This window comes from Primulina tabacum, chromosome 1 (assembly GCF_025594145.1).
Source record: "Primulina tabacum isolate GXHZ01 chromosome 1, ASM2559414v2, whole genome shotgun sequence".
In the NCBI taxonomy this organism is placed as follows: Eukaryota; Viridiplantae; Streptophyta; class Magnoliopsida; order Lamiales; family Gesneriaceae; genus Primulina; species Primulina tabacum.
Genome location: NC_134550.1, coordinates 1,267,822 through 1,387,785, shown reverse-complemented (window position 1 = coordinate 1,387,785; position 119,964 = coordinate 1,267,822). Strand labels below are relative to the sequence as shown.

The 119,964-nt window shown below is 35.5% G+C and overlaps 18 protein-coding genes, 1 long non-coding RNA gene and 2 pseudogenes across 33 annotated transcripts; 8 read left to right on the top strand and 13 right to left on the bottom strand.

The window, feature by feature from the left end:
• The first annotated feature begins 6,015 nt into the window (after positions 1 to 6,015).
• LOC142543185 (uncharacterized) lies at positions 6,016 to 7,323 on the top strand. The gene is made up of 3 exons (XM_075650681.1): positions 6,016 to 6,116; positions 6,269 to 6,627; positions 6,803 to 7,323. Exons 1-3 carry the CDS (start codon positions 6,016 to 6,018, stop codon positions 7,321 to 7,323), a joined length of 981 nt encoding a protein of 326 aa, XP_075506796.1.
• An 11,656-nt stretch (positions 7,324 to 18,979) lies between these two features.
• LOC142548326 (uncharacterized) lies at positions 18,980 to 30,858 on the bottom strand. Of its 3 annotated transcripts, none has more exons than XM_075656653.1 (18): positions 30,748 to 30,858; positions 29,181 to 29,208; positions 28,884 to 28,960; positions 28,467 to 28,532; positions 28,247 to 28,318; positions 27,494 to 27,566; positions 26,927 to 26,964; positions 26,726 to 26,833; positions 23,774 to 23,890; positions 23,609 to 23,689; positions 23,458 to 23,526; positions 21,629 to 21,706; positions 21,350 to 21,493; positions 20,748 to 20,858; positions 20,161 to 20,229; positions 20,000 to 20,062; positions 19,751 to 19,902; positions 18,980 to 19,638 (listed from the first exon to the last, which is right to left on the bottom strand). In XM_075656653.1, exons 2-18 carry the CDS (start codon positions 29,206 to 29,208, stop codon positions 19,146 to 19,148), a joined length of 1,839 nt encoding a protein of 612 aa, XP_075512768.1. In that variant the 5' UTR covers positions 30,748 to 30,858; the 3' UTR covers positions 18,980 to 19,145. The 3 variants fall into 3 exon arrangements, with proteins under 3 accessions (XP_075512768.1, XP_075512878.1, XP_075512801.1); XM_075656763.1 differs by having other exon boundaries at positions 20,748 to 20,855; XM_075656686.1 differs by having other exon boundaries at positions 28,884 to 28,957.
• Positions 30,859 to 31,486: 628 nt separating this feature from the next.
• LOC142542479 (4-coumarate--CoA ligase-like 1) lies at positions 31,487 to 33,751 on the bottom strand (annotated as a pseudogene).
• A 947-nt stretch (positions 33,752 to 34,698) lies between these two features.
• Positions 34,699 to 35,697, bottom strand: LOC142541790 (putative mitochondrial-processing peptidase subunit beta, mitochondrial). Its single transcript, XM_075648444.1, has 4 exons — positions 35,592 to 35,697; positions 35,365 to 35,485; positions 34,963 to 35,061; positions 34,699 to 34,773 (listed from the first exon to the last, which is right to left on the bottom strand). The coding sequence occupies exons 1-4, from the start codon at positions 35,651 to 35,653 to the stop codon at positions 34,699 to 34,701; spliced, it is 357 nt and encodes a 118-aa protein (XP_075504559.1). The 5' UTR covers positions 35,654 to 35,697.
• Positions 35,698 to 40,278: 4,581 nt separating this feature from the next.
• LOC142548232 (small ribosomal subunit protein eS19z-like) lies at positions 40,279 to 41,917 on the top strand. The gene is made up of 4 exons (XM_075656582.1): positions 40,279 to 40,459; positions 40,752 to 40,842; positions 41,120 to 41,303; positions 41,671 to 41,917. Exons 1-4 carry the CDS (start codon positions 40,376 to 40,378, stop codon positions 41,744 to 41,746), a joined length of 435 nt encoding a protein of 144 aa, XP_075512697.1. The 5' UTR covers positions 40,279 to 40,375; the 3' UTR covers positions 41,747 to 41,917.
• Positions 41,918 to 42,202: 285 nt separating this feature from the next.
• Positions 42,203 to 46,346, bottom strand: LOC142515491 (microtubule-destabilizing protein 60-like). Of its 2 annotated transcripts, none has more exons than XR_012811349.1 (8): positions 45,247 to 46,346; positions 45,093 to 45,144; positions 44,915 to 45,007; positions 43,652 to 43,771; positions 43,242 to 43,344; positions 42,947 to 43,006; positions 42,776 to 42,870; positions 42,203 to 42,535 (listed from the first exon to the last, which is right to left on the bottom strand). XR_012811349.1 is itself a non-coding variant. In XM_075619802.1 (8 exons), exons 1-8 carry the CDS (start codon positions 46,155 to 46,157, stop codon positions 42,424 to 42,426), a joined length of 1,542 nt encoding a protein of 513 aa, XP_075475917.1. In that variant the 5' UTR covers positions 46,158 to 46,342; the 3' UTR covers positions 42,203 to 42,423. The 2 variants fall into 2 exon arrangements, 1 of the variants encoding a protein (XP_075475917.1); XM_075619802.1 differs by having other exon boundaries at positions 43,246 to 43,344; positions 45,247 to 46,342.
• A 3,361-nt stretch (positions 46,347 to 49,707) lies between these two features.
• LOC142547872 (putative galacturonosyltransferase 14) lies at positions 49,708 to 55,020 on the top strand. Its single transcript, XM_075656320.1, has 6 exons — positions 49,708 to 50,477; positions 52,034 to 52,089; positions 52,210 to 52,365; positions 52,899 to 53,489; positions 53,951 to 54,253; positions 54,676 to 55,020. Exons 1-6 carry the CDS (start codon positions 50,246 to 50,248, stop codon positions 54,955 to 54,957), a joined length of 1,620 nt encoding a protein of 539 aa, XP_075512435.1. The 5' UTR covers positions 49,708 to 50,245; the 3' UTR covers positions 54,958 to 55,020.
• LOC142548164 (uncharacterized) lies at positions 54,002 to 54,687 on the bottom strand. Its single transcript, XR_012820937.1, has 2 exons — positions 54,547 to 54,687; positions 54,002 to 54,315 (listed from the first exon to the last, which is right to left on the bottom strand). It is a non-coding gene; the product is annotated as an uncharacterized LOC142548164 (long non-coding RNA).
• A 636-nt stretch (positions 55,021 to 55,656) lies between the features above and the next one.
• On the bottom strand, positions 55,657 to 58,244 carry LOC142547999 (EID1-like F-box protein 2). Of its 2 annotated transcripts, none has more exons than XM_075656451.1 (3): positions 57,714 to 58,244; positions 55,992 to 56,761; positions 55,657 to 55,902 (listed from the first exon to the last, which is right to left on the bottom strand). In XM_075656451.1, the coding sequence occupies exon 2, from the start codon at positions 56,750 to 56,752 to the stop codon at positions 56,009 to 56,011; it is 744 nt and encodes a 247-aa protein (XP_075512566.1). In that variant the 5' UTR covers positions 56,753 to 56,761; positions 57,714 to 58,244; the 3' UTR covers positions 55,657 to 55,902; positions 55,992 to 56,008. The 2 variants fall into 2 exon arrangements, with proteins under 2 accessions (XP_075512566.1, XP_075512518.1); XM_075656403.1 differs by having other exon boundaries at positions 57,954 to 58,243.
• A 1,822-nt stretch (positions 58,245 to 60,066) lies between these two features.
• On the bottom strand, positions 60,067 to 62,938 carry LOC142547785 (uncharacterized). Its single transcript, XM_075656278.1, has 3 exons — positions 62,792 to 62,938; positions 62,650 to 62,738; positions 60,067 to 61,995 (listed from the first exon to the last, which is right to left on the bottom strand). The coding sequence occupies exon 3, from the start codon at positions 61,954 to 61,956 to the stop codon at positions 60,448 to 60,450; it is 1,509 nt and encodes a 502-aa protein (XP_075512393.1). The 5' UTR covers positions 61,957 to 61,995; positions 62,650 to 62,738; positions 62,792 to 62,938; the 3' UTR covers positions 60,067 to 60,447.
• A 1,740-nt stretch (positions 62,939 to 64,678) lies between these two features.
• Positions 64,679 to 67,486, bottom strand: LOC142547717 (uncharacterized). Its single transcript, XM_075656169.1, has 6 exons — positions 67,132 to 67,486; positions 66,151 to 66,300; positions 65,707 to 65,965; positions 65,385 to 65,603; positions 65,154 to 65,296; positions 64,679 to 65,076 (listed from the first exon to the last, which is right to left on the bottom strand). The coding sequence occupies exons 1-6, from the start codon at positions 67,405 to 67,407 to the stop codon at positions 64,741 to 64,743; spliced, it is 1,383 nt and encodes a 460-aa protein (XP_075512284.1). The 5' UTR covers positions 67,408 to 67,486; the 3' UTR covers positions 64,679 to 64,740.
• Positions 67,487 to 68,068: 582 nt separating this feature from the next.
• Positions 68,069 to 70,412, bottom strand: LOC142547430 (uncharacterized). 5 transcript variants are annotated; one of them, XM_075656054.1, is made up of 2 exons: positions 70,230 to 70,412; positions 68,069 to 69,203 (listed from the first exon to the last, which is right to left on the bottom strand). In XM_075656054.1, exon 2 carries the CDS (start codon positions 69,187 to 69,189, stop codon positions 68,389 to 68,391), a length of 801 nt encoding a protein of 266 aa, XP_075512169.1. In that variant the 5' UTR covers positions 69,190 to 69,203; positions 70,230 to 70,412; the 3' UTR covers positions 68,069 to 68,388. The 5 variants fall into 5 exon arrangements, with proteins under 5 accessions (XP_075512169.1, XP_075511878.1, XP_075512027.1 ...); XM_075655763.1 differs by having other exon boundaries at positions 68,069 to 69,951; positions 70,230 to 70,411; XM_075655912.1 differs by having other exon boundaries at positions 68,069 to 69,420; positions 70,230 to 70,411.
• A 2,627-nt stretch (positions 70,413 to 73,039) lies between these two features.
• On the top strand, positions 73,040 to 76,245 carry LOC142547354 (cyclic nucleotide-gated ion channel 2-like). Its single transcript, XM_075655647.1, has 7 exons — positions 73,040 to 73,703; positions 74,125 to 74,340; positions 74,419 to 74,735; positions 74,811 to 74,922; positions 75,001 to 75,237; positions 75,334 to 75,420; positions 75,531 to 76,245. The coding sequence occupies exons 1-7, from the start codon at positions 73,479 to 73,481 to the stop codon at positions 76,011 to 76,013; spliced, it is 1,677 nt and encodes a 558-aa protein (XP_075511762.1). The 5' UTR covers positions 73,040 to 73,478; the 3' UTR covers positions 76,014 to 76,245.
• Positions 76,246 to 77,828: 1,583 nt separating this feature from the next.
• On the top strand, positions 77,829 to 80,706 carry LOC142547075 (phosphatidylinositol 3,4,5-trisphosphate 3-phosphatase and protein-tyrosine-phosphatase PTEN1-like). 2 transcript variants are annotated; one of them, XM_075655188.1, is made up of 8 exons: positions 77,829 to 78,064; positions 78,223 to 78,536; positions 78,617 to 78,793; positions 79,028 to 79,141; positions 79,336 to 79,524; positions 79,625 to 79,852; positions 79,939 to 80,040; positions 80,119 to 80,706. In XM_075655188.1, the coding sequence occupies exons 2-8, from the start codon at positions 78,252 to 78,254 to the stop codon at positions 80,245 to 80,247; spliced, it is 1,224 nt and encodes a 407-aa protein (XP_075511303.1). In that variant the 5' UTR covers positions 77,829 to 78,064; positions 78,223 to 78,251; the 3' UTR covers positions 80,248 to 80,706. The 2 variants fall into 2 exon arrangements, with proteins under 2 accessions (XP_075511303.1, XP_075511384.1); XM_075655269.1 differs by having other exon boundaries at positions 77,829 to 78,119.
• On the bottom strand, positions 79,203 to 82,620 carry LOC142547189 (uncharacterized). 5 transcript variants are annotated; one of them, XR_012820631.1, is made up of 8 exons: positions 82,487 to 82,620; positions 81,943 to 82,402; positions 81,552 to 81,690; positions 81,360 to 81,421; positions 81,040 to 81,178; positions 80,695 to 80,904; positions 79,612 to 79,668; positions 79,203 to 79,528 (listed from the first exon to the last, which is right to left on the bottom strand). XR_012820631.1 is itself a non-coding variant. In XM_075655459.1 (6 exons), the coding sequence occupies exons 2-6, from the start codon at positions 82,242 to 82,244 to the stop codon at positions 80,767 to 80,769; spliced, it is 780 nt and encodes a 259-aa protein (XP_075511574.1). In that variant the 5' UTR covers positions 82,245 to 82,402; positions 82,487 to 82,620; the 3' UTR covers positions 80,691 to 80,766. The 5 variants fall into 5 exon arrangements, 1 of the variants encoding a protein (XP_075511574.1); XR_012820624.1 differs by having other exon boundaries at positions 79,203 to 79,668; XR_012820648.1 differs by lacking the exons at positions 79,203 to 79,528; positions 79,612 to 79,668 and adding an exon at positions 79,943 to 80,455.
• A 1,833-nt stretch (positions 82,621 to 84,453) lies between these two features.
• Positions 84,454 to 87,199, top strand: LOC142547005 (chorismate mutase 1, chloroplastic-like). Its single transcript, XM_075655073.1, has 6 exons — positions 84,454 to 84,764; positions 85,586 to 85,805; positions 85,876 to 85,962; positions 86,080 to 86,223; positions 86,669 to 86,761; positions 86,855 to 87,199. Exons 1-6 carry the CDS (start codon positions 84,601 to 84,603, stop codon positions 87,089 to 87,091), a joined length of 945 nt encoding a protein of 314 aa, XP_075511188.1. The 5' UTR covers positions 84,454 to 84,600; the 3' UTR covers positions 87,092 to 87,199.
• Positions 87,200 to 89,298: 2,099 nt separating this feature from the next.
• Positions 89,299 to 95,246, top strand: LOC142546876 (ARF guanine-nucleotide exchange factor GNOM-like). 2 transcript variants are annotated; one of them, XM_075654954.1, is made up of 3 exons: positions 89,299 to 89,508; positions 89,946 to 90,814; positions 91,407 to 95,246. In XM_075654954.1, exons 2-3 carry the CDS (start codon positions 90,089 to 90,091, stop codon positions 95,049 to 95,051), a joined length of 4,371 nt encoding a protein of 1,456 aa, XP_075511069.1. In that variant the 5' UTR covers positions 89,299 to 89,508; positions 89,946 to 90,088; the 3' UTR covers positions 95,052 to 95,246. The 2 variants fall into 2 exon arrangements, with proteins under 2 accessions (XP_075511069.1, XP_075510988.1); XM_075654873.1 differs by having other exon boundaries at positions 89,301 to 89,508; positions 90,002 to 90,814.
• A 542-nt stretch (positions 95,247 to 95,788) lies between these two features.
• LOC142515475 (phosphate transporter PHO1 homolog 9-like) lies at positions 95,789 to 101,977 on the top strand (annotated as a pseudogene).
• Positions 101,978 to 102,345: 368 nt separating this feature from the next.
• Positions 102,346 to 104,938, bottom strand: LOC142546806 (SPX domain-containing protein 4). The gene is made up of 3 exons (XM_075654762.1): positions 104,570 to 104,938; positions 103,146 to 103,311; positions 102,346 to 103,041 (listed from the first exon to the last, which is right to left on the bottom strand). The coding sequence occupies exons 1-3, from the start codon at positions 104,840 to 104,842 to the stop codon at positions 102,566 to 102,568; spliced, it is 915 nt and encodes a 304-aa protein (XP_075510877.1). The 5' UTR covers positions 104,843 to 104,938; the 3' UTR covers positions 102,346 to 102,565.
• A 1,714-nt stretch (positions 104,939 to 106,652) lies between these two features.
• On the bottom strand, positions 106,653 to 111,336 carry LOC142546734 (cystathionine gamma-synthase 1, chloroplastic). The gene is made up of 11 exons (XM_075654640.1): positions 110,788 to 111,336; positions 110,350 to 110,453; positions 109,628 to 109,701; positions 109,356 to 109,524; positions 108,967 to 109,026; positions 108,667 to 108,870; positions 108,484 to 108,570; positions 108,186 to 108,293; positions 107,612 to 107,707; positions 107,130 to 107,248; positions 106,653 to 106,945 (listed from the first exon to the last, which is right to left on the bottom strand). Exons 1-11 carry the CDS (start codon positions 111,233 to 111,235, stop codon positions 106,822 to 106,824), a joined length of 1,593 nt encoding a protein of 530 aa, XP_075510755.1. The 5' UTR covers positions 111,236 to 111,336; the 3' UTR covers positions 106,653 to 106,821.
• Positions 111,337 to 115,075: 3,739 nt separating this feature from the next.
• LOC142546661 (transcription factor MYB16-like) lies at positions 115,076 to 117,268 on the bottom strand. Its single transcript, XM_075654533.1, has 4 exons — positions 116,975 to 117,268; positions 116,765 to 116,894; positions 116,145 to 116,415; positions 115,076 to 115,752 (listed from the first exon to the last, which is right to left on the bottom strand). Exons 1-4 carry the CDS (start codon positions 117,105 to 117,107, stop codon positions 115,171 to 115,173), a joined length of 1,116 nt encoding a protein of 371 aa, XP_075510648.1. The 5' UTR covers positions 117,108 to 117,268; the 3' UTR covers positions 115,076 to 115,170.
• Between the last annotated feature and the right edge of the window lie 2,696 nt (positions 117,269 to 119,964).

Below are 119,964 nucleotides of genomic sequence, written 5' to 3'. Positions count from 1 at the left end.
TATATGCACCAATATCCGGGTTTAAGTTTGCTTACATCTGGGTCACTTACTGATTATGAGGCATTTTATTCATTATAAGGATCAAGATCCCGGGTACTCATTTGAAGTTATCGGTTAAATCACAACACTTAGAAAATTTCCTAATTATTTTGTACACAAGAAATTATATTACTCGGGTCTTTGAAGATTTATCAGGATATGACTGCAAAAATGATAAAGGAAAAATGAAGATTTCATTAAAAAAAAGAAGGCCCGAAGGAAGAGGAATTACAAGAAAGAGCAGGAAAAAGAAGAGAAACGCAAGTACAAATCCTATTCTATGTCCGGGTGCGCGGACCCTGGCTGATCTTCTTCGTCCTCAGAGTCTTCTTTCTCCTCCTCCCCGGCCTTTGGAAGTGATGCAATGGCTAGCCTAAAGTCTGGGAAGTTAGACTTATCCTTAGGCAAGAGCCCGGCCTCTTCATATTGTTTGCGACATTTGTTGAAACCAGTCTTGAAAAGAGGATAAGCCCGATCCTCAACTTCTGCCTTGAATTCTGGGGAGGTGAGGAAGGAGGTCTGAAGTTGCTCCCTCTTTCGCTCAGCCTCAGCCAGAGCCTCCTCCGCGGCATCCGCCCGGGACGTCTGCTCAGTCATACTCTCTGCCAGGGATTTATTCTTGCCTTCAAGAAACGAGACGTGTTCTTGAAGGGATTTCTCCCGGACAAGACTTTCTTGTAAATCATCCCGGGCTACATCCAGGGAGGCGTGAAGGGCAGCCTTTTCTTCTTCATGGAGCCCTTTCAGCCGGGCAATCTCTCCCTGGAGGCGATCGTGGATCTCTCTGGAAGCCCGGACTTGGGGAGCCTGCCGAGTAGCTATGGCAGCTACCTCCTCGAAGGCTGATATCAGCATTTGCATGCCCTGTTTTGTAAGAAAGAGGTTAGAAACAAACAAAAAAAAAAGAGGAAAGAAGGGTAAGGAAACTTACTGATAGAAGCCTGTTTGAGCCCTCGAGGAACCGAGGACCCGGGGTGGAGCTCTTCAGAAAAGCCTCCTCGGCAGGGATCAACATCTGCCTAATAAGATTTACCCCGAGTGCCGTAGCCCCTGCTGTGAAGATGCTGGCCCGGGTAGGCTGCTCGGATAGGAAGGGCTCTTGGAGTGGCTCCTGAAGGGCCTGTTGGAGGGAAGGGGTGTTGGATTGGCTTGCCCGGGAAGAACCTTGGTCTCCTGCCTGATCATCTTCAACCAGAATCAACTTTGGGCTTGTGGTAGCCTTTCGTTTCCTCTGCCGAAGGGGGATATGATCTTCTTCATCCTCCGGGGAGCAAGGCACCTCCCGTTCTGGCTCAGTATTTGCCCGGGCTAATTCCTTCTCCCGGGCCGCCGCCTCCTCTGGTGCTTGTTTCCTCTTTTCAGCAGCAGCCTTCCGTGCTGCCAGTTTCTTCTCCTTGGCTAGCCGCTCAGCCTCTCACTTTTTTGCGAAAGCTTCTTGCATCTTGTCTGCATTTATGAAAAAACAAAGGGTATCACCTAAGAAACATAAATAAAGAATAGGAAAGACAAGACAAGGAAAAGAGAGTTACCGGGCTGAGAGCCCGAGCCAGCCGCCTCATCAATCGCCCGATCTATGGGGTCTTCAGCCCGGGCACTCAACCCATAGGCAACCAGATTCTCCTGGGAAATAAGGATAGAGGAGGAGTATCTTTTGCCCTCTACCAAGTCTTGGCTCCGGGTATAAAAATCCTCAAATTTGTAGGCCCGGGGAAGGGTGGGTTGTTGAGGAAGGGAAGTAAGAAACTCTGTTAAACAGGAGAGAGGACCCGGGAGTCGAATATAAAAGAATCTTCCTTTCCACCCCTTCTGGGAAGAAGGAATGTCATCAAGGAACCGGGCATTTAGCCGGGCAGTGAGGGAGAAGGCATTATCTCCCAATCTACAAACGAAAAAATAGTGGAGAATAAGGGGAGTGATAAGGAGATTATTCATTTTGAAAAGAATATAGGCCGAGGCCATAATGCGGAAGGAATTCGGATGGAATTGGTTAATGGGCACGCCAAAGAATTCAGCAACCTCGATATAAAACGGAGGGAGGGGAAAACGAAGACCACTTCTGACTTGGTCCCGAAAGAAAGTGGTGTACCCGGGAGGAGGGTTATTGGCTCTATCGGAAGGACCGGGAATCAGAATGGAAAAAGCAGAAGGGATAGACCCCAGAACCCGGAGCTCCTCGTCCGCCCCTGAGCGCAAAGTGCTGCTCATTGAGGAGAACCAAGGAACTCCCGGGGCCTCAATAGAAGGATGGTCAGAAGCACGGGCTTTGCCCTTACCCTTGTCCTTCTTCAGGACCCGTGAAGTGCCCGAAGAAGAAGGTTTAGTTTGGTGGGCTGCAGGCTTTTTAGAAGTTTGAGCAAAACGATGGCGAGGAGGAGAAGGGGGGGAATCGAAGCGCATCGCGATGGACTCATACCCAGATGAGCCTCGCGCATTGGCTCCTGAGGTGGAAGAAGTAGAATTAGACATATAGAAAAGTAACTTACGAGTTTTTGAAGGGACTAGTTGCAGTGGTACCAGGTCGCCGGAGATAGAGGAGTTTACACGCCGGAAAGCTGAGAGGAAAATTTGCAAGAGCTTCGCCGCAAATTTGAATTTGAAATTAATTTTTGAAAATGAGGAGGGCTAATATATATGGGCGAGGGGAGATCTCTGTCGCTAATCTAGATACACGTGGACGATCAAGATGTCCCTCGTAAATTGTACCGGGCATATGAAAGGACGTGCACGAATGTCAATATGTCAGACTTATCGGATCCTCGGAATATGAAACGATTTTCGGCGGCAAAAATGCTAAAGCATGGGTAATAATGACAATCTTTGAACTACCCGATAATACTAAAGACACTATATTCAAAGCCCGGGAGATATGAGGCCCCGACACCATTTATTAAGCCCATGAAAAATAAGGTCCCGGCGCCTCATTCAAAACCCGGGTTGTATCAGACCCCGGTACCCCATTTCATCTATGGGACATTTGAAGCCTCCGATGCTCTTACACACTCTAAATTATGTTTCAACAAAAGTACAAAGTATAACTGATCGGGACAGCGAGTCAAGCTCTAGCCCGACTATTTTAGGGATGGGTGGTGATACCCCTATAAGGATCCGGGTCGTCTTTAACCCGGTTTATTAAATGGGAAGCCCAGATCATAGCCAGCTTCCCGGGCATTCCATTTCTTCCCGGGCCATCATCATAGCCCGGGCTCTCATGCAAGCTCCCGGGAACTTTCTACTCGGGCTACCTCGAGAAGCGCACCATACTCGAGTGTATCGGTATGGGCATTCTTATCTGTCAGAACTACAGGGGTTTGGCGTGTCAGAGAAGCTATCAGAGGTAGGGTGGCTTGACAGAAAGTCAACATCAAAGGCTATGAGTGGTAGGTGTACACGAAAGTCGAAGTAATCATGATATTTCCTCCTATAAATAGCAGATATGTTTCTCATTTAAAAGGGGGGAAAAATCCTGAGCATTGGCACTCACATATATTCGCACATATATCGCCATTTTCTCTCATCTTCAACCTGCTGACTTAAGCATCGGAGTGGCCACGCCGGACACCCCTCCGGCGTCCATTCACGAGTTCCTTTTATTGTGTGCAGGTCACGATCGAAGTCATCTGCTTTGCTCATTTTCCTAAACAACACTATAAATTATTGATTTGGTCCGTTGGAGCCCCGTACCCGGCTCACCCATTTTAACGGGATCACATCAGTGAGAAAGCGATGGTTTTGTCATGAAAAATGGGACTGAATTTTCGAGAAATTCATGAGCTGAGTTGACTCATCTTGTTTTAAAACAAGAAAGTTGAATCTACAAATTTTAATTATGATAAATTAGCCGTGAAAAATGGCACTCTCTTTTATGCTCCGATATGGTTCACTGGGCCGTAAGATATATTTCAGAAATGAAACAAGAAAACTGATGGCAGTCGAAAGTTAACACGGAGTTCTGGCATTGTACAGATTATTTCCCAAAAAGAGAACGCGAAAATAAAGATAAAGAAAGTTCATTTATTAAATTCTGAAGTGAATAGTAACTAAATCTATTCCAAAGAAAAGAAGGGAGAAACAGCAAATTCTTACAAAGAAACCCGATTCCAACTGAAAAACAACAATGGTTTCTAAGATTCTAAGAAAAGGCTCCGGGATCCAGAATGCCAAATACCAACCAAGAAACTATAATGTTTTATGGGAATAGTCGCATTCTCGAATGAAGCACACAAGGATTGACAGAATGAAGATACCCAATCCAAAGAAAAATAAGAATCGACCATCAAAATTCGTGCTTTTAATGATTAGAGGGGGAAAAGATGCTAAATTTATCGTTTTCAATGTATGATCAGCACGAATGTAAACTTATCACATAATTAATTACGTGGTACTAGCCAAGAAAAGTGAAAATAAAATCAAAATTACGACTTTTCCTTCTTCTTTTTCTCTTTTCTTTTGGATATCGATGGTGATGGAAAAATGGCACTAACTATAAAGCATTTCGATTTTCTTCGGACTCAGCCGACCCGTAGCACTCGATCAAATTCTGAAGAACAAAAATCCGAGCTTTGAGGAGTACAATGTAGTCGGATGTTTCTTGAAAAAGCTGGTCGGGCTTAATATCTGAGCTTCGGCAAGCGATGAGGTTTTTAAGGGCCTCCAGTTTGTCGGAAACCGAAGCGCCGTCGCGAATATGGGCGGTCCTGCGGTGGCAGGCTTGAGGCTTGCTTGGCTTTCTGTTCGAGTTTGATGATCTTCTCATCTCTCTCAAGGCGGCAGGCGACGAAATCCTTGCCCTCGAACCCATTTAAAAGTTGCAAGCGGCGGCGAAGGATTGTTGGGAGAGGTATTACGAAGATATCACGGCCTCACGGGATAAGAAGCGATGGCGTTATGGAGGGCATAATGTAAAGACCGTAAGCAGTAATGCCACTAGTTTGAGCAGGAATTACGACAATACCATCCTAGACTGAAAATAAATATTTTATTTCCACAACACCCGAGACAACTTTTTTTAATAAATTTATATGATATGAATTTCAATTACATCAATAAAATTTTATTAAAAAATAATGAATTAAAATTAATGAATAATAGAAATATCTTTAAAAGAAAAGTATTTATTTCGTAGATACTATTATTTAAGAACATTTTAAAAGAAACTCATATGTCCAAATCATGGCACATTGATCATTTGACTATCTTATAAATTATTTATTTTAAAATATTTCAATTCAATTTTTTTCATTATTGCTAGAAATTTAATGTGTTACACGATCATTTAACCCAATAACGTGTTGTGGAAAATAATCAATAAATTACTAGGAAACAAAAAAGAAATTCTTTATTTATTTTGAAATAATCACGTGTCCACATCATTTAATTTTTTATTTGCTCATTTTTCAAATAATAATAATATATATCTTCAATTTGTACACGAGTCATTGTCACTTTTTCATGCATGGAGGGGTGCTTTCGTAATTTCAAATTATCTCAGCTGAAAATAAACACTTAAGGCACCCACAATGGGGTGTTAAATGAGTGTTATACCCTCTCCATTGTGAGTGAGCGTTATATGGGGCGTTCAATTCTTTTTATTTTTTTAAAAAAATTGGAGCGACGGCTTTTTAGAAACCGTCGCTGATTTGCTGACACGCGGGCCCCGCGTGTTTTGAATTATTTTAATTATATTTTATGAACGCCCCTCTGTCCGGTTATTTTTTTTAATAAAATTGGACATTTAGCGACGGTTTTTTCGCTATTTGCGACGGAATTCCACAAATCGTCGCTAAACGTTGTTTCCTTATTTAATGTTATTTAATGTGTTGGTTTAAAGTAGCCGTTGGAATATAGCCGTTGCAAAGTAGCCGTTGGAATATAGCCGTTGCAAATTTCAATATACATAGACACCTTGTACTATACAATTCTTCATTCTACAAACATACCATTTGACAAACACATACACTTGAATTTGTTTACTCCAAAATGTCTCAATATTCCAGTAGTTCAACCTCTAGCTCGACAAGTGAAAACGAAGTCCAAGTTGAAGTTGATGACGAAGATTATGATCCGGGGAAAGAGCTAATGTCATTGATACTTTAACGAAGTCGACAAATAGTTGAAGCATATCAAAGTAATAACGTGATGCGGCGAAGAAGAAGGTTCATCCAAAGAAATCGTGAAGCCGGGCATGCGAGGCTCTTCATTGATTATTTCTCCACAAACCCGGTGTATCCAGATCAAATATTTCGAAGACGATTTCGCATGCGAAGAGAGTTATTCTTTCGAATAGTGAATGCACTTGTGGATCGTTCACCGTATTTCATCAAAGGGACGATGCTGCGAGAAGAAAATGCTTGTCACCACTACAAAAATGCACAGCTGCAATTCGTCAATTGGCGTATGGAGTCCCGGCCGACAATCTTGACGAGTACCTACGCATTGGTGAATCAACTGCCATCAAGTGTCTTTTCAAGTTCTGCGGATATATGGTTGAACTATTTAGTGATCGATATTTGAGAAGGCCAAATGCTGATGATGTTCAACGTCTTCTTCAAATGCATGATGAAAGGCACGGGTTCCCTGGAATGTTGGGCAGTCTTGATTGCATGCACTGGGAATGAAAAAATTGCCAGTTGCTTGAAAATGCCAGTTTACAAGAGGCCATGGGTCACCGAAAATCGTTCTTGAAGCGGTCGCGTCTCAAGACTTGTGGATATGGCATGCATTCTTTGGTGTCGCCGGTTCACGTAATGATCTTAACGTGTTGTAGAATCTCCCATATTCAATAACGTCTTGCAAGGAAATGCACCAGAGATTAATTTTATGGTCAACGAGACTCAATATACGAAGGGGTATTATTTAACAGATGAAATATATCCGGAATGGGCCACTTTCGTTAAGGCTTTTCCTTTCCCGGAGGATTCAAAGAGGAGGCTTTTTAAGGAAAGACAAGAGTCTGCAAGAAAAGATGTTGAACGAGCATTTGGGGTGCTCCAAGCTCGATGGGCAATTGTCAGAGGTCCAGCTCGTTATTGGTACAGAAAAAAGTTAAAATATATTATGTTAGCATGCATTATTTTACATGACATGATTGTCGAAGATGGGGGGATTCACGTGACAAATTGGTACAACGATGAAGGTGACGAACCCGCACAACCCATCCAGGGCTCAAACCGAGGATTTCATGAATATCTCCGAACAAATTCCGAAATACGTGACACTCATGTGCATCACCAACTTCGTGCCGACTTAGTTGAACATATTTGGTCACAATACAACAACAATCCTTGAATTAGTATTTTGCATCTTCTCTTAAGTTTAATTAATTTTTTTTATTTTTATGCAAGTGTTATTTATTATTATATGTTGTACCGTTTTATTTTAGTTTTATAATAAATTTTTAATTTTAAATAAGTGACACTCATAAAATTAAATTATTTTACGTACTAAATATATAAAAACATATTATTATTAATATAAAATAATAATAATTTAAATTTCTTAAAAAATTTGAAATTGAATTTATTTAATTTAAAGTAAGAATAAGATGAATGAGTGGACAGCAGGACCTACAAATAATGAGTGTGAATGTTAAAATGAATGTGGGAGAATAGATGTGTTAATGTAATATGTATGTGGCATGTGGACCCTACGATTTTTGATGAGGTGGTGGGTGTTATAACACCCACCATTGCGGGTGCTCTTATGGCCGAAAAACGGTACAGCTTGCGAACAATACGAAATCTACGCATAGAAAGCCTGCCCCATCTGCAATGGCACATGTGAAACCGAGGTAACCCTTTGGTTTTTTACTTAAATATCCCATTTTATATATCTAATCGAACTTCATTCTCGTTGTCTAAATAATTATCCTTTTTTTCTTTCAAATCTATGACGTCGTACAATAAGGGTATTTTAGTCATTTCACAAGAGACGGGATCGTTTTGATGATGTGTGAGGTTTGTGTTATTTACATATATACTTGATATACATATACATATATATAGTATAATATATATGTATGCTCAATATATATATACTTGATATACATATACATATATATAGTATAATGTATATGTATGTATGTATATATTGATATATATAGTATAATGTATATGTATGTATGTATATATTGATATACATATATATATATATATATGTCACATATATATATGTATATCAAGGATGGATGGCACGTGAATGTTGGTTATGGGGAAGAGTAATGTGTAACGTGAGAGTGCACATGGCGGTGGATTAATTGCATGTGAAGAAAGAAAGAAAGGCGAGACCGACAGTGAATCAGAATCAATTGTAGTAACTAAGGCAACAAAGGCAACAAATATTTTCTAAAGTAACTAAGGAAAAAAATCATGTTTCCCTAAAATGCCCTCAGCTCCATCACAATATACATGTCGGAGTATCTTCGTCTTTGGACGAGCTAGCATCTCACCCTTTTCCTTTTTTGCACATATACATATTGGTGGTTGTTCGATTCCATTTTATTATGAAGAAATGATTCGATCTGATGGGAGTTGGGAGATTTTCAGAAAGTGATGTTTTGGAGAACAAAAATCATCCAAGAATTTTAATTCTATAACCCGAAACTATCCGTTCTACATGATAAAACATCCAGATGATCGAAATATCGTAATAACAATTTTGTGTGTGTGTGTAAAGAATGTGGTTACATATAATCAAAGTCGACAAAGGCATGCCTAAACAACCCAACAAAAGCAACTTCACAACCATGTTTGAAAGAAAAAATAATTTAGTTTCTAAACAAAAAAGTTATATTAATTGAGTCAAAAACATGGGTGGAGTCTAAGAATAGGGTAAATAAAGAATGAGGTTGGCATCAAGAATTAGTAGAGCATGATTTAGTAATAACTATGTAATTATTTATATAAGGTGACTATGTAATTATTTATATAAGGTGGTCACCAAAATTAAATTATGTCACGTGCGTGTTGGCATGTGGTTTTTGGAGCCTAATTAACTCAAATCCTCATGTGTGCCACGTGACTATTGATGTGATTAAGAAAATTAATTAATAAAAAACGTAATTTATAAACTCATACCGACCACAACTTAGGGATTCGCCCTTATTTCCACTTTCAATAGTTCTTATATATATATATATATATATATATATATATATATATATATATATATGCGCGCGCGCATTAAACTCAAAATTTCAGACATATGGTAAAACTTTAATGTTTGATTCATGTATTGTTTATACGAATGAATCAAGTAGAAATTAATTTAAATTAAAATTAAACATGTTTGTTGTCAAATCATGACTATAGGCTATAACAAAAAATTTGGTTATAAATTAAACTTATTCATAATTAAGTAATTGGAAAAAGTACAATTTTAGTATTGTAAGATGATATATTTTGTGTTTCATAATGTAATTTGTTAAAATTTGCTTTTCACAAAACAAGTTGAATTTTTTTTTGTTTAAGTCTTATTTTGCCCGAAACCACTAAATCCAACGGATATTGTTTATTTAACAATAATAATATCTTACATGGCTCATGTGATAAGAATAAATCTTAATTTATGCCAATGATTAAAATATATTGTTTGGCTCGAAAATTTGCGGGCGTGCCAGCCACGTGTTCGTGCCAAATTTGTGAAATAATCCGACTTCTAATCAAACGCTGCGAATCTTGATTCGATCGTTCGTTCTAATTCCCTCAAAATGGCTCCAAAAATAAGAACTTGAAAAGACGAATATAATGAAATTAAAGGGAGAACTCATAAACAACATCAACATATGTTATGCCGTTATAAATTCGAACAAAGTTTTTACAAGAAACTGGAATAAACATCTGAAATATATGGAAGACGATTGCTGATATGAAAGTAAAGTTGCAGAGAAGTTGCTGTAGATTTTTTGTGTGAATTTGTTGGGAGCCCTTTTCTGATTTCCTTCCCTCACTTTTGTCATATTCTGCACAGCAGTTTTCCCTTCCCCCATCACTCCACGTTCTTCCACATCGGGCAATGGCAGCAACTGATACTACGTTTCTTCATTGGGCCAACTGCAATTTCACTTGGGCTTCTTATATTGGGCTGTGGTTTGGGCTTCATGGATTTTTCTTAATTAAATTGCTCCCAGCCAAGTTGGGTCCTTGTTTAGTTGATTTGGGCCAAACAATTGCCCCCCGTAGCCAATTTGGCCCATGGGCCAATTTGGCTATATACGTAATAATTCTAATGTATTAGCCCATTTATAAGTTGGGCCCAAATGCTAACACGACATATATGATGAGGAGGCAGAGGAGGAGAAAAAAGAAAAGATAGCAGTGTGGTTTTCCTCCTAAACTTCTTCCTTGCCTTCCTCCCCCAAGATCCTCCAATTCTTCACTGCTTTTCAGAACATATCCTCTTTCGCCTTGAGACAACTAATAACTGCTCACGAAGATCACATATCCCATACCACCGCCGATTATATCGTTATTGTGATGACATCCAAGTTTCTGAAAATTGCAATCGTCAACCTCCTTCGCATCAAGCCACACCTTCTCAAGGTAGGTATATTTTGTCATTTTTCTCAATCCTCCATCATAAAAACATTGTAGAATGTGTCACATTTTCATGTTGCACTCGAGGTGTTTGTGAATATGTCTGAATGAGTTTTTAATGAGCAACACTCACTGCATGATATCTTAAATAATCTACCTTCAATGTTTTCAGCTTCTCAGGATTCAAGCCTCATTTGTTCGGAGACGTTGATTCAAGTAAGAGATTTCAAAGCAGAGAAAAGGTTATCCTAACAACTCTCCAATAGAAGAATACAAACTTTGACTCCAAGGAAGAGCTGGTAAAGAAATTGGAGGCCGAACTCGCTCAACATAAAACCAACATGATGGCCCTTCTGCATGACAATGAAGCCTTGAAAGTTTTCTCCGATAAGCTCAAGGCCAATATCCAGCACTTGGGTGATGATCTGGTGCAACAAAGCATGCTTACCAGCAGTGGGAAGACCCCTTGAAAGCAGCATAACATACTCGTGCAGAGTGTCTGTCCAAGTGGGAGGAATTGCGCCATCTTGACCTTTCTTGAATGCTCACGCACCACCATTAACATTTCATTTTAGTATTTTGTTTGATGTTCGGACCAGACCACTCTGTGGTAGATCTTTTGATTGGTTGTATTTCTTTGCCATGATTTGGCGTAATGTTGGATTTTGGATGTTGGATAATACCTGGAAATCGAACTTTGTTGATGGAATTATGTTATATCTATTGCTTGGGTTTGTCCACAGGTGTTTGCACATATTTGTATTTCTGGGATGTCACGTTTACAAGGGAAGCTCTGCCCGAATTTCTGTAAAATAAATTAAAAACAACGGCTAAATAGCCTGTTTTCTTCAATATTATCACAATATGCGATCACCATTGCTCACTATCACCCATACTTTCCAAACAACATCAAAGTATCGGAATACGTAATAAACGTGCTCTACACGTCATCAATTCGACTATCAAGACAACACATAATTCCTCTCAAAAACCATATCAGCTGCAAAGGATTCCATGAGCAATGATTTTATTTATTCACAATGCTCCATCCATATTTACAAACAAATTCAGCAAAGAATGGCTTAAAAGCCTATTCCTCGCATATTTACAGAAACTTTCTACGAGTCAATATCTCAAAATTAGCCAAAGTGGCTATCCAGCCTACTTTGTACAATACTTCTCATCTATTCCATCTTTATAAAACCTATGTCTCCGGCTGTCGATCTTTCATCTGAGCCGGAGCTAAAATTAAATCCTCCATTTGTAACTTTTCTTCCTTGCTACATCCATATTCCTCCTCAAATATAGCTCCAGCCCCATCGATATCCCACAACTCTTGAGGCTGCACTTTGTTCACAAGCTGCTGCAAAGTGGCTTTCCTCTCGGAAGTTGCAGCCACTTCCATCTCTTCCTTAGTGAATTTAATCATCGACCTCCTCGATAATAGATCGAACCATGGGTCTAGGAGAGACCATGGCAGTAGGTTTGAGAACCTTCTCAACTATTTCTTTAACCTTTTGAGTATCCATGTACACTGCTCCTGGTTGTCCATGCATCTTGTAGTTACAAAACTTGATTGGACAAAATGCTCCATCATAATATCTAGCTTCCATGGCATTGGAATTCGATTGATACGGCTGTGAATCAGCCTGTACCACTTCCACCTCATCTCCTTTCCACATCAACAGCAACTGGTGCATAGATGATGGTACACAATGATTGGAGTGAATCCAATCCCTTCCTAACAAAGCGTGGAAACTTGCACTGGAATTTACCACGAAAAAGGGTGACAACGAAGATCGGGACCCTACAGTGATGTTTGCTGGCAATACTCCCAAAGTTTTTGTAGACTCCCCAGTAAAAGCCGCCACGGAAACTTCGGTGGGAATCAAATCCTCCACCTTCTTCCCCAATTTCTGAAGAATTCTGTACGACAAAATATTCACATCAGACCCATTATCTATTAACACTCTAAACAACGACTTTCCATTCACATGCGCTACAATATAGAGTGGCTTGATATGCTGAGTCATTTCATTTGTGGGTCGCTTCATCAATACTCTTTTCTCTTCATCGACAAAAAAACCGACGCTTTCATTCAAAATATCAGTCTGAACAGGTTGTGTACCATTTTGATTTCCAGCGAACACCTCGGATTCACACATCCTTTTGTGTTTGAATTCCTCTGGCAACATTAACGAGCCAGTGGCACACTCAAATGAAATCAAAATATGCCCCACTTTGAAAGTAGCCCTCTTGACTGGTTCACTGTCTTCCTCCGATAATAGATCATCATCTTCTTCCTCATTATCTTCAGTAGCCTTCCTCCCAAATTTTTTCTTCTCTTTGAACGACTCCTCCATCCCAGACCTAAGGTCAGCAGCTTTTTCTCTCAACAAACGTCGTTTTTGGGTTCTAGAAAGAGGCTTTGGGAATTTTGGATGTTCTACTCGCCTCCATACACCATCAGGGATTGCTCTGGGAGGAACAACAAAGCGGGAATTCCTCTCATATTTTTTATCGGTGCTCAGAAGAGATGGCCTCTGTGTTATCTTATGACATGACTGCTGGCCACTTCTTCTCTCGTTATTCCTCGACCAAGAATATGGGCTCCTTCTGAGGTACTGGTTCTCCGGCCTTTTGGCCATGGATTCCCTGTCATACCTCATATTCCTTCCAGTATAATGCAGATCCTCCCCACTGTAATAGCGATCTTTCCCATGAAAAGTTTCTGTTTTCTTCTCCCTAAACTCAAACATCATTTTTCGAGGCACCCAACACTTCTTTATAGTAATTCCTGGCCTAATGGACATGTCCCTGTTTCCACTCCTTCTCCTCTCATTGATCAAGAAGCGCAAATCAGTACTGCTCATGTTCACATTGGCTATCGGGGGAAAAGGATCTTCATCCACTATCATTGCTTCCTTTTTCTCGGGGAATTTCAGGATACCCTTGTTGATTCTTTCCTGCAAGACATTCTTGAAAGCCCAACAAGTATTAGTATTATGGTTGAAGGAGTTGTAGTACTTACAGTAATCCCTTCCTTTCAATTCCTCCCTAGTGGGCAGCTTGTGGTCTGAGGGGAATGTTATAAACTTTTCCTTCACCAAGTGATCGAAAATTTCCTCCGTCTTTGATGCATCAAAAGTATAGGGTGTTTGCACTGGAGGAATGTTTTTCTTGGAAAGTTCTTCACTTTTGTGTTTCAAGAAAGGGTCCGTGATCCGGAGTTTGCTACTTCTGCCAATGCAACTTCCTTCACTTCCTGGAAATAAGAGCCCACTGTAGACTTTCTTTTATGACTCTCCTCTCGTAACAATTCCTCATACTCTGATACATTGGCAGCAAGTTCATAAAAATCACGGAATTCCATCCCTTGGAACTTCTTTCTAAGTTCAAAATCGAGTCCTCGCTGTGCCATCTTCACGTATTCTGATTCGGGGAGGAAAACTCGGCATCTGCTCCTCACCTTCTTGAACTTACAAATGAAATCATCGGCAGATTCCCCCGGGTTTTGGACCACCCTTGACAGTTCCGCTATACTAATCTCAGGTACTGTCCGGAAGAATTGTGTATGGAATTGACGTTCCATATCGTGCCAAGTCATAATAGAATTTCGAGGTAATGTTGCATACCATGTGAAAGCAGTACTGGTCAGGGAATTGGGGAACAAACGTAACTTGTAATTAGAAAAGTTTTCCGAATTTGCCAATTCCCCACACTGAATTGTAAACCTGGCCACATGTTCCACGCTGGATTGACCGTCTTCCCCGGAGTATAACGTGAAGTCTGGAATGCGGTATCCTCTTGGGTAAGGGTTTTCATGATCCACAATATCAGGATACGGTTTATGGAATTCTGGTCGGTTGATTGGCCTCACTCTTGGGCCATACAACTCTTGAATCGCATCACGTACCATCTCAAAATCCAACGCTGGAGTTTGTCTCAAATGGTGAGGAGGATAGATTGCCCCCCGAGTGTTATTTCCCAAACCTGGCGCTGAATATCCACGCACTCCCCCATCAACATACATCCCTGGATGTAAGTTAGGAGACGTCACAGAGAACACGTTACCAGCCATTTGTTTACTGTTTCTACAGTTTTGGAATTTCAACCCCAACTCCTCATCCCTTTTGTGCGGAGGAGTGTATCTCCCTTCCTTGGCAGATTCAGGAACTCGTGCTTCCCCCAAGCGGCGATTTTCACCTGCTTGAGAAATCCCTGATCCTTGGCCTTGATCTTTCAGCAATTTAACGTCAGTTTCTTGAAGTTTAACATTTTCTGGTGTAACAGCCTCTCCCTTTGCAGACTTCCTCCATTCCTTCACTTCTGCCACAAATTCCATCATGATAGTAGAGAAAGTTTGGGTCATTTCTCTGAGATCACTGCGGATATTTTTCTCCATGGCCAACATAAAGTTCAGCAAAGGCCCACCACCACCAGAAACATCAATTCCTTCCTTCATATTCTCTTCCTCGAACTTGTGTACTAACCTTTCCACCGTTCTTCCATCTGCATCAGTTTCCTGAAACTCTTCTTGTGAGCGATGACATTTCCCCATTGATGGAGGAATTCCTTCACTCTTCTCAGTACGCTTTGGAGGCATTGGGTCCCACTGGGCGTGCCAACTTGTTTGGCTCGAAAATTTGCGGGCGACACGTGCCAAATTTGTGAAATAATCCGACTTCTAATCAAACGTTGTGAATCTTGATTCGATCGTTCGTTCTAATTCCCTCAAAATGGCTCCAAAAATAAGAACTTGAAAAGACGAATATAATGAAATTAAAGGGAGAACTCATAAACAACATCAACATATGTTATGCCGTTATAAATTCGAACAAAGTTTTTACAAGAAACTGGAATAAACATCTGAAATCTATGGAAGACGATTGCTGATATGAAAGTAAAGTTGCAGAGAAGTTGCTGTAGATTTTTTGTGTGAATTTGTTGGGAGCCCTTTTCTGATTTCCTTCCCTCACTTTTGTCACATTCTGCACAGCAGTTTTCCCTTCCCCCATCACTCCACGTTCTTCCACATCGGGCAATGGCAGCAACTGATACTACGTTTCTTCATTGGGCCAACTGCAATTTCACTTGGGCTTCTTATATTGGGCTGTGGTTTGGGCTTCATGGATTTTGCTTAATTAAATTGCTCCCAGCCAAGTTGGGTCCTTGTTTAGTTGATTTGGGCCAAACATATATATAAACAAAAATAAAAGAAAACGATAAAATTCTTTCCTATTGTTTTGAAGTATCGAGGGTTGTTTTGCTTCTTTTTTTTATCAGACTAATTTTAATGTGAGTGATATGCGTTTTTATTATCGCCATATATGTCACGTAGGAGAGAAATGTTGCCAAATAAATTATTTTCGATGAATTTAGTGGTTTTGGGCAAGAAAATGACAATTTGTTTTAAAAAAAACAAGTTACTGTATGAAAATCAAATTTTAAAATGTTACAAGATTAAAACTCAAAAAATGCCAATGTACAGAACTACAGTTGAAATTTTCCTAATTATTTTAACTTTTATCGTTAATTTAGGAAAAGTTTTTAAGCTTGGTTTAATCTCTATTGTAGCAAGATAAACTTTCAGAATCTATAGGGCTTAATAAATGATGATAAGATGAAAACATAATGTAAGGACCGTGTATCGTATTATCGTAAATCACATCTTGATTATCGATAATTATGAAATTGTCATGTGATTATGTATATGATGTATATCATGACAATGAAATTGAGAAAATGAATATTGAATATGAATTGACGTTGTAAGAGTTCGAGTGGAGAGGCCGAACGCCAATATAGTACAAAAATTAATATGTGTACAGAAGATGTGGCGCCCGGGCGGTAGAAAACGACCGCCCGAGCGCCAAGGTATGTAAACTTAGTGTTCGGGCAGAACTTGCGACGCCCGAGCGGTAATGTTTTACCGCCCAAGCGCGGCATAAATCACACTCGGGGATAGAATGTCTCGCGCTCGGGCGCGAGAATTCTACCGCCCGAGCGCGTGATCGGTGGGGATAAGAATAACTTCTTTCCTTCTTTTCCTTCATCATTTTTTTTCAGAAAACTTCGAGGGGAAGTTTGGAATTCGATTTCCTTCGTCCAAATCGACTTCGAAACGCTGTCTAAACGCGAAACAAATTATATATTTGTGATTGTCGCGTCGAGGGCTTCTGACTGAGGTAATTTTCTTCTAGTTCCAGCAGCTCTAAATAGCAAAGTGCTGGAATAGCCTGTATTTGAAGTTGAAATTCATGTATGTAGTAGAATAACCGACAAGAAACTCATATTCGAAGTCGGAATTGAATTATGATATGATTTGAATTTGATATGAATTTTTGAAGTTTCAAATGATATTTGAAACTCATATTAATGATTTGGAGTATGTTATTGATTGGAATGAGTATGTTATTGATGTAGATAAAGTATAATATCAATATCTTCAGGCTACATCAGTTGGAAACGAAGAATTGAGGTATGTTGCGATCGGGTAACATACGACAGATATATGTATTATATGATATATGTCGGATTGATTTGATTGATTGGAATGAGAATACATATATATATGCCTTATTTGTTGATTGATGTGGCATACATGACATTGAGATTGAGATATCGATGTATAAAATAAATGTTTTGTTAACACACATTGTTCGATGCATACATCGATACATGACATGCACGTTGAGCTATGATCCTTGGATACCCTGATATGATTTGATTGGATTCTGGGGTTTGTGAACATAATTGCTATGTTGGTATTATATGACCCGTAAAGCATAGACAATTGTGGCCCCGATGATTGGATATGAGATTTGGGATTTGATGGCGCTTTGTCGACGCTATCATACGAGTATCCCTTATTGAGGCCGGTGTGCCAGCTCGAGCATTGATTTGATAGCGATTCGATTGATTCTGACATGTGCTCAGTGGATGGGCATTTGACCTGATACCTCCACGACATACATGCATTGCATACCATATATCATTGTTTAGATATCTGTGGTATATATGATTGGTTATTCCATACGGAGCTTTGCTCACTCCCAAGGGGGGCTGTTGTTGTCTTTGTGTGTGGACAATGGCAGGTACTCCAAGATATCAGGAGACCGGAGAGGGTACTTCTGGAGGGAGCCACAGCTTGGGCTGAGGTTTTATGTTTATGTCTTGTTCCCAGTATATATGTATATGTATCTATATACCGGGACATGTCCCGAGGATATGAGATGTTTGTATGTGATTGATTTTGATTACGTGTGGGCATGTTTATGATGTGAGACTAAATACTATTTTTAGTATTCAAATAAAATGATTTGGGCTCATTGTAAAGAAAAGTTAAACTCGTTTTCCGCTGTAATTAGTTAACCCTAATCAGATTGCATTGTAATAACGATTATGAGCTAAGGACCCCACACATAATCATATTTTCAAAATGGCTGATAGGTATCATTTACTTTTCAGTTTGGGATTAGGATTGTTTGTGGAAATATATGTCTTGAGTCACAAAACCAACTTTAAAGGGTGTTATTTGTTAATAGGTAGATCCGAGTTACATACACGGAGTAAGGGTTCATCTTCGGAACAATCGACCAAGTCAAAGTGGTTCGAGCTCAAGTGTTGAGTTGAGTTAAATGACTAACAAACTTGAGGGTCTCCTCAAAGCTAACACGGTTGTAAATATGTTTATACATGTATAGCTTTGTTTATTGGCAAAAGTCAAGTACAATGTAGACATGCTAGAATGTGTCATTTTGTATAATAATATGTGTACGAAATTGTTTCTTATATATATTTATTATCTAAACAAATGTATATAATATCAAAATACCATGTTAAAATTTTATATAAAAATTAAATTAATTTTTTATTTTTTTAGAATAAAAATTGAACTGATAGGCTACGTGCATGCTTCGAAAATAACGATAAGGAATAACAATCTATTTTTGGGGGTCACATAAGCATCAAACCATGTGCTTTGTATTTTGCTTTGTTCCTTTTGTTTTTCCACAGGTCCCCGCAACCTTGCTGTATTTTCATTTTGCCCCTCTCAGAAATTGCCCAATAGCCTTTATATATTCAGATTTATTATAATCGAGTTTTAAGTCTATGATACCATCTCTAAATCCCCAAACTTTAAAGCTATGGCACAAAATATTATTCACTGGAGCAGCGAGTGTAAATTGGTTTAATATATACATACACACACGCGAGTGTAAGATACACAAATTTTTTATTTGAAAACCATGTCGCTTAATTACCTAACTTCAAAATAAAAAAAAATATATACATATTTAAAAAAAAAACAATTGTTACGCTCCTCATAATAATTAAATTCCATACAACATTCAGGAAAAAAAAAATTCCACACAAAATTTTAAAATAAAAAGAATAATTAAATGTGCTTTAGTCATGAACACTCGTTAGGAGAGTGACCTGATCATTTTGGGGTACCACAGAAACCAAACAAAGGGAAAAACAAGAGCATAGCCTAATTGTTGTTTCGGCATAAAATTGACAAATAACAAGGATCCAGTACTTGCGGAGGCAATCATTTTAGGAACATTAGAATCAACTCCCAGGAAAAATTGGTTCCCCGGTGAAAGGATCGAATTTGTAAGGCTCACCAGTAAATGGGTCAAATCTTACTCGAGGGCGAGATCCTTGCCGGTCGGCACTGGGTGTAATGTCTGAACTCAAATTTAACCCAAGTCTTGCTTGAGCTGTAGATGAACTGGGTGCTGCCTGAAATGAAGGGAGAATTTCGTCTATTCTTGATCCAATTTTTCCGTATGCCATAGACATGCTCGGGGGAACCTCATAGTGAGGACGAATTTTGTTTTCCGAAGTTACTATTTTTGGAATCTGGAAGCTTTGGGATCCAGATGGGATGGATCGGCTTGATAAACGAAAATCCGAGCCTTTCTCCTCCAATCGTCCTGCTACAGCTCCGGTTGGTAAGGGAAAATCTGGCCTTTTCTCCTCCAATCGTCCTGTTACTGCTCGGCTTGATAAGGGATAATCATACAATGATGATAAGTAACGTGGAGCACAGCTATCAGACCTATGAGAAATTAACCACAACATTAGACCTCTTGCACAAATTGTTCATCTGCTCTCTAGAAAGACCTCAATGAAAGTATGCCAACTCGCCAAATTTAAGTTAAGAGACTAACCTGCCCACGGTTGAGTGAGAAGGAAAAGAGGCAGCAGCTGGCGGAGACAGTCGGTGGGAGAAGCTTAAGAGGCTCGATTCTTTCGCAGAAGTTGCGCCAACTTTTGGCCAACTTGCCAAGCTTGGACTCAATCCCACTATGTCAACTAGGTGCTAAATTGGGGAAAGAAATGCTCAGTACAGAGTAATAAAGAATGAATGTTCCAAAGTATAATGAGCCATATCTATTCAACATATGTCAGTTACATACTCTAGAAATCAGTGCGGCAAGATATGCACTCTTATGTTGGGTACCTGGTCCTGTTAACATGAACTATGAAGGAGCAATAACGAATAATTAAAATACTGAGAGTCATAACCAAGGTGTGCATGTCACGTAAATGTAAATAAAAGAGATTTTCAAGCCATTACCTGGTCAAGGATGGAAATAGCAGTAGACTCGGGTAATTTCTTCAGATTGTATAAAGTTTTGACATCAATCTGTCACGAACAACAACGATTACACGAACATAGAAAATTGCTTCGCGTGATAAACAGGGGTGAACTAAAAGCATTGCACCGAAAATGATTATTTTCCTTCTAGAAAGAGACGAGTTAGAATTCAATTGACTTGAATCCTTGACTAAGCACAAAAACAAGCTATTGTAAATTAACTTTAGGAACCAAGAACGTGCAAGGAAGATCAAGATAGATATAAGTAAATTTCAAACTAGTTTTAATGTTTACGAGGTCAACCTCTCCTAGGTTGCCATAAAATGAGGGTATTTAAAAGGGAGGAGACACTAGGCCCATTACATGCATAGAATGCACCTATAAATCCAAATAATTGCTTCTCTCAAATGAACTGGAAGAAGGGTTTATGCAAGGCTTGATAGGGAAGACATACTTTCTATCCAAGCGTAAGACGACCAAATTCTTTCAACGTAGGTCAGCCAAGAAAGTATTGCATCAAATTTCATTATCAAACAACATGTTTTGTTAGCAACTTCAAAACTCACATCAAATCGAGTCGCAAGCCCAAGTCGAAGGATTCGAAGTAGGCGCTCTTTAACAGCTAATGGCAAAGCTATAACAGCATCCTCATAAGGATCAGGAGATAACAACTCCTGCTGAAAAAGGAAAATGTAATCAGGTAGTGAGAGTAATATAAAAATAAGGACGCCTAAAATAACAACTGCTTGAACTTAATTCTTATTTCCTAAAAATAAGGACGCCTAAAATAACAAGTGCTTGAAACTTAATTCCTATTTCCTTTTCAGTTATCATTTTTCTTAACCTAATTAGCATGCACAGAGCACCAAGTAAAACATTTTGAAGAAAAAAGAAAAGATGGGAAGTGATTGTGCAACCTATAGATTCATTCTTTTATGTTTAAATCATAGCCATAAAACATGTGCAATTCCAGATTTTACAGGCCAGGACCTATGTTTCACTTCCAGCTGTCTCTATGATGATATTTCTGGACAGCCAAGTCTCAGTCTGCTCGTTAGTGATCATTGAAATTTCGGTACAGACATTCAATGTTGGTCCAAAAAAAGTATCGAGCTAAAAACGAGGAAAATCGATAAACAGAGAAGGTAAAATCTATGAATGACCTTACATTCTGGACATGGCATTTAGGATTAATCGATGGAGCAACAATTGCTTCCTCCTTAAAAACTTTGGGATGACCCTGGACAGGATTACTTTCAGAATCCTCACGTGCTCGTTTCTTGTTCTTGTCCATAGGTCTTGCAACTTCAACCTAGTTGCAGACAATAAATATCAGATACAATAGTGAAGACTCCTTGATCTCATGACGACGCAAGCTCTCCAATTATGCTCAATACCGGTTGTCAATAATCAGGATTATTAATGCTTCGGTGGCAATTCCGAATACCTGAAGTTTATACATTGGGCCTCCCCCAGCTCCTTGAATTGCTTTCTCGTTCATTTCTTTTACAGCTCTGTCAAGATCCTGCACCACAAAAGAGTGCTGAGGGATTGGGAGCAACTACTAAAAGTCAGTGACGTCGACGAGCCAAAACAAATTTCATCACAATAAATCTAAACCGTGTTTATGACCTAGATTACAATACAGCCGTAAAGCAAGAAAAAGAATTATACAAGGTGAAGCCAAAATTAAACATGTAGAATCAGAAAATAATAAAATCCTTTAGTCTCCCCATTTCACTTACCCAGGTACAAAGGATTACAAGATATCCAGGTTTTTTTATCTTAGCATTTGTCAGTTATCACCACAGGATATGAAAATTCAGTGTGCATAAGAACGAAAATATTTATCGAATCAAAGAAACAGTTTCTAGATTGGACATTTAATACTTAATTCCTGCATTTACTGGAATTCGGATATTAGCTCCATTTGTCACCATACTTTATGATATAAAATGATTGCATAATTGCCTATGGATAAACAATACTTAATTGCCTATGGATAAACAACACAGTATTTGTTACCTGATCGAAGAAACAGTCTGGCCTATACATTTCATTTATAAAAAAAACCCATGTACCGACCGAAATTTGGATATTTGACCATCTTTTAAAATGCCGTGCAATCATGATCTCTCTTTAAAAGGTGTTTGACCGAGCTTGTAAATTAGCTCTTTGAAACAATTTATAAGCTGTTTAAGATCTCGACAGCTCTAAAAAAATAAAAAATTAAAAGGTTGGAGACTCGGCCAAAACTCCTCGAAAAAGCCATAACAACAGAGGTTAGAATCATAAAGGGAAGAAAACAGAAAAGGCCACATCCAACTACAGAAATACGGAGAAGGGAAAACCAAACTCATCCATTTCGCCAAGTCCACGAAGGTTATTGTTAAGATCACACATAGTGCCACATTGCAGAATCAACAGAAGTTCATTTCCACTCCTTATCTTTCTTCTCTGAGTTACATGCTCGTATGTAAGTACTGTAATGTTACACGACTTTAAACGGTTATTTTGAAATAGTTACTTGGAATGAAATTTGAGATTCAATGACTATTTCTCTGATAGTTAGCAAGTGCCGCACTTTAAAAAAATTATGGTGCAAACAGAATTGCATGACTTCAGAAATTGACTAGCTCTTCAAGGGAAGCTAATAATACTTAATAATTTCTTCTATCCATTAAATCACCCATTTATTTACTTTTTCAAACGCAAGAGGGGATAGCAAGAACGAAAGCAAAAGATTAGCCTAAAGATAGCTAGGGTAGTTGAATATCTATTAAATGGCTAACATCATTAAAATCAAAAGGAGTTAAAGCCCTATGTTTGATAGTAGCTGAAATCCCCTGGCAGACAAATTTTTTATCGTATACTTGCTTTTAATGAGCCTAAGCATGAAATTATCCAGAAATTAGAGTCCTCTTAACCGAAAATATTGTTTGGATATATGATAAAAATAATTATATTTCTTTTCTGTTTCGTCTTATATCATCCTCCAGAGTTTTAAGTCTTTCTATAAAGAGATTGTGCCAAAAAAAAGGAAAAAAATAAATAAAGGATATTTTGATCATATTCAATGATATTTTTAATTTAAAGTAATTTAATTTCAGGACAGTTTCAATTTTCCAGTCAATAAAAGAAGCAATTTACACAATCTAGCCAAAGTCTGAAAAAAGAAAACAATTAATTTCACAAATATAGCACATGATGGAAATGAATCAGCAGGGCTACCTTGGAATTACGATAACAAATACAAAACTGTACAAACTAACTCACCGATCTCTCAATAAAATGAACAAACCCAACTGGAATGCCACCTTTTTTTGATACCACAACTTTCTCAACCTGAGAATGCATCATCGCAATGAAAAATTAAAATGGAAATATAATCAAGGAACAGCTACATGAGACACGGGATATGTAAGACCTTGCCAAAAGGCTCAAATGTTTGCTTCAAGAAATTCTCATCAGCATTGATGGGAAGGTTTCTGACAAAAGCTATTTTTATCTGAAAATAAAAAGAAAGAACAAAAGATAAAGTGAGATACTTCAAAGATTAAATATCAAAATATGGAAGACACTAATCATGAACCTTGGCAAGCTCTTTTGGATCAATTTCAGGATCTTCCTCAGCCCACTGAACAGCTGGGTGCAAATTACCCAGACGAAAATCTGGTTGGGAACCTACTCGTTGAGCACGCGCTGCAGCCTGTGATTGATAATTTTCGAGGCGAGTTTAATTTGGATCTTATCAGCCTTCAACGACTTTTTTTGGAAGTAATTATTAAAGAACTGGTGAAGGATTACATATTGAAGGGATAACAGCGGATTGGCACAAATGAAGTCAATGTGTGATACTTCTGAATTTATTTTAACTTTGTTCAGTTGAGATTAAGAGAGTTCTATATAAGAATAGATTTCTTGAAGTTTAGAAGCCAAATTTCAGACATGGTAGACCGATATGGTTAGGACTTAGGACCAGACATGAATCAATATGTTGAATTCAGATGGACTTAGTTACTCTGGAACCAAGCTTCCTTTGGTATTATACAGACATGGAAATGGAAATTATGCTTTTAAACTTACAGTTCTCTCTTTTTTCTTGTGGTCTGACAATGTTAAAGATTGAGGTACTTGACAGTGCAAATTTAAACTCGTTATTGTCTACAAGTAAATAAATATCATATCGCACTTGTGAAGGAAAAAAAACCCTGATTTTTTTATTTTCATTGCCATGGTTCTGATTAGTCCTTGAAGTAGACAAAGGCTTGTGACAAATCTCGAGGACAAGATCATTATTCAGGTATCAGCAGTCACTGGAGCAGGAAAAGGTTCAACAGAGGAAATAAAGAGAAAATGATTCATGTCATCAAAGAGACTTGCAAGATCAACAAATTAATTTGGAATCCTAAGAAGAAAACAACAATGCTGACAATAAAAATAACTCTATGAGACCAATAAACAGTGGATAAAAAAAATATGTGAAGCAAAATGCCAAAATTTCAAGTAAGCACATTATAAAAATATATGCTGTGCTTATCTCAAATTTAGCGAGATAATGAGAAGAAAACAAAAGATAATCCAGTTATTAGAAAAAAATCAAAAAATTAAAGGAAACCCATTGAGGCTGTCAAAAACTCCAAAGACAGATAGCTAGCTCAGCTGATCTCAAGAGGAAAAGCAGACAAAAACAAATGAGAACAACAAAAGTTCTCTCAACCTAGTTAATTATACTGTTGATTGGAGTAGCATTAAAACTTCTTTATCCACCCCAACTAATTAGGAAAAATGTTTCTCTTAACAAACATCAATTGTAAATAATAATGGTAAACTTTGAAAATTTGAAAAATCTGGACGTTTCCCTGAGTTTGAAGGATGACATCTATAAATTAGAACCCATTAATATGATATAATTATCCCATTTAGGGTCAAAAGCCCAACACTCAAAAATGCTAATCATGTGATGTATTGCTCAATTGATTGGTTGATAACCCTATGATTGAATAATTCTCCAAATAAGAAGCCCAAGTTTTAAGCTCAGAGAGCACTGTTCTGGGAGAGCTCTTTATCCCACGTGTAGAGTTGCTTGATCAATAGAATAATTAATTATATTGAAAGGAACCAGGCTTTCAGTTATAGATCATAGAAAGTCCTTGGGATGTGAGTGGAAGTTGGGAAGGAAGTGGATCGCGCACGATGCTGTAAATACTGGAGCACCGTCCTTAGGAACCACATAAAAACGATAGGAAAATGTGTGGGCAGAGAACAGAATCAACCATAAAGGTTCAGTATATGAACAAGCAATTTTCATAGCAATTTAAAAGCAACTTTAGTGTAATAATTAACTTCTCCAATTTTCTAACTCCTCTTCCTAGCTTTGATCCAGTAAATTTCTTGTTTGGTTATTCCTAACAATTTCTTGTTCCAGAATATGTTATAGTTGTCTAATTTCATATATTCAAGTTCCATTTCTTTTCGGCATCAAAGAAAACCTGGGAGATTATAACTCACAATAAAACTAGAGATCCAAGACAACTGATCCCTCAAGCTTCCATAATCGTTAAATTTAAAAGGTAGGGCAAATTTCAAATGATTTGTGTACCACCAACACGCGGTATGCCAACAAATCCAATTTAAGTACTGTATTGACACACTAACAATACAAGAAAATTCTTGCCAAACATGACAAGAAATGTAGAAGATCGTTGAATTTAAATTATTGGCAAAGGAAATGAGGAGAAACCACAGAGACAAATCAAAATTATAATTATAGTTTAGTTGTAAAACCAATAAAACAGAGATGCAACAAACTAGAGATAAAATTTCACATATGCATGATTTTTTGTTCCAATTAACTCACACTATTTTGTCCACTTGTAAAGAATTCAAACTTGGAATATATGAATCCAGTTCCTTAATGAACTAGAACTGTTCACATTTTAAATTTAGGTATCAAATTGCTTGGGTTTCATTCTTCTCGTCCCTTGGGGCAAGTATTTGTTGGATGGATTTCTAATGACATGATCAATAGTTGAATCTGGAACCGAGAATCAAAACCAAGCTTTTATCCAACATTACTTCAGATGCAACAAGTCAGTCAAAATCATGGCAGTTGTTTAACAATTTCTCCCTGATATATTTTAGAGAATCCAGATTCGCAATCAAAGTCCCAGTTTCATAAGCAATATGGGTATTTCATTTTAATTTAAGGTATCACTATTTTTGGGAATTCGTTTTCCAACTAAGTATTAGGATTTTTTATGGTGGAAGAAAATAAATTTTATTTAATTAAGGTATCAAATTTTGAGGAACATATTTTGCACCTATTGTAACAGTATTTCTTTATTTTTTATTTCTTTGGATTTCCAGTAACATAAGGATCACTAGTTGATGCTGGAACTGAGAATCAAAACCACCAACCTGAGCTTTTATCCTGTATGATTTCAATACAACAGGAGAGTCAACTAAAATTCACACAATCTTTGGATAGTATGATCCAAAAATTTATTAACTAGAAGAACATATTTGAGAGTGAAAAACTTACAGCATGAGATGAGAATCTCACGAAGGCAAAACCACGATTTCGTGGCTTTTGACCTGGTTGCATGTCTTTAACCATAGGAAGGTCAACGGATACCACATCAGGGAAAACCTCCATAATGAAAAATAATTACACTTGGAGAAAGAGGCAGCAAAGGGGTTGCAGTCATAGTCAGACCAAGTATTGAACCAAACAAGAAAATACCTGGAGCACAAGTTTTTCGAACTCATCAGCACTCCATGCTGGGAGAGGGAAAGAAATCTGAGTCAGGATTGGGAACCAACAACTATCATGCATGTTACAAAGGATGCAAACAAGTGAAATCTGAAGTAGATCAATAGCTACAAGAAAGAGTAATCATGGGAAAACAAAACAAAAAAGAAGTGTTTATAATCATAAGATCTAAAAGTCAATTGCAAAAATTCACAAATAGAAAGGAAAAACGATAGCAATCAAATGGTCAAGTGATCATTTCTAGGAGACCCAATACTGTAGGCACTATGCTAGGATCCAAAACATTAAACTTTCATATATAAAAGGTAACGCTCATTTCATTAGTGTTGAGCTCTGAAACAAATTTTCATAAATCTCAAACTATCGTCACAAGATAGAATAATAAACAGTTATTAGTTATTACACAGATTCTCAATTTAGTTTGTGCGTTTAAACAGCCAAAAAACACTTGATAAAGGGCCAGGCTAACGTTAAAAAAATGGTCACTGCGCATCAACAATTATTATCTAAAATTGGGAGTGCCACAAGAAAATAAACCTTTATTAAGGTTTCCAAAGTATAAAGCATTGTGCTCAATTGATGGGAGGACACCAATAGTCTTTCCGTCAAGCTGAAAAATAAAAAATAAATAACTGAAGAGAACAACCAAGACAAACAGCATGTTGTATATCAATACATGTAAAGAAAGTACTTAAATTTTTTTATGTAAGATTCTTCAGTCCACGTTGTAACTAGCAAATTAATAAGGTAAAGTTACAAAACAGGTCCAATAAACCCAAATGATTTAATTATAACAGTAAACCAAATGCGTACAGATTTCAGACTAAGATATACATCAGATAATATTTCAAAATGAAGCTCAATAGGCCCGAATCAGTTGAAGTTTGATAGGAGTCCAAGTGAACACATTTTAAGTATTTAGGAAATGTTAACAGTGTATCACAAACAATCTTGTATCAGCTTCTCCACATTCAAATGGCACATGAATGAGTTAACAGTAAAAATAGAGGCACTCTAGCTTATTTAACATCAATAGATTAGGGATCATTTCCCAGCCCTCGCCTTCCCAATAACTACCCTAATTAAACATCGCAGAAACTAAGTGCAAGAAGATACAGATTAAAGACTCTGGGCTAGAGAAAAATATTGGGAGCTGAAGAGCTAGGCCACAAGTCATCCTTATTCATTTTCAAGCAATAATCAGTGTATCAACAAAGCAATAATTAATGATCTTGATGAGAAAACAAAATTAAGTTTCAAGGTATAAAAGTTCACACTCATAATTCTCACCAAAGTTCCAGATTTTTCTCTCACAGCTCTACCTGCAGCTTCTTTTGTTGAAAAACGCACAAAGCAAAATCCCTGAAAAATCAGAAGATAGCGACATACAGTGAAGAAACTTCTTGGTCTTCTTTCAGTACCTTTTCTTTGTTGGGTTACAGAAAATGGCATGCAGCACTAAAAATAATCATCTTCAAGGAAGCACATAAATTGTATAACTGAGAGTGACCTTCAAATTGCCATTCTGATCCTTTATCAAGCGAATTTCCACAATTTCACCACACACAGAAAATTCCTGCGAAAATGGAAGTTGATCCAGTGACAGTTCAGGTAATGTAACTCAAACCTCATAAAGTTGTTTCTATCAGTTACAGAACATACAAGGAAGACGATAACTTGATGGTTCTAAAACCAACAACTATCATGCATGTTACAAAGGATGGAAACAGATGAAATCTGAAGTAGATCAGAAGCTACAAGAAAGAGTAATCACAGGAAAACAAAACACAGAAAAAGAAGTGTTTATAATCATAATCACTCTGTCTAACATCCATATTTTGTGTTTTTATATATATTTTAGGTTGCATAGGAATACAAACTAGCAATCTACTGTCTGTAGCTGTTCAAAATGAAATAGAAATCAGACCTGACGGATTTTGTCTTCAGAAATGGTTCGGGGCAAACCACCAACAAAAACTTCGGTTCCTTTTATTGCATGCTCTTCTCACATGGAAAATGTGTATGTTATCAGGCGAAAACAAAATTTGTGAAATATATCTAACAAGCCAATTCTATAAAATTAATAAATAATGGTGGAAGCTAGAGAGAAGAATCATGCAACCAATTTTTAAGACATGTCATACAACTACTATATCCTTAATAGCTTCAAACTATAATGTTGTATGTTACCATACTAAAAGATTTTAATGGGGAGTAAACTTACTGCGATCAGTCTCGGATGGCTGGGTCATCTGTAGTTGAGTAGAGAAAAAAGAGATAGCTAGTTAATTATGATAAACAAATAACTGAAATCTTCAAACAATCAATCCTGTCAGTTTCTACCAACTTGGCCACAATATATGTATGAATTTCAGCCGCATCATCTTCCTTCACCCAAAAAAAATTGATGCCCTTGAAAAAATTTAATCTTTCTACCTCCCACCAACAATGGCAAAAGCCATTAGTATAAAAAAACAAAATTAATAAACAAACATCAAGGAAAGAAGTCTTCTCGCTGTGCATATAGGAGGGAAACTAACTACTAGTGGAGGGAGAAGTCTACAGCTATGCATTTGAAATTTTGATATTAAGTTCGTTCAAACTGAATTTGAGTCGCTCGAGCACTCTTTCATGATAAAGCGTTGTTATCTCACTCTTGAGTAGTCATCCTAATCTCAAACTTGACAATTTTATTTAATTTATATATTTTTAAAATATTATTTAAATCATCATTTCATTCAAATTTTATTTTTATAAAATTTCAAGTGTTTTTTAAAATTAATATTAATATTGAGCTTAAGCAACATTGTTATTTGTTAGGTCAAGTGGCACCTCGAGTAGGGTTTTACTCGAGCTCAACTACACACATTCCTAAAGGTTTTTTTTATCTCGTAAGATTCTTTATTGTGGAAAGCCATAAATATACTGGATCTGGATGAACTAATCAATGAATTGGAAGTCCTTTTACCATCAAACTTTTTTACGGAAAATTCAAGTGCTTCCCCCATTGATCTGTATCTTCAACTGAGTGACTAGAATTTTGATTTCACTATTCTTCTTGGAAAACGGTCTGAGTGTCTGACACGCGTCAAGCACTTTAACAATGGACAAATAGTCACTAAATTCCCCCTCTATCCAGATATTCATGGAATAATACATTTAATAAACAAATGGCAACAAAGCTCTCTTTTCCATCTTCCATATAGAACAGTCAATCCCCATCTTTAAATGTTCAATTTAAACAGTTTAATTATCCCTTTTGATTTCATTTCTGAGGCGTGTCTGACACGCGTCAAACGCTTTAACAATGGAAAAATAGTCAGTAAATGCCCCCTCCATCCAAATAAATATTCGTGGAATAACACATTTAATAAACAAATGCCGACAAAGCTCTCTTTTTTTGTTGTCCAAATAGAACAGTTAACAATCCCCATCTTAAAATGTTCAATTTTAACAGTTTGATTCTCCACGGGATTCGCGTGAATCTTTTTTCTTGTCAAATGAAAAAACGTTGCCTCTAACTAGTAACTAGTGATGAGCTACGACATCAAATAGTTAAATTTATACGAAACCAATATACACGGAGAGGGAAACTTAATTCACACAAGCGAATCGAATCAAGTAGAAACCCTCAAGATAAAGCAATTTCTATCCTCGAATGGAAAATTTTAATAGTTCTAACTTCAGGAGATTCGCGTAAATATTTTTTTAAAAAAAAAAAACCTTGGCTACAACTGTTCAGAAATTTGCGTGTCAAATAAAATCAATTGTTCTTAGAAACGAGAAAATACCTGTGCTGTCAAGGAATTGAATTTCGCTGGACGAAGCAATGGTACCAATAGGAAACCCTAGATGCGTGAATTGTGCTGATTTTGGGATTTTTATTATTTTTTTATAATTTTGATTTAGTATTTATATATGATATGTCTATTTTATCCTTCAACATGTGTTTTATTATTCATGTTTGGACTTGAATCGAGTCAAAAATAATTCGATGGTTTCTATTTTAAAATGGGAATTAGACTAAAAATTTTAACATTTCTTCAATTTTTATAAAAGAAATGTATAATATAATTAGCAGTTTGATTAGTCTTATTATTTTTTCTCCTTTTGCACAAGTTCAACCAATATCAAATATATATTCAACTTCAGTTTGAATTATTAGTTTCGTCATTCTTTGGCTCTATTTTAGTAACAATCAAAAAATAAACAAAAGCTTTGTAGTTCATTGGAATGTGCCTAAAACTTTAAACTTTGGATTCCAAAAGTCGATGGATGCTATTTTTAAAAATTAAATTTTAGCCATTTTATATAATGATTAATGGAAGAAAGAAATGGAAAAATCACATTCTAAAAACACATTCAAAAAGTTCGAATACTTTGTTATATAGACAGGGCAAAAAATTCCTCGGCTGGTAAACTATTTGGCCTCAAATAACTTCAAGAATCAAGAATATTGTAGTGTATTCTTGAACACTTTGTTTGGTTTCTATATATTCTTTATCATGTTTTCCTTGATGATCCTTCTCATTATTTTCCCAGAAGGCGCTTAGGGACAGAGTTGACAAACTGGAGCACCTTCACTCGTTTGTAGCTGGCCACATTGGATGAAATGTAGTTCATTATATCCTCTTCACTTTCTTTGGCTTTCGAATTTAATACGACAGATGCTGCTGCTATCTCTTCGGATTCTTCGTCGAGTAACCTGAATTAGATTCGTTTTGTAATGGTCAATGTATCCATTTCTAGACGGTAACTTAAAGATTTTGTTGATAATACCCCACTACAGCAGCATCTTCAACTCAAGGGTGGGTTAGAAGGATGGCCTCTGATTCAGCTGGAGCAACCTGCCAAGTCATTTGCAAAAAGCGTTGGTTAGAAAATTTTCATGTTTTCAATGCTGCCACTGATTTTTTTTATGAGATGTGTGGTATTGTGGTCTATTTTGCGCTCAACTATGTATGTGGGACAATGATTGGGACATGACATTTGATTTTGACACAGTTTAAAGTATTGAAGTCATACCACTTCAACTATATTTTTTTGAGTGACGATCCTACAATTTTATGTATATATTATCATAATTACCTGAAAACCTTTGTATTTGATCAATTCTTTGATTCGATCCACAAGGAAAATGTCCCCATCATCGTCAATGTAGCCTATATCTCCAGTATGAAGCCACCCGTCTTTGTCAATGGTGAGAGTGGTTTCATATTCATTCTTGTAGTATCCTGAAGTTATTTTTCCATATAATGTTACAACTACAATACAAGAAACGATAAAAGTTATATGTTATCGTCCTTTTGCTTGGCTAGTTCACCTTTCATCACACACTGGCTTCGCACACAGATTTCTCCTGGTGTGTTCTTGGGAAGTGAGTGACCTGTTTCGGGATCGATGAATTTCACTTCCAAATTTGGAAGAATGAATCCTACTGAATTCCTCTTTGCAATTCCACGTCCCTTGTTTGGATCCCCGTGAGTTAGTGTAATGCAGCTATGCTCAGTCATTCCATATGCCTAAAATCATATATAATAGACAAATCATCAAGATTTCTGGGATTTTGAGATTGGACAGATTTTAGAATAGTACTTTACCTCTTGGACTTCAACACCAGGAAACTTCTTTTCAAATTCTTTAAGAATTTCTGGAGTGAGGGGAGCTGCAGCAGTCATGAGGATCTAAGCTTGAGCTTACTAAGATCAAATTCATCCACGATAGGGTTCTTGACCAATCCCAGAATAATGGGTGGGACAATAGGCGCAAACGTGACCTCATGTGTGATCAGTTTATTGAGAAATGTTCGGAGCTCATACCGACGCATCAATACAACTTTCCCTTTGTTCCTTATGGTGGCACATCATATTCCAATTAGGTCATATATGTGAAAAAATGGAATTAGGCCTAGAATGGTGATCTGACCAATTAGTTCAGGTCCAACACTGAATATGGACGAGCAGAGGTTAGCCACCAGGTTTCGGTGTGTCAACATCACACCCTTTGACAATCCAGTGGTGCCTGATAATAAGAACTGAAACTCGATCATTGATGGAAAGATCTCAAGTTTGGTTTAAGCTATGTTGGACCAGTGACAAATCCAAGTTTAAGTCTCTTGTTTCTCTGAAATTATTACCTGATGAGAATGGGAGAGCACATAGATCAGTCTGTTTCACTTTTTCATCAATAGTATCAGTATTTGCCTTGTCCGCTGCCTCAAGCAGTTCATCCCAGTATATATTTCCATCCACACGGTCTATACCTTGTATTATAATGGGCAATCCCAAATCCTTTACCTGTCTGGACAAAAATTCATATGGCAAATTCATCAGAATACATATTATCCAACATAAAATCAATTGTAATGATGTCGACCTTGTGATAGGTTGATCCATCTGTCACAAGGAGCTTTGCATCAGCAGCCTCAACTTGCTTCTGTATTTCTGATGCATGAGCACTCGGGTTCGCACCAGGAAAAACGCCCCCTGCAGCCACGACTCCAAGTGCAATGATGGCATACTCCGCCACATTGGGAAGGAGCACCACCACGACTCTGCCTTTCCTCAGCCCGAGTGACCTGACAGCCTTGGAGAATCTCTTGATATATCTGCTCGCTTCCCTGTAAGTGTAGCCTTTCCCAGTGACTGCATCCACAAATGCCGTCTTGTCAAGATATAAGTCCACATTGGAAAGCACAAATTCGGGCAGCGTTGTGTCATCCGGAACAGAAACTGGTTGGCATTTGCTTCAGAAAATATATTCGTCTTCTTCCCAGTTCTTAGCATCGGTTCCCATGGTCGGTTTATTTGTCTGCATGAACTGGCTTTTCTTGAATTTATAGGTGATGCCCTATGAATAGGCCCCTCAATATCAGGCCCAAATCCCCCGACCCATCCCTAGCCCAAGTTCTCAGTCTCTGACTTGAGCGTCGAAGGGGTACGTCGGGACACCTTCTTGCACCTTCTAACGGTTTTCTTCGTGATTTCGGGCTTAAAGCTCATTCGAAGCCTACGCTGGGACTAGCGTCTTCAACCCTTGAAAATTTATTTGTGGGGAGTACAATACCTATTTTCTTCTTCAATCAAAAGCAAATGATAAACTACTGAAGCAAAAAATATTTGGATGGCATGAGAAGAAAAATGGCTGCACATCCGTCCATGGAATCCTTCATTTAAATGTTGAAGTCTGGTTTGTCATTATGATAAACTTACCGATGGTCACAGCTAAATTTAATCCATTAGCCGGAAATGTTACAAAAAACGAGCAAATTTAGTCGTCCGAAATCAAGATGAGCGACCATCACGGGTAAGTGATTCTTACCGGTCAAATGACAGAAAACTGGGTTCGTTTTGCAAAGATTAGGAAACTAATATCGGAGCCAGTAGGTCCTGCGTCTGAACCAATTGTAGTCGAGTAAGCTCTGGATAAGTCGAGTAAGTTTTGAGGTACAACCTGAAGCTCACCACTTAGGCTATTGGTACATATTATCCTACTACTCATACCAATTAGTGATGCAAGAATTTCATTCATATGAATCCAGAATATTATATACCTGTGGTTTGTGCAACATACTGACAAAGATGAATATTAAACTAGTGTTTTCAAGTATTTGTCTGGAAATTCCAGCAACGTTCAGAAGAATTTAAGCTTAACTCAACCCGTAATTAAAGGGGACAAAATCTATATCTGCATTGGCTACATATAATTTATTCCAGTAAAATATCCGATTCTTAAAAGCCAATCTATGTACCTGACGGCCCAATATCTTCAGCAACTGGACTGGTTCCATCGACGTGGAGTAACAGAGAAGATTTCAACTGCACATCACAAACATCGATGATTCACAATAAGTATGGATAAGAAAAACATATAAAAAAGACGAGAACTTGAGGTCCACAGAACCCGAATTTGTTATACCAAAAAAAATTTTGATGCAAATCCAACTGGGTAGCTACTCCTAAAAAAATCTCTAGAAAATGAAAAATTTATAAATTGACTTTAACTACCTGGTTACGAGCACGAATAACATCAGCTTCCGAGACTCGATAACATAGCTTGGTGACCTCGTACATAATTGCATAGGCCAAATCATCCAAACAATCAGGCTGCAAACAGTTCGCACGAGTAATGAATAGTAAGTAGACTGAGTACAAGTCTTGAATAAACAAACCAACCACCCAAGATGAAAAAATAGGATTAAAATGCTTTTTTTTTTTGGCGAAACATGGAAGGAGACGAAATTCCAAGGTGCACGCACGGGCCAATGGACTGAGTGAAAGGAGGGATACTTGCACAGATAAATAGCGAACTATACTGCTATAGTAAGAATAATTGATGAAGCAAAGATTTCATGATCTAGTATCTGTGTTAATTCAAGAGTCGAGTAAAAAAAGTTCTTCTGTGCCCACCTTAGCAATAGCATAAACACCGAATAAACCAGTGTCTTTGTAATTGGTATTGAAAGCCATCATGCTCTGCATCATGCTCTCCGCTATTTCGTTGATACCAACCCTCTCTGCAAGCTCAGTTCTGCAATCAAAGTTGGACACATTTCATGAATGCAAATAGTGAAGATCAAAATTGTTATACAATTAAATTAGATGAGTAGTTTGGATGTTATGCAGCAAACATTGACCCCATATGCTTCCCACCTCCAGCACTCTTGTTCCAAGAACCAAACATCGATTGCATGGCCATTAAAGCAATGGAATCTGGATTTGTCCAAGAAGCCCCTTCAAAAGCAACTGAAAAATGGGCAAGAGGCACGTCGTCATTCAGCATCCTTATCGACACATTCCCAATATCAGAAACCAAAATGAGGTTGCTGCCCATGGAAAGTATCAATCACAATTACTTCAACATGATTCAAGCACTACTCAAACACAACAAGCATACCTCTGAGCCGGTGAAGATTGCAGGTTCCTTCGCAACTAACTCAGAAGCTGTCGTTGCATCTGTTGACAACTTAGTAAATAATTTCTTCACTTGCTCAACTATATCTTCATGCTTAACAGCACCAGCAGCCGAAACTATCTATGATGAAAGAAAATAAGAAAAGGAGTAACAAACATCAAATACGAATCTAAATATGGCATATTATCAAACAAAATTAGCATTTGATCAGATGCAATATGAAATAATTCTTGCATCGATTACAGTAATAATTATATTATAACTAACATTATTATCTTATAATAAAAAGGAGATTAGAGTAACTAATTTTAAAATCATAATATAATTTTTTATCAACTGAAAATATCTCTATGAAATTAGAAAAATATTTTATCTCCATTTAATCTATATCTATATAAATATACGAATGTGAATTGTGAATTTACATAAATATCCTTACCTTCATTTAATAATAATCATTAATACATGTTTTTTTTTCATATATTCTTTTAATAATAATAATTAATATATTTTTATTTTTTTCCATATATTCTTTTAATAATAATCATTAATACATTTTTATTTTTAAATTTAAAATTTACCTTTTTCATATATTCTTTTAATAATATTCTATATCTATATCTCTATTATCCTTAACTTCATTTAATAATAATCATTAATACATGTTTTCTTTTTCATATATTCTTTTAATAATAATCATTAATATATTTTTATTTTTAAATTTAAAATTTACATAAATTAATACATGTTTTCTTTTTCATATATTCTTTTAACAATAATCTATATCTATATTCTTTTAATAATAATCATTAATACATTTTTATTTTTAAATTTAAAATTTACCTTTTTCATATATTCTTTTAATAATATTCTATATCTATATCTCTATTATCCTTACCTTCATTTAATAATAATCATTAATACATGTTTTCTTTTTCATATATTCTTTTAATAATAATCATTAATATATTTTTATTTTTAAATTTAAAATTTACATAAATTAATACATGTTTTCTTTTTCACATATTCTTTTAACAATAATCTATATCTATATAAATATATGAATATGAATTGTGAATCTAAATATATCTACAATTCACATTCGAGATCAAATTCACAGAAAATCACTATCATAATGTTATAAATTGTTAGTATTACGAACATTAAGGTAATAATGAGAAGACGAATAGAGATAGGTGTGATTAAATAAAATTAAATTATTAATAAATATTAAGGTCATATAACACATTTTTTTCACATTTAGAATGTAGATATATTTAGATTACTTATGTATCAACAAAAATACATGATTGATAGAAAATATTTGTATGTAAGTGATTTCATTGCAAACATTTAAGTTATTTAATCAATTTTCAATATATGATGCTAAATACATATTACTAAAAAATATATTATCTATTAATCTATTAAATATATGACTTTCATTTGTGAGCTTACTATTATATTATTTTTTTGTTTTACAATTTGTCATGTTAATGGTGTTATTTGAGTCATTTTTTATTTTAGTTTAATAAGATCATTAATAGTGTATTTAACTCAATCAAACTAATTATTATTTTAATTTACTTTTAAATTTAATTTTAATTACTTAAATTTATACATTGCCGTCAAATAATAATAGGAAGACAAAGGGAGATGAGTCGGATTGAATAAAAATAAATTATTAATAAATATTTAGTCAATTTTTTTATAAATGATGCTAAATAAATATTACTAAATAATATGCTCCATTTGACCACTTTGTATTCTTGCAATGAGAGGAGTTTTTTTACCCTAGCGTTAACATGTTTGATTGTTATATGTCATTTGTATTGATCATGTAATTGTGTTTGAATTGTTTATGTGATTTGTTTGTTTGCACAAAGAAAAGAGAGAACAAAATCAAATATTCAACAAAAATGGTTATTTTTCAAATTTTTATTGTTGAGATATTTTGTTAATTTTTAAACACATAATGCATGTTTTCTGTTTGCTTAGATTACTTGGTTTGAACTGACTTAGAAAATATTAAAAAAATTGAAATATTTCTTCGTTTTTACCTTATGTATCAGAATATCAAGAGATAATATTTTTTATTTATTGGGGCAATTGCAATTAGAGGAGTTTTTTTACCCTAGCGTTAACATGTTTGATTGTTATATGTCATTTGTATTGATCATGTAATTGTGTTTGGATTGTTTATGTGATTTGTTTGTTTGCACAAAAAAAAGAGAAAACAAAATCAAATATCCAACAAAAATGGTTATGTTTCAATTTTTTATTGTTGAGATATTTTGTTAATTTTTAAACACATAATGCATGTTTTCTGTTTGCTTAGATTACTTGGTTTGAAGTGACTTAGAAAATATTAAAAAATTTGAAATATTTCTTCGTTTTTACCTTATGTCTCAGAATATCAAGAGATAATATTTTTTATTTATTGGGGCAAATGTATTTCCAAACTTCTGTCTATAAATCAATATTTAAAATTTTTACGACATTATTATATTCTCTAATCAATTTGTTTTACTTAGATTGATAGAAGACATTTTAGTTTGAGTTTTTATGTATTTGCTTATATTATTTTTGTAATATTATTTATTATGAAAATAATAGGTGAACTACAAAATTTGGTAGGTCTAAGAGTCCTCTGGTGAACGACAAATATGGATAAATTATTAAAATATATAATATCCAGTAGATTTTTGGCATGCGATTTTGTTCTAATTCAATGATTATGCATGATTCTAAATTTTTATTATATCACAAGTTAACACATGCCTAATATTTTTTTCTATGGTTTAAGAAAAATTGTGTGACTTCCTCCAATATTATCTCGATATATTTCGAGGTGACAACAAGATTGTTTTTGTCTCTTTTTTTAGTCAAAGTGTCTAACCAGCTAATTCATAACATATATGATGGTAGCATAGAAAACCCCTCGTCAAATAAATTCACTTAGCCAAATATTGAAATTCAAATAAAATTCTACAATATTTCATCAAATTAATTTTGACTATCATAAAATGCTCATGAAATCTAAATGGTTATATTATTAGATGAGAATCATGAGATATTGAATGATACACTTACTTTGACAGATATTTGAATGATATCTCATATGCATATCTTAATTACATTATTCGTATCTCTTCTCAAGATTTTTAAAATACAATAATTAATTTTGTATATCGTTCCACAAGATATAAAATATTATAAAACAAAATATAAACTCGATAGAAGAAAATTTGTTTAGTTTCAATGAATAATATAATATTATGTTCTAAACGCAACAAATGAGATTGAAACTATATCATCCTAATGACATGATGCACGCAATCATTATTTCAAAGCTTCAAAAAAATGACGATCAAGATGACTTTCTTCAATTGCGTCAAATTAAATGAGGACACAATTCTAAGATATAGTCATTTGAAGAGATTTCAAGTATTTTTCTCACAGTGATTGAGAAATAGTTGTTAAAAATTTATTAACCTTATAGCTATATGTTGATAATATTGATACTAAATTTATAAAAATGATATCACAAATATCACAATATTTGAAGAAGGTGCAACATCATTCATTGGTTATGTTGTTGAAGAATATATAGGTTATACATATTTTTAGTCACAAGTGAAAACTTATCACGAGTAAAGCATATTTTCTTAAGAGTTATAGTTGATGATTGTCAAAAGCGGAAAAATCATTTAACAATAAAAAAATAGTCGGGAAAATAAGATTATCAGATAAAAACAATGTAGAAAACAGAAAAAATGGCGTGATAAAGAAGCAAACTACGAGCATGTCAGATCCCCGATAAAGATTGTAAATAACATAATAGATGTTAAAGACGATCAGATACTTGCTGAACATACCAAAATAGTTATATGCATATTATAACAAACTACGACAAAGAGTTGTTGAGTTGTCAAAATCAACCAAGAAGCATATTGGAAAGTGTGTCAAGTGGATAAGATAATTTATCTTATTCATATACCGTCTATGGTCATGATTTTTTATTTTTTATGGCTTAGTTTGTTTCAGTTGATAAATGTTATTAACCATGTTTTAATTCATTTAAATATTATCAAAATTTCGTACATATATTTTCAACAGTTTAGATTTTTACGTGCAAAGCACGTACATTTTTCTAGTTAATAGAAAAGTGGTGATATCGTCGTCTGCTCGAGATTTGAGATAAATTCAAATTATTTCAATAAAATTTAACATGATTTTTCTTTATTTTGAACCGAATAAAGGATTTGATAATTTTGTTTAATCCAGGTAGAAAATGATGGGCCAGGAAAAAATTGTTGGGCCTGTTTACAAACAGGCCTAAGCCCACCAATAACACCAAGCAGGGCCTTTGCCCAGTATTCCATTTATATATATCACGCAAACCCTAAATCTTTAACATCTTTCACTAGCGACTGCTGCCACGCTGAGTCGTCATATTCGGCAGAGGTGATATCGTGGTCTGCGCGAGATTTGAGATCTTCAGCTATGGCGACTGCGAAGACTGTCAAAGATGTCTCCCCTCTCGAGTTCGTCAAGGCATACGCCGCTCATCTCAAGCGCTCCGGCAAGGTACGAGGCTCGGTATTCAGATTTTTTTTATCGCGATTAGAGATTAGACAATTGTGGTTTTTTATTAAAGTTAAGTACTTTGTTAAGCAAATTACGGAGAGTTGGTGATTTTGATTTGAGAAGAATTTGTTAACCATCTCGTGGTTGTGTTCTCTTCCTATTCTCCTGCTTTGTTTTTTTGCTCGTGGATGCATGTATGGAGTCATAGAGTTGAAGATAACTTAACCATACGGTGTTATCTGAAAAAATCAAAAATGTGTTTATTTTCCTTTTTTATTTTTGCAAAAAATAGATGGAGCTTCCGGAGTGGACTGATATCGTGAAAACTGGTGTGCACAAAGAGCTTGCTCCTTATGATCCGGACTGGTACTACATCAGGGCTGGTAAACTGCTCTTTCTTTTCTTTTTCTATTTTTGCTTACCTGTTCTGGCTAGTCATTCATCTTTCAATTTGGAATATGCAACTCCAAAATGATCCAGTTTCTAAGTTGTGGTAATTTCTGACATTTGTTCAGTACTCGTTTGAGGTTACCTGTTTGTGGTATCATGTTTATACAAAAGGACTTTCTTGATTTAGATGTTATTGAAGTTTTGCTTTATGTACTATATCTGCTTCAGATTGTTGTGTTTGAAATCCAAATGGTATGTTGAATTATACAGCTTCCATGGCTAGGAAGATTTATTTGAGGGGAGGTCTCGGTGTTGGTGCTTTCCGGAGAATTTATGGTGGGAGCAAGAGGAATGGGAGTCGTCCCCCTCATTTCTGCAAAAGCAGTGGGTCCATTGCTCGCAACATACTTCAACAGTTGCAGGTTATGGGCATTGTTGAGATGGAACCAAGGGGGTGAGTTTTTAAAAATTTATCATTATGGTACCTTAGAACTCGACACAATTTGGTGTCAAGCTATATCAAACTGATGAAGTAAAGTGAAACTTTGTATTATGTCTCATCACATTTCTAATTACTCATATAAAAATAAGCCACTAGCCACTATGAGTCTAGTTCATATACTTATGTATATAATATATGTGCATATAGATATTTTATCTACATAGCGAGCCGTTGAGGAATAGAATATATTCATAAACCAGGTAGGCTGAATTTATGGTAAATGTTTTATGGAACAGTCAGCATTCAGTTGCATCCAGCATTGTTTTGAACTTTCTGATGTAATGTTCCTTTCTTTTTTGTGTGTCCTTGTATTTAACAGCGGAAGAAGAATCACTTCCAACGGACAAAGGGATCTTGATCAAGTTGCTGGAAGGATTGTTGTTGTTGCACCGTAGGTTATTTGAGTGTGAAAGCATGTCTCCTATCTGTTGAGAATTTTTGTCTGAAGAAGTTGTCGAACTATTTTGGTTGGGAATTTCTCCTTGTACTCTCGAAATTGGTTTACATTTTCATATGATTTAGTTAATTACTTTTTGGATATGATATCGGATGCTTTGTAGCCTGTACCTGTTGTCTTTTTTTCTTGACTGAATTGGTTCCCATTGCTCGTTTTCCGTGGGAAGGCTTGATCATTCTAAATGAGTGATAAGTTTTCTATATTAGCATTTGGTTGATTTATGCCCAACTTAAAAATAACAAAAAAAATGTACAAGAAGAAAAGAGGAACACTTCTTTTTTTAAAGAAGAAAAACTTAAAACTTTTTTGTTTTATCTGCTTCTGTGTGTGGTAAGTTGGCATTTAGTACTGTATAGCGAGGTTAAAAAGAAAGAAAAGAATAAAATGGCACATCGTTACATTATTGTGCCGGCAATTCATGTAATCTGCTTACCAAAATTGAGTGTTTAGTTGCCGCGGATACAGTTTCCGACGATTGAATAAAACAAATGAGATATATACAAATGGTAAAGAATAAAATTCAATGATGACTCGGCACCATAGAAGTATCAGCTATGATCGTGAAAGACGCGATACATTACATTTCTCCTTGGATGAAACCCGACATTCGACCATTCACCCTTCATATTCAATGCAATTGTCATCCCAGGACATGCAGCACTTTATCTTCTTTTGTTGGGGTGCATGGAACTTTGGTTCCCTGGGTTTGGTGGGCTGCTTTGTAGATCTGCACACACACGGAAGTGTATATTAGGCCGACTTCTAGGTATGTTTTTTCATTAGATATTAGATATTTGTTATGCGGCTCAAAAATTAATTAGATAGCCACCATGTGCTTTTTTCTGCTGTCTTATTACATATTTGTTATGTATGAGGCTCACGCTGATTTAGACATTCATCTTGTATTTTAGTTTAGCAACAAACAAATTGAGTTGAATCCAATGTGACAAAGCGTATATGAGGCTACCTTCTGGGGATGAATGGTCTGTTAAAATATGGCATAGGTTGAGCTTTTGGAACAATCTCTTTCCTCAGTCTTCTGATTTCCTCTTCTTCGGCAAGCTGCAAAAGAGGTGTCAATTAAGGATAACCTCTGTCATTACACTCCTTTGACTCGAACATTTCTTTGTGGAATTACCTTCTGCTGTCTGTCCCTTTCCATCCTGTATTCTTCAATTAAACTCATTTTCTTGGCAACCTTCATGGACAAATGAAATGGTTATATGAAATGTGAACACATTGAACAAGAATCTGTAACGATTCCATAAGAAATAAATTAGCTTCTATATAAGACAATGAAAGAAGATTTTGGAAACGATTTTTTAATGAGTTGATTTTAATCACAACTAGACCTAAATAATCATATGTGAGATGTTTCTCTTATAAGTGTCAACTGGTTTGTCCAAATGTGGAGCCTGAAGGCTGTGCTTTACCTACCTGATGATCAAATTCAGCCCGCTCCTCTGCCCTTATATCACTATGCAAGACCAGATTCGTGGGCCTCGTATTTTCTTTAACTGGAGGTTTCATCAAACACTGAAAAGAAAGAAATTAACACTATCAACTTTTCACTGAAATATATACACAAACAACAATGGAACACGTAAGTAATAAAATACAGGATGGTGTCAACTGGACATGCCAACTTGCTCCAAAATTAATTCACTCAAGTTATAAACCAGGATCATGAAAATTTGAAAGCCTTGGTGCTCATATTATTTGCCCGAAGCCAAAAGAAAAAAGACAAGTCAAAATTATGAAATGAAATCAAGGTGGCATAAGCATTTAACACGAGAAAACCTCAATTCACACGAAAAAGCTTCCCTCAGGGGGTAAATGTTACCTCTGGTTCATCAGTGGTCCAAGGTAGACCTTGAGCAATAGGTATTCGCAATCTTTTCTCTTCTTCCATCACTTGTTTCAACTTCTTCATGAATTCTTCTTCCTTGCATTTTCCTCTTTGCTAAAGCATAAACAATTGCTAGAATTAGTGTTATTCGTAAAGAGACAAAAAATACGAAGCACCACACATGTATAATAATGTATTCATTTGTTGTAGTAGTTTTGACTCAACTAAGTATGGCACCAAAATCGGCAAATCACCTTCAGGCACAAATAACAGTGGAACTGAGATAGAGATCGTGTCCACAATCCACTCATCAAGCGAGTTGGTTTAATTATTGGAAATACGTTTGAGGCAGGATTTTGATACAGAAAACTCTAGGTCAAGTATGTGTCGTTTTATAAAAGTCGTATTTGATGTTAATGATGCTACTGGTATCTTAAATGAGTAGTGAATCAAGCATCGCGTTTCGACACATCTATATCTGATGACAATTATTAGTACTTGACAATCTCATATCAATAATTACAAGTTCTTGTAACTAATGATAATCAAACACACGATCATAGCTCTGGAACCAATTGTAAAACAAATTACTTTCTGATTTACCAAAATTGTAGCTGGTGGCAATTATTGATATGGAAAAAGAAAATATAGCTCATCTTTCCTTTCATTCTCAAACTTTTATTTGGCTAGCAAAGAATTTGTGTTACTTAACATGTGCCAAAATGTGCTGAAGCAAAACACCTTCCCTTTCAATCCAGTAAATACCTACATAAGCATGACTAAAAGTTCTAACTTCCCTGCCAAATATCTACATGTCTTTTATGCTTGTCTGCTGTTAATTTCTTGATTTCCTTCCAATGTGAGAATTGCAGGGAAAAGAATGGATCCACCGCTTAATGTCATCTAGGAAGAACCAGTGGCACTGTCTGGGAAGATCCAATTTATGATGGAATTTCAATAATCTCTCCACAAACTGTTAATATACTTACTGGGATTTGACCAGGGCACAGAGTTGAGAATGGTTTCTTTTATAGAAGGACGATATCTGTTAAATATCCTTCTAAAATTTACAGTTCGATCGTTGTATGTCAACTTTCCCTACACCAAAGGCTTTAAAAAAAAAACTATGTCGAGATGAAATGGTGTTTGACTTAAAACTCAGCTACGAGAATCATGTGTACAATAAAACGTTGCCAGTGTTTGAACTTCGCAAACCAATTAAACTGCCAGATGTGAAGGATATGATTTGCAACAAACCTCAGTTCTGAGCGTGAAGGGCTTTTGAGAGGTTGGTTTGAGCTGTTTTCTCTTACAATGTCTTCCAGAAAAGGTTAGAGATGATTCGGCACTCTGCAGAAGTAAAACGTTTGTAAGCTCACCTGTATTGACTAAATGAATCATCTCTAGGAATATACATATGAATAAAAGTTCTCACTTGCCGCCTGCTTGTTCTACCATCCGCAGAAGACCTGACTGAAATGCTAACGCTTCAGAAGAGCACAAAATAAAATTCAGAACCAATACAAGAATAGCAAAACATCAAAGTATTTAGTTGTGCAGATGTTTAGAACGGTAGCTTGGCTACCGACCTTCCTTGGCTGCGGTCAAGTGAATAAGATCGATTTGAATCTAAACCTAAGCTCTCCGATGTAAGGAGAAGGTCTGGTGGACTGAACGGAGAGATTGAGACCACCGTTTTAGAAAACTTAGGAGGCTGTTGAAGTCCAGTCGACTCCCATTTTAGCCCCTGACTTTCGTCCTTCACTTCTTCCCCCACTTCTTTTTCATTCAAATTATCTGAATTGGGAATCAAATTGAATTTTTCAAATGCCTTCACCAATTGCATCACCCTTCCGGATCCTGGCTCTTGTTCACTGGCCTTTGCTTCTTCCAACAACCTATCCCTGCTCCTCTTCAACCCAGATTCACCCTCTTCCCCACCTGCGTCATTTACCTTTATTTTCCCTCCATTGACAATACTAGAGTCTTGACTAATGGAGTTTACTTTTATCTGCGCCTTCACAGTTTCATCATCGTACTCTTTTAGCTTCTCAAACTCAACGTCATTATCTATTTGCCCCCGATCCATACAAAAATCTTCCTGAGAAGCCCTCAAACTCTGATAAGCCACACACAGGCACTTGGATTTCCCAGTGCTCTTCTTACACTTCTGACAAACCACCGCGGAGGTCGGAGAGTTCACTTCCTCATTTCGAGATTTCTTCTTTGCTATCACGAACCTCCTATCACGAATCTTGCTCTTCAGCAAAGGTGAAGCCATTTGGTTAGGATTGGGGCTTCTGATGAAAGCCTTTCGGGCACTTTTTTCAGAATCGGTAACCGACTGAGAACTGGAGGACTTCAATTTGGGGCTCGACAAATTTGGATTAAAATTCTCCGAACATTTGTTGGAATCGTTTGTTTTGGATGGATTTGATAAGCTGGATTTCTCTTTCCCAGGAGTAACCATTGCAGCAGCAGTCTTCGAACTCGAATCCATGGTGAAATTCCTGGAGAAAGAGAGGAAGAGGAGCGATTCAGTATGAAAAATTCGCGACCTTATGTTTTGCTATTTGATTTTGTTAGATTTCATTGATTGAAAGAGGAGGGAGGGAGGAAAAAGAAAACGTTGAGCTTTGGACGCTCGGAATGTAACGGCTAGTTTCCATGTGAGGGGTTCTACACCGTTGGATTTATTCACGGGATTTTAGATAGTGTGTAGTAGTAGCAAAAAATGTGAACTGTGAGACGGTCAACCTACTGATATTCACAATAAAAAATAATACTCTTAATATAAAAAAGTAATATTTTTTATGGATGACCCAAATAAGAGATATTTATCACAAAATACGATCCGTGAGACCGTATCACACAAAGTTTTGTCTTAATCCAAATATAATCTAGATGAATTTCGAACGTATATTAAGTTGGGTATACGGTAAACAATTTCATAAAATAATATAATATACAATACTCGAGTATAACACTTCACTCGAGGGTCTTTTACCAGATTATAGCAATTTTTATTCTCCATTAACAATCTACGATAGTTTTCAAAAACTTATTAAAATATTGTAAAAAAAATTTAAAAAAAGTAAAACTTTTACTCCCTAATTGTTTCACCTCCCCCGCCTGTAGGGGAGGCGGGGGAGGGTAGAAATTAATTTTAAATTCTCCCCCGCCTGTCGTACAGGCGAGGGAGAGATAATTATTTTTAAAATATTGTCCGCCTCTGCAGGAGGCATGGCAGAAAAATTAATTATAAATTTTATCCGCCTTTTGTATAGGCGGGGGAATATATTTTTAAATTATTAAATTTCAAATGCTTGCCCGCCTATTGCAGTGGCGGGCGAATTTAAATAGCGTTTATTTTTTAGATATAATAATTTTGTTTTTTGTGTAATTATTGGTGGGTAATGGAAACCGACGAAACTAATATAATTTATTTTATCTAAAAAAATGATTTAACATTACTATACAAAAAGATGGATTTGACCTCACGTGCAGAGACCATTATTATTGTCCTTCTGTATGAATTGATATTGTTAAACACTTATTGATGTATATTTGATTGATAATTTTGGCTGTATCGTCATGAATATCGTGAATTTGTGTCGAATAATTAATGTTTTGTATTTATTTGAATCACGAGTTGTCTTTAATTTTTTTTTTAAATATAGGCAATAAAGAATTCATGTATTGTTTCTCTATATATGTCTGAAGTTATTTTTCTTGTTTTGCATCTGATAATAAGTATTCTTTCCCGAGTTATTGTTCCGTCGGTGAATTTAAGGAGTGAAGAAATATTTGGCATTAATCAGTCCTGATTGAGGTATATCGCTAATTTTTCAAATATGATATATCAAATTTTGTTTTGAAAATTACATCGATCTAAAAAATAATTTTCATACAAATAATTTATATTCATAATTATTTTTTGTTGTAGATTGAACGACGAACGAAAGATTTATTCACGATAAATGACATCTTTTTCGAGGTATCTATCATAATTTCATAATTTAAATCTTATTAGATAAATACTTCTATTATTTTTATTGAACGAACCTAATTATATAGAATACAACCATCAAAAAAATTAATAGAATACAAATAATTTTAACAACACTTAGAAATATTACTTACCTTTTAATAAGATAGGCACGATAATACCAATATCTACACTTCCTGAAATAAATCAAGAGATAGAAGGTATAAAAATTATTAGAATTCAAAATTTTATTAAAAAAAACTTGAGACGAAAAATAAATCAAATCCATACCGACAAACCTTTGAACACAATATAAGTGACAAACCTTTGAATACAAAATGCAAGTGAACTTCTCATGTATATATATAGAAGAATTCTACTTTAAAAATATTTAAATACGCCCGTCACTGCAATAGGCGAGCAAGCATTTGAAATTTTATTATTTAAAAATATATCCCCCGCCTATGCGAAAGGCGGGTAAAATTTAAAATTAATTTTTCTGCCCCGCCTCCTGCAGAGGCAGGCAATATTTTTAGAGGTGAAACAATTACTCCCCCCCAACATTTGGAAGGGCGGGGGAGTAAAAGTTTTACTTTTTTTTCTTTTTTTAATTTTTTTTACAATATTTTAATAAGTTTTTGAAAACTACCGTAGATTGTTAATGGAGAATAAAAATTGCTATAATCTGGCAAAAGACCCCTTCACTCGAGGTTGCTCTTAATTATAAAACTTCTTTTTTTTTTAGTTTGGTTTGAAGTTCCAACTTTTGGGGGATTTGTAAATGTAGAGGCATGGATTATTTTGGTGCCTTGATGATCACTAAACATATTTATTTTTATTGATTTCACTCTTTGTAAGTTTTTTTTTTCCATTTTGATGAGTTTCATTAAACTTTATGAATATGTTAGTTAAAGTTCTAAAAATTATGTTGATGATTAAGAATGCTTAATTAATGCATTTTGGAGATGGTAGGATACCTTTTTGGTTATTATAGATATTATACTTTGGCTTGCATTTGAATTGATTAATCAATTTTGAGCTAAGAATTTCAATTTTATAATAATAATTTTATAATAATAATGATTTGATTTATTTGAGTCAATCTAATTGACAATTTATTCAAATCATCTATTAGTTATATTTTTTTAGCAATTGTTGTGTATTTCAAATTCATCATAATATGTATTTGTTTTGAAACTCCTACAAATCCAAATCCTCCAATCCAAACACAATCTTATGGAGTTCTTATATTATGTTTGTATTGATTAGATTTCAGATTTCTTGTATTGTTTGAATTGACAAAATTTCACTGAATTTCAAATTTACTTCATATCAAATAATTTCAATAATAATCGTAATTGATCTCAAGTACACTCCAGATATATTGGAAATGCATTCCTCAATTTCTTTCCCGATGATGAGCTTGGGTCGAGAGGGTCATAAAATCACGAAGTTCAAGTCCAATTAATTATTTAGATGAATTTTAAATCAATGGTTTCATCATAAATTGATAATTTTGAGTGTATTTTAAAATTTTTCCTTCCAAATCAAATCATTTCCAACTTGAGTATACCACAAATTTTTTCCGATATTTTCATTGAATATCTGGTCCATTATTGATTATTTTTGGTATCATTGTTGAAAATCATTGTTGAATTTATTGAAAATGGGCTTAAATATCTTCTTAGCTACAATAATCAACATTTAATTAATTTCTTGATTGCGTGTGTTTGTTAGGAAAAAACCTTCTCTCAATCATTTAATCAATATTTAAAAAATATTGAACTCATCTTTTTTTTTTTCCATATATTTTTATAGTGTATAATAATTGTTTTTTACAGGTAACGAGCCAAACCCATGTTGACCAAAGATAATTATATATCAGCTATTCGGCATTAATCATTACCTATTTAATTAATTATTATTTATTTCTATTTTATTTTTATGCCTATGTTAAATTTATTTAGTAATAATAATATTCAGAGTGTAAAAACGGTCAAAAAATTGGAATAGTATAGATAGGGCCGATCAGCCAATCAAATTTAAGAGTTTACAATATACCTGAATTTATTCTCTCTCTCTCCCATTTACCTTTCCGACCCAGAGAATTCAGAAGGAAATCAAGTCTCTGCAATTAATAGAGAGGCGATAATTTGGGGCAGAATTTATTGCTTGATTTGCCTTGACGATGATTTGGTTCGTGTAATTTATAAATCGTTCGCATTCATTCATGTGTGTGTGTGTGTGTTCGCAGAAAAGTTGTTATTGTGTGCACATATTGATTGAGAAATCAAATCGAGTTGCGGAGGGACAATCATAGGGCTGCTGGATTGTGATTTATACGGATAATCGTGGATTCCAATGCGATGGATACACCGCCGGAGAGGAACAAGATCGTTGAATAGCTGCTGCGGCAGATCTGATGGTGAGGAGTTCATTATCGTTTTCGGAGGATTGTTTGGAGCTGTGTTTTCGTTTTAGGAAGGTGATTATTAGCTGTAATAGTGGTGGCGGTGGCGGTGGTGGTGGTGGAAGAGATTATTTGTTGAAGCATAGGAGGGCAGAAGGGGAAAAAAGGAGGAGAGTGGCGGCGGAGGAAGATGCAGCTGCACTTCTCACCTAGCATGAGAAGTATAACAATATCATCGAGCAGCAGCGGAGGAAATGTCAATGGAGGAGTCGGAGATTTGATGAAGATCAAGGTCGCAGCTCGCCACATTCCGTACCGCACTCTCTTCCATACGATTTTGATTCTTGCTTTTTTGTTGCCTTTTGTCTTCATTCTCACCGCGGTCGTCACCCTTGAAGGTGTCAACAAGTGCTCCTCAATCGGTACTTTTCTGCATCTTGCCTATAAACCCCGATGGAAACCGTGCTTTCATGATTATTTATGCGATGATGTTTGTTACATCTTCAGACATTTGTTTCCATATACTCTGCTGATTGGATTTGAGGATTTCTTTAGGGCGACTGATTTTTTTATTTTGGTTCTCTCTGATTTTTAGCTTTTATATGATTTATGGGTGTTCATTACATGGTTCTTTTGCCCCTTTTATTATGAAACTCAAATAGCAATATAAAAATAAACTACTGGTGAAAATGTTCAAATTCAACGTTAACAGCATCAGGCATGCTTTTCTCTCTGAAGATTGTGATTTTATTTTGCCACTAAAGGTTGTGCTGATGGCTTGTGATATCCCAATTTATGTAGTTCTCTTTTCATGTTCTCTGTGGATCACTTTTTTCTCTGCTATGATTGGTGATATATAATTGAAGACTTTGTGTAAAGTGTAAGTTTCGGAGTCGGCTTATAGTTAAATATTGGAAGTGATCACTAAATTATCAAAAATTAAGTTTTTGGCATGTAGATCTCGGTGCATAAATGTTAGTCTCATGCCTGTAGTAGATCTTTCATGGTTTATACGACTTATTAATTGCATAAAAGTACCTAGCTGACCACGACCGATATAGAAGAAACTTCACTTGGCCCTTTATGGCGATGGTCATTATACCATGAAATGATACTCACTGGATTGGTAATTTTCTGTTCATTCTGTATAAATCATGTAAACAAAATCTCTCACGCAGAACTCACCAGGAAGATCTTTTTACAGCAAGTCTTCTGTATGTTCTCCCTATTCTTCCATTTGGAACCATAATTTATTCTTCTGCGTTCTTCAAACTGTGCATAAATTTTGTCCTCTTTTCATTATCTATCTGTGATACGTGGTCTTTATTTTCTCCAACGGGTCATCACACCTCGTCACCTTACGGAATTATTTCTGTCTAAATCTACTTCTTCTAATTGCTCTCTTAAGTGACCGAGAAACTGATGCCACGTACCTCTCCTCAGTCTTTCTCAATATGTCACTGAACTGGAAATGTTTTATGCTTTGGATAGAAATAAGTGGCAACTTAACTTCCATGCTGTGAAGATTTGCTGCCATTTCAAAACTTTACTTGATCTTTTGGATTCCCCTTTGATGAAACTCCTTCCGTTGTTTTTAGTTTTGTTTCCACTTTGGGCCTCTAAGTATTGGTCCAGCGTTGTGGTGTAGTTTTCTACTATAATTTAGTTTTGTTTCCACTTTGGTCCTCTAAGTATTGGTCCAGCGTTGTGGTGTAGTTTTCTACTATTATGTTGATTATTAAATTGGTGACTGTAAGGAAGATGAAAGAAAATAGTGACTGTGTGGGTAGAAATCTAGTTGTGAGGATCATTTTATTATTAGCATGTGTCAATCCTTAATCTTACATTTTTCGTCTTCTTTCTTTATAATCTGGGACTTTTTAAGATGTCAAAGTTTTAATATTTGTGTATGTATATATACCGTTTCAAATGAAAGTTATGGTTTCAAATTTTGTTTATTACTGTTTCTCTGTTTCAGATTGTTTAGGACGGCGTTTGGGCCCAAAGCTTTTGGGTAGAAATGATGATTATGGGGTAAACATCTTTTTTCTTTCTCTGAATTCGTATGCATAGTTATTTTAATTTTGATATATCACGGTTTAACTATGATACATTTTTTATGGTATTGCTGAAATTTTGTTGTTGTTATGGAAGAGGATGGTCAAGGACTTTGTTAAGATCCTGAATCAAGTGAACTCTGAGAAAGTCCCCGACAGTTTGAAGATTCCAGACTCTTTTAGTCAACTTGTTTCTGAAATGAAAAACAACAAGCACAGTTCGAAAGAGTTTGCTTTGATTTTGAAAGGAATGGTAGGTGTTTCTGACTGCTGTCTATTTTAATTTGCCAAGTTTCATATTGCTGTGTCCGTTTTCATCACCCTCATGTCCTTAATTATTATGGAACATGATGTTTTTTGCTATACAATACCAGATTACAAATTCCTAATCATGTACCTAATAATGCCTCTCTTTACTCTATGTTAATCTCCTTTTAGGTTTTGCTTTACATAAAAATAATTCATTTAATGGTGCTTCACATTAAAAAAAAATATTAATGGTGCTTCACGTTTTTGTTGAGATAGAAGTTTGTATTCACTATACTAGCTCTTAAGATCTCTGGTTTACTTTTATTCATTCTTCCTGTTTAATCGACCCCATAGAGGGACATATTTTTTTCTACATATTTTGAGCTATAATTGTATGTGGTACCAGTAAAATGTGACGATTTACTGAGAATCTGAGATGATTACAATCTTCACATGCTGCATTTTAAGTGCATATTTTATGGATTTTCCTAGGTGAGGCTAACCTTTTAAAGTGGAATTTGTGTTATCCACCAACAGATGGAGAGATATGAAAGGGAGATAAGAGAGTCCAAGTTTGCAGAGCTAATGCATAAACACTTTGCAGCCAGTGCAATTCCTAAGGGCATTCACTGCCTTTCGTTAAGGCTGACAGATGAATATTCTTCCAATGCTCATGCACGAAAACAGTTACCTTCTCCAGAGTTACTTCCTTTGCTATCCGACAACTCCTATCATCACTTTGTGTTATCCACAGACAACGTTCTTGCCGCTGCGGTTGTTGTCACGTCTGCTGTCCAATCATCTGTGAACCCAGAAAGGATTGTTTTTCATGTCATAACTGACAAAAAAACATATGCAGGCATGCATTCATGGTTTGCCTTAAATCCTGTGTCTCCAGCTTTAGTTGAAGTAAAAGGTGTTCATCAATTTGATTGGTTAACAAGAGAGAATGTCCCAGTTCTTGAAGCTGTGGAGAACCATTACGGGATTCGGAATTACTATCATGGGAATCACATTGCTGGGGCCAATTTAAGTGACACCACCCCACGAACATTTGCCTCTAAATTACAAGCTAGAAGTCCAAAGTATATTTCATTGCTGAACCATCTTCGCATATACCTTCCAGAGGTGATAATTTGGCTGTTGAATATGTATAACTCTATACGTATATTAAAATCAGGAAAAAAAATCTTGTGACATTGAGAAGGGGAAGTGTGGCATGCCACCATAGAACATGGCTGATGGCTTGCATTTATACCATTCCCTCACAAAAATTACCATCTGCCTCCGTGTGCTGAAAGTGACATTTAATCTGGTCATTATGTGGGTGCAGAGGAATGCAAAAGTGTTGCAAATTAATCATATATAAGCAGATAGAGGCAATTAACTTAGTCACCAAATTTAATCTGATCATAACCGATTTTAGTAGTCAATTCATATTCTTTACAGCTTGAACTGGAAATTGGTATAAATTATAATCATTGTTTCTTCGGCATTACTTTTCACCTTTCATTTGGTTTTTCTGTTTCAAGGCTGAGATTTGGTTTTTCTGTTTCAAGGCTGAGATAATGCTTCCTTGTATCTTGCAGCTATTCCCAAACCTTGACAAGGTGGTGTTCTTAGATGATGATGTTGTGATCCAACTTGATTTATCTCCGCTCTGGAACATCAACCTCAATGGAAAAGTTAACGGAGCTGTTGAAACCTGTAAAGGTGAAGATGAGTGGGTCATGTCCAAGCATTTTAGGAACTATTTCAACTTCTCTCATCCACTAATTGCTAGGAATTTGAATCCTGATGAATGCGCATGGGCATATGGAATGAATATATTTGACTTGCGTGCATGGCGGAAAACAAATATAAGAGATGCTTATCATACCTGGCTTAAGGAGGTACAGTAAAATTTCCTTTTCATTTACTTATCGGGACATTTGCCTTATTATGTATTGTTGGGCTGAATCATGAACTTTATGTTTTACCATATGAAAATGAATGGATGGTTCATCATTATTGGCCATAATTTTAGATTTTGTATTCATCTCTTAACTTTAATATCATTACTCCATAACTGACTACAAAATTTGTCTGTGTTCTACTATTGAGTTAGGGCAGGGTTTTTGCCATGTTTCATACATAAAGCTCGTAACAAGCTATGTTGTGGGTTTCATATCTTTTTGTTTTGTGCCATTTCACCTCCGTTGTACATGCAGGCTTTCTTTAGGTTTCGTTAATGTATTATGCTTTATGAAGGGATCATATGACAATTTTGATATTATGCTTGTATTTTTCTTCAATGGATTCGCTGTTATTGCAGAATCTGAAGTCAAACCTGACATTATGGAAACTTGGAACTCTTCCTCCTGCTTTGATTGCGTTTAGGGGTCATGTTCACCCAATTGATGCTTCCTGGCACATGCTTGGGTTGGGTTATCAGAACAAGACTGACGTTGAAAAGGTGAAAAAGGCGGCAGTTATTCACTACAACGGCCAGTCAAAACCATGGTTGGAGATTGGTTTTGAGCATCTTCGCCCATTTTGGACCAAGTATGTTAACTACTCAAACGAATTTGTTAGAAATTGCCACATCTTGGAGTAGCTATCAACCAATGAAGTGTGCACCAGTGAAAATGGCTCGATAATATGTATGGATCATTGTTGGCGTTCGTGACGTATATAAATTTGTTGCTATTCGGTTGAGCAAGAATGAAAAACTTGTGTCTGTTCATAGCGGAGAACATAATCTTGATTTGCATTTTGTGCTCGAAGGCCTATGAAAGGGAAACTGTTCAGCGATATTGGGATTCTCATTCCTTCTAGTGTTTATTAGACAAGTACATTAGTTTGACCTCCATGATGGTGAAACCCCTGCACCTGCTCGGAAGGGAATAACAGCACATTATGATTGATGCATGGAAGGACATAGCTGATGTGCAGATCCTATGTGAGGTTCCCACTCTGGCCCCATTGGCCGTGGATACGACTCTTTTCTTTTAATTTTGTATTTGTTTTCCATTCAGATTTTGTTGCCGGTTCCCAATTTTTACGACATTTCATCATTGCGGTGATTATAGTGGGTCATCAGGTTGTCATTAAGAGTTAGGGAATATGATAGGCTATTTGTTGCTATTTGTTATGTATCACTCGTGCAAAACAAAATAGATATGCAGATGATTCTTTAATCAAATTCTATGATTTTATATTCACTCTAGCTTTTGTTCTGGGTTGGTCTCTTAATTAGCGTAGTGATTTACAAGTTCATTATATAAACATTCATCTACGTTAGCAGAACTTGAAATAATGCCCCAAATCATTCCTCAAATCTGATACATTTTGGAAGATCACGTAATGTTACAAAAAGGTAAAGGTTTGTAGAAACTTAAACACCACGGATGGGAAGGAAAAGATTACAAGGCAGTAACATTGATGGTGTTTGGAACTTAATCAACACAGTTAGTCTCGATGAATGGGCTCCGATATCTGGATCACACAACTCTTCATAGCATTGGCCAAGTTTCAAGAATACAGATGAATCAACATGTTCCTAGCAAATAAAATACATCACATCAAGCCAAAAGGCAGAAAAGAATAAAACCAATTCAGTTGAATGGATCAAACAATGGTGCTAAATACCTGGTTTATGGCAGCATTCATTCCTCCGACGGTTCATCTGTATCCGATAAGGGCAAGAGTGTACAAATCCCAAGAACATGCCCATTAAGGCATACATAATACTCAATGCTGTCTTCATATGCGCCCAATCGACAAGTAGCACTCGGTGGTATCATATTAGCCGCCAGCATGTTCCATAGCTTAGCCTTGCAATAGGGACACACCTCAGTTGGATGAAGAGGAGCGACCCTCTGAATCAGCATTTTCCTAACCTTCGATGATGCAAAAGATTTAAATATCCCACGAAAAAAACCAATGTCCCCTTCGTCCCCTTGGTCTAGATGTTCGCAAGGATCGGAGACATATAAAACATCTGTCCGACATTGTGGTAATAGGAAGCTCTTTCCAGATGTTCTCGAGAATCGTGTTCTGTAGACAAAATGGCCAGGGATTTGAATATTATTGAACAAACCATCTTTTTCACACCCGAAACAGTACACAAGTAGCTTGCCAAGTGCCCTCCAGTTACCATCCACACTATGACTTCCCCTAGACTGCAAATCAATCATCATCTTTGGGGCTCGTGTCTTACAGAACTCTTTCCAAAGAACACGTTTAGCTAGATCATCAAACCATTTACAAGCACAAGAGAGTGCTGCAATCAATTTTGGGTTCCAATTCAACTGATTGAAAACTAGGAATATGACTTCTTCGCTAAGATGCCCTTTCGTGCAAGCACAAGATGATGAATGTAAGCAGCGCAATTGCTTTGTGAGATACATAATCCTCTCCTGGTAATAGGGACAGAAAGAATAACAGATATCTCAACACAGCAAATCGGAATGTAACCCATACAGATAACTTTGTAAGTGGTAAAACATACAAATTTCCATTGGTAGGATTACATCATCCCACAAGTATAAAACAAGAGAAGATGATTAATAAAGTCTAGTACAACTGACAACAACTAACAGCAGAGACATCTTAAATGTAAACGAATGAGTTGGAGAATATAACAGGTGAAGGGAGTTGGAGAATATAACAGGTGAAGGGCGAACCACAATGAAAATTGAAATGTTTAAGTTTATTTTTTAAAAATTCAAGTTCCACCCTCCAAATTTTAATGAGCCGTTCCCCTCTCCCTGTTTAGCTCCCACCCCAAGAAATCCCGAGCCCCTTGAACTTATGCATGACTAATAAATAAACATCCGGGATGGGAAAAAAGAATTCCTCGAACCATTACACATAAGAACGACTGCAAGTAAATCATGAAGCAAGATCCAACACCATGAAAGTCCCATCTCTTCAGAATTTATCTCCGATGAAGGTGACACAACCAATTTTTAAAGTCAGTCAGTCCCAAACATGACGGCAAACATTTTCAAGGAACAAAGTGGAAAGTGGACATAACAATCTTTATATTGATTGACACCAAATGCGTATATATAACGGCAAAAATATAAGAATTGGAAATTTCCCGCAAGAGTCACAATGCTACTAAATACATAACCAACCACAAACCAGAAAATAATATCAAATCACACTCCACAACGTGCAACCAGCAGTTAAAGAAAATATTGGTTACAAAATACGGGACAACAAAATGGTGAGAAACTTAACACATGAAATTTTGTAATTTGTACAAGGCATCCATGAAAACTCTAATACAACATAATCATGTGGATTTGTAAAAGTTGAGAAATAATATATTTCATCAAACTAAAGCGAAAGATTTAAGAGAACCTCCCATATATTGCAGTACGATTCAGCTCCCAATCACAAACCTAAGCTACAAAAAACTAAAACCCTCTTCAAGTTTCGGAAAATCACGATGAACCATCACTAAAAAATCATCCCAATAAGTATAAAATTGCAGAACACGTAATGCTTGCAAACTTGTTTTCCTGAAAACAAGACCTTGATTTCAAGAAAATTTAGTCAATTAATTAACTAGATCGTACAATCACGACCACAAATCCAAACCTCAGTTGGAAATCAAACTACTTTCAGCAACTGTCCCCAAATCTCAGCTGCATGGACAAGAAACCAAGATTTTAGGGATTTGCATGTAATGGAATCTGAGACATCACCAATCCACACGCACGATTCACGAAACGATCGATATTTTAACCATTTCCAAGAAACGATTTCAGCCAATAATGTGAAAAAAAAATTATATCAAATTTGTGGTCGAAAGTAGGCGTAGAGATTTTGCCTAGTAAAGTATTGCGTCAAGAAAGGGGCTTCTTTGAAGTAACGATCTGGAAACACAAGAAAATATAAAATACTCCTCAATTTTGTGGTAAATGATATCCTCAACGGCTGTCACTTAAGAGTAAAACACAGACGAATAATTTTAAATCTCGTACGTTTGGAATGGCTACGGGGTCCACCCGTTAAATTTTCGAATCCATAGCCCATGCAACCCATTAATACTTCAAGTCCATACACGATTTGACATATATCCAAACTTTAATAGATTGAACATGCTGGATTTGATTATATTTTATAATATATTTTAAATTTTTTTATTAAACAACCATGAAAAAATAGCTTAAGTTAAGATACTATCTTTCCCACGTATCGATTAACATTAGGGAGAAAACATTAAGAGCTTATGAGGCATATATGATGAAGCAATGTGCATCGTCTTCTAACATGGCACACATGCACTAGGAATTTTTAGGCAAGTTGGTAAATTGAAAGATGCAAATGAAAATCAAGATCATGTATTAAAGGTTGATGAGATAAAACAACATTTAGTCTCTATGATGATGGTTAGATATGTTGTGGCGACTAATCTTTTGTTTCAAACCAACTTACGGTTGATTTAGGTTTCAAACTCAACTTACTCGAGTTTGGCTCGAAAAGAAATTCGAATTCGACTCAAAATATTCAAACATATTTGTGAGCTATTTAAACTCTTGTTTGGATAGTAAGGTTCGAGAATGAATGTTCGAAATCTCGAAATATATAAATAATTGATATTATATTAATAAAATATTAATGTTCGCAAGCCGCTCGTAAATCAAAATAACTTAGGCTTAAGATCGACTCGAAAAAAGTTCGAATATTTTAGAGTTTGATAAATTCGAATACAAATCAAATATTTATCGAGCCGACCCGATTCGTTTACAATCCTACACGGAATATATTTAGAATAAGGGTAATAATTTTGGGCATCTTGTTGTAGTGAGGATTGAATTGAAGTATCGTTGCGCGCTGCACTCGAGTTTTTGGAAGCAAAAACTATGAGTTATTTGTAACAAGAACTACAAATCAAAAATAAAATTCTTATATGTATGTACAAGTTAACCACATAGAAAATGAAAGCACCAACGAAAATATCCCACGAGAAAATGCCGACATGATTCAGCAGAATTTCCAATGGATGGAATCGACGTCGACGACTGTGTGGGGGATGGAACGGACACGGTGTCGAGAAGATGGAATGGAGATTTTACAGGAAAAAAATCGTGATTCAGAATTGGAGCGTGTTTTGAATTTGAGATCTGACCAAGTTAGTAGACCAACCATGGTTTCTTACAGAATAAAAACAATTCAAAAATAACAATTAAATATATGACACATGTGGCTCATTGGCTGGCTTAGAGCACTGCCTTAAGCCAACATCGAAATTAAACCAAACAATAATGTATTTTTATCTATTTTTAAAACCGGTATCATCATTTTCATTGACCAAACTCAAATTTTATATACTAAATATATCATATTGTCACTCAAGACAGAGAATATAATGTCAAATGGTGTCCGAGTTGATGCTATAAATTATTACTTGAATAATTGTTATGAGTTCGATTCTCTTTACAATACATTATCGGGTGAGTCAATTGCGTAAGATTTGTCTATAGTACAATTTACTTTATTAACATGATTCGTATTATAGTCCTATAATATTTTCGGGGGTTTACTTAATATGCACTAAAAAGTAGCGGCCATGAGATCTTTAAGTCATCAAAAGAAAAATAAAGAATATAAAGCTAGGGAGTGATTTTACAACAAAAAGTTTGAGAATTATCAGGTTATTGTGCATTAAAAAAAATCACAAGAATACATGTAAAAAGACAAGTACATATCAATGAATTGAAGACAGGAACACATTTTAAATCATCCGGAAAACCAACATTGTCAATCCCAAAACAAGTATACACCAATTTTACAAAGAATGTAACACAGCATGAATACATACAAATTTTGTTGTTCTCATGCCTCTCTTCCATCACTCTAAAATTCAAGAAAACACAAACAACAAACCTTCTAAGCACCGGGTACGAAGCGAGCACAAGAAGGAATCAGACCTCCCCGATTTCCTATTTCTAACCTCGCTTCAACAAATATACTCGTGTATATTTACAGTGCTAGAGTCCTGCAAAAGCAGTTCCTCGCGTCTTATTATTCTCCCAAAACTAGTCTATACAGTCCGAAACACAATGAAAGTTATTGTTATTCGCCACTTTTAACTCACAGGGTGTGAAGAAGGTATCCTTTCTTGGAGAGAGATCACAGTTTCAAAAGCGCCCACCAAGGCCTTAACTTTGCTTTTCCTGCTTTTAACAAGTTTGCTCGCGGTTTCTTCGATTACATTATTGAATAAAAGTTGATCATCTTTCTTGCCCTGCACATCTTGGTGCTTTAAGACAACCTTCTCAGAGGACAGCTTTGCATCAGTTGCACCATCGTCTCCAGTCTTTTTATAAGTTCTTGAGCTAACATCAGCCTTGCTGTTTGCTGCCCCCACAATGTTCCGTTTTCGAAATTTAAGTCTCCTGGGATTGTTATTGTCTGACATAAGGTCCACTACCTTTCCACTTCGGAACTTTAGCTTCACTGGTGAGCGATATTTATCTTCTGAAAGTATCACCCTATTCTTTGTCAGAGTCTTCTTGCCATTTTCTGTCACAGATTCCACTTCTTCATTCTTCGCAGGTCCATTGTCAGACAAGACAAGTTCATATGCGTCACCGCTATTGTGATCACTCTCATCGTCATGTTTCTCACGAGACAACAAAGATGGAGACTTTCCACGAGACAGGTCATCTGAGATGGAATCCAAGGAATCACTCCGAGTTCCTGTTTCAATGACATGCAAGGTTTTCTCAGGCACATTCTCATTGTCAGATGTCTCTGTCTCAACCCTGAGTAACCTATTTTGATCCTTCATAGGAGACGCCAACTTTAAGCTTCTGGTTTTTCTGGTTATAACGGACGCTTTCTTATTACGAGTAACTTTAGGAGAGAAAGGAGCAGCCGAAGATTTTAAAGCCTTTTTAGCTGAAGCTTTCAAGTCTGTCATCTTTCTGCCAGTTTCGACATCACCATTCCGTCTCCCCTTCCCATCCGAATTCTCACCAGAAGATAATGGTACCTTAACCTTAACTAGTTTTGACCTCAGAGAAGGGGGCCGCTTATCAGATTGATAACCTGTCCTCTTCTCAGTTCTTGATGGTTTCGTATCAGTCAAGGAAACTTCTTGAACTGGAAGTTCAACTTGTTTTGATGGAGGTAATATTTCCCGCTTGATAACTTCAGGGGGATCAGGTGAAAATGATTTTCTAACAAATGAAGATTTAAATTTCGGCAACTTTTTATTATCTCCAGATGAAGCATTTGGTATTGGGGAATGAGTTTTAGCAACCAAGGATATCTTGGGTTTTGGAGATAAGGATTTGATACCAGGAGAAAGCTTCTGGTTAAGTGAAAGCTTGTTAGTATCTATAGACAGCTTGTGTTTCAAAAGCTTTTCCTTCTTTGGCTCGCCCGAAATGATAATCTCTACAGGAGCAAGCTCACTATGTGAAGGTTTTCCCATTCTTTTTCGTGAAGATTTCCAAGGCTTCTCTTCAAAGACATGCTTTCTGCCGTATTTACAGAGATCATGGCAAGAACCAGAGGAAGGTCTGAGATAACGAGGAACCACTTCATTCTTTTTAGGAGTTACCGATGGATCAGTTCTTTGTTCAGCCATGAAAATGGATGACGAATGAAAAAAAGAAAATCCAATATCCTGAACACAAAAGTTCCATACAGGATATCAATACTTGCAACAAATCATCAGGCAAACACATAATAAATAAATCATAATACCCATAACTCTATCTCAATTCAAAGAGAAGGCGAACACGAAAGTTACAGTACATGACCGTTCCTAATTATACCCTTCCCAGCCACAAAAGATCATTCTCGCAAATGAAAGAAACAGTATCCGAATGAAATGATTCGTAAATTCCTTCTTCTTCCCATAATTCTTCCAGCCATGTCAAACAACTTTATTCAGTCAAAGTATAATGAAAGAAAAAAGGATTTTTTTTTTACAGGCTTCAATAAACACCAAATCAAGAGTTTGATCTGTATTGCAAGAAATTCTTTATCCCATAAAAAAGAATCTTCACATCACCATATTCAACCTCACCATTCACAAGTATTTCACGACCTTTTGATGATCCAATCTAAATATGCACTCGAATAAGTCGAAACATAACAAAAACCATACCTTTTTCCTCAATAAATCAAAATCAAGTCTATGAACACATCATTTACAGATCAAGGCGCAAAAAACTAAAAACGCGTCAAAAAGTGAAAGAAAAAGCCCACCATCCCTGTCCCAAAAGAAACAACCCACAATTTACACCAAAAAACAATTCTTTCAAATTACGCATACCTTTCCCCTTCCCTTCTTTTGAAAGCCTTTTTTCCTCACAGCTTCCCCACAAAGCCAACAACAAAAGCGTCAAGAAAGAATGAATCTGTCTGAAAGATATTAAAGAAAGGGGTTAGAATCAGAAACATGAAGAGAAGCCCACCTCGGAATTCAGTTACTTTAATCTTTTATAAACTTTATTTTCCATTTTCAAAGTTTTTCTTAAAGAGAAAGAGAGAGAGAGATCGTGCAAGCAACGCTTGTAGTTTTGAACAATTGTGGGAATTTGAAAGGGGGAGCTATATACGAAAGTTTGCGCGTTTTGTTAGTTAAAAAATCTTCGGTGGAGAGTAAGGTTGGCGGCGGCCCGTGTGATTTGTCCTTTTTTAGTGGATAGTTTTTTGTTTTTTGGTTTAATAAAAAATTAAAAAATAAATCCAAAAACCATATTTTCTAAATTCTAAAAATATTTTCTCGATTTCTTTTGAAGATTTTTCCAATTTCAAATATCTGTTTTATTATAAGAAAGGGTTTTTTTCCGGAAAAATATTATATTAATGGTAGATTTCTAAAATGTGGACTTGTGAGTGACCCCTTTGGATATTTCTCAATTGGATGACAAATTAAATTTAAAAAACATTTAGTAAAGTTATACAACAAACACTGAAATATGTATCAAGTAAAAAAGATCAAAACCAACTATTAAAGAAGATTTCGCTTTAAATATCAAAATCATGACACATGAAAGTGGAAAGATAATATATATAATAATAAATTAGTAGCTCTCTTGCGCTCAACGCTGCTCATATATACAATAATAATTAATATTTTTGACATAAAAATTATATAAGTGACTTAAATAGTAGATCATTCTCACAAAATTGATTAGTAATATCGTCTCACAAAAGTTTTTGTGAATACCAGATCATGGTTCTTAGTAACCATAAAACCAAAATGGGAACCGAATCCTAAAATTTTGAATCAAAACTAATTTTTTTGGACTTAACAATTGGCTCTGGTTTTCAAAGGGATCGAAACCAGAACCGTAAATTTTTTAATATATCTAAACACATAAAATTATGTAATAGAGACATTTGATATATAGATTAATTTCAACCCCTTTTCTTAAAAATAAAAACTAAATACTAATATTATCTATGATATAATTTTTAAACAATTAGTTTCATATATCCACATATTGTATTGTTATTTTTACATCTCCTTCTGGGGCGTGATGCCACCGGCCGTATGGCCTGGGATTTGTTGAGAACTTGAATGGTAAATATTAAATTCTATAGGGGCCACATTGTAAATATTTTACAGCATTAGTTGCAACAATAAAGAACCAATAGTCTAATTTGGTAGTTATTCAAGCCAACAAATCGTATTGTTTATCTTTAAAGAGTCACCTCGTTATCAGTTTATCACTCAAAAACAGTATTAATTATCCCACGATATATTTAATTTTATTCATTTGATTTGATCATCCAATATTTATAGAATCCATTCGAGTTTCCTATTTAAATTATCTTTCAATTATTATGATTTGATTAATAGGTAGAAAAATGTATTTGGACCCACCAAATTCAACATTTAGTATATTAATATGAGTAGGTCTCTTGTGAGACGGTCTCATGAATTTTTATGACGGATCAACCCTATCGATATTCACAATAAAAAGTAATATTCTTAACATAAAAAGTAATATTTTTTCATGGATGACCCAAATAAGATAAACATCTCACAAAATACGACCCGTGAGACCGTCTCACACAAGTTTTTGCCTATTAATATTTATTTTGAAGAAGAAATTAGACCTGGTAGGTGAGACTTGTAAAGGTTAGGATTAGTGGGTAGCCACCTTCTTGTTTTAATATTAGTATATCGATATTTACTTTGAGAGAAGATTTATCAAGATGTAAAAATAAGCATTTGATCCAAGAATATCTCACAAGACAAAGTTCTAACGTGTGCATTTGATTGTTGGCAACATACTAAAATAAGCATGAGAGTTTGAATTAGCTGAAAACAGGTAAAACAAAAGACCATGTAACACAAGAATCATATATTATAAACCATTATTTATTGTCCTATGAAGTATACTAAATCTAACTAAGAGATATACCAGGAATTGGGACGGGTATTTGATCGTTGCTTACGGCCCGATACAGTCTTCTTAACAACTCCTACGGAGACCAAGAACTGATCAAGTGATGATAAGGTTCTCATGTCATCTGGAGGGAAATAGCTAGCTGCCTTTCCCAAAAGAGAAGTGAAAAGGAGGGATAGTGAAGGAAGTGTAACTTTGCGTTCACCTAAAAGTTCGTCAAGAAATGCAAACGCAGCTAACAAATCCAATCTGGTTGCGTTGATTGGAGCAGCAAAATGTGCAGGGATTATTCTCTTGAACCTCCAGTCCCGCACGATTCGGTTGATCCAATCTCTCACCTGAAATTTGAGAAAATAACAGGCATGTGAGAGGGATGAGTACATTTCAGCTTATTATAGACCGATAATTGACTTGCCTTTTCGGGAACTTTGTTGAAAACCAAAGTTTTTACAATGGGAGAGACGATTAGCTTCTGTGACATTTGAGTAAAGCTACCATTTGGCTCCAACAGATTCGAGGGACCGAGAAACAAGATCTGCAGAACCATTCTCTCCCAACCTGTGTCCAAAAACGAAGTGTTCCACCAAGAGTATCATAATATGCTATTAGAGTTCATGTTTATAAATATCAGCATATAATCACTCACCCTTTTGTTGGTTCCTTTTGTTATCAATAACTGGTTCTTCAGGGACTTCTTTCCCTTTACTAAGAAGTTTTACGGCCAAACCATTCTTTGCAGATGACAATAACGACTCCTTGCTGATACATTCAGGAGGCTGCCTAGGGACATAAATCACGGCATCCGTCACTAGAAGTGTACGTGTGCGCTTGTGATAGAATGCCACCTCAACATAAGGTCCAATTCCTGAAATATTTCATAAACAAGTTAACTAAGCTTCCGTTTTGTAAAGTCGAGCAAATGTAAAGCACGACTTTGAATTCTAGTGTACATAGGAGAAAATGCATACCAACTTCAGGAGAGCTCAGTGTTTTTTGTTCAATATCATCAGCCCATGGGGTTGATAAGTCCTCGTCTAATAATGTTTTGGAACCAAAAATCCCAAAAAACTCAAGGGGCAAGTTAAGAGGCCAGCTCCATTGCCTGGGAGCTACCCATACCTGAGCCCGAGGGAACTTTCTAGAAAATGGGCCAACAAATATTTTGTGCTCATAAGCAAATGTAGGCAGAACTATATACTCAACAGGAGCCCCTAATTCTTTTACAAGCTGCATAAACGACAGAAAAAGGTTAGTGATCTTTGCTTGCCTGAGGAAAAAATTTGCAAGAAATGGTTCATTTCACAACACATTAAAAAAAAGGTCAAGTAAATTGATATCAAAATACACCAATATGACCGAATGAATATACATTTAGTTTTTCAAAAATAGACAATCGAGCAAACACTAATGACCTGGATGCATTCTTTGGTTGGAGCAATCGGGGCATGCACCCACAATCCCCCAGACTTCAACTTTATAACAGTCATTCGAATATTTGTTGAGACACTGCTGAAACCAAGTGCTTGCTCTTGTTCGAAAAGCCATATGCTATCTTTCACTGCCTGAAATTCTAACAATTGTATAAGTTCAAAAATACATTTAAAAACTGATAATGCAGTCTTGCAGCTAAGCCTCATAAGTCATAGCTCTACAAAAGTTTTGTTGTTTTTTCATTCATTGAGAATGTCAAGGACGTGGGCATTTCCAAATCATAAGAAGATATGTAAATCTGAAAGAACCACCTCTTATCCTGCTCGGCATAAGATTTAACACCATCGCAGTAACAAAAAAAAAAAAAAGATATGAGTGATCTTTATGCAGAGGTGGACATAGGATTCTGACAGAGAGGGGGGTTAAATGAACCAAGAAAGACGATCAAATATATTTGGTGGGTAAAATATGAAGTTCTCGGACAATCACGCATGAAACTTCAGAATCTTTCAGCCTCCGTTTGGTTCGTCCCTGTCCTTATAAGATGCAACAAGTAAATTCTCATAGGCTGGGGTGGGGAATTATTTACATGACATCTTGGTATAAATGGAATCAATTTTGATCCACAATTCCGAATATTTTCATGATTTACTACGCGTAAGATCCTTTTTGACTAATAGATAGCCTCGACAAGCTTAATTTTTCACCAAATTCGGAAATTTTGCCGGGTAATCCCAACTTAAGGGGCATCATTGCTATTTCAGTCCAAAGCCAAGAATCCCCATGCTTAGTAATATCCAAGTATTTTAAACTATGGGTCAATATGTATTCAGAAAATGGTAGCAAATATTTTACAAGAAGTATACTCCATCAAACCAGGATAAAAATCACCCAAAAAACAGAAGGAAAAAAAAAGCCTTGTCAAGATAACAACACAAAGTAATACTGACGTTTATACTGACCTCATATCTAACAGTACTGCGGTTAAAAAAAGGACCAAGGGGGAATGGAAACCCGGTGATGTTGAAATAAAACATTCCTCCGCCACCAGCATCACCACCGCTTTCGGCGGCGGCAACCACCGAACTCACTCTCCTCCTCCTCCTTTTGGGTTTCACTTGATAGCAGATACCCTTCAACGGAGACCCACTTAGGACACAAGAATCTAGCTTCCTAGAAACAGATGGGTTCTGCAAAATTGAAGATTTTGGTAAAGGAACGACAATGGCCGCTGCCATCTTACCGACCGAACAAAAACCACTTGACAGTCCGAGTCGAAGATACGAAATTGAAATGTATACTCCATAGATCCGAGGTGTATGTCACTACACGTGGACTGTCCTGGTTGAATGTGATTTTTCTTATTATTACAATTTTATGAGAGTCGTCGTTAATTTTTGTGGGCAATCGAAAGTCCTTAAATATATATATATATATATATATATATATATATATATATATTATATATAAACAAATAAACTCCTGGACGCAAAGTTTAATATTTGTTTATTTTATAAACAAATATATTTGATCATTTGATCATTGTTATTTACCCTTCTAGAGTGACTTAGATATAATGTTATGTCCAGATATATTGGAGTTTTTAGGTTTGGAACTCACATATTATATGAGTATTTTAAACATATAATAACTTGTCTCGGCATGAAGATTGTACAGAGAATGTGAAATAATACTGTAAAAAGTAATTGTTTGCTTATAACGAATGAATATAAAAAATGAACCCACAAGTAAATATGAAAATATCCTTTTGCCGAAAAAAAATTATATAATAAATTTATTTGTATTAGAAAATAAAAGTATTTCCAACGTCCAACGTAAATGGCAAGATATTTGCAAAAAAATTCCATTAAAATCTACATCACATATAAGAAGGCAAAATATAAAGTTGTGTTCTTCATTACTAAACCCACCACGATCGACTTCGAACGTTTGCTCTCAGCCAACACGTTTTCGCTACAGACAGCAAGATATACAGGAAACAACACTCATTGGCAGAGCACCAGAACTGAAGTAACAACACAGTGATTCCAACTAGTACTACAATCCGGAGACGGATACTAAACCTTACATAGATTCTCGACTTGTACTTTGAATTTGTCGGCTTCTTGCAGATGATGTAGCAGTTAAATAGTCAGATTGTGTAGGGCACATTACACTGAAGGTACACATATTGGTGACAAATGCAGAGAGGCAGAACATCATGTGATGATCTCCCTCACTAACCAATCCAAACTGGGATTAGCGAAGTACAGAATGAGAAAAGATGGGAGAGCAAAGGTAATTGTGATGAGTATGTACAGGGCCAAGATGGCTGCACTGGCAGGTATTGCATAGAAACTGATGAGAAGAAAAATAAAGACCAATGGAAACTTGGATGTCAAATGAACGAAGAAGACGAGGGACTTTCTAAGAGTGGAATGCACTCTCTCAATGGCGAGATAATTGTTGACTTGATGGTCGTCATGATTTGATTCTGATAAATGAGAATGATGAATGAGGGGGACCCTCCTAAGGTTATTGACCGTTTGGCCTCTTGGGTGTTTTGTGTTTAACGGCCAAACTACTCGATGATCCCAACAGACGGTGGAATGAGATTTCACTCTGTCGCCATTCATGCTCTCGAGCATCGAAAGAAGAAAGAAGTTTTTACGAGGAAATTTCAGGTTCCCCCAATAAACCAGGCGCAGTAATAAAAGATTGCACCAGGGGCAAGATATAAAGAGTGGCAGCTGAAGAGGTAAAGTAGGACATTTCACAACAGCCCATTGTAGTTCTAGGATGCAGTTCTTACACAATGTATGTCCACACCACAAAACATAGGGAATGTTTTCGACAAGATTAAAAAATTCCCAGCATGTTGGGCATTCTAGTCCCTCCTCCTCGCTGGTCATTGAAGTAACTTCATCATCTGAGTAAACTGTTGAGTCTTGTCCGGGATTTGGTGAATCCTTCAGCCCTACACTTCCAGCTACACAAGTGGATGTGAAATTCCACATCATGTAAACCAGGACCACTATAAGATGAACATTTCACAGAAGATACTCCAGTACGTAAGAGATAAAATTCCCAGCATATTGGGCATTCTAGTCCCTCCTCCTCGCTGGTCATTGAAGTAATTTCATCATCTGAGTAAACTGTTGAGTCTTGTTCGGAATTTGGTGAATCCTTCAACCCTACACTTCCAGCTACACAACTGGATGTGAAATTCCACATCATGTAAACCAGGACCGCTATAAGATGAACATTTCATAGAAGATACTCCAGTACGTAAGAGATCAAATAAAAAATTTAATATAACAAAACATAAGAGTGGTCATTAGACATAAACTCCAAGTGCAACCAACAAGCTATGAGCTTCTCCGATCATATATTTCTTGACAAAAGAAAGATAGAACTTAATTTAATTTTAAAAATATAAGAAGAGCGAAAACCAAGTATTTTCCATAGCTTGTTGGTGAAGATAACAGCAGAATATACTGAGAAAGTTTCCCATTTACAAAAATTCTCAACCACTTGTTCATCTTTTAACAGGTAACAACATTTCAATCATCCGACTTCTTATGATCTGTTGAAATAGAATAGATATTATTTTTCACTACCCTTTCAAGATATCCATCTCTGATCCTCCCCACATGATCAAATTCTTCACAAATGCAACATTAAATCTGATTTAGCTGTATCCAGACTGATCTTAAACCTTGATCCATTCTCTTTCTTTGTTTAAACAAAACTCTGATTTCAACAACTGATACCACTCAGAGCTTACATATTCAGAGGAGACAAGCAATAGAATCACTAACAAAGATACAGAAAAATCAAAAACAAAATTTCAACTTGAAAACAACCGATTAAGTTAACAATGATCACAAGCAACATAAAACCAATCACTGAACTTTTCGGCCCCCATAACAAACCAAACCTTACCACATACTGAATAAACAAAAGAACGAGAATAAATCACACACACATATACATACATACATCTGAAATCATCACAGAGACTATGAATCCAAAGGGACTGAAAATCAGATTGTTTTACCGATCAACTGGGGTTGAGATCGAGAAGGTGAATAGCTTAGCTACAATAATTTCTGTCCAGTGTGCAGTCGCCTGTAAGAGGCTGAGATGGAACCAAAGGTCACCCGCGTTTTTACCTACGCTTTCTCCCGTATTATTGGATCTAATATCGATAGATCGGTTTCTCACTAAAATTCTGGTTTTACTCTTATTCTTTTACCCAATTGGCTATTTGACCTCTAAGTAACTAAGTTTGCCAGGGTAAAATTTTAAATTCCACTCCTTCTTTAATGTTCCTGTTAACATTGATTTTTCTTCATTCAAGTATAAATTTTAATAATCTTCTTTAAAATTATTATTTTCTTCCTAACTCTTTATTATTTTCAAAACAACTGTCTCATTATGTTACACCAACAACACATTGTATGCTTAAAGAATAGATCTTCGATTATACGGTCTTACATATCTATGTCCGTGATATGTGTTAATATGATTTATATTTATATTGAAAATTAATATTTTTGTCAAAAAAATTATATTTTTTTAATGAGTTGGGCTGGGTCAGCTAGTTGCTCACAAATTTGATTTGTGAGATAGTTTCAAATAAAATTTTAAGGTTTTTGAAATAATAGATAAAGTATGGTTTGATATAATATTTGAACATATTAAAATCCATTAAAATAAAATTTATTAATGAAAAGCATAGATTAGAAGAAAAAAATAAATTAGAAAATAAAAAAGGGAAGGTAAATTTATTTTTGATTGATTTTTTTTAAAAAAATATCAAATTTCTCTTATCTAAAAATATTAAATATTAAAATAATACAGTTATTACGGGAAAAAAAAAAATCATAAATTAGAACACATCATGGAGGGTTTTATGCTTTATTAATAACATTACTATTATCATGTTGAGTTTGAATCAATTATTTTATATTTTAATTTAGGTCGAATAACATTTAGTTCCCTTATGAGAACCCAAAAAAACCGATACATTAAATTAATGATCTTCGAAGCGTAAAACCCCCTTAAAATTAGGTAAACGTGTCTTCTTTTTAAAAGAAATTATATAAAATACTTTTATTTTTATATAAGGGTTTTATACTTCATAAAAATTCGATATAAAACAATCTCATAAGTCAATTTTATGATACATATATTTTATTTAGATCATCCGTGAAAAAATATTATTATTATATCAATAATATTAATTTTTAGTGCATACATGAATAAAATTACACCGTCACGAAAATAAAAATATATGGAATTCCACAAACGATTTTAACAAATAGCGAAGGGCTGTAAACATTAATTTAATATAATATAGTATCGGTTAACAAAAATATTTACATTAAAAAAAATATTTACATTAAATGAGAGAGAAAGTGAAAACAGAAACCGACAGATTATTACAGCAAAAGAAAACGAAGAGGGTGGTGTACGGAACCCGGAGGAGGACCACATGGTTTATGCACATTTGAAACCCACTTGTCCCATACTTTCTCCCAACTTGACAAATTAATCAAATCTCTTTGGATCTCTCTTGCCCGTGCCCCGTTCCTTGGTGTGGCGCTCGTGATTTTAAATCTCTTGATTTACTCAAATTGAAGGATTTTTTTTGTACTAAGTGCGTATATAAATATTTATTTAAAAAAAAAAGAAATTAGGCTAAGGAGAATTTTTTTACAAATCAAACATATATTCGACAACATTTTTATGATTGATTGCAAAAAGATTGAATTATATGCCTGATAATTAAGTTGGAGAATCTTTGAATATCACGAGGAATTAATGAGCATAGGCAAGCCACATGAATATATCGCAATCAGTAGGGTACAAATATTGCAATCACTGACCCGATCAAGTGGAAAGACATTGATTGAGTGAGTGGCTCTTCGATTTTTAGAGACATACGGTTAATAATAATAACAGTAGTAGACGTCTAAATAGTAAAAGTTATGATTCTATGTAGGTTATGAAAATCTGATTATTTTTTTTTTTTAAAAAAAAAAAGAGTAAGAAAATTATGACGAATTTTGTGTTTTGTTTTTAAAAATAATATTCTCATGTGTATTGAAATACTAGAAAGATAATTGTTTTTTTTTTAAAAAAATCATATTGTCAAAAAAAAAAGAAAAAGAAAAGAGGTTAATACGAGTACGAATAAAATTATCTATTATATCGGTTTTTATCTATTTTTGGAGTGACTGGAAACTTCAACTAAACATATATGCCAAAGATGGTAGCCCTCTCCTACTCCAAAATATATCTAATTTTGTTTGCTAGATTTCCGTTCAAGACAAAAATTATTTCTCTTTAATGCTTAGATTTGAATTTAATTTTTTTAAATAAACTAGAGTTTGAATAAATACTTGAAAATAAATAATTGTTATCAATTCGAATTTGAATTCATTTATTAATCAAGAGATGATTGAATTTTATATATTTTTATGTTAACATCCTATTGAAATTTTATGTTTCAAATATCTATTTATAAATAATATACAATGAAATATATATATATATATATAGATATACATATTATAACATATTGATTAATAAATTTTTTTATTACTGCTATTTGCATGTGATTTTTATCTATCAAAGAGGTGGTAAGGGGCCAGCCGTACGATAAAGCTGATATATATTCCACGTCAGTTCTCGTACTATCACTTTCTTTTCTCAATCTCTCTGCAACACCCACGACCTTTCTTTGATCTCCCATGGTGTCGGTCCCCGGAACATGGCCTCTCACAATCCAGACCCCCGTTTCTTCCTCTCAAGGATTGTTTATTTCTTCTTTTACAGATTTCTCAATTTGGGTTTGTTTTGATCAATTAATTATATAGTGTTGTCTTCCTCGGGATGCAGGTGGTTTGGAATATTCCGGCGAGATTCGGTTCAAACTGGAATCAGTGACGACGCTGAAGACAATCAAATATCGGGTGGCGCAGGTGAATGTTACGCATGTAGTACCCAACTGGGAGCCCCTGTTTTCCACTCCACCAGCTGCGACAGAGCGGACAAGCCGGAGTGGGAAGCTTCCGCCGGTTCTTCCTTAATCCCGATAAGAAACCGGCCGAGAAAAGCCCAAAACACCCTGCCCGACGCAGGCCGACTGAGAGCATTCGGAAGAGTGTTGGACCCCCGGAGCAAAGGTGTGCAGCGATGGAACCGAGTGATCCTGTTGGCGCGTGGGGTGGCGCTGGCGGTGGACCCTCTGTTCTTCTACACGCTGTCCATTGGACGCGGCGACTCGCCGTGTCTGTACATGAACGGCGGTATGGCGATTATTGTGACGTTGCTGCGAACCTGCGTCGATGGGGTTCACTTGTTCCACCTGTGGCTGCAGTTTCGGCTGGCTTACATCTCCAGGGAGTCGTTGGTTGTCGGATGTGGGAAGCTAGTCTGGGATGCACGCGCCATCGCCACTCACTACGTGCGGTCCTTCCGGGGTTTCTGGCTTGATGTTTTTGTGATTCTTCCCATTCCTCAGGTGAGAGATTCAGTTCAACCAAATAAATTATTAATTTTTCTATTACTTTACAAAACTTTGTACTAATCCATGGATTTAAAACATAAAATATTCAAATCAATATCTGACTTATTTATACTATTATTATACAAATCACAATCATTTACTAGGATATGGATTTCATTTTAAATCTATTGTGATATGCTAATTATAAAGTTGATGTACTTGAGTTTCGAATGTTTATTTAATTTATTTATCAATAAAAATAAATTCAAAATCCATGTATTTCAGACTTGTCATTGTAAATACATCCTTAGATAATTTTTTTCCCAAAATTTATGTTGTCTCAAATCAAATATTTTTTTAAAAATGTTTTTTTTATCATATGTATCAACAAAATTCTGCGTCCATTGATGTTAATATATTCATGGTGCTATTGCAGGCTGTTTTTTGGTTAGTGGTGCCAAGATTAATCAAAGAGGAGAGGATAAAGCTTATAATGACAATTCTCTTGCTGATCTTCTTGTTCCAGTTCCTCCCTAAGGTCTATCACAGCATATATCTAATGAGAAGAATGCAAAAGGTGACAGGCTTCATCTTCGGCACGATTTGGTGGGGTTTCGGCCTTAATCTTTTAGCATATTTCATCGCTTCCCATGTGAGTACTGCTATACTCGTTCATGCTCAATTTCTTGAAATATATGCGTCTCTCGTGGTTAATTCAATCTATTTACAGGTTGCGGGTGGATGTTGGTATGTTCTTGCAATACAGCGTGTAGCATCTTGCCTGCAACATCATTGTGTCCAAACCAATTCGTGCAATCTACCTCTATCCTGCTCTGAGGAGGTTTGTTATCAGTTTCTACTGTCGTCGGGTACTGTGGCGAATCCGTGTGGGAGTAACACCACCGTGTTGGTCAGAAAGCCGTTGTGCTTGGATGTAAATGGGCCTTATCGTTATGGGATATATGAATGGGCTCTTCCTGTGGTATCCAGCAACTCTGTTTCTGTCAAGATTCTTTATCCCATTTTCTGGGGATTGATGACTCTTAGGTATACCAAGATAGCTTGAAAATTAATTCGTTCCGCTATCCGATGTATTCGTGACTCATTGGTATTTGTTTGCAGCACTTTTGGGAATGATTTGGAACCGACGAGCAACAGGTTGGAAGTAATGTTCAGTATATGCACTGTACTTAGTGGGTTGATGTTATTCACTCTGTTGATAGGAAATATTCAGGTGATTTTCTTTTTAGTCATTAATTTGGCCATGATGGATATTTCACTAAATCATCGTGCCGTGTTGGGGTTGTGTTAGGTGTTTCTGCACGCGGTTATGGCAAAGAAGAGAAAGATGCAACTGAGATGCCGAGACATGGAATGGTGGATGAAGAGAAGGCAATTGCCTGCGCTTCTTAGGCAAAGAGTTAGACGTTATGAAAGACAGAGATTGACGGCTCTGGATGGTGACGATGAGATGGATTTAATTTCCCACTTACCAGATGGACTTAGGAGGGACATTAAACGATTTCTCTGTCTTGATCTGGTTAAAAAGGTATTGTAAAGGTTCTACTTTTTAGTTTTTTTGTATTTGGAAAAATATAAGATCTTGTTAAGTTCCTAGATAAAGAAGAGTTTTGGCGATCTTTAGGTGCCCTTGTTTGATAGCTTGGACGATCTCATTTTGGACAACATATGCGACCGTGTTAAGCCACTTGTTTTCTCCAAAGACGAAACGGTATGAAGAGACTGCTTGTGACACCTATGTACCATGTCGATTTATGGGAGTTGTTCGATACTATTTATGTGGTGCAAAGTCTCATTCACGATCTTATGAACCATCAACAGATAATACGAGAGGGAGACCCTGTGCAACGGATGGTGTTCATCGTGCGTGGCCGTGTAAAAAGCAGCCAAAATCTCAGCAGAGGGATGGTGGCTACGAGTCTGCTAGAGCCCGGTGGATTCTTTGGGGACGAGCTTTTACATTGGTGCCTTCGACGCCCTTTTATGGACAGACTTCCTGCTTCTTCTTCAACATTTACCTGCATTGAATCGGCTGAAGCATATGCTCTATACTCCAAAGATCTTCGCTACATCACGGATCATTTTCGTTACAAATTCGCCAATGAGAGGCTCAAGCGAACCGCGAGGTACTATTCCTCTAATTGGAGAACATGGGCTGCTGTTAATATCCAGTTGGCCTGGAAGCGTTACATGCAGAGGACCAACCATTATGCGCTCAGTTCAGGCAGTGGTGACAGTGACAGGCTGCTTCGGCGGTATGCTGCATTCTTTTTGTCAATTCGACCACATGATCATCTTGAATGAGAGCAACTTGTTCAAGGCTCAGGGACTTTCAGTATTTTTTCATCTGTCTACATTGATTAAATGATTCATAAGTTTACTTTAAGGGGATGTGTTGTAATATGTGTCGTGAATGTGATGGCGTCGATCTTTCCCAATAATTTGTTTGTGTAAGGCTGTGCTGCTTATGGAAGCAGTTGTGTGCACTTCTTTTTTGCATGAAGTTTTCAGTTATGAAATCTCATTTAATTTGCTTTGTCACAAAACTTAAAATCCCATTTAAATGCATTGCCTGATCCCCAACGTTGAATGAATATGGCTCAGATAATTTTACAACGTTGTTTTAATAAAATAAAAATCTTAAAATATGCAATATTTTAATTCATGACTCATGTGAATACGTTCTCGTACAATTGAGTGAACAAACAAACATTATATGAAAGTTATGGAATGATAAACACGAAATTTGTTTGATGTTAAAATGCATGATACCACAGAACAATTTCCATCGCAAGTAACTGAACGTGCTCCAACCCTGAAGCGTTTGATGAGGTGGACTGATCTCGTGGTGCATCCATCACCGCCACCGCCACCCTAATTACTCCGCGACTGGCCAACATTCACATGCACTCACCCGGCAGAAGCATGTACTTGAGATTGATCCTGACGATTTACTCACCTCATGGATCATTTCCATCGTCGTTTGCGACCAATGCCCTCAAGAGAACCGCCATGTATGTTGGCTTGCTTGCCGTTGGAGAAAATCTGGGAATCCCGGTGTATTAAAGGATGGTGCGGTGGCAGCGACGCAAGCCTACAACCGCGCACCTCTATGTTCATGTCGCCCAGGCCAAATGATAATATTGAATGAAGTTGAACTATTTTTTTGGAAGAATAATGGAATTCAAGTAGGGGGTGTCAAAATCAGACACGACTCATTAACCTGATACGGTTTAATCCAAAAAAATGAGGTTTGGGCTGGGGGTTTTTGGGTTCGAGTCAGATCGAGTTGGACCCGAAAAAATATCGGGTTATTGTATATTTATATTATACATTTTCATAATTTAATATTTAATTTGAATTTTTTTAAAACAATTATTTATTTGATTTAGTAAATATACTTTATTTTTTTACAGTTAGAAAATTTTGTTATTATTTGTTTAACTTAATTTTTTTAAATTTTATTCAAAAAAAATTTAAAAAAAATTCAAAATTAGGTTGATCGGGTTGATTCGGATTTGGATTGAGAGTTTTCGGGTTCGGTTCATGTTGAGCAATTTTTGAATAGTACTAATGCCCAACCCGAATGGCAAAAACTTGTGTGATACGGTCTCACGGGTCGTATTTTGTGAGACGTGTCTCTTATTTGGGTCATCCATGAAAAAATATTACTTTTTATGCTAAGAGTATTATTTTTTATTGTGAATATCGGTAGGATTGACCCGTTTCACAGATAAAGATTCGTGAGACGTCTCACAGACCTACTCAACCCAAATTGACTATTCTAAATTCAAGTTGATAAAAGATTTTCTATAACAGATAAAGATAATTTTGAGCTAGATGAATTAGATGCTTTTAGATTCCAAATTTTCGGTTTAACACAATGAGTGCATCCTGTTTTTAGCTAGAATAATATGACAATTTTTTTTAGATATTCTGTTAAAATTGTTCTATTGTCAATCATCAATTAGTGCCTAGTGACGTGATCAAATAATTATGCATGTTTAATATAATCCCAACACAGAAAAGTGTTCCAGTAATCAATAATCATTAATAAATAAATAAATGTGCACGCACGTATATGTATACATACATACCCGGTGATGCGGCTTCATTTTCTCCCAAGTTTAAGGCCGCCTGGATTGTGGACAGAAACACCAAATATAGCACAAAATATTTGTTCCCCTCACCACATCTGGTCATGAGCCCGTTCATCTCCTCATTTTGTCCCCCTTAAGAAACAGCCTCAGATTTTCAAAAGGGCCCCCCATTTCTGCATTTTCTTGACTCTTGGACCAAATTTATTGGCTTTTGATTCACTTTGGTTGGTTCAAGAAGGATTCTTGAATCAAACTGTAAGGCAAATATTTTGTGCTACTTTTATTTGGTTGGCACTATAGGAGCGTTTGTGTATGTTCTTGGGATTTTCTTTATTGTTTCTGCCAAATATTCCACGTTCGGTTCTCATCATAATATATATTGCGACGTTAGACTGGTCTCGTGATTTGTGTAGGTCTCTCGCTCAATTCATGTAGCGGCTAGATGGGGTTAAAGTTTTCAAGAAAAGAGCAACAAAGGGCTGAAATTGTGAATCTGAAGCATGTTCAGAATCGACTGGTGAATTGTCTATGGAGGAATTACATACGAAATTTGGTGTCGAAGAAAAGGAGGAGAATGCTAGTTGCGGGGTATGATCTTGACATGACCTACATAACTGATAGATTATTAGCAATGTCGTTCCCCGCAGAACATATGCGAGCCATGTATCGTAATCCCATATGGCAGGTCAAGTCTGTGCTGGAAACGAGACATTCTGGTCATTATAAGGTATACATTACATGTTCAGAATCGGTTCTTCAAAATTTCGAAACTGTCATTCACGTTAGTCTGATGTTTGATATATTAAGGTGTATAACTTGTGCATAGAAGAAAATTACGATGCATCCCATTTTGACGGCCGTGTAGAGAGATACCCCTTTGATGATAACCATGTTCCTCCGATTTCAATGATCAAGGCCTTCTGTGAAGATGTCCATTCTTGGTTATCTAGTGATCCAAAGAATATTGCAGTTGTGCACTGCATGGTAAGTAGAAACCTCTAGTACTTTTCAATCATAGAAATGCGACATGATTCCATATCAACTGCATAAGAGGTTTGTGGAAAGACTCCTAAATCTGTAATATTTCCTTGTCTAAAACACTAGTTTTTCGGATGTTGAGTTGGGTATTCATTAGTTTGTGTCATTTTGAAAAGAAACAGTTGTAGAAAAAATCAGGTGGGAATTTTCTTTATCCATTTTCGGCTAACTTATGTGCAGGCAGGAAAGGGACGAACTGGGCTAATGATATCTTCTTATCTAGTTTACACTGGCATGTCAGCAGAGAAAGCTATGGAAGTATATGCTGAGAGACGAACCACGAATAACGAAGGAGTAAGTTTCATAGGTATATATATTTCAGTAGTCGAGTTCTTCATGAAAACTTAAAAGGAACAAAAAGAAAGAGCTTGGCAATTCTATTGCGGAATAATTGATTTTTGTTTGAACAAAAATATAGTTACAAATAACCACTACGGACACAGTAAATCCTACTTCATTGGATATTTTTGATTCTTTAAGCATTGTAGGTCTCAATACCAAGCCAACGTAGGTATGTTGGATACTGGGAAAAGTTACTTTCTTTTCCCAGAGGAGTTAACCTTGGTCATCTTCATGTCAATTTACCTAAACCATGTGGAAGAGAGCTGCTGCATATTCGATTATATGACACACTCGACATTGATCAGATCTTTGTCGTGGTCTCTGAGTTGCAAGAGGTACCTGCACTCCAAAAAAAAATTATCATTTTGGCTGGACCTAAGCTCTTATGATGTTTTCTTGTTTTTTTTTTTTATCTATTCAACCTTCGTCTTGCAGAATCCTGGGAAGCGGTATTGCCCTCCAGCAGAAATCTCCAAGAGCTGTTGCAGAAAAATTAGAAAAAGTTACGAAAGACCAAATATCCCACGATATTATTACTCATTTCTCAAGTGTGAAGGACAGGAAGAAGCAGTAAAGCCTCGGCTGGTAGCTCAAATGGACACTGAAAGGTCCATAATTTACCAAAAGAATTGTCTTGGTTGTGATTATGAGAAACCAGTACACGTACGATTTCCTGCTATTTTTTAACACGGTCTACTGTTTTGGCACTTCAACCCCAGAACAACTGATTCATTTTGAGATTCTGGCAGATTAGAGGAGATATTCGAATAATTTTCTATGAAAAATTAATTGGAGGGCGTCTCTTCTATGCTTGCTTCAACACAGCTTTCATTACTAGCAGTTTGTTGCAGGTACCTTCTTCACAGGTACTTCTTACATTCCCAACAGACTCTAATTTTCACTAAAAGTTTGTGATGTTTTTGTTTCAGTTCTCTCTTAGAGATTTAGACAAAGTTGGAAAAAAAGGCAGATCAATCTGTGGTTCTTCATTCTGCTTGGAGCTCTTCTTCGGTCCATCAAACGCCAACTGCTTGCTTGTGCCTTCATCAAATGCCTGACTTAGATTTGATTCGATATATCAGATAATTGAATTGTAACTGATTTTTTTAGGCGCCCTTCCTGCTTAGAGGTTTCTAATAATCAGAAGTAGTCATCAGAATTTGTTGGAATTATGAGAGTCCATTCCTGTAAATTTACCCGTTTTTTTGTCAAGTTTTTTGAGATAGAAAGACTTGCGGAATGGCTAGAAATGTTGGAAAGATATACCTGGGAATCATATCCAAGAATTCAACACACTTGTCTTATCCACAAGTTACATACTGAAACTTTAATTATAAAATTCAATACAGTTTCTTAGGACTATTTGGCCCCTTTTTCATGTAGAGTTGAACAAATCCTGACAGCTAAGTAAGTGTGACACGTTGCACTAATGGATGGTTACAAAACAAGAACCACAGTGAAAGTGTATTAGCTATGGGGATCAATAGTAGAAATTGAAAAAGTACCTGTTTGAAGCCTGCAGTAATTATTCGACACTTGTACAATACAACATCAGTGCAATGAGCCGATAAAAGGCCTTAAAGTTTTGACATTGTCCTCGTTAACTTCCTTGCGGCAAATTCATTTGCAATGCTCAAAGCGCTATTACTGTGGCGCAGATAAAACTCGGCTAGTAGGATCTGTCGTTCTTCTTCCGTTAGATCCCCATGACAACCCTACACCATAAGTTTAAAAATAAAATGAAAGACATTCGAGATATTACAATATAAAAGTGTTTGTAAGACAGCTCGACATATTTTACAGTAATAATTTTATCCAAGTAAATGGGTTGTGGGAGAAGGTGACATTACCATGCGTAAAGTCCTGTCAAGTACAGCTTGGTGCATAACAAGTCCTGCAGCTACAGAGACATTGAATGAATCTACCATGCCTCTCATAGGAATACTGCAGTGCACATCTGATAGCTCCAGAGCCTCAGTGCTTATGCCCCTGAAATTAATAACATCAACACGCAAACTTTCTACCTAAGGTTTCTGACCCCAAAAATGGTGTGATGTTCAATAAAAAAAATCAAGAGTTTATTAGGTGAAGCACTTTATTCTCATTATAAAGAAAAAAACCGATTACACATATATAAATGCCACAAAGCTGGAGGGTAGAAAAGAAATACTTGAGTTCATTTCCAACGATTATTGCGGTAGGCCATGACCAGTCAATGTCATAGACAGATACCTGGAGAAAGTTCCAGATGTTATACTATGTTACTGAAATTTAAAGAATTTCTTTCCACCAAAAGCAATATCAAAATTAAAGTAGAAAACAAATTGATATTTATCAATTTATTGTACTCGTTTACTTATACCGCATCGATCCCCAAATGAGTTGTGGCAATTCTATAACCGCGTGATTTTAGAATTCCAAAACACTCTTTGACAGAACCCCAAAGTTCGATATCCAACCATTTTTCAGCTCCCATGCTAACATGTCGGTTGTCTCTATATCTGCATTGTAGACAAGAGAGTGTTTATTATAAGAGGAAGCAGCCACAATGAATCAAGGACAACGTTTTATTATGCAAAGATGAAGTCAATGGTAAATTATTGAATGAATGTTCTCAAGTTATGGGGTGGAGACACACGACTTAAGTTCGAGTACTATAAAAAAAGATATAAGCAATCCAAGCATGAGAAAGACCAAGTAAACCATCTGCTTAATAATAAAAAAAGAGTTTTCTGCTTCAAGCAGTGGTGCACCTTCTTGAGTTGCCACAGGACACAACATGGACAGACTGAAAACCAAGGGCATCAGCAGAACGAAAAGCAGCTGAAACATTGCCAAAATCGGTTAATCCTTCGACCACCAAACACACGGAATAGGTGCGGTTTATCACCGCATTCCTAAACTTCTCCTTTCTCGCGTCCATTATATACGGATCCATCGCTTCCAACACTTCAGTACTGCTTAAATATCCATCTCCTGTTTTGAATCTATTCAAATACGGAAACCAACGACTCCCATGTTCATAATCATTTTCGGGCCGTCGTTCCAGTTTCATCAATCTTAAAACATCGTCCTTGTTTTTTGAAAGCAACTCCACCACATTATCCTTGTTCGAAAATTGAGGCAGTTCCGGGGTCTGTAATGAACTAGCGCAACTCAAACAACCAAAGCTTCTGGAAATTGAAAAGGTCTTGTGAGATTTGAACCTAAGCCCTACATTAACGGGGAAAAATCAAAACTTGGTTCAAACAGCACGAATTTGAAACCTAAAAAACACAGATATTCAATGGATGTTACCGGAATGCAGTGGAAGATAGCGAAGGAAAGTTGAATTGGGTATAAATGCTCTGAATTCCACGAATGATACCGAAGAACGGATTAGGGTTTGCAGCAGCTCATTTGTCTTGAGAAACACACAGAGGAACCAGGTCGGAGTCGAGTGAAGTGGGAGGGAAGAGGTTTTCTTTAATTAAATTATGCCTAAATATATATAAATTTACCAAAATATTAAATAATTCTTCCTCCAAAAAAATCAAATAATTCTTTTAAATAATTTCTTTTCAAAAACCCTGATAATAAATAATAAAAATAAAGTGTTATTAATAATAGTATACTGGTAAAATTTTAAAATTTACAACAACAATAATATTACCAAATCAGGGTTGAACAAATTCTTTAAGTTATACCAAAATATCAGCAAAATTGATTTAATTAAAAAATTAAAATCAAACAGATCGAAACGATAATTTTGGTTTGTATTCATACTAACCATTATTTTGAAAAAAAACAATATTTAAAATTACTAAAATTAAATTTATAACTGAAACCCAAATAACCAAGCTCCTGAGCAATACACCTATCTTCCCTGATGCTCGGTTTCGGTTCAGTTCAATTTAGTTCGGTTATTTGAAATTTAATTTTTTGAAAAAATAAATCAAATAATCTCATGCTTACCACCAACCAAAACGTGTAAATCTATGCTTAAAAAATTATGTACAGCAGGTCTCTAGTGAGACGGTCTCACGAATCTTTATCTGTGAGAATGATCAGTTCTACCGATATTCACAATAAAAAGTAATACTCTTAGCATAAAAAATAATACTTTTTTATTTATTACTCAAATAAGATATCTGTCTCACAAAATACGACCCGTAAAATCGTCTCACGTAAATTTTTGTCAAAATATAATGCTTGCCACGGGGATTGGGACTGGGGACTTATTTTAAAGGCCACAAATATTTATTTGCGCACCTTTTTTTTTCAAGTTTCCATTCATAAAAAAAAAAAGTATTATTCTGAAATACATAATTATAGTTTACTGGTATTCAAATTTTGAGAGAAGAATAACCTTGTTCTAGCTTAGTAAACCAATTGTTAATTAAATTTATTTACCTATACAAAAATAAACCAACTATTAATTTATATATATTATTCAAATAACAAAACTGAAACCAAATACACTTTACAATCCCAAAACATCAACTTGGAGTAAATATTTCACCAAATAAATTGCTTGGATAGGAAGCTGTTGCCAAGAAGAACACTCACTCGAAGAAATATTGTTGAATATAGATGCATGTTTGTATATTTGGGAGAAACAAAAATAGAAAAAATGACCTATTGGATTTAGAATTATTAATACCATATAAAAAAACTATAAAATAATCTCAAATCACTCGATTAATCCGCCGGATTTAGAATTCTTTATATCATATCAAAAACTACAAAATAATTTTAAAACTCTCAATTAATCCGCCGTATATAAAGGATCCTCACCAAACACTCATAAATTTAAACTAAAGGCCACATATCCTACCAATCAAATCAAATCAAATCAAATCAATTATTTACACAGTAAATTAATAACTCGACAATTGCCACCCACCAACATTAGCATGAATGAGTAGACACGGAAACATTTATAAAATTGTGTTATAATGATTGTTTTTCCATCTGAATATTATATTTTATGTTAAAAAATATTATTTATAAACCAAATAAATTAAAGTTGTTTGCAATGCGTTCTTTCTTGGTTATATAGTTAAGGATATTAAAATTACAAGAATCTTATATTAAATAAATTCAAGATTATATATATATATATATTTGAAAATTTTAATTAACAGGGGTATCTATTTAAATTGTTATTTAAAATTTTGTTTGAATCGAGAGAAAAATTAGTTATCGTAATTGGTATTAAATTAAAGATCTTTTATGAATTTAACATTCGGTTGGGCAAATCTCCGCCAAACGAAGACTCTCTCGTCACATCTCACCTACTACACTCTACACCCCCTCTGCCTGCCACCCAAGCCACAATGACAACGTGGTTGGTTTTACGGAAAATCAACTACTTTTCAACATTGTTTGTCTGCCTTTAAAATAATAATTATTTTCGTTTTCCTTGAAAAATGGAGGCGAAGCTGTTGAGGACCGTCAGTTCGAAGGTTTCATTGCCCAATACTCAATTTGCCGCCCCTCCAACATGGCGCAAGAATGGCAACTTTCGAGTACTCAACTCCAGATTTCAGGAGCGTGGCATTCTGGCAATACAAGTTCCTGCAGCTCCCGTTGGGTAACAAACGAATTCCATTTTCTTTTTCCTTTTTTTTTTATTTCCCTTTTTGTTTTTAGCCATTTTCATGATTGTTTCAACGGAGACATTCATTTTAATGGATATTGTCATTTTGCTTTCAGTGTGCAGTTTCTCAGTTGTTGAATTGGTTTATTTATTCGCAGTTAAGGGAGGGTTGCTATTAAATTTGGCATTTTTGTGTCGAAAGCTCCTTATTTTAGGCCCTAAAATAAGGATTAAGCCTTTGAGGTGGTTGATATATTGTTCATGTTAGTTGGCTGTTCTTGTTAATCAGATGAAGTAATTGAACCTGATTATTTGAACTTTATGCTTTGGACAATTGGTGGTCTACTTTCTTTTTCAAATTTATTTTTTTTTTCCGGTTCATTTTGGATGACTGTGATACATTTTACTCTCTTGCGTGCATTCACGCCCTGAGGAGTGTACCATAAGTTCTTAGTCTGGTGTGCGAAAATTTTATTTGAAAATACATATATAAAAGACAGAATATTTTTTTTTTAATTTGTCACAAGTTGCCTTCAAAATATTGCTGTATGGAATGATCTCAAGAAGACATGATACACAAGAAGTTTTGGTAGTCGATTTAACACGAGAAACCATAATTAGCACATTTGTGCGGCAAAAATAAATGGGAGTGCAATAGAAATTTCTACAAAGGACATCAATTAGTTGACTTTCTTTGTTAAACACATGTTTCTTTCCGGTTCCTTTGCGATGCTTGTGATACATTTTACTCTCATGCGTGCATTCATGTCCCATTCAGTCGAACTTGTCTTTAGGCCGGTTTCATTTCCTTTCAGATTGGCACCAAAAACCAGGGTAGATGAGACTCAAAGCTATACGCTTGAAGGTATCAGAAACTCCTTAATTCAGCAAGAGGATAGCATCATATTTAGTCTGGTTGAGAGAGCTCAATTCCGTTACAATGAAGAGACATATGATTCCAATGGTTCCTTGAATGGGTTCCAAGGTTCTCTGGTCGAGTATATTGTCCGAGAAACTGAAAAACTTCATGCAAAGGTATATTTGATCTTTTTTGAACCTTTTAGCTGTAAAAATTCGTGCAGTTTCTGAACTTGGTTTGTTGTAGGTTGGAAGATACGAAAGCCCTGATGAGCACCCTTTCTTCCCTGATGATCTACCAGAGCCAATATTACCCCCATTGCAGTATCCAAAGGTAAGCTATAGAGGTCTCGTCTTTTCTAGGAGTTGATTGACATGAAGTTCACCATTCTTTCTTACCGCCACATTTTCTGCATCAAATATTAAAATGATTTCTCTCTTGGCGTTACAGGTTCTGCAACCTGCAGCCGATGCAATCAACATTAATGTCCAAATATGGGAGATGTACTTCAGAAGTTTTCTCCCAATATTAGCTAAAGAAGGCGATGATGGTAATCATGGATCGGCAGCGACTTGTGACATAATTTGCTTGCAGGTATACAATTTGTCAAGTCACTGGGAGATATTCCCTTAATGTAAAATCAAATCCACCCACATAGTTTACACTTCACTTTTCTTTTTTCACCGTGACATGGCTGTTCAAGCTAGTTAGCACATACATAAATTCGAGTATGTGACTCTTTTATTACATTTTTTGGTCTGTTATCTTGGGGCAATTGTGTTTGATGGTTAAAGTTTGAATATTTTTCATTTACTTTTTACTTACACTTCAAAAGCTACTTACGGGCTTTTTTTCAAAAATTAGAGTTTGTCGGTGGATATCTAGATTGACAGGCACTTCAAGTTGAATGTTAGATACCAAGTTGGCACTTAAACCATGTGAAACCTGTTAAAACTGCAGAAACGTGGCATTTCAATGTTGAAAGGCTTAAAGTTGTATGGTTTTTCTTTCTTTTTTGATTCACGAATATTCTTTGTAGGCTCTATCAAAGAGAATTCATTATGGTAAGTTTGTAGCAGAAGCGAAATTTCGAGCATCCCAAGATGCTTACAAGTCTGCCATTAGAGCACAAGTAAGTCGATAATAAAATTAAATATGAAAATTGTTCATGCACACTAAATATTAGTGTTGAATTTTATGATGTTGGTTCAATATGTATTTGTAGGACCGAGCCCAATTGATGGATTTGTTGACGCATCCTGCAGTGGAAGAGACTGTGAAAAGAAGGGTAGAACAAAAAACCAGAAGATTCGGACAAGAATTGACGGTTGATGGAGGCGAAGATGTCAACAACCCTGTTTACAAGATAAATCCATGTTTAGTTTCTGATCTATATGATAATTGGATCATGCCGCTAACAAAGCAAGTCCAGGTTGAATATTTATTGAGAAGGCTTGATTAGATGAAAATTAAAGATGTTAATAGAATATATATTTCCTGTACCCATCTGTTAATGAGACCGATATTTGAGATTGTCTTTGATTGTTATCAAGAGAGTGTTGATTATTAATGTGTCATGTGATGATTAAATAGTTGTATATTCCATCCTCTCGATTTTAAAAAACTCATGTTGTACAATCTCACGGGAGTTTGTGATATGAATATTCTATTTGTGTGATTCATAAAAAAATTTATTTTTTATGTCAAATATTAATTTTTATTGTAAATATAAATAAGATTCTTAATTGGTGATACATGATATTACATGGATAGCCAAAATCAAGGTAAATATGTAGGAATAGTTCGTCCGAAGCTTGGTCATTTCTCTTGATATTGGTTTTGGGAGCCAAGGATCACTTGAAATTGGTGAACGAGTGTTTCTCGAATCAATTTGATGTTTGTTAATGTGTTGGTTGGGGTGGGGAATGGTTGAAGTGTATAAATATATATTGAATATGAGAGTGAGGATTGGAAGAGGAATAGTTGCGCCGGATGCTATTGGAAATTTCTTCAAACCAAATATCCCAATGGCAATAATATGCATCAATATCCAGGCAAATCGTTGCGTCGTGTGCCACAGTCCAAAATTTTCCTCCAATTTCAAACTTGGGTTTTTAAACATTGAATAGCTGTTCCAACACCACCAAATGAAATGAATAGATACAAACCTTACCACTAATTGTCCTAAACAGAAAAAAGAGATCAAAAGATCCAGCAAACAGTTTAAATTCTTAGGAACAAGCATGAGCGCCATAGACAGAACTGGTTACGGTAGATGATATATCCAAACTCTTTTAATATAGAATACAATCAGCACCCGTTCAAGTAGGCGAAATTATCTTGTGAAATCATTGTATGAGATCTCTACCATAGTTAAATTACCATCAATTTATATCTTCGTAATTTTAATAATATCAAATCTGATGGTAGAGTATATTCTTTGATTTTTACATATTCATAAGATGAATATTGCTAGCAAAGTTTCCCTGCGATGTCATTAACAAGCTCTGATACGCTAAAATTGATTTTGGGCTGCTTTGATTGGTAGTGACAATGCTAGGGTCTCAACACTTGATCCAAATCCATACAGCATGCGCCGTCCATCCTCAAATTATATTCCACGACAGGTTCAACCATATGTCAGGCTCGTTCTTGAACTATTGATCGTGCACACTAATCATGTCTGTTACACAAAGTCACATACCAGGTCAAGTCAATTCAGTTCTTCCTTCTGATATGTTTTGTGGCGCTAGCTTCAATTATGTTGTACCATAAGTGAGAGTAATTGAGATGCTATAAACCACTTCAGCTAATAAAAAACTCCGATCAACCATATATTTTCATTGAACTATTACACTAAAAATAAATTGATTTTCAGATTGAACATATGACATATATCATTCCAGAGAAAACTTGACAGTGTCCATAATAAGATGACTAGTGTGTCATGCCTCGGAATAGAGAGCGCATATATCAAAGTTGACACACGTGGACAATGGAATACTATTGATTCGATCAAGAAACGTCATCAATTCATGTATAATGACAAAGATACAACCAAGTGGCACATTTAGTTTTAGCCATATCCATTGTGTTTAAAAATATACTATCATTTGTAAACAGAGTGTGTTACATTTCCAACAATAGCAGATCGTTCTGTGTTCCATATCTTCTAGTGACTTTTCATATTCGTCTATGGCAAGTGTTCGTCCAAAAAGCCCATGACAAACTGATGGCGGTGAGCATTTCTTGGCTGGTTTATCAGAATAGAGTAGAGGATCAAGAAAAGTAAATGAAGTGCAACGTCTATTCTAACTGAAGTCAAAAGAGAAGAAAGAATCATTCCTTCAATCTCTCAAATTCTCACTTCCACAAACTAACTCTGTCGATAATAAGCTGCAAGATTGAAAAAAATCTACCAAAACATGCATAAAATCAATAAATAAAAAAAGTAATAAAACTTCACATCAGAAAATAGCTTATGTTATATCAGAGATTCAGAAGGCTATAGAAACGATTCCTCTTACTCTTCAGCTGAGAAAAAGATTTGAACTTGTAACGTATTGTCCAAAATTAACTCACAAGGTTAATCAATCGAAGAAAACACGTTAATGATGGAGTGTGTCATATATCCTATTCTTCAAACTGTATTTCATTTTCAAAACAAATAAAACGTAGTCAACATTGATTAGCGAAAATAGAAACGTTTTTTCAAGCGCTAAAGATATTATTTTGACCAAAATAAATTTTCGAATTACCAAAACTGTCCCCCTCTGTGAAAGCAGGCAGTGGCAGCGATGGAGAATTGGAGATGACTTCCTGCAGAGAAAGAAAACCAAACACCCATTTAACTCCTCGCTGTGATCTTCAATCGATCTGGTACTAGTCTCTTCATTTCTTTTTTATCTGTTCCTACAATTCGGATGATGAGCCATTCGTCTGTAAGCTCACGGTTGTTAAATCGTATTGCATTTCGCTTTGTGGATTTTTGATGCTATAGATCTTGCTGTGAGTTGATTTGAATGCTGGATTTAGGTTCCAATTGGTGTAGATCTGCCACTCGATGCTATACGCATCTTTTTTCTATTTTGTTTTGTTTTCTCGTTCTAGAAATGCAGTCATGTGTGATTGAATTTCATTTTGAACATTTGTTTTTGTCTCTTGCTAGCTGATTTCATGGGTTTTTTTTTCATATTTCATATACTGGCTGATTAACACAGAGTCGTTATTGTACTTGTTACACTATCCATTCAGTAGAATTATATCAACTAGTTTTGCTGTATCAATCGTAAATGGAGTTTAACCTGCTTTTATAGGTATAACTGCCATATCTCATTGTATGTCAATCGTACTGATCTCTATGTAAAATCAGGAAGGGAATTCTTTAGCCTGACTTTCAGGCTTTCTTTATGTGCGCATTACGCAGAAGTTTCTGAGAGTTTAAATAAGCAGGATCAGTATGAATTCTCTTAATGGGCAGCAGGAAGTTGATGTGTTGGTTGAGAAACTGAACGGTTTTTCCAATCCTTCTGGTGGTACCTTAGCATGTATGTTGAATTCAGAAATTGGTGCCGTTTTGGCTGTGATGAGGAGAAATGTGAGATGGGGTGTTCATTATGCTGCTGATGAGGAGCAGACTGAGCATTCTCTCATTATATCTTTTAAGGAACTCAGAAAAAAGATATTTTCTTGGCAAAACCAGTGGCGTCGTGTTGATCCAGTTCTGTACCTTCAGCCGTTTTTGGATGTCATCAAATCAGATGAAACTGGTGCACCAATTACTGGTGTCGCATTATCATCTGTTTACAAAATCTTAAATTTAGATATAATTGATTCGAAAACTGGTAATATAGATAATGCTTTACATCCAATTGTTGATGCTGTGACAAGCTGCCGTTTTGAGGTGACTGATCCTGCCTCTGAGGAAGTTGCACTGATGAAGATTCTTCAAGTTCTTTTGGCATGCATGAAAACTAAAGCATCAGTTAGCTTGAACAACAATCATGTATGTGGGATTGTGACTACTTGCTTTCGGATAGTTCATCAGGCAAGTTCTAAAAGTGAACTACTGCAAAGGATTTCTCGTCATACGATGCATGAACTCATCAGGTGTATTTTTTTACACCTTCCTTCTATAGATGGAAATTGTCACAGATTGGCGCCTGGAAGCCAATCTCACACAGAGGTAACAAAGGAGTTCTTCTCATTTTATTAAACATCTTTTATGCAGATTTACATCTGCTGGATGTGTTTGCCACTCTGATAAATATTGGTCCCAAGTCAAATTTATATTTTGTTAATTGTATCATAAATTGGAATATGCTGCTCTTCGATATTGGATATGAAGAGAGATCTTGGATAGACTAAACTATGCAATAGAATATAATTTTTTCTTGGACACCCGATACCCGTATAGGTGCAGGAATTTTGGCTTTCAAAGGTAGTGTTAGCAGTTAAAATCAAAGTATTTTTCAAAGTTGTGTGGCCTCTTCATGTTTGATGAAAACTTTTACTTTCCTAAAGATTATTATTTAAGACTCTCAACTATCGTCTGTAAGATTCAGACGATTAATTCAACTCTGTACATGGTTGAGCGGTATTAGTACACTGATTCTTGATCCTGTATTCTTTTAAATTTGTGACTGTGACCCACTTTCTTATTCCTCCATTCACTTGTGAAAGTGTTACTGCGGTGCTGCTCCATTTTGTAATTCCTTGAAAAGTGTGATCTCGGTCCACTTTCTTATTTCTCCATTCGTTTGCGATTCTACTTGCAGGATGCTGTGTTTGCACATACTCAGTCTCTGCAGGGTAATAAACATGTCAATGGTTACCATAGAGCCGAATCAGGCAATGAGCCTCTTGCAGTTTCTTCAGATGTTCCAATGGACACAGTAGCAGTGCAAACGAATGATAAAACAACAGAGACTGTTCATGGAAAAATTAGCTCCATTAGTTCTGATTCTTCTATGACAGATCCTTATGGGATTCCGGCAATGGTTGAAATATTCCATTTCTTGTGCTCTCTTTTAAATGTGATGGAGAATATTGATATGGGTCCCAGATCAAATCCTATAGCATATGATGAAGATGTTCCTCTGTTTGCTCTAGGTTTGATTAATTCCGCTATAGAGTTAGGTGGGGCTTCTTTTGGAAACCATCCTAAACTATTGATGTTGATACAGGAGGAATTACTATACAACCTGATGCATTTCGGTTTGTCAATGAGTCCACTAATTCTTTCCACAGTATGTAGCATTGTTCTGAATCTTTATCATCATCTTAGAACCAAGTTAAGACTACAGCTTGCAGAATTTATTTCTGGTGTGTTGTTGAGAATTTCACAAAGCAAGTATGGAGCTTCTTACCAACAACAGGAGGTTGCTATGGAGGCTCTTGTTGACTTTTGCAGGCAACCTATGTTTGTCACTGAATTGTATGTCAACTATGATTGTGACATATCCTGCATCAACGTGTTCGAGGACCTTGCCAACCTGTTATCAAAGAGTGCCTTTCCAGTGAACAGCCCTTTATCTTCAATGAACACCCTTGCGCTAGATGGTCTGATTGCCTTGGTTCAGGGTATGGCTGAAAGAATAGGTCATGATTCATTAGGTTTTGGGGAAGCCTCCCCCTCCCTAGAGCTTAACGACTATGAGCCATTTTGGACAGCTAAATGTAATGACTATGTTCGACCTCATCACTGGGTTCCATTTGTACATAACATGAAGCACATAAAGAGGAAGTTATTGATTGGCGTTGATCACTTCAACAGGGATCCCAAAAAAGGCCTGGAATATCTTCAAGAATTACATTTGTTGCCTAGTAAACTAGACCCGATCAGTATAGCATATTTCTTCAGATATACAGCTGGATTGGATAAAAATCTTATTGGGGATTTTCTGGGGAGTCATGATGAATTTAACATACAAGTGCTGCATGAATTCGCAAGAATATTTGAATTTCGGGGCATGAATTTGGACACTGCTTTGCGCATTTTCTTGGAAGCTTTCAGATTACCTGGTGAGTCTCAGAAGATACAGAGAGTGCTAGAAGCATTTTCCGAGAGCTATTTTGAGCAATCACCCCATATTTTGGCCAACAAAGATGCTGCTCTCCTGTTGTCATATTCTTTGATAATGCTAAATACGGATCAACACAATGCACAGGTCAAGAAGAAGATGAGTGAAGATGATTTTATTCGCAACAACCGGAAAATCAATGGGGGAGATGATCTTCCTCGAGATTTTTTATCTAATCTTTATCACTCTATCTGTGAAAACGAAATCCGTATGCTTCCAGATCAAGGAGGTGTTGCAGTTTTCACGAGAAGTCATTGGATTGGCTTAATGTACAAAGCAAAGCACGCGGCACCTTTTATTTTCTGTGATCCTGGATCCTACTTTGACTATGACATGTTTGCTATTTTGTCTGGCCCATCAGTTGCTGCTATATCTGTGATATTTGATCATGCAGAGCAGGAAGGTGTTTTGCAGTCATGTATCAATGGATTTTTGGCCATTGCTAAACTTTCTGCCACTTACAGTTTTGGTAAAGTATTGGATGATTTAGTTGTATCCCTTTGCAAATTTACAACCTTGTTGAATCCCTTGTTTAATGAAAGATCGATTCTTAGTTTTGGAAATGATATAAAAGCTAGGATGGCAACTGTGGGAGTTTTTACCATTGGTAACTGTTATGGTGACCATATTCGCTCAGGCTGGAGAAACATGTTAGATTGCATTTTGAGTTTGCAGAAGATGGGCCTTCTTCCCGCTCGTCTTGCCAGGGATGCGGCTGATGATTTGGAGGCTTATCCTGATAATGATCACGTGAAACCTTCAGAATCACCTGCTTCTCAGGTGCCAGCAACTATTCCTTCCAGAAAATCATCTGGCATTATGGGCCGGTTTAGCCTACTCCTATCTCTTGATGCAGAAGAACCTGCACCCCAGCCCTCGGAAGAACAGCTTGCTGCTCGTCAGGTTTCCCTCCAGACTGTGAAAAATTGTCACATTGATGATATTTTTGCTGAGAGTAAGTTCTTGCAAGCAGATTCTCTATCCCAGCTTGTCCGCGCCCTTGTTGTGGCAGCAGGACGTCCTCTCAAAGGTAACAGCTCATTGGAAGATGAAGTCACAGCTGTTTTTTGTCTGGATTTGCTGATTGCAATCACTCTAAACAACCGGGACAGAATCATGCTTCTATGGCAAAACGTGTATGAGCACATTGCCAATGTTGTTCAGTCATCTGTAATGCCTGGTACTCTTGTAGAGAAGGCTGTCTTTGGGCTCCTTTGTATCTGCCGGCGACTACTTCCTTACAAAGAAAACCTCACTGATGAGCTTCTCAAGTCTCTGCAACTAGTATTGAAACTTGATGCCCGGGTTGCTGATGCTTACTGTGAACAAATCACACAGGAAGTGATGCATCTCGTGAAAGCAAATGCTATGCAGATAAGATCTCATATGGGCTGGCGGACAATCATATCTTTACTTTCCATCACAGCTCGGCATCCAGAAGCATCCGAAGCTGGGTTTGAGACCCTATCATTTGTCATGTCTGAGGGGGCTCACTTGTTGCCTACAAATTACGTGCTTTGCTTGAATGCTGCCAGGCAGTTTGCCGAGTCTCGCGTAGGTCAAGTTGATCGCTCAGTGAGATCTTTAGACCTGATGGCTGGTTCAGTTGTGTGTCTGGTAAGATGGTTTAACCACACCAAGGAAGCTGTGAACCAGGAGACGACTATAAAGATATCTCAGGATATACTCGAAATGTGGATGAGGCTTGTTCGGGGGCTGAGAAAAGTATGTTTGGATCCGAGAGAAGAGGTCAGGAATCATGCTATTTTGCTGTTACAAAGATGCTTGGCCTCAGATGGTATCTGTTTAACGACTGATCTATGGCTAGAATGTTTTGATCCAGTGATCTTCACGTTGCTTGATGAACTACTGGAAACGGCCCAACAAAGTTCTCCGAAGGACTATAGAAGCATAGAAGGATCGATTATTCTTTCGCTCAAGGTCTTAGCCAAAGCATTTCTACAGTCCCTGCGAGATATCTCGCAGTCAACATCATTCTGCCAACTCTGGTTGAAGGTTCTTAGCTGCATGGAAAGGCACATGAAGCTGCGATTCAGAGGAAAACGAAGCGAGAAGATTCACGAATTAGTTCCCGAGCTTCTCAAGAACGTACTCCTAGTCATGAAGACAAGTGGGATTCTTGTGCCGAGCGATCCTGTCAGGGGAGACAGCTTTTGGCAACTTACTTGGCTGCACGTTAAAAATATCACCCCAGATATGCAATCTGAAGTTTTTCACAGAGAAGAAATGGAAAAGTTGCAAGAAAAACAACCCAAAGGTGGGTGCAGTCCTTTCCCCGATGGAAACCTCGTCGTTTCACCTAACAAAACCACAGCCTGAGGATAGTTATTTTTCCATCCAAAGGTAAGGCTCTGTTGAAGGAGGGTCTAAGATTCCTGCGTCTCTCTCTTTTTTTTGGCTTCATTTACAGCATTGATACTGATATAGGATTTTATAGCTTTGCACGATATCATTTGTATAATAACACTTTTCAAGCGTTTGAGTATAGCATAGCATCGTAGTTGAGAGTTGATTAACTCGATGATTATATTTTCCAAAGCATGATTATTATCGTCAATTTTTTTATTTTTTTTCTTGTTTTCATTTACTGCTTTTCCTTGAACAATTTGCAAATTTCGTGACGATTATAATGTCCATGATTGCAACCATATCTTTTGTGAAACATTAATGTTACCTGTGAATTAAAAATTGAGTTGTAAAATGTATTTAAAATGATAAAATTATCTTAATTATATTTTTGAAAAAAAAATTCAAATAAAATATAAATTATACTTTTTATCATTTCAAATATATTTAATACTTCATTATACATATAACATTTATATCAATTTGATAAAAATTTGTGTGAGACGATCTTACAGATCATATTTTGTGAGACAGATCTTTTATTTGGGTTATTCATGAAAAAGTATTACTTTCATGTTAAATTTATTATTTTTTATTGTGAATATCGATAAAATTGATCCATTAAAGATTCATGAAATCGTGTCACAAAATCTGTCACTTGCTCTCTTAATTTAAAGCGATGTCCTCGAGGAAATTATTTTACTCATGAATAAAATTATTAGAAATGATAGAACGGACCTCTCGTGAGGCCGTTGGGGTCCTTATCTCTGAAGAATACATAATCGTCAGACCTTAGATCGGATTTTCATTTTATCTCAGTTTAATCGGGAACGGCTACGATGAGTGATGTGTTTGACGGTTACGAGCGCCAATACTGCGAGCTTTCCGCGATTTATCGAAGAAATGCTCATCGGTCAGCGTACTCGATGGAGGTTAGCTTAATTCCTTAGCCTTAGAGCCCGTTTGGTATCAAAAGTTTTTTGATTAAAAAGTGTTTTTTTTAAGTTGGCTTTTAAAAGTGCTTTTTTAAGTAAAAGTTGTGTTAATATTGTGTTTGGATGAATAGATAAAAAGCACTTTTTAAATTAATAAATGTGTTTGGATACATATCATTAAAATGCTTTTTTAACTCATTAATTTATATATATATATTTTATAACAGATTTCTAAATAAGTGTGATGTATAAATATAAATAATTAAATCCATATCAAAACAATAAAATATTGAAATCTTAAAAATCATAAAAACAATTGTTAATAACAATTGTTAATGTTTACATTCTACTTTAATTTATTTAAATAAAAACTAATAGTTCAATGTCGACCTTGTATTGGCAGTGAATTTCTTATGTCATCTCTCAATTCTTTCATTTCCGTAATATTTTCTTGTGTTGGCTCTTGTCATCTCGTACCTCTGTCATGGACATAAACATTTTCACCATCTTGCTCGATTTCTTGTAAATCATCAATATTTTCGAGTTGTTCAAGAATATCTCCAGCCACATCGTATCGCCTTATGAAATTGTGTAAAGCAAAACATGTCACTATAATTTTAAATTGAGTATCTAGACAAAATGTGAGCATATTTTGTAATACCTTCCATCGTGCTTTGCACACTCCAAATGTTCTTTCGATAACCGTCCTTAAACTGGAATGATGATAATTAAATACTTCATTTTTTGATCTGAACTTTGGAGCCAATCGAAATTGAGGTAAATGATATCTAGTATCTTTATACGGTCCCATAAAGCCTTTGAAAGTAGGATAACCTGCATCAACTAAATAATATTTACCTGCAAAAAATAAGAGTTAAAGTGTAAATATTTATCTAACAATTATTTAAAAAACATATAAGATATATTAATATCAAACCTTCAGGTGGGAGTGGAAAATGCAATATCTCTCTGCGCATAGCCTCTTTAAAAATTTTAGAATCATGAGCAGAACCTTCCCAACCAGCCCATACAAAAGTAAAGCACATGTCGAAGTCGCATACAGCCATAACATTTGTTGAAGTATACCCTTTTCTTCCAATGAAATCTATTTGCTTGCTAGGCGAAACACGAATGCATATATGTGTGCCATCAATAGCCCCTATACAATCTTTAAAATAAGGCCAATATCTTTTGTCATTCTTAATATATTCAGGGACATCTGTAAAATTAAGATCGATAGGTTTGATGATATCTCTCGACAACTTCCATATGGACTCTAAAACGCTGTGAAACTGTCTTGAAACAGTTTCCCCCGAGTGTTGAAAACGCTCTTGAACATTTCTAACTGAAGCAGGTTGACCCATCATGTACAAAAATAATCCCACCTTTTCATAGATATCAACTCCTTTTGTTGGCTGTAAGCTATATTTTTGGAGTAGATCGTCACATAGTTTATAAAAAACATGTTTCCTCATTCTAAACATTTCAAAGCATCGTGTCTCATTACCATTCAATATCTCTGCCACCCATTGAGACCCTGATAACCACGATGTCCTACATTTTTCTTTAACAATATATTTCAAAACATAATTCGTAACACCACACAAGGATAACAAAACCATTCTTTTCTTAGAGACATGTGTATTTCTAATAGAATCAACGAAAATATCGGAATCACTTGATGCATCAGAGTTATCTGATATAGTGGAGCCTGAACTCGCAGACATCCTGTGAAAATATATGAATAAAAATAAATATATAAAAAAATAATAAACATTGAAAGTTTTAGATTATTGCATTAAAAATTTAAACATACTACTTAGTAAAGTTGACTCATCAATCAATAAAAGAAAAAAACAAGTGCATTATTCAAGTATTTTTCCTAAAAACATAACTCATGTTAATAACGCTTCAAATCATCTTTAGTGAATGTCTTTGCCCAACCAAGCTGCAGTTCCGAGTCCTTCAATCCGATAAATGTTTGTCTATTATGCTTTTTACCCAAAACTCTAGTAACTATGAAGAATTGCTCACTGCCAACCACCATACCAGGCAAACTACGATGAACATCCAGACAATTTTCAATGCTACATGGATCATCTTTTGGTGTTTCGTGTATAGACTTTTGAGTCTCAAATTCTTGAAGGACACGATCAAGTTGATCGGCTAACCTAGTGGCAATGAGACCTCTTTTTTCCCCACTCTCCCTTCTTTTTCTCTTCCTTTGCTGCATAGAGTTGTCAGCTCCCATTGTTGAGTTTTCCATAAATTCTTGGCTTTCAACATTAATATAAACATCACTTTGAAACTCTCCATCTAACTGAACATCCCAATCATTTGTATCATCGTTGAAATTATTATGAATTGGTTGATCCTCTGATGGTGCTATTGCAGCATAGCCAGTTGCTATGGAACCTTTAAATATATTTTCCAATAAATCTAAATTCTTAGGTCCTCTCAATCTAAACTTTGCATACTCGGGATTTTCCTGTAATTTGCAACGTAACAAAAAATAAATAAAAATAATTGATTAAAAATTTAAAATGTAGTATATAAATTATGTACCTTAATCTTATCCTCCCACCAACTATTATCAGCTTGCACGGTCATCTTGTTATGATCTCAACCAAGGTCAGTCTCATTATTTCCAATAAGTTGTGCCCACAGTGCAAAATATTTTCTCATAGAATCCCATTTATTTTGAATTGTTTTTTATTCAAAGAAAGTCTCGTTCTCTCATGAAATTTTGAAACTAAATTTGTGTACCCCGTTTTGTTTAAATGTTCGGTAGGCTTATTGCCGGATTCAATTTCTTCCTCACAAATTTTTAAAAATATTTCGGTATTCTGATCAGTCCAATCCGCCTTATTATTCCCATCAGCAACAAATCCAGGTTCAACAGTCTCAATCGTATATCTAGGTAATTGACTTGGATTTGATAATCCTCGTTTAGGAGCTAACTTCGAATATATTCTATATTCAAAAAATAAAACATAAAAAAACAATAGATTATCTAATTCACAATATCATAAATGAAAAAGTAATACAAACAAGCATTAAATAATATTACAGTAATATTATGGTATATAACATATTTTAATTAATATAATATTATATACGTAATACACAAGAATTGATGAATATTATATACGTAGTTGTAAAAAAATGGAATAAGCAAATACTTTTCCTTTCCCGACTTTCTGGATTTATCGGATCATTAACCGAATTGTAACATAATTATCTAATTCACAATACGTAATACAAACGTAAATGAATAGGGAGTGTAGATTCTGCAGCAAAAAGAAAGCAGAAAAAAATGAACGAACAAAAACCTCGACGTAAAAAAAAATTGTACCTTGTAGAAGAATGGAGAAAAGATTGAGAGGAGGCTACTGGTCGATGTTTTTTTTAAGGTTATTAAAAAAGCTAGTGAAAAAAGCTCTAAAATAGGGCTTTTAAAAAAGCTCTAATTTCAATTTAAATAAGTGTTTTTTTAAGAATTAGAAGTCCACCCAAACAAATTAAAAATTAAAAAAACACTTTTTAAAAAAAAAAATTTTTTTAATTGTAGCTTCTTGTGACAAACGGGCTCATAGATTTATTTGTTTATTTTTTGTTTGACAATGAAGGGCAAAGTATGGAGATGATTCAGGAAGTTGAGATGAGTAACGAGGGAACTTCAGGAGATCAACGGATAAGTCGGAAAAAGGAAACTGATGGATATAAGCCCGCTTCGTTAGATGTCTTGGGACAGGTCATGATAAACATTGATCCTGAAACTCCGGTCTCGACTTTGAGAAATTGTATAATTAGTTCAAAAGCAGACGTATCATTCAGCGAGGAAGAGCTTAGGGAGGTAGAAGAGAAATTGAGACGAGCCTTGGTCGAATTTTATCAACGGCTTCGACTCTTGAAAAGTTATTGGTGACAATTCTTTTTCGAGTCGTAAATTTTTTGGCACTTTTACCTGCGACAGAATTATGGTTAACATGGTCTTACATTATATGACAGTTTCTTGAAAATGCTTGATTTTCCAAGATTATGCAGAAATGTGACAAGGTACACTGTAGCTCCCATTGCCCATGTAATCCAAGGATGCTATTTTCTATGACTCTGTATCCTCATCTTCGACTCTTTTCTTGCAGATTACTTAAAGAAATGCTTCAAAATCTTACTTGGAGATGGTCGTTAAGTCGTATCTAGGCAGCTCCGAAGAGGTTAGAATATGCTGTGTGGCTTTAGGCTTCATATTGTAGATCGTCTCATTTTGGTCCTAATTAATTTCACCTTTTTTGTTCAGGTTAACAAACTTATAGAAAGACCAGAGTCCACATTTATTAAGCACTTCGCAAATGGAAATCGTGGGAATGGTATGAAATCTTTGAGGCATAAACATTAACAAGAAAGGCAGAGAACGACATTTTTCCTTGGTAAGCTAGCTTGTTCATAAGGACCGAGGAGCCTGTCATTTGTATTGATTCCACATTTTTAAAATTTTCAATTCATTAATTCCGAAAAGACGACACTTTCTTGCATATGTAAGTCATTTTGAACATAACTCCACCTGTAGGTCTTCTTGGGTATGTAAGTCGTTTTGAATATGCCTCCACCTGTAGGTCTATTCACTGGTTGCTCAGTAGCACTTGTTGCTGGTATTATTGTCTCCGTACATGCGCCGGAACTTCTAAATCATCCGGGACGAGGACAGTATTTGGACGCTATATTCCCACTGTACAGGTACCTTGAGAAATTCTTTTTCCTTCACTAATTCATACCAAGAGTTCAACATACCTAATAATTCTCGTTAATGCAGTTTGTTTGCATACATTTTTCTGCACATGCTCCTTGATTCATAAATTGTCATACTATTTGATGATGTACTTTTGATGAATGTAATATGTTGTGCTGCTTTTTACCTTCTGTCCCCTCAACATTATATACCGTTCGAGTCATTTCTTTCTCGTTGGAAGTGCATGGCACTGCATCCTTGCACCACTCTATAAGTATATATGCAGATAAAGATCAGAAATGACATGTAAAAAAAGGAATAATTACTTATCATGAACGGTGATGATGATTGTCTCCTCTTGGATGCCTTTTGCAAGTTACTGTACCTGATTTCTTGTTGGCAGATCAGCTAACTAGCCAGGTTTGAAATTTTCCTCGTTGTAACCAATCAATTGATACTAACGAGACACCGTTGAGTAAACTAGAATTCACATATTTCAGGTTCAGGCCATTCGGTGTATTCAATTCTACATCTGCTATTATATGTGGGTTGACTTCACTACGAGATCAACTACATTTGTTGAAAGCAACACCTTTGAGATTTTCTACATTGTTGTTGCTATAATTCCATTCTGGTGATGTGTTTTTCAGGTAAGATTGATCTGAATCTTCTGTTTAATGTTGCCCTTCTCAATGATAATAATATTCTAACTTCTGTTTCATGAATAAACTCAGTGCCTACGCCTTTTATTTGAGCGAAAAGATATATCACAAGGCTTTAATAGCCTCAAATACTTTTTGACAGTCATTGCACTCGTTTTAAGGACAATCCATGATCTCGGATGAGGACCGTTTTGGAGAATCTTGGTTTCTTCAAGCTCTAGTTTTACCACGATATATAACACGTAATGGGATATTGTTATCCAGTAGGGTCTTTTGCAAAGAAACTCCAAGAACCGATGGTTGGGAGACAAGCTTTTGGTGTCAAACAAGGCTGTGTACTTCGTTGTATCGCACTTTCAAGCATGTTTCGTTGCAATTTCACTATGCAGACGACAAGATAATGTGACAAAACACTACACAGAACCTCAGATTTTTTTAAAGAATTTTTTGTATATTTACATGTCCAAAACACTGGATGATTCTTTTCTACTTTGGCATCTAAAGTGCTTGTGTCAACAGAGTGCAGATATAGATAAACAGTATGCAAACTGATTGAGTTCAATTTTCAATAATTACAATACAATATTTAATAATCATTTCATTTTATACTAAAAAGAAGGTTGAATTTTATTATGTTAATGAAATAATTCAAAGCATACGTTTATACTTTGCATTTTGAAGCTTGAAATAGGTTCACTTTCGGATTATCATTTTATACAACTCTGGTTCTGATAAGCTTTTGATTTCGATTTAGAGTTTAGAACCAAAATCCAAGAACGATATCGATCTCGATTTTGGAGAGACAAATCAAGTTTTGTTTTACTGTTTGAAGTTCGATCATAATTGCAAAGCACTTGAGATATCATCGTTTCGTGACTTGATCAAAGAGTAAGAAACTAAAATAAAAGAAATCAGCTTACGAGACTAAATAATAAGCAATCTGAACACTACAAATCACCTTCCCAAAACATCAATTATACCAAAAGAAAACAGTACAAGACTTGTCGTATCACTCAATACAACAAAAACTGTAATTGAGACGTAGGCAACGAATTACATTCAGTTGACAGATTATTACATAAGCTTTATTGTGTCACTCAGCTGCAAGAAAAGTAATGTTACATTTAGACAATGTACCAACAAAATTCACAAGGTCCGTGATCATTTTGGGGGACCAATATCTTTATTTTCGTCTTCCCCATCATGTAAGGTTACGAAAGATTCACAAGGCGAGTTTTCTGCCGTTACGTCACCCATACTACCATGATCCTGGTTTCCGAATAGATATGACAATGACAGAGGATTATAGGTTGAGCTCTCCTTTTTAAGCCCCTGCAGCGCTCTCCTAGCGGCACAGATGCTTCGAGATATATCTACCATTTCTTCCCCGAGTGGCGATGTTGTTTCCAAACGAGCATTCGAAATATCACCCGGCATCAGTTCTTGTGCTAAGACGGTGGATTCAACAACCTCGGCTTCCAGTGGGAACAGGACCTCAAGATTTTCCTCACATTCACGTACTAATCTTGTCAGAGGTTCTGTTGTGAAGAAGGGCTGATGAACAGCAAGCTGAGTGAAAGGCAGACTCAGCAATTCCCCAGTTCTTTTATCGTATTTCTTCAAGATTTTAATTAAACCTGATATGCAAGACATTTCCATGGAAGTAGCTATACCTCTGGTACTTGGAACAAAAGGACTTGAATAATAAGGAAAAAACGAAAACAAGAATGGGCTCCTTTACCTGCAAGATTAAGGGAGCTGTAGTTCTTGAGAAGAACCATTTCTCCATGAATAGCAACAAAATCCCTGCGTATCTCCATCATCTCTTCACCGAACTCGGTCTCTACGGGAAAGACTCCGTCTCTACTTTCCTTCTCTTTTACTCGCTCAATAATTTCCTTAAGTGCCTGAGAAAACAGCATCAGACGACAATCACACGCTTCAATGTATCATTCTGGTATAAGCAGGGGTCTGAATGGAATTCGGACCACAAAACTTGAATTTTTTGTGTGCAGAATTCCAAGTTTCAGCCTTAATTGCAAGTTTATGAATTTCATCATTCACGAGTGTAAGCCCAATGAAGTTAAACAAGGTCGTAAATTTGAAAAGACAATCTGAGAGTTCTAATTCATTTCCTTAAACAAGCAGCAGATCTATACATATAGTACAAAACACCACACAACTTTCAAGCAATTGTGCATGTCACCATGATGCTGCTTTCATTCGATTCTGATAATTTCCAATGGTCATTACCAATTCCAACATTGTATCAACGAAGTCTCATATTCTATCAGAATGCTACACATGGCCATCTGATGCACTCGAAAAGTTCCTTGACAAATTAGCCAACTGTGAGTCTCTCTCTGTCTAACTCGAGTCGAAATATAATCGCATTTACAAAAAGTGAATAAAAGCCTCCCCAATTGGCGCGAAACAAATTTCAAGATAACATTTCTCTTTCCGTTGATATAATATGTATTCTCAAAAGCATACCACTCAGATAGATTAAACAAATCCAATGAAACTGGAATATACCATATAGATTCTTTTAAACCATTCAACTTCATAGATATTAATATACACTCACCAATGCAACATCTTCAACATTTTACAAGCGAAATACCTCGAAAAATCTTGATTTTTCGCATCGAATCTATATAGATCTCACCCCATCTTCATCTTTCATCTTCAACTAGCTTTCTCTTTTTGTTTTCCAATTCAAGAACCTAAGACGGCATTTCTCATACCAGTTTATGTTGGGAATTAAAAGTTCTTGGTACGAAAAGTTCGACGATTTCTATGTTGATAAGCAAGATAGAGACATCTGAGTTTCAGAATCAGAGAAACAATGTCTGAGTACGTGAAAAGGGATAACATTTTTTATCCACCATAAGTTTTCTATTTTGATTTCACCACGATATTCACAGGCCATGATCAATTTCATATTAAATTGTATCAAACTGGATCAGATTCAAGCATACAAAGTAAAAATACTTCACTAATGGAATAGGGGCAGCACAAAGTTTTTCCCACAAACATAAACTTCCCAACTTTATTCTCAATCAAAAATAATTCCTTGCAACACGTATTTGTGAAAAATCTAAATGTTAAAAATTAGAACGCAACCACAAAGATCATATACAGAAGTGAATCAAAAACAAAAACCTGGAATCTGATGATGAAATCCTCCTCCTTATCGACGTAGAAATCGTTGAACTTTTCGAGTTCCTCGTTGAGAATCCCAACAAACCATTCCTGAAGCTGCGGCAGCGGCGGAGCCTCAGCTGCCCCATCAGGTCCAGTTGGCGGGAGAGTCACGGCGGCGGGTTCCGGAATATTCTTGAGGAGCTTCTTCAACAACTTGTAGCATAGGTACTTGTCCCTCCATTCCGGTAGGGTTTCTTCCAAATGAATCCTAAATTCTTTCCCGAATTTCATATGTTTTTCGATGAATCCGACGTCCGATCGTTAGACGCAGAAGTTGATGCTTGATACCTTTGTCGCACGCACTCCTGTTATTATTGTTCTGTCACAATTTAGATGATGCGAGAATATTTTTATAATTTTCTTTAGATAAAATTATTTTTATAATTTCAAAAAATTAAATCTAATGTCCAAAAAAATTAAATCAGGTAGTAATATAAATTATTTCCGATCGAATTTCTTAAATAAATAACTTATTCTGAATTTCAAGTTGAAATGGTGGAAACGAGAATTTGTGCCACGTTTGCAATTTTTGGTAATATTTTAGATATACGTACATATTCATACATAGAACAAATTAGTATATTCTTTAGAATTTTTTTATGAAAATGCTAATTTTAGTTATATATATATTAGTGTGTGATATTTTTAGTTATGTATGTTTTCTTGAATTAATTGTAATCATATAATTACGTTTTTTTGATCAATTTTAATTTTTTCGTCAAAATCATGTCAATAAATTACAAATATCTCGTAAAATTTATAATTACGTTGTTAAACACATGTATATATCTCGATAATTTTGTCAACCACGTATTTACAAAATTTTAACAATATAATTGAGTATTTAATTATATTATTTAATGGCTAAATTAATAATAAAAAAAAAAATCAGAACATAGTCATGTAACTAAAATTGATTCAACTAAACAGAAAAAAAATATGACACCCTAAAAATTGATATTTCGTTTAATCTCATTTCTTGACTTTATGAATTTTTCTTAATAAACCCATATTATGATATAAAATTACCCTCAAACACTGGGAATTTGGAGTTAGCTAGCAATTTTGCTTCTTTCATGAAACTGCGCGACATTTTAGTGCTTTTTTTGAGATGGCAACATTTTAGTTTTTGGTTAAATTACAATAGAAAAATTACAAATAAATATTTTTGTAAAACGAATATCTATTCTTTCTAAAAGTCACGAGTCTTGTTTGTTTGTTGACATTGACGAGCAAAATATATCCTTTCACACTGAAATGAAATTGAATTTGAGGGAAACGACTGATTCAATATGTACCTATAGTAGTTGCAAAGACTCTGGCTGGCGGCACCTCTCTCTATACCTCAAGATTGGTTGATGAAGTACGAAACTAATCGAGTCAAACTCCATAATATAAAGACATAGAGGTAGGAAAATGACGACGAAAGTGACAGAAACCTGGAAATTTTAAAGAATATCCTTTATGGGAATAAAGGATGAGAAGGAATATTTTCAGGTAAGACTTCGAATTTATTGTATTTAGGCTGAAATTACGATTTCTGCTTTGGTTTTTAGTGTGTTTTAAATTAACTATTGCAAATTGCAGTGGAGAAGTTGGTATAATTTATTCGTTGCGTTGGCATGAAACAGACGACCAAAAGACCATGTCTAAAACTAGCTGTATTATAGAAATGCAACTAGATTGGACAAGAGAGCTGGACCAATAATTATACAGAGATTTTAGTTGGTGAATTTGAAATGATTGAATTATAATTATTCTTAATGACATTTTTTCGGTGTCAACTTCAAAACTTGCAATCGTAAAGTTCTGTATGTTGTTCGAACGAGCATGCCCAATTTATTTGTAGAATGGTTTTTTTCATCAACGAATTTACTTTTTACTGATCCAAAAAATAAATTGTAGGACCCAAGAATAATGAGACTCGTTTCCACAATCTTAAATTTTGGGCATTGAGACTCGAACTCGATAACATCAGTCGTGTCTGGGAAGATTTCTTTTCTTAAATCGTAAGACCGTCTAACGAGACTGGTAATCCATGTACTTTAAAAGATATTGAACTTCAATTTCAAATGCCACCTTCAGCCTCTGAACTGGCTTGAGGTTTCATGATCAACGACAGCTTTCGAATACCATTGATTCAGATTATTAGACTGAAATGCAAAAAAAACAGAGAAGAAAAACAATTGAACAGCGGGTCAGCTGCGGCCTTATATGGTCTCCAGGGCCTGAAGAATGTCAGCCTTCAGGTCTTCAAAGTCTTCCACTCCAAAACTGAAGCGAACCAAGTTGTCCAATATGCCATACTCGGCCCTCCCGGACTGAGGAAGATCCCTGCACATCGAATTTAGAGCGTGTTATTGTGGCATTCGTACCAATTAGAATCGTGTATTCAAAAAGTTTTAATCACAAATACAGACACTGAATGTATAATAAAACTAGCATGGTTGAAAAAGTGAATGACTTGAAGGATTTATCAATCTTCAAGTTAAGTTGTAAAAATGCTTAAAAAACGCACCAGTAAGACATTATGGCAGGTTGATCAACGATGCTTTCGCAGCCTCCAAAAGATGGAGCTATGTAAGGGATTTTCAGTGCGTCAACAAATTTTGCAGTGGTGTGCAGGTCTCCATCAACCTAACCAATCGCATAATGATGAATATCATCACAGGAACTGATCACCCATAAACACTAGTTACTCTGCACATACGATGCGTGTGTACAGTCTTTTTTATCATTATCGATGGACTAAAATGAAATTCGATAAATTATGAAAGGACTAAATTGATATTTTAATTGTTGAAATAAAAAATAAAAATAAAAGTGAATGTTGAAATTTAAAAAAAAAAAAACAAAAGTGTAATATTAGTATCATATGAGTGTAAAGTTGGAAAAAAAAGTTGGTGTGTTTACTATCATGCCCTCACTCTTAATAAAATAGAATAGATATATAAACTTCTAAAGAAAAACAGCTTGCTGTGGCTTCGTAAAATTACTAACCTCAAAACTGACGACGCCACCGAAACCAGTCATTTGTTTCTTAGCAAGCTGATGTTCTGGATGACTAACCAAGCCTGGATAATAGACACGACTAACCTGCAATTCATTTTTTGTTATCACTCGTTCTGTGCAGGTGTACACAAAACAGTAGTAAACAATGCAAAGAAGATGAAGATGGATATTCCCTCAGAAACATGCCCTAACAGTCCGTTAATTTGGGAATCCAGCTCAAAATCTACTTGTTCCAAAGAATATGAATCAGCGATGATAATCGTACAATATAAATATAAGTATGTAAATAATCAACTAGATCATGATATAGATATCATGCCCTAACAACCTAGCTAGGGACACAAGAAAACAAGGATTAAATAGTCGCTTAGTCAAACTAATACGATAGACTGCTTATAGTGAATATGACCTCTGCTGCTCTGCTATAAAGGAAATCAGACTGAAAGGAACCATTAGTAAAAAGAACAGCAGCAAATAGGCATACCAAGATTCCTACTCTGAGTGACAAAAAAGTTTATATGAGCTTCTTCAGGCGTCAAACAGATATATTACGCATCAATACCTTAGGATGTGCCTCTAAAATCTCGGCCATCTTCTGTGCTGTTGAGTTTTGTTGCCGTACACGAAGATGCAGCGTCTTCATGCCTCTGATGATCAGATATGCAGCATTCTGAAGAAAAGGGGCACAATAGACTTTGCTTAATTATAACAAAAGATGACGCTGCAAAAGGCCAGAAGTGCTCAATCTTACAGTAACCATGCTCAATGCTTCAAGATTTATTAGCACAGAAAACAGTAAATGAAAAAATGCAAGAAAATTACATTGACTAAGACAAAATTATTGAGCCAACAAAACTCACAGGATTGAGAACACCCCCCAGAATATGATGCAAATTGCGAGCAGCTGAAATCAACTTCTCAGGACCACTAATGGACCCAGCAAGAACCTACAAGCAAATACAACAGTTTAACATCAAATGTGTAACTTTAAAAATGTTAATGATATCAATAAGTATCAAATTGCAATATCGGAGTAAACATACATCATTATGACCCCCGATAAATTTTGTTGCAGAGTGTAAAACAATATCAGCACCAAGAGCCAGTGCCTTCTGGTTAAGGGGTGTAGCAAACGTCCCATCTATGCACACCAAGGCTCCTTTCTCGTGGCAAAGCTTCGAAACCATCTCAACATCAACGCATCTCAAAAATGGATTGGTAGGAGACTCAGTAAAAAAGAGTGACACCTGCATGAAGGTAATATAGTCTCTTTTCAGTACGTCTTCTAAGAAGAAAACACAATGAGCGCATAAAAGTAGAAGACAAGATATACTGATACTAACATTGTTATTCTCCAAAGCAGATTTCAGACCTCCAATATCTGCAGGATCAATCACTGTGGCCTGCATTTCATTAGCATAAAAAACGTCAGATCTCTTAGGTCCCTATGAGAGCCAAAATATTTATTGTGCCCTGCACACAAAAATGATAAAGAGTCAAAATACTAACCTAATTTACCACACGTTTCCTCTTTTTTTCCTTTCTTTTTATCTCAACATAATCAATAATTTGCTTATGCTAGCATATAATGGTCATGAACTTACAACATTTTGTTCCCGAATTTGATGAGTAAGAATGCCTTGCTCCAAAGTAAAAGTTAAAACTCAAAGTTGCCCACATTATTTCCCATTAAAATTAAAAATAATTACATGACTGAGCTAGATAGACATACAGTGATTCCCATTTTGGGAAGAATAGTCTCAATGAATATTCGAGTCTTCCTATAACAGTCAGTGGTCGTCACCAAATGCCCTCCAGCAGGAACCAGTGCCATCAACAGGACGGTGCTAGCACACATTCCAGATGCCATCAGAAGGGTTGATTCAGCTCCTTCCAGTGCACTGTTACAATTTTTTTAAAGACAGAATGCAGTTGATGTGATCCACCAGACAATCGTTTCCAATTGAAAGCTAGAAGAGAATTAAACAGGAGAATCAATTTCACCTTATCTTTTCCTCGGCAACAATAGTAGTGTAATTTCCATATCGTCCATATTCAAAACTTGCACGTCTTTTTTCCTGCAAACCAAACAAAGATAGACTAATTTTGTCAAATCCATCTCAATCTTTATGGTCAAATTTTGGTACACTTCAGGTTTTTTGGAAATGTTCACTATAGGAAATATTTGATTTGGGGATGGATTTTAAATGATATTCATCTCGGGTGTTTTTGAGATCCACCATAAATACTATTAAAATTGTTTAACTTCATGTAGAGTAGATTTGAAATTTACTTGAGTTTTGTTAATGCAAACAAACCGAGCAAATTGAAATCATGGATTTGAAACTCATCATTTCAAATATATAAATCCAAGCAGACCTAAGGGTAAAATGGCACAAATTTCCTTAGGTATATGCTATGTATAAGAGGCACAAGCAAATTATTTCTAATCCTGTACAAAAATACTAAATCAGACAATGAAATTTAGAGCAAGCTGGTCTCATTTTATTCTAACTCCTAGCAGAGCTGGTCCATTTATTATCCTTTCAAACTAATTCGATACATTTAGGGTAGACTTCGAGAAGTAATATTAGTTCTGTGGTCGACTAATCACAATCATCATAATAATTGACCTTAGGTGGGTCAACAATTTTCAAAAGCAAGTCCTTTCAATGAGCTGACAAATCATGTACTTAGGTCAATCTCCAGAAAATAATTGAACATACCTTAAAATCAATGAGATCAGCTGTTTTCTTGAAGAAATAGGCAGATGTATTAACTACTGGGGTAGTAATTGCATCAGTAACAATAGCACGACCCAATCTTTCACCTGGACAAATTAATGTAAACATAAAAATAAAGTACAATCCACTTCGATAAACAAAATCGATTCAACGAAATCCATCTAGGATTCGGACGTTCAACAAATAAGGCAAGAGACTTCTTACAATGCCATGTAGACTTTTCCACAATAATCAATATACCGAAAATTTCTTATAAATGATTAGGCATCGATAAAAACTGCTTTTCTTCCAAAATTGTTTCACAATAATCAAGAAAATAAGAATATGCAAGAAGAAGCACCCAAATGAGATTTCACAACGGATAAATTAAGAAAAGAAAACCGAAAATCCAAGAATATTTTAAAATAATTAAAAATATACCGGCATGAATCGCGACGCTGCCATCGGAATTCAAAAAGGAAGCGTATTTGAAAGGAGGCGAAACCTCAAACTGTACATTTTCCCGATCAAAAGTGGTATTTTCAGCCACAACCACCTCATCAACGCCGGTCTCAACCGGTGCGGCGGCGGCATCGACAGCCTTAGCCGCCGGCTTGGGGATCGACGCGCCTTGGTTGTTCGACCACGAAGCCGCCACGACCTGCGCCACACCAATGTTGCTGCAGTTCCGTCGCGCCTTGTTGCTCAGCTGCCTCACAAAATTCGGTGGGAACTTCAAAATCATCGAGGAGAGGCCGTAGGCCGACACCGCGCCGTGGAGCATCGGAGGCTTGATCTTCCTGGCGGAAGGCCCATCCGTCCGCGAGAAATCGGGATCTGACCGGCACTCGAAGGCCGGAAACGCCATTGCGCAGCTGGAAACGGCCATTAGGTCTAGAAATGAAAGGTTAGCGGATTATCGAATATTTCGAAGAGGAGACTCCAATCTCGCCCTCCTCTTTGTTATACGCAGAAAAAGTAGCGACTACAGGGTTTCTTTGGGGTTGCTGCGGTTGTATATAAAACAACAATAAAATTTTTATTATTTTTTTATTTGATAACCGAACATATTTAAAATAACCTCTTTTCATAATTTTTACTGAAAATGTAAAGAAATATCTTTATTATTATTAATATTAATATTAATATTAACTAACAAATATAAATAAATGTCAGAAGTTAATATGTTTAATCCAAACACGCTTAACAACTTTTGAAGTTCTTTTTCTTTTATTATTTATTTATTTATTTATTTTATTAAAAAAATATGTTTTGAATATTTTATTTAAGATATTTTGGTTAGGTAGATGCACTTCATTTAATGGCTTATGCCTTTGTGTTAAGTTACGTCTCCTTTTAGATATGTAAAATCAACAACGGCCTCGTGTGTTGTTTTAAATAAATTTGAATAATTCAAATGATATGTGGAGAAGAAGAAAAATATATTTAAAAAAAGAAGAAGCAGATAGAGGTATTTTGTATCAAAGTCTTAAAATTAAATCTGGGCTTCGGGTTTGAGTTGCACTTGACAAGTTCAAATATAATTATAATATAATAAAAATGGCCAAAAATCAAGTTGATAAAATTTTATATTAAAAGTTGAATGATGTAATTCATGTACATACTAAACTTTGAAGTATAAAAGTTATGAAAAGTAATAATTGAAAATCGATCATAGGAGAGATTGGGCTTCTAAGCCCAATTGGTCTCACACAATACCCTTTTCGGGTTTGAATTTCTCATCCTCCGTCGTACTAATAATAAGTTAAGTGTAATTACTTTTTCCTTCTTATTAATGGCAAAAACTGATTTAATTCCCTTTTATTTGTGACGTGTCAAAAAATTCCTTAATTAATGAATTTTAAAGGTTTTACGTTCCCAATAATAAATAATCATCATTGTAAATTGGTTTGATATATAACAGGGATCGAAATTAATTTGGGTACACACACATTTTCTGTTCATTTTAAAATTTGAATATTTATGGATATAAAAAAAACTTCGAATTTTATAAATCGATATATATTTTTAGTATATCATACATAAATAAATAAGAGAGGCTAAAATGGTTTCAGGCATAAAAAGACTATCTCTTTGTCTTGCTTCAAAAATATTGTATTAATATAATTATTTTTATGAATTAGCAGGGAACGCACATTGAGCGAGATATTATTGTTGATAATGGAAAGTAATTATAGTTTTGTAGTGCTTTTTTCTTTTTGGGGTATATGCATAATTAAGTCGATATTGAATTTATTACTGTGACGACGATTAAGGATTGTAAGTGAACAAATGTTATTTGGACTTCCTTGATGCGATAAGCATCATTAATGTAACAATAAAGACAAAATATCTGTCAAACTCATCGAGGAGAGATTTAATTTTGAGTGGAAATCTGTGTCATTATACATATTCAATCGCCGCCCTCCCCCTAAATTAGCAGCTTGCAAGAGGGTCATGATTCATGTCTGTATGTATATTTTTTAATATCACCTTCTTAACTAATTTGAGACAATAATAATAAGAAGAAGAAGAAGCAGCAGCAGCAGCATGAAATGCCAGTTTTGGGTTAGTTGAACATGCAAAGAGATTGATATCAAGGTCTCAAATTCGAATCTCACAAAGATCTATTATCTTTGTGTTTTTCTTTAGTATTTTAAGGGTTTACTTAAAGTCTGTGATCATATGTCGAATATTTACTCGATCGAACGATAGTTGGTGGTGAGTTTCTTAGTGTATTTGAGATAATTATTCATTAATTAATTTAGTTGAGTTTTTTTATAATTACAATAAACCTCAAGATAAATATATGTAATTAACTCTTTTCTGTTTATTAAACTAATTTTTTTATATAATTCTCAAAAATAAATAAACATGAAAAAATTAAAAAAATAGAAAGTCCCGCCAAATTTGACGCAGAAGGTTTTGATGCCGAGAAATTTGACACAGATCGAATGAATCATCTTCACTTTCTTTCTTTCTTTACTTTTTTTTTATTTATTTACATTTTAGCTCGAAACTCACTCTATTTAAAGATAGAGAGTGTGATGTATTTAATTTCGTTGCCCCAGATTGTGACTGCTCACGATGTGGTCTTGCATAAATCAGACGTGAAAAATAATTTTGACTATTATATGACGTCAACTACATATTAATGCTAATAATCCCTATAATATATATATCTGTATATATAATAAAGTTATTAAACCCTATAATAACTAGATTTTTTTTTTCTAAAACATATAATATACCAAATATTCTTTGCTAAAGTAATTCATTCTCCACTTGTTAGCAAAAAAATAACAAGATAAAAGCTCAAGCACAAATTAAATAAGAATTAGCAAAATTAATTTAGCATAATTCAATATTATATATATATATATATGTCTTTGTACATAAAATTATTTTTAAATATTTAAATTCAATATATATGTATGCATCGAGATCCCCTACTATATATAGCATATAAGCTAGTTTTGTTCGGTTTATATATAAATAACTATATATATATAAATTTTTATTGTTATTTTATTTTAGGAAAAATTGTTTTCGTGTTATTTTGTTTTATTTTTTGTGATTGTGATCCGTCATGTTATCAAAATTGATTTTTAGTCATGTATATTTTATTGTTCAATAATTTGGTTGTTCATTTTAGGGATCCAGGCTCATCTAGGAGTAGGTTACTTGATTGTGTGTGTGTGTGTATATATATATATATATATATAAATACACTAAATGTTTGGTATTTTTTAACAATTATTATTGCACGATACCTGCGTGATTCTAGATTTTAAAACGATTTTTCAAGAATTAGTAATAATTAATTAATTTATGGATGAAGTTGAAAAGTCATCTGACACGAATTTTGTGACGATACACGTCATTTGAAAAGGCAAAATAGTAAATGCAATTGGTCCTCACTCTCAATTATTCCATATTTAATTCGATGGTACCCAAAACTTTATCGCCAATTAATATATGTTTCATTTTTTTTTAGGTTGCTCAAATTTATAGTTCGCTTTCTGTATTTAGTTAGTTTTTTAAATGATATATTCTTATTAACTATGTTTAGAAAACAATCATCTATTATTTTGAAAAAAAATAAACGACGACAAAATATAAAATAAGTTTGTAAACCAAAAAATAATTATTTCCACATTCATTTTAATCAATTTTTGATTGAATGAATCGATCTAAATAAAGTATTACAGCATTATATATTAGAGAACATATAATTATATTAATAAAAAAATTTAGATTGTTACTTCAAGTTATATTTTATGTATTTCTCACATTTGTCCGAAATATTGTAATTAGTTATTCTATTTTTTGACAAGTCTAAATCTCACTATAACAATCAAATTTAATTTCACATAAATGTTTATTAAAAATTAAATATTACTACATTACAATTATTTACATTATAAATTAAATTTATTTTTATGACAACTATAATTTATAATATGACAGGACATGTGAGTTAATTTATAAGCTGATATATGACGGAAGACAGTATATATTGTGTAATAACGATGATGATATGTGTGTGTGTATATTATTTATAATTTAATCGGAACAGAGACGAAGCTCATGATTAATGGGTATGGTCGCATTTTATGCATATTATAATATAATATAGTCATATTTATTATTATTATTATTATTATTATTATTATTATTATTATTATTATTATTATTATTATTATAAAAAAGGAGAATGAAAAAAATACATCTGAAATTGCGCAATTAAATGAACATTGATGGAGAAGGTGGAAATGGAATATGTGTACGTAATACTTGCTCCACATTAATTACTGTAAACTCTCAAAACATGGGTGAAACAGAAGGCGAAGAATTCACCAAATGGAGAATGCTGTTCCAGTAATTCTTGTTCTCTTCACAGTAATCGCCGCCGCCTCCGTTCATGTCCGAGTCTCCGCCGTCATCGGAGAAGCGTCTGTCGGAAGACGTACTGAGCAAAAGGTTCGTGAAGTTTTCCACGAAACTCCCACAAGGAACTTGCTCTGCAGAGTTATCCGTCCCTGGAAATGGCGGATCCTGTAATTCGGACGGGAACTGATCAGTTGGGTTCTCAGCCTCGTTCGTGTGTACGGGGAAAAATTTCCACTCTTCTCCGGTTTCTTTCATGATACCAGCGTCATACGACTCCGAGCAGTTTCCTAGAGACTCGATGAAGGCGGTGGAGTGCTGTCCAGTTACGGCGGAGGAGCTGAGCGTTGAAGTTGGGGATTCGAGCTCTCTGCCGCCTATCCCTGTCGTGGAAGTGCCGCCACTGGCTCCACCTATTTCACTTACTTTACCCCAAAAGTCGCCTTTCCATGCTTTCAACACGTCGAGACATCGGAGAGTGACGACCGGATTCTTGTTCTGGCATGAATTCCTGGCCTGTTTGCAGTTAATTAAAACCATTAACATGCTGCAAATAGTTGCAAATAAGATCATAATTCGAATTTTCGTACTGTAACGATCAATAGTATATATCAGTGCAGTAACATTTTATTTTCAGTTCTACTTCGTCTGAGACTCTGAATGCTAACATTGCATAAGATAAGTGAACAATGTTCGATGTTCCAGCAATATCTGGTGTAGTGCGAGCAATTTTCGGCACCATATTATAATCACATAGGCACATAGGTGAAATATGGCTAAAAAAATTGTTGAGATCAAACTGACTATTTTTCATTACCAAAACCTAAAATCGACAAGATATAGGACGAATTTGACTGCTTTTCTCGTGTTATCCTAGCTAGTAAAAATTAGTGAGCATAAAACTCCACCTGAAATGAAATGCCCGTGGCTGACCGGAGTTTGGATTGCCGGGCCAATCTTGCTTCAGCTTCGAGACGAGCGCTTTCCCACTGAGCCATGTGGCTGAGATTGGCCGCATTCTTGGACTGGCCATCGCTGGATAACAAAGCATCGTTCTTGGTCTTGTGGGTCACGGGGTCGATACCCATTTTAACCAATCTTTTCTTCAGATGAGTGTTCCAGTAATTCTTGATCTCGTTGTCTGTTCTCTTAGGCAGATGAGTGGCTATGGCGGACCACCTGAGAAGAAGACAATCAAAGGCGACACACAAACGACATAGGGCAATCAATCATCTGTCTCAGAAGATGACAGAAGAACTTGTTGTAAAGTGTAAATTCACCCCGAACATGTTAATTGTGCTATTCCACAAAGTTTTAGATTCATTTAGAAAATTGACTGTCCAGCAACCCATTCTTGCATGGCATAATATAGTAAAAGCTGGGCACATAAAACCCATCACAACTGGAAATAAAACCATAAAGATTTATTTTTCACAACAACTTAACTTCAGGAAAGGTTGAATTGACTGACAGTACAGGAGTTGGAAGAAATTGATCGTGGAACTGTAGAAACTAGACCGAATTCTACCTGTTTCCTAAAAGGGCATGGAGCTGAATGATGCTTTGCTCTTCCTGTAAACTGAACTTGCCTCTTTTAATATCAGGCCTTAAATAATTCGTCCACCTCAATCTGCAACTCTTCCCGCATCTCTGCAACCCTGTTTCACAGAAAAACCTAATTTCAAAGCCAGATATTTACAGAGTACATGCAAACTTCATTTGAAAACGGATACTGTACCAGATTTTGTGGGCAATGCTCGCCAGCTTCCATGGCCATATAGGTCGATATAAGCCAAAAGCTTCTGATCTTCTTCAGGAGTCCAGGGCCCTTTCTTCAAACCGATTTTATCGCAGCACGGGGAACGACCCATTAGCGGAGTCCGTACGAAAAATGGATCAAGAAACAGTAGTGTAATTTCTTGCTCTTGGTAAGTTACTGATCAGGGGGGAAGGGATTACTGAAGTGAAGTGGATACATGAGATGAGAGAGCAGCTAGCAGTAAATAAGGGAGGGAAAAGGCGTTGGGTCAGCGACAGAGATGGGATGAGGGTACTTAATGGTTTGATGATGACAATATATATATTATTTGTTTAAATTTATATTTTGTTCAAGGAAAAATTTAAGAAAGCAATTTACACTCACCGGCCATAGCATCATAATTTAACCAGTTTCGACTTCATTAACGGAACATGCATGTTTTTAATATATATACTGATTTCAAGTGTTAATTTAAAGCCTCAATTTATATGTTTGTATATGTGTGTATATATTTTATAGTTGTCCGAAGTACTTATTTTTTGTTATTTGTATTTCATTTGTGAATAAATTTAATATATATTTTATACATAAAGTTGAGTGTGGATAACAGAAAATAAAACGTGAATATCAATTTGCGTACTTTTTGTGTATTAATATTTGTGTTAATATGAACACACAAGATACCCTTCTACCTACTATTTTTATAACCTTTTCTATCCTCTGGTAGTTAATTAGCTATGTGCCTATGTTACTTTTCTGATTTTCAAACATACTCGTACTTGCGAAATTATTAATCTTTATGTTTGAATATACAAAAAATGTTGTTGTCAAAATTATGGATTTGAGTCCAACTTCACTCAATTTAATATTACAATATTATCCAAGCTCATATACACAATTATTGATAATTTAATCAAGCATAATCATCAGTGGGTAACTCATAAAGGCAGTTCAACACATAAGAACTGAGATAAAATATCATGTTAAGATCATGGATTTGTGTCTAACTCTACCCCAAAAACTAGCTCGGGGAAGAGATTGTCCAAGTCGATATATTCAACTGCCAAGAAGTAATCAAGTCAATGTGTGATTTCTAGCATTTGTGAAATTGTGAAGAGAGTCTTATTAAATCTTGGTTTCAAATTGAAGCGTGTTAAGATATTTACTTGGACATAACTTCATCCCAAAACTAGTTCAAATTGGGATTGTCTAACTCTACGTATATAATTCTCAAAATTTAATCCAGCTGAGACGTGATATTTTACACTCAAGAAAGGAGGATGTAGGTCTAAATCCATCTTTAATCTAATACCAGAGCTCAATCTCATCGTTATATGTTGAATTGCCCTCGTGGAGCATCTGCTAATGTCTTGTGAATTTTACGCTCCAGTTGTTAATTCACGAACGTGGAGGAGTGTGTTACTTATCTCGCATTGAATGGATTAAAACTCTTGAGAATCGTATATATGAACTTAGACAATCATTTTCATTGAGTTAGCATTTGAACTTAGACCAAAAGTGAAAAAATTACACATCAAGAAATTAAAGAAATGTAGTCGGTGGATATATAAGACAATTTGGTTCCACGCTGAACTAATGTCATGTATTCGGTTAAATAGATTTTATTCTATGTATCTCAAGTAAGGTCGGTGATAATACAATGAATCAAATATATTAGTAATACAAAAATCTAGTTTTTAGTCATAAAAGAAATGTCTCCCTGTTCCAATTAACAATTGCACCAATTCTGTGTTTTGCTAAGCAAATTAGTTTTCTAACTCACCAAAGCCATAAAAAAAAAAAACTCAGGGAAATTGTGATTTTGACCAGGTATTTTTCTTTTCTTTTCTTTTTTTGATATGTTATCAAATTTCAAATAGTCTCATATCTAATAATTTTTTTTTATATAATTTTAGTTCTTTCATTTGTAATGTTGATGTAGCATCACACAATCACTCGGGAAAAATACTAAAATTGGGGAAAGAAAACATATTAAGACTTAAATCTGAAACAGAAAGACCAAAATCAAAAACAGACAAATTTACGATATAAAAAATACAATTTTCCAAAAAAAAATCAAGGAAAGATAACCCAAGTAATAGTATATATGAGAATTAATTCCTTCAATAAATTTTAGATATTTTGGAGAGTACACATATATAATTTTGATACGTCCATTGCTGCTAGACATCCGCGATGCCGCGAGACCCATATGTCTGTTTTTAAAATGAGAGAAATCGCCCAATTGTAAAAACATCCATATCATATTTTATTTCACAACGTCGAATTTAACATTTTAGCAAGTTTGTCTATGGATGAAAAATCGTTTGAGCAATTAAGAATAATTATGATTTGGCATTACTTTTGTTTTTTTAAACATGGAGCCTAATTTTTTATTTTTTTCCCCACAATTTTACGCTTGATGCTAAGTTGGTGAATAATTGCTAGCTCTTGTCAATAAAAATATTTATATAAAAAATCGAATTTTTTTAAAACTGGATTTTATTTATTAGTTAAAATAACATTTTAATTTTTTTTTATATAGTTTTATTACCTTTTGCAACCCTCAAATAATTTCTTACAACAATATCCCCCGATGGGAAATTCTAAATACTTAAATACCACGTGACACTTTGATTTGTCTGTTATTTTTTAAAATTGTTTATTCAAAGTGCGGCCGATATCATTTTTAAAAAGTTATTATTTTCCTTGAATTTGGAGTTCGTTTGTTGCATTTGGTGAGTTCATTTTATTTTATTTTGAAATTATATATTTTAATAACTAGCCGACAAGAAATCACTTTCATTAGATCGAGCCTTCGGGGCAGAGTTAAGGGTTGGCTGGCTACGTATGGTTTCGGTAAAAAGACTTTTTGAGATATCTAGAATATCATCGTAGCTCATCACTTGGATTATTTGAAATGCTTATCAACTTTTACGTATGATTTTCAAATATTTTATTAACAAAAA

What these genes read in the sequence shown, in the direction of transcription:
- LOC142543185 (XM_075650681.1), top strand. Translation starts at nt 6,016, where the DNA reads ATGTCTCAATATTCCAGTAGTTCAACCTCTAGCTCGACAAGTGAAAAC. An exon ending in GATCCGGGGAAAGAGCTAAT is followed by an intron (nt 6,117 to 6,268) that starts GTCATTGATACT and finishes CGGTGTATCCAG; the next exon opens with ATCAAATATTTCGAAGACGA. An exon ending in GTTCCCTGGAATGTTGGGCA is followed by an intron (nt 6,628 to 6,802) that starts GTCTTGATTGCA and finishes AACGTGTTGTAG; the next exon opens with AATCTCCCATATTCAATAAC.
- LOC142548326 (XM_075656653.1), bottom strand. Translation starts at nt 29,208, where the DNA reads ATGACCCAGCCATCCGAGACTGATCGCA. An exon ending in GCCCAATGTATAAACTTCAG is followed by an intron (nt 21,494 to 21,628) that starts GTATTCGGAATT and finishes GTCTGCAACTAG; the next exon opens with GTTGAAGTTGCAAGACCTAT. An exon ending in TTGCCGCACTGATTTCTAGA is followed by an intron (nt 19,903 to 19,999) that starts GTATGTAACTGA and finishes TCCCCAATTTAG; the next exon opens with CACCTAGTTGACATAGTGGG.
- LOC142541790 (XM_075648444.1), bottom strand. Translation starts at nt 35,653, where the DNA reads ATGGCCATGCAATCGATGTTTGGTTCTTGGAACAAGAGTGCTGGAGGT. An exon ending in GTGTTTATGCTATTGCTAAG is followed by an intron (nt 35,062 to 35,364) that starts GTGGGCACAGAA and finishes AACTGTTTGCAG; the next exon opens with CCTGATTGTTTGGATGATTT. An exon ending in TTATTCGTGCTCGTAACCAG is followed by an intron (nt 34,774 to 34,962) that starts GTAGTTAAAGTC and finishes TGTGATGTGCAG; the next exon opens with TTGAAATCTTCTCTGTTACT.
- LOC142548232 (XM_075656582.1), top strand. Translation starts at nt 40,376, where the DNA reads ATGGCGACTGCGAAGACTGTCAAAGATGTCTCCCCTCTCGAGTTCGTC. An exon ending in ATCTCAAGCGCTCCGGCAAG is followed by an intron (nt 40,460 to 40,751) that starts GTACGAGGCTCG and finishes TGCAAAAAATAG; the next exon opens with ATGGAGCTTCCGGAGTGGAC. An exon ending in CTGGTACTACATCAGGGCTG is followed by an intron (nt 40,843 to 41,119) that starts GTAAACTGCTCT and finishes TGAATTATACAG; the next exon opens with CTTCCATGGCTAGGAAGATT.
- LOC142515491 (XM_075619802.1), bottom strand. Translation starts at nt 46,157, where the DNA reads ATGGATTCGAGTTCGAAGACTGCTGCTGCAATGGTTACTCCTGGGAAA. An exon ending in CTTGACCGCAGCCAAGGAAG is followed by an intron (nt 45,145 to 45,246) that starts GTCGGTAGCCAA and finishes GCTCTTCTGAAG; the next exon opens with CGTTAGCATTTCAGTCAGGT. An exon ending in AGACCATTCATCCCCAGAAG is followed by an intron (nt 42,536 to 42,775) that starts GTAGCCTCATAT and finishes GTGTGTGTGCAG; the next exon opens with ATCTACAAAGCAGCCCACCA.
- LOC142547872 (XM_075656320.1), top strand. Translation starts at nt 50,246, where the DNA reads ATGCAGCTGCACTTCTCACCTAGCATGAGAAGTATAACAATATCATCG. An exon ending in TTCGCATATACCTTCCAGAG is followed by an intron (nt 53,490 to 53,950) that starts GTGATAATTTGG and finishes TGTATCTTGCAG; the next exon opens with CTATTCCCAAACCTTGACAA. An exon ending in ATCATACCTGGCTTAAGGAG is followed by an intron (nt 54,254 to 54,675) that starts GTACAGTAAAAT and finishes CTGTTATTGCAG; the next exon opens with AATCTGAAGTCAAACCTGAC.
- LOC142547999 (XM_075656451.1), bottom strand. Translation starts at nt 56,752, where the DNA reads ATGTATCTCACAAAGCAATTGCGCTGCTTACATTCATCATCTTGTGCT.
- LOC142547785 (XM_075656278.1), bottom strand. Translation starts at nt 61,956, where the DNA reads ATGGCTGAACAAAGAACTGATCCATCGGTAACTCCTAAAAAGAATGAA.
- LOC142547717 (XM_075656169.1), bottom strand. Translation starts at nt 67,407, where the DNA reads ATGGCAGCGGCCATTGTCGTTCCTTTACCAAAATCTTCAATTTTGCAG. An exon ending in GCAGTACTGTTAGATATGAG is followed by an intron (nt 66,301 to 67,131) that starts GTCAGTATAAAC and finishes TTAGAATTTCAG; the next exon opens with GCAGTGAAAGATAGCATATG. An exon ending in CAAAAGGAACCAACAAAAGG is followed by an intron (nt 65,297 to 65,384) that starts GTGAGTGATTAT and finishes TTTTGGACACAG; the next exon opens with GTTGGGAGAGAATGGTTCTG.
- LOC142547430 (XM_075656054.1), bottom strand. Translation starts at nt 69,189, where the DNA reads ATGATGTGGAATTTCACATCCACTTGTGTAGCTGGAAGTGTAGGGCTG.
- LOC142547354 (XM_075655647.1), top strand. Translation starts at nt 73,479, where the DNA reads ATGAACGGCGGTATGGCGATTATTGTGACGTTGCTGCGAACCTGCGTC. An exon ending in TGATTCTTCCCATTCCTCAG is followed by an intron (nt 73,704 to 74,124) that starts GTGAGAGATTCA and finishes GTGCTATTGCAG; the next exon opens with GCTGTTTTTTGGTTAGTGGT. An exon ending in TTTTCTCCAAAGACGAAACG is followed by an intron (nt 75,421 to 75,530) that starts GTATGAAGAGAC and finishes AACCATCAACAG; the next exon opens with ATAATACGAGAGGGAGACCC.
- LOC142547075 (XM_075655188.1), top strand. Translation starts at nt 78,252, where the DNA reads ATGGGGTTAAAGTTTTCAAGAAAAGAGCAACAAAGGGCTGAAATTGTG. An exon ending in TGGTCTCTGAGTTGCAAGAG is followed by an intron (nt 79,525 to 79,624) that starts GTACCTGCACTC and finishes TTCGTCTTGCAG; the next exon opens with AATCCTGGGAAGCGGTATTG. An exon ending in TTACTAGCAGTTTGTTGCAG is followed by an intron (nt 80,041 to 80,118) that starts GTACCTTCTTCA and finishes TTTTTGTTTCAG; the next exon opens with TTCTCTCTTAGAGATTTAGA.
- LOC142547189 (XM_075655459.1), bottom strand. Translation starts at nt 82,244, where the DNA reads ATGAAACTGGAACGACGGCCCGAAAATGATTATGAACATGGGAGTCGT. An exon ending in TCCTGTGGCAACTCAAGAAG is followed by an intron (nt 81,691 to 81,942) that starts GTGCACCACTGC and finishes TCTACAATGCAG; the next exon opens with ATATAGAGACAACCGACATG. An exon ending in CTCATTTGGGGATCGATGCG is followed by an intron (nt 81,422 to 81,551) that starts GTATAAGTAAAC and finishes AACTTTCTCCAG; the next exon opens with GTATCTGTCTATGACATTGA.
- LOC142547005 (XM_075655073.1), top strand. Translation starts at nt 84,601, where the DNA reads ATGGAGGCGAAGCTGTTGAGGACCGTCAGTTCGAAGGTTTCATTGCCC. An exon ending in CTGAAAAACTTCATGCAAAG is followed by an intron (nt 85,806 to 85,875) that starts GTATATTTGATC and finishes GGTTTGTTGTAG; the next exon opens with GTTGGAAGATACGAAAGCCC. An exon ending in CCCCATTGCAGTATCCAAAG is followed by an intron (nt 85,963 to 86,079) that starts GTAAGCTATAGA and finishes TTGGCGTTACAG; the next exon opens with GTTCTGCAACCTGCAGCCGA.
- LOC142546876 (XM_075654954.1), top strand. Translation starts at nt 90,089, where the DNA reads ATGAATTCTCTTAATGGGCAGCAGGAAGTTGATGTGTTGGTTGAGAAA. An exon ending in GAAGCCAATCTCACACAGAG is followed by an intron (nt 90,815 to 91,406) that starts GTAACAAAGGAG and finishes TTCTACTTGCAG; the next exon opens with GATGCTGTGTTTGCACATAC.
- LOC142546806 (XM_075654762.1), bottom strand. Translation starts at nt 104,842, where the DNA reads ATGAAATTCGGGAAAGAATTTAGGATTCATTTGGAAGAAACCCTACCG. An exon ending in ATTTCATCATCAGATTCCAG is followed by an intron (nt 103,312 to 104,569) that starts GTTTTTGTTTTT and finishes CTGTTTTCTCAG; the next exon opens with GCACTTAAGGAAATTATTGA. An exon ending in CAGCTCCCTTAATCTTGCAG is followed by an intron (nt 103,042 to 103,145) that starts GTAAAGGAGCCC and finishes CTTGCATATCAG; the next exon opens with GTTTAATTAAAATCTTGAAG.
- LOC142546734 (XM_075654640.1), bottom strand. Translation starts at nt 111,235, where the DNA reads ATGGCCGTTTCCAGCTGCGCAATGGCGTTTCCGGCCTTCGAGTGCCGG. An exon ending in TTATCGGGGGTCATAATGAT is followed by an intron (nt 108,571 to 108,666) that starts GTATGTTTACTC and finishes ATTTGCTTGTAG; the next exon opens with GTTCTTGCTGGGTCCATTAG. An exon ending in CCTGCCATAATGTCTTACTG is followed by an intron (nt 106,946 to 107,129) that starts GTGCGTTTTTTA and finishes TTCGATGTGCAG; the next exon opens with GGATCTTCCTCAGTCCGGGA.
- LOC142546661 (XM_075654533.1), bottom strand. Translation starts at nt 117,107, where the DNA reads ATGGGTCGTTCCCCGTGCTGCGATAAAATCGGTTTGAAGAAAGGGCCC. An exon ending in AGCATTGCCCACAAAATCTG is followed by an intron (nt 116,895 to 116,974) that starts GTACAGTATCCG and finishes TCTGTGAAACAG; the next exon opens with GGTTGCAGAGATGCGGGAAG. An exon ending in CCACGGGCATTTCATTTCAG is followed by an intron (nt 115,753 to 116,144) that starts GTGGAGTTTTAT and finishes AACTGCAAACAG; the next exon opens with GCCAGGAATTCATGCCAGAA.